The sequence below is a fragment of the Oncorhynchus masou genome, chromosome 18, assembly GCF_036934945.1.
Source record: "Oncorhynchus masou masou isolate Uvic2021 chromosome 18, UVic_Omas_1.1, whole genome shotgun sequence".
Lineage (NCBI taxonomy): Eukaryota > Metazoa > Chordata > Actinopteri > Salmoniformes > Salmonidae > Oncorhynchus > Oncorhynchus masou.
Window position 1 is genome coordinate 28,524,616 of NC_088229.1, and position 121,896 is coordinate 28,646,511.

The window sequence follows — 121,896 nt, forward strand, 5'->3', positions numbered from 1 at the left end:
ACAAAGTAGCAGCGCTAAAATGCTAATCTTGTCAGCTATAACATTAATTTACCAACACAAATTAAAACATATTAGGGGAATACAAATATAACAGATACTGCACTCTGATGAACTATATTGCCTTTTCATGTGGAATCGTATAGATATTGAACATCCGTTTAAAGTAACTGATGTACACATTATACACTGTTAAACAGAGGCAGACAACTGCTGTAGCCTACAGATGCAGTCAAATATATTCGCACTCTTGCATTTCACAATAGAGCGCAATGGAGTAGAATCTTCAGTTTGTTCTTTTCAAAACTGATTGAATGGCAATTTTTACCCCATAGGCACCTGCAACTTACAACAGGTGAGTAAGTAAAATTATGCAGTAAATGAGAATCATGCCTCCAACCAAATTAATTAGACTATATTAATTAGTCCAGGCCATTTTTTACTTTGAAGGGAAAAATCGGAAAAAATGTTTTTGTTCTTCATGCCCATGTGCTGTTGTAAATCAAACAAATACACTTGTAAAATCCAAAATATGTTTTAATTTCAACTTATTTTAGAATAAATAGTGAATCAAGCAAGGGTGCCAATATATTTGACCACATCTGTATATGAGACTGAGGACATTCTTACAATGCAAACAAGTATGAAGTGAACCACTTTCCAACACATCACTGCTCTTGACCTTGCTGCATCTATGAAAGCCAACCTCACAACCTATAAATGTTGCCTAGAAAACACCCTCATATGTCAAAGGTATAGCCAACAGTATTAAATATTTTATCAGATGGCAATCTGATCAATGTTAATCATCTGTGGATTTGACTCTGCCTGTACGTTCATCACACACGATATCTCAGACAGCACTGGGCCAATTTTGACTAAACTTACTGATTGGTCCAAGGCGGTAAAACATGTTTAAAGTTTCCTTGTTTCCGAAAGCAAGTATCAGAGGCTCCTAACTTGTATAGCACTACACCATGCTACATTGTGTCAGATTGATTGTAGGATAATGAACTGTGGACAAAGATGTCTTGAAAATGTGGTCCAAAATAAATCACCAACTACTCTGGTCTTGTACATTTGCATGAAACACAATATACCTAATTATACAGTTGTAGTAAAATGTATGATATTGATGAACTCAATCAAACAAAATGGTGCTACCAATGTACTTCCCCAAATAAATGGTTGAAAGTACTAAATGCAGTGTGTAGAGCCTTTTCTCTTTACATGAAATTACAATTAAAAAGCAAAAACAAGGGGGGAACTTTGTATGTTGGTTGTAACACAAATATAATAAAACTATAATAAAACAATTGTTAAAGTTGTTTTAAAAACCCCTGGTGTTTTTGTTTTGGAAACAGAGCAGCAGTGCATTGTGGTACCCACTCTGCTGTTCTATCATGCTTGCAACGATGTGAGATGTCAGAGGGGGAAAAACGGTGTTGTTTGAAGTACCGTCTTTGTTGTTGTAATATCGCAAACAGACGTGGCAGTTTCACCACTAAAGAGTCCAGCTTTAATGAATGCGTCTTTCTGATTAAATTCTAATATTGACAAGCAAATCAAGAAATAGAAGTCAGAGCCATGGGTGAATACACATTAAAAAAGGACATTTGTATTTGAGATGAGGGTTGATACAGTATTTGGGGTCAAAATTATTTCAAAATGACTTGCCGTTTTTTTTCATACTTATTACTGCATTCTGTTGTTGAATTTTGTATTGCAATTTTCAAGCACATCTGAAACCACTCAGTACGCTTAATCTTTTCAATCCTTTTGAACCAAATCATCAAGAATGATCCACACAAGAATTGTTCATTTGACAACATACCAAAAATATTTTTAAATTATTTACTACCAAATCATTATAATGATGGCATGTCCCTGGCTTACAATGATTTTGTCCCTGTCTGGCAGTAAACAAAATGCTAAATGTTCCAACAGGGACTTGTTTATAGCCATGTGTAGTAATAGTCTATTTGGGGGCATTTCAAGAACACTTTATGGCAAAGAGCGGTGTGATACTAAAAGAAAATGTTAAATCAGATTTTATAGTCAATTCACAAGTTACAATATAAAATATTAGCATTGTCCTTCCAGCAGAAAAAACTAAACCTTCAACATTCAAAACACTTATCTTATGTCTGTGTTCCATACATCTAACTCAACTTACTCTTGCTCACTTTAATTTCACATTCCCTTCATAGATGAAAGGGCAGGGCACCCAGCATTCTTCCTCATACTTCTTCCTGAATCAGAACGTACTTTATACTTTCCTTGCTTCTGTCCTCGCCGTTAAGTTATCTTAATGTGGGTGCCCCCCTGCTAAAAGAAGCAGACATGCGCTTCTAAGAGGATGGAGTCCCTCTGCTCCCTTCGGGTGTGGCAGCAGCCCCGGCCCCAGCCCCACCTCCAGTGACCAGGTTCCGGAGCAGCTTGCGGCGGCCGGCCTGATAGTCCTCCTCATCCACATTGACCAGCAGTTTGATGGCCTCATGGCCCACTGCCTGTTTGAGTGAGTCTGTGATGAAGACGCCCTTCAGGGCCTCCAGCAGGGAGCCGTTGATATAATCCCGCCAGAAAGCATCTAGGTATGTGAGCTCCGAGAACTTGATGTCACAGATGATGGAGCCCAGGTCCCGGGACTTGAGAATAGTGTTTGCCTGGTTGAACCTCTCAAACTGCCTCTCCAGAGCCTCCTGCTTGTTGGAGAAGACGTTTCCCTGAAGCGCTGATTCGTGCTGGCAGTACTCGGCGCGCACTCGTAGGCGGATGTCTGCAGGGGTGTGGGGTGAATAGGGAAGAGCAAGTGGAATGGTTATAGAGAGGAAGTGTGTGTCGTCTAATGCGATGGAAACATTACAGTCAAGGAATTACTTAATTCAGCAACTGTATAGTTTGGTCGCAGATAGCCAACTCTTTTGTAATTCCTTGTCATGAAAGAACTGTCAAAGTAAATACACACATGCAACCTCTGAAGGCATAAAGTTACTATACAAAACAGTTTCTTTTGAATTCCCTTACCACAGGTTTGCTTCTCCCTGCAGTCTCCTGTGGTGTGGGCCCTCTTCCTTTTGCGGCTCGGTAATGGGGGGCCTGGCTTGGTGCGGGGGGGGCCCACCTGGGGCCCCGATGGAGAACAGCATATTACTGGTTGGGGGCCTGTTAGTGGAGTAGGGGAAAAAATGCTAAGATATTTAGAGATGTATTAATTTCACTATTTCCACCAACTTTATTACTCCCCCCATACTACACACACATACTGTATGTAGATGTATACATGCAAAGTCACATTCACCTGTCCTCCTGTGGGGTGTAGCCTCCCTGCTCTCTCCTCCTCTGGGGGACACATAACGCACTGAAGTCTCTTCCAGGTACTTATCCACTGGGTCTGGGCACACTGAAAAGCAAAGCACAGCAATGCTTTTGGTTAGTGACTTAATATTTACATTTAATGCAAATGGTCAATTATTAACTAAGAAAACGCAAAGTGTGTTTTCAAGAAGTTGGCGAAAAGTGGTAAAAAATGTTTGGCATAACATTTTGGAGACTGACAACATAACATTTTGGGGATCGGCAACCTACGTTTTCTGCCTTGACGCCAATAGATTTAGTTTGCTTTTTCATTTTCAATAGAATTTTAGTGGGCCTGAAAAAGGCAAAGGTTGAGAAGGAAACCACCACTCACCGGTCTGTCTCTTCCTGAGTGTGACATAGGGCAGCAGGTCGTGCCGTGTGATGATACGGAGCAGCTGCAGGACGTGTCTGAAATTGGTCTCATCACAGCGCCCCTGGCGCTCCAGAGCTAGCAAGAAGTCCCGGCCGCTCCTGATGCCTCCGCGCTCATACTCGTCGATGACGTCCACGAACAGGAAGGAGAGTACTCGCACGTCACGGTGTGTAAGCTGGGCTCCCACTATGTCAAACATGCGGTGCAGCGAGTACAAGCCGTAAGTGTTGTCTACGGCCTCCTCGGGCCAGGGTTCGAAGCGTCCCGACGAGGGCCTCCTGGAAATGGCAGAGTTAGTGCAGGAGGCCGAGGCGCCCCTGTTCACTGCCACTCCGCTGGAGGTCCCCACTGATGAGGACCCCACACCACCCATCAGACCTCTGTGGGGGGCAAGGTGCCCCGCAGCACTACTCTGAGTAGAGTCCAGCTGGTTTGGGTGAATGTGAGGCCTACCGTGGTGAGCTGAAGAGTTCTGGGGGACAAGGAGGGGAGGGTTGACGTTTGCATTGGGGAGGGGATGCTGCTGTGAGGTCATCACTTTGTTAGGGGTGGAAGATGACAACGGGGATGCAGAAATCCCAACAACTTCTGTGTTGTCTGAATACTTAAACTGCTTTCCTATAATTAAAAAAAAGAGGGACAAAACACTTCACACCTGGCAAAACAGTAAAAAACGGAACTGAAAGAGCATAAACGCAAACAAAGAAATTCATTTTAACATGAAATTAGGTTGATTATCTAAACTCATGTTTCAGCATCTAGATAGGTAGCTACGCTCTCTCTATTGTGTAGCTTAACTAGTAACGTTAATGTTAGCGTCTACCATGCCTATAGCTCGCAAGCCAACCAAACAGAAAGTTACTAATGTAATGATAACAGCTAGCTTCTAGGCCAAATCATCTTGCACGGTGTATCCCTTTAAAATAAGAATGACACACTTATTTGAGCAAGGGAAACAAATATACACAACATGTCTGTCAGTCATAATATCAGTGACGTAACTCTCTCAAGAAGTTTACTAAACATCAACATGGAAAATAGGCAATGATGACTGGCTTTCTAGGCTAGCTAAATGCACCAAGCCAACAACGACGTAGCTACAGTAGATAGTTAGCCCACTCAGACAGGCAGAGGTCCAGGCTAGCTATATACAATAGCATAGCCAGTATATATATATATATATAGCCAGTATATATATATATATATAATCTTTGACATTAGTAGCTAACGTTAATCACAACAGTCAGGAAGCTAGGTAGGTCATTGTTGTTAACAACAAACATCTAACGTTACAGTCAGTACAGTAGCTACTAGCTAGTTAAGTTAGCTACATGACATTGTTCAATTTCGCTAATCCTAAATGACTAGCTAACGTTAGCTAGATAAACCACCCAGATAACTGGATAACCACCAAGCCACAAGCAGCTTGTGATTGTGGAAACGTAACTAGTTAGCTAATTAGGAGCTCGTATGTAGCTAGCTAACAAACTAACGTCGTTACGTCAACTCGTTTCAATTTAAATTGACGAACGTTAGCTAGCTTGCTAAACGCTATTTAGTTACACAAAGCAACAAAAACGTGGTCACAATAAATGAAACGACACCATCGGTAACTAGCTAAGATTCGTTTTTTTAAAGCCACTTAGCCACTTTTTTTTTAAAGCCACTGGTTTTCGTATGCTAGCTAGTTGGCTAACTTTAGCAATGTAGATAACTAGTGCTAACAATGTTTACCTTAGCTACGTTACCTTAAGTTAATAGCGTAAGCTACCTTGATTCAAAATAAATCAACTTGAAAGACCGTACCTACTTACTTAACGTTCTTGGTGGAATGCTAAGCTCCTTCAAGATCAGAAAACACAATTATGATGGATAATGTCACACTCTTTCCAGAGGCTACAATTAGCATGCCCATTGTCCTTTCTCAACTAAAATGAAAGAATATCCGGTACACAGTATGATTCATATCCAGGTTATTAATTCAGGCCCTGTTATAATACTTGTAAACTAGACAGTCTTTGCTTGTTAAGTGCATCCTTCCTTCCTCTCGCTCTTGAACTAATCTTTAATCTAAACATGAAATGGATAATTTGTTTATGACAAGAAAAACATAAACAGGAGTATGTTTTTGGGTTATGATAGGTGATATGCAGCTCATAACGGAGGCATTTACAAATTAGGCTTCAAGATGGGTAGCCTATAACATCAGGACATCGTCCTGATCGCACCCATCCTATACATTTAATTAAATATAGCCTACACAGTATTAACAGTATATATGATGTGGATTTTAATCTTTGTTTATACAGGTACAGGTAAGTAAATTAAGAAACAATTAATGTTTACAATGACAACTTGTCCGTCCAAACAAGAACCTATTTGAAAAATAAAGTAACAGGCTGATGTAGAGAGAGCGTGAGCTGTATTTGGGCTGGATCCATGGATTCTGCGGTGCAGAGACGAGAGCTGTACTCCCTGCGCCACAAAAGCTTTAGGCCTAGGGGCGGAGGCAGAGCCTCTTTCCATTCACACCAAGCCCCAAATGGCAACAATTCCTTACAAAGGCCATCCCACATCTACCACCAATGTAGCCTAATATGCACTATAATTTACTTGTGGTTAATATAAAATAATATAGACGCAGGCTACTGATTAAGGAGTGAATCCACACTGGAAGCTTTACTTCTTAACACACACTACAGTTGCCCTGTTTGATACCTCATCCAAATACCACACATGTCATAACAAAATCATCCACAACTCAAAGGCGAAATTATTTCATATTGCGCCGATACATTGGCAACATTTAGCACATTTAGTAAAATAGATCACAGTTTATTAAATATATTATATTTACCACAATGTCTTGGAAAACATCTGTCCCATCTTCACACTCCTTATCCTTGGTTCTTGTGGGAATCTAAAAAAACAACAACATAAAATTAAAATTAGCTTCTCAAATATATTTATTTTATGAATACTTTGTGCCCAGAAAGTTCTTGATATGCATCTCTAACTGTTGCACACAGCTTCTACATATCGTACAAAGGCAAAGTGTTCACAGTTGAGTGAGAATAGTCGGTATGGGAATAATAAATGTTCATCAGAGCATCAAGCCTCTGACTTATCTTTTCCTGTGATGAGGGCTGATGACCTCCCAAGAAGGAGGTTACCACACACAGGAAATCAGGCCATGGCGGATGGTATTCATCAGCCACCCCTTATCTAGGATCAAAGCAGTTTGGGAATAAAGATGCACTTGAGAGTCATAAAATAGTAATTACATAAAAATAGTTGTACATTTGTTGACTCAAGACTTTATGGGTATCATTAACTCTAAATATCAATATAAGAACTCTGTAACACACCAATCTTGTATTACCCTGTTTTCACATTCATGCCTCACCTGCCACTGCAAAATGGATTATGTGTCCATCTTCATCAAATCACCCAAATGTGAGTATCCAATAGGGTAAGAGAATTCGATCAAGTCTCCAAACTTGGTAGCTGACAAAATGTCATCAATATGTACAGAACATAAGCAATGCATTCAAAACTCCACCCTATGTCAGTTTACCTATTCGGTTTAGCAGCAGATTTGACATTGTAGAAACAGGTGCAGGTTGGTAAAGGATTTCACTCAATTGTTCTTGCAATTTTCCAACATTCAATCAGTAGGTTTACTGTAGTCTAGTTATAGACTTGCAGTGCTTAACTTTTTTTTTAAGGACACACCATACAGTGCCTTCAGAATGTATTCACAACCCTCGACTTTTTCCACATTTTGTTGGTGTTACAGCTTAAAATGAAATTGAGATGTTTTGTCACTGGCCTACACACAATTCCCCATAATGTCAAAGTGGAATGATGTTTTTTGAAAATCTTACAAATTAATGAAAAGCTGAGGACTCCAGTGTGGCGCAGTGGTCTAAGGTGTCACTACAGACCCTGGTTCACTCCCGGGCTGTGTAACAACCAGCCGTGATCGGGAGTCCCATTGGCCAAGCATCGTCCGGGAGGTTTTGGCCGGGGGGGCTTTCGATGGCTCATCACGCACTAGTGACTCCTTGTGACAGGCGGGGCGCCTGCCGGTTGACCTTGGTTTGTCAGGTGAACATGTTTGTCAGGTGAACAGTGTTTCTTCCGACACATTGGTGCGGCTGGCTTCCGGATTAAGCGGGCGGGTGTTAAGAAGCGCGGTTTGGCGGGTCATGTTTCGGAGGACGAATGACTTGACCTTTGTCTCCCGAGCACGTTGGGGAGTTGCAGAGATGAGACAAGATCGAAAAAGGGGGTAAAATAAAGCTGAAATGTCTTGAGTCAATAAGTATTCAGCCCCATTGTTCTGACATGCCTAAATAAGTTCAGGAGTAAAAATGTGCTTAGCAAGTCACATAATAAGTTGCATGGACTCTGTGTGCAATAATAGTGTTAAACATGATTTCTGAATGACTATCACATTTCAAACACAGATTCAACCACACAGAGCAGGGACATTTTCCATTTTGTCACAAAGAAGGGCACATATTGGTAGGTAAAAGCATACATTGAATATCCTTTTGATCAGGGTAAATGTATTAATTACACTTTGGATGGTGTATCAATACACCCATTCACAACAAAGTTACAGGCGTCCTTCCTAATTCATTTGCCGGAGGGGAAGGATAAAAGGAAACACAATAGAGTTAAGCACAGGAAAAATCCTAGTGGAAAACCTGGTTCAGTCTGCTTTCCAACAGACACTGGAAGACAAATTCACCTTTCAGCATGACAATACCTTAAAACACAAGACCAAATATACACTGGAGTTGCTTACCAATATGACATTGAATGTTGCTAAGTGGATTACAGTTCTGACTGAAAATTGGCTTGAAAATATATGGCAAGACTTAAAAATGTCTGTCTAACAATGACCAACAACCAAACTTGACAGAGCTTAAAGAATTTAAAAAATAATAATGTGCAAATATTGTACAATCCAGGTGTGCAAAGCTCTTAGAGACTTAACCAGAAAGAGTCACAGCTGTAATCCCTGCCAAAGGTGAATCTAAAAGGTGACTCTAACATGTATTGACTCAGGGGGTTAAATACTTATCAATATATATTAGTGTTTTATTATTCATTACTTTTTTACAAATGTTAGAATTTTTCTTCCACTTTGACATTACAAAGTATTTTGTGTAGATCGTTGACAAAAAATTTAAATTTAATTAATTTTATTCCAATTTTGTAACACAAGACATTTAGGAAAAGGTCAAGGGGCATGAATACTTTCTGAAAGCACTGTACATTATAGACCTACATCTCATCTGTCATGAAACGATACTGCAGGCTACATAGGCCCACTATCTTGTAAAGTTGGTAGTTGGTCAAGAAATAAACTATAAGAGTGATTTATTAATAACCTACTTTCAAAACATAATACACACACAATAATACACACACAAACAATTTCTTACCTGCGGCAGAAAGATAGGCTACAGTCACACAGTAAAGCTGACAGGTGTTTTCGCACGTTAAATAAAATGGAAGTTGGGCAATGAATTTCACCACTGACTGTTGTAGAACACAATATTTTCTTAGTATATGAGGCTATGGTAAAATATATTATAGCTCACCTGCTGCGTGTAGTCCATTATTGTGTCAATAGTTTTGACCATTACATCTTAGCAGATTTGGTGGCAGGGCGTGTTTTTTTTTAGTTGAAGGGAAAGTCGTTTGTAAATTATGTCAGTGACTCATTAATGTTTGGCCCGTATTTGTATAATTGCCAGGCCTATTAAAAAGTTAGCCAGTCTGCAAGAATATTGAGAATATTCTATTAGGTGGGATAAAATAGTAAAATATTGAAATACCTAGAAAAACATCTAATGACATTAATTTGTTGAAGAAATCACAAGATTTCATAAAAAGCTATGCAGAATGTATTCTAAATAATTTCCAAACACAACAACATTTTTTTAACAAAGTGTATGAGTGATCAATTCTTCTGAAGGTGATTAAAGCTTTCAACTGACAGTTTGTATTGTTCTTTTATATCCAAAACATGATCAGTTGTCAGATCAAGGGTCAGTTGAGATCAAACAAAACCAAACAAAGAAAATTATTTATTAATAATCATGGTTGACCTTAAAATGAGGGACAGGTTTTTTATCCTTAAAATTAATCACTAATCACATAATCTAAATAATAATCTTCAGAAATGACTTTGTCAAGCAACAAAAATAACTAGGGCTATGATGGTGAAAACCTGGGAAAATGTAGGGGTTAAGTGGGTTAAACTCTTCCTTGAAGTCCCAGAGTGCACATGGTAAAATGTCAAAATGCTGAATTTGCAAGTATGAATGTGCTCTATATTAAAGGGCACTTAATTTAACTGACTATTAAAATGCATTATTGGTGCTACATTTTTTACTTAAAATATCAAAGGAACGCAAAAGGGACTCATTTCGTGGAACGACCCGCCTAACATTTGACAAAAAACAAAGTCTTATCGTAATACATTGGATTGATTGATTGAAGTGATGAGGATGATACATTTTTTCCCAATATACAATATCGCCCACCCCATGCATGCAAAACAGACTTCAGTTATGTTTTAGTTATCTATCTTTTACGCTACGTCAGACTATCAATTCATTGTTTTTGAACTGTGTAACAAAGTAATTTATTTTACATCTGAGTTGCATGTATTCCTCCCCAGCTGGTGATTCTCATGCACTACTTTTTGTGGTTGCCAAACTGTACAGCCATCCTGTTGGTGGCCGACTCCACCTCCCAGTAGTTGATTGGGTTATCAAAGAGACTGATCCCGTTGTAGTAAGTCTTCCTCACACCAAAACCCTCAGGGCAGAAGTCATTCATGTCAACCTGGCTGATGTTGTTGGAGTGAAGGTAGACCACCTGTTTAAAAAACATGATATATATCAACTGTTATCAACATAACATAACATATCAAGTGAAATCACCAATGCTGATGTTTAAAAAACATTACAGATATTAATTGTTATTAACATAAGTGAAATCACTAATGTTCATGTGATTGATGCTGCTTCACAACCCTCTCCACACTTTACCTGCAGATACTTCATTCCAGCAAGGCCCCCAGGGACATTGGGGATCCGGTTGTTCTCAAGATGCAGCTCTCTCAGGTTTTTAGGTAATACAGGCTGCCGTGCTGAATGTGGTGAATGTGATTGTAGCCTAGACCCAACCTAACACCCACACCCACACCCACACACACACACACACACACACACACACACACACACACACACACACACACACACACACACACACACACACACACACACACACACACACACACACACAAACACACATTTAAATTGAGTGATTGATGAGACAATGAAGGGCAGACCAACTAGAGAAGGGGTCCCTAATTACATTCAGTCATGGGCCGATTTTTCCTTGACCGAATGGTCGGGCCACCGAAACATAGTTATTAATAATTTGTACACTGCAAATTGACCGCAACAATCCTAAACAGATATAGTATTTGACAAAAACAGAATAATTTCAAACATTGATGATTACCTTGGGATACGATCACATATGCCTCTCCATTTTTGCATGGGAATACTTGGAATCAGAATTCCTAAATTAAAATCCCTTTCAGCTAATTTCCTGGTGACTACTGTATTTTATGTCCAAGAACGAAAATTATATATAAAAAAATCTTTCAGATGCTCAAATCAAATCTCTGTACAATACTTTGAGATATCAGCTGATGTACGAAGGGCTGTATAAATACATTTGATTTGATTTCGGATGCTCACTTCTTATCTTCAAAGGAAAACATTTTTTTAAAGCATATAAGTAACAACAGCATAATAGAAGAGTAATCAAGTTGCACAACAGAAACTGTCGGGTATCATCTTGATACCTATTGATACCCGGGGCGGCAGGGTAGCCTAGTGGTTAGAGTGTTGGACTAGTAACCGAAAGGTTGCAAGTTCGAATCCCAGAGCTGACAAGGTACAATTCTGTTGTTCTGCCCCTGAACAAGCAGTTAACCCACTGTTCCTAGGCCGTCATTGAAAATAAGAATTTGTTCTTAACTGACTTGCCTGGTTAAATAAAGGTAAAAATAAATAAATACACTGCTAAAAAATAAAAATACCCTCTATCATGATATCATGAAACCCTCTATCATGATACCCTCACCCTCTATTGCAGGGTTCCCTAATAGGTGGCCCTCATGCCACTACAATTCGGCCAGCGGGTGATTTTATTTCCCCCCCCAAGTTTTCTGAGCAATGAAAAAAATATATAGATCTACAGCATTCATAAATGCATAATACGATGGACTTTTAGAAACTCTCAGACATTGAACACCCTCTTGTAAAGCTACTTGTCCAGACGTACCTGTGCAAACCCTCATATTGCCTTAGGTCTTCTAGTTCAATGGCTTGAATTTGATTCTGATCCAAATGCAACTCATGTAGACCCTCGGGGAGATCTGTATGGTGAAGGAGAACAAGTGACCGATAGATTCAAAGGATTTTTTCAGTGGAAATGTGTGGGAAGTTGCAATGATAACGAACAGAACACTTAGCAGAACACTCCAAATATAATAATTGTATAGGTTATGCCATGCTTTCTACCTTTAAGGATGCCTGTGAGTTTTCAATCAGAAATGCAAAGGAAGGTAAGTTTGAGACCATCAAAGGCTCCCGGCTCCAAACCACTGTTCTGAATAGGATTCCTCCCCATCTCTGTAGGAGAAAATATGTGTTTAAGTCAATGCCAATACCTGCTCCAGTACTCAAGCGGTTAGATGTAGACTTCAAAACCTTAAGATGTTAGATGTGTTTTGCTGTTCCCATATCTGGTGCTAACACATAATAAATATGGCCTAAGGTCCAACTATAGCTTGTCATCTCACCAATGCAATTCATGCTGCCCAGGTCAGAGAAATCTCCAGCCGCCACCTTCTGGATATGGTTGTCATGGATACGGAGCTCCACCAGGGAGGAGGGCAGGTTCTTGGGCACGGCTGTCAACTGGTTGTGGGAGAAGTAGAGCTTTTGCATCCTTCTGAGGGGCATGAAGGCCCACAGGTGCACCCTGGAGATCTTGTTATTCACCAACACCAGAGCCTGAGAAAAGAGGGATAGGTCATGAGGAGACCCAAAATAAATATAGACCATCGCTCATAGAATAATACAAGCATTGTTTTCATTGTAATACTAAACCATGATATATTCAAACACAGATACAAATCAACCCATTACCATTATATAATAAGTTATGTACTATATATAGTAAACAATATATTATTTGAAGACACAGCATTAAAAGTGTTTATATTTTCAGTATGGACACTGAAAGGGGGCGCTACTTTGAAAAAAGCAAAGGCAGACAAGTGATGTATCCTTCTATTGAAATGCCAGAACTCTCTTCCACCATTTGTGTTATGACTGTTGGTGCTCACATAGAGGTTGCTGAGACCCTTGAAGTCATCCTCTCTTATCTCTGTGATCTGGTTGCTTTGAAGGTCCAGGAGCCTGGTCTTCGGGGGGACGTCATATGGCACGTAGTGTAAACCTGCAGATCAAACCACAAGAGATTAACTTACCTGCTTGACTTTACACACTTTTCCACATTTTGTGAGTTCACAATGATTACAATTCAGTTGTAATATAAACAATTGTTATTGTTGCTTTTTAAAAAGTGTTAAATCTATGAATCATAACAATATACCTCTTGGACACACACAGTATGTTCTCACTCTTAAGGTTATGTCTGGATAATTCCACAAGTTAGAATTTATCATCATACCGTAATTTGATAAATGCTGAGTAATTATCTGGGCTATGGTTTGCATGCATATGTTGCACTTTATTGTTATTTGTGTGTGAGATGTCAACATATAATTAGGAAGACACCAGATACCCCAGACTCCACGCAGCACTAAAAAGTAACGTGCAGTTGTGCAATGTGACTGCTGTCTACACATTTGTATGTTGTATGTCTGTATGTTTAGTGTGAAGAATCATTTGAAGAGAATATAATATTGTGACTTTGTATCTTTTAACTCACCCAAGTCAGAGCACTGCACAACCGTCTGGTTACACTGACAGCCGAATGGGCAAGTAGGCTGTTCTGGTTTGTAGTATTCTGGTTTGTAGTATTCCTCAACTGCTGAGCCCTCCTCTTCATCGGTCATCATCATCATCAGCCCCTCTACATCGATGCTCTTCCCAAAGTCCAAGAAGCCCTTCTGCTTAAAGGGCAGTGCCACAGAGGGGGTGGGTGGAGGGGTGGCACACAGCAGGAGAACAACAACAGAGAAGGGAATCATGGCTAAGCCTTTTGTTGAAGAGAAATCACAAGAGGAAAACAAAAAAAGCACAAGGAAAATGAACAGCAGTCAATAAAGAGCCGCAGTTATGAATCCGGCAACTATTTAACTAAATTCTTGTACCATACAATTGGAGAGTTGCTCCTCAATGTAAAAAATCTATTATAAACTGGGTGGTTTGAGCCCTGAATGCTGATTGGCTGAAAGCAGTAGTATATCAGACCATATACCACAGGTATGACAAAACCATTATTTTTACCCCTCTAATTATGTTGGTAACCAGTTTATAATAGCAAGAATGCACCTATGGGGTAAGCAGTATATGACCAATATACCACGGCTAAGGGCTGTATCCAGGCACTTCACGTTGCTTTGTCCCTAAAAACACCCCTTCGCCGTGGTATATTGGCCAAATACTACACCCCCTCAGGCCTTATTGCTTAATTAACTACCAGTTAGAAAATAAAACAATACTGAGGATCTCTAGGCTTGGATTTGTGTCCCCTGCTCTATGGTGTGATTAAAACACACACACTTAGGCAGTTGCTGGTTGTTTCATCCTTAGTGGATGCTGTATTTGCCCTTTACGTGGTGAGACAATACAAAATGGTTTATTTTGGGCATATATCTTCAATATAATTTGCGTAGATATTGAATGAGAAGAAGTTTAAAATAACAAAAATGTATCTCTCTCTGTTTGTCACACACACATACCAAACCTATAGCTAGCATTGTGTTACAGTTATGAGTAATCTCATAGTCAACATTGCCACTCCAGCAAAAGTCAGTCCAAAACAAATAGTAATCAGGGACAAAGAGTGAAATACACCCTGGCTTTCATACATATGTTTGTTAAGCTTCAATCTCAAGATGTGATCTATCATAGATTTAAGAAATATTACTGTATTACAGATAAGAAACATTACTGTGCAGCCGTGTTCATTGATCTGGCCAAGGCTTTCGACTCTGTCAATCACCACATCCTCATCGGCAGACTCGACAGCCTTGGTTTCTCAAATGATTGCCTCGCCTGGATCTCCAACTACTTCTCTGATAGAGTTCAGTGTGTCAAATCGGAGGGTCTGCTGTCCGGACCTCTGGCAGTCTCTATGGGGGTGCCACAGGGTTCAATTCTTGGACCGACTCTCTTCACTGTATACATCAATGATGTCGCTCTAGCTGCTGGTGAGTCACTGATCCACCTCTACGCAGACGACACCATTCTGTATACTTCTGGCCCTTCTTTGGACACTGTGTTAACAACCCTCCAGGCAAGCTTCAATGCCATACAACTCTCCTTCCGTGGCCTCCAATTGCTCTTAAATACAAGTAAAACTAAATGCATGCTCTTCAACCGATCGCTAACCGAACCTACCCGCCTGTCCAACATCACTACTCTGGACGGCTCTGATTTAGAATATGTGGACAACTACAAATAGTTAGGTGTCTGGTTAGACTGTAAACTCTCCTTCCAGACCCATATCAAATATCTCCAATCCAAAGTTAAATCTAGAATTGGCTTCCTATTTCGCAACAAAGCATCCTTCACTCATGCTGCCAAACATACCCTTGTAAAATTGACCATCCTACCAATCCTCGACTTTGGCGATGTCATTTACAAAATAGCCTCCAATACCTGACTCAACAAATTGGATGCAGTATATCACAGTGCAATCCGTTTTGTCACCAAAACCCCATATACTACCCACCATTGCTACCTGTACGCTCTCGTTGGCTGGCCCTCGCTTCATACTCGTTGCCAAACCCACTGGCTCCATGTCATCTACAAGACCCTGCTAGGTAAAGTCCCCCCTTATCTCAGCTCGCTGGTCACCATAGCATCTCCCACCTGTAGCACACGTTCCAGCAGGTATATCTCTCTAGTCACTCCCAAAACCAATTCTTTCTTTGGCCGCCTCTCTTTCCAGTTCTCTGCTGCCAATGACTGGAACGAACTACAAAAAGCACTGAAACTGGAAACACTTATCTCCCTCACTAGCTTTAAGCACCAACTGTCAGAGCAACTCACAGATTACTGCACCTGTACATAGCCCACCTACATTTTAGCCCAAAGAACTACCTCTTTCCCTACTGTATTTAATTTATTTATTTTGCTCCTTTGCACCCCATTATTTTTATTTCTACTTTGCACATTCTTCCATTGCAAATCTACCATTCCAGTGTTTTACTTGCTATATTGTATTTACTTTGCCACCATGGCCTTTTTTTGCCTTTACCTCCCTTATCTCACCTCATTTGCTCACATCGTATATAGACTTGTTTATACTGTATTATTGACTGTATGTTTGTTTTGCTCCATGTGTAACTCTGTGTCGTTGTATGTGTCGAACTGCTTTGCTTTATCTTGGCCAGGTCGCAATTGTAAATGAGAACTTGTTCTCAACTTGCCTACCTGGTTAAATAAAGGTGAAATAAAAAAATAAAAAAATAAATAGATGTCATAGGCGTTCTCACTTAAAAGTCAGTCTTACTCTTCCCATCAATTTTGGGCTTGGCATAAGAGGCAGTACAATCATGGACCATGGATACTATGTGGTCTTTGGGTCTGTAACTACTACACTGTGTGCCATCTGGCACTATGTATTAGCAGCATAAAAAAAATCAAAAGTCAATTAGTATGATATGTTTTAATTTGTGGCTGTCCATCATCCATTTCATATGATATGTTACGAATTTCAATTTGTACAATATGTTACGAATTCCAAATCTTACAATATGTTACGAATTTGCAAAATGTATGATATATTAAGAATTCCAATTGGCTGTGTCTAGCTATTAGCTACAGTAGCTGGCTCATGCTAACATTAGCAAGGTGGCTAACTTGAGCTAGGTTAGGGGTTAGGTTTAGAGTTAAGTTTAGGGTTAACTTTAGGGTTAGGAGTTAGGTTAAAGGATTAAGGTTAGGGGAAGCGTTAGATAACATGCAAGTAGTTGCAAAGTATCTAAAAAATTAGTAGGTATTGCAAAGTTGTTAATTAACTAAAATGCCAAAGTTGTCCGTATTGAGATTCGAACACACAACCTATTTGTTTTTAAATGTTCACTTTATACACCTAGCCATCCACCCAAAACAGCTACCCTACTTTTGTTTTTGCGTTAAGTAACCTTCTGTCTTACGTAACCATACATTTACTTTGTTACGTCTAGTCTATGAGGCCAGGCTGGAGGGTCAAATTTCTAAATACAATGAATGAGATGGATGACAAACAAAAATCACTTATTTGCTGTTAAATTAAATTCTTAGTCTATCATTTTGTAATGGATTTGTCTTCCTGCAGTGAGCATTTTAACTACAGTATGGGGTGGCTCAAAGTTTTGATTGTTTGTGAAATTATCCGTGTTTGTACTGTCTCAAAGGAAATTGATCAACAGCTATAAAAGGAATATATAATTTGTAGGCTAGGTAAGATTGCGTCACACCCAGAATTCTAAAATAAATAATTTAAAGCTACATATTCAATTTCAAATGTTATATATTACTTTAACAATCAAAAACATTTCAAATGCAGAATGTTCAACCAACTGTAATAAATCTGTTGCATATAGTGTCTTCTAACTGTAAATAATACTGAATATATGATCATCTTTAAGTCAAGAAGCCCAAATATATTTACTGTGACAGTCACGAGACAGCAAGACACTTACTGTAAAAAAAATAAAAAAATAAAGTATGTGTAGAGGATTTTTAAATAAAGATGAATTAAACCTCAAACTGATATACAGGATAAGTGTTTTATTCCATGAGATGGTCCTTTATCTGTGAACCCATCTGTCAGCAGAGTGAGGACTCTGCACAGTACCTGTTAAAAACCACAGAAGGAGTTACCAAAAGAACACTGCTCAAAAAAAATAAAGGGAACACTTAAACAACACAATGTAACTCCAAGTCAATCACACTTCTGTGAAATCAAACTGACCACTTAGGAAGCAACACTGATTGACAATCAATTTCACATGCTGTTGTGCAAATGGAATAGAAAACAGGTGGACATTATAGGCAATTAGCAAGACACCCCCAATAAAGGAGTGGTTCTGCAGGTGGGGACCACAGACCACTTCTCAGTTCCTATGCTTCCTGGCTGATGTTTTGGTCACTTTTGAATGCTGGCGGTGCTTTCACTCTAGTGGTAGCATGAGACGCAGTCTACAACCCACACAAGTGGCTCAGGTAGTGCAGCGCATCCAGGATGGCACATCAATGCGAGCTGTGGCAAGAAGGTTTGCTGTGTCTGTCAGCATGGTGTCCAGAGCATGGAGGCACTACCAGGAGACAGGCCAGTACATCAGGAGACGTGGAGGAGGCCGTAGGAGGGCAACAACCCAGCAGCAGGACCGCTACCTCCGCCTTTGTGCAAGGAGGAGCAGGAGGAGCACTCCCAGAGCCCTGCAAAATGACCTCCAGCAGGCCACAAATGTGCATGTCTGCTCAAACGGTCAGAAACAGACTCCATGAGGGTGGTATGAGGGCCCGACGTCCACAGGTGGGGGTTGTGCTTACAGCCCAACACTGTGCAGGACGTTTGGCATTTGCCAGAGAACACCAAGATTGGCAAATTCGCCACTGGCGCCCTGTGCTCTTCACAGATGAAAGCAGGTTCACACTGAGCATGTGGCAGACGTGACAGAGTCTGGAGACGACGTGGAGAACGTTCTGCTGCCTGCAACATCCTCCAGCATGACCGGTTTGGCGGTGGGTCAGTCATGGTGTGGGGTGGCATTTCTTTGGGGGGCCGCACAGCCCTCCATGTGCTCGCCAGGGGTAGCCTGACTGCCATTAGGTACCGAGATGAGATCCTCAGACCCCTTGTGAGACCATATGCTGGTGCGGTTGGCCCTGGGTTCCTCCTAATGCAAGACAATGCTAGACCTCATGTGGCTGGAGTGTGTCAGCAGTTCCTGCAAGAGGAAAGCATTGATGCTATGGACTGGCCCGCCCGTTCCCCAGACCTGAATCCAATTGAGCACATCTGGGACATCATGTCTCGCTCCATCCACCAACGCCACGTTGCACCACAGACTGTCCAGGTGTTGGCGGATGCTTTAGTCCAGGTCTGGGAGGAGATCCCTCAGGAGATCATCCGCCACCTCATCAGGAGCATGCCCAGGCGTTGTATGGAGGTCATACAGGCACGTGGAGGCCACACACACTACTGAGCCTCATTTTGACTTGTTTTAAGAACATTACATCAAAGTTGGATCAGCCTGTAGTGTGCTTTTCCACTTTAATTTTGAGTGTGACTCAAAATTGGTCCAGTCCCCTTTTCATTGCCACTTTTGTGTGTGTGTGTGAGAGAGCGGGAGATTTTAAACTTCCTCATTAGGTTGCGAACTACAGTAAATACACCAATTACAATCCAACCACCTCTGGTGAGCTAAGAAAATTATGATATATGCCCAAAATAATCTATTTTATACTATACAACCACTTAAATACAGTATCAACTAAGGATAAAACAACCAGCAACTGCCTCTACCCAGTGCTGCTCATGTAGATTGTTTGAGCTACTACGACCTACTCAGGCTATTTAAAGTAACCATAGACAATGAACAGCAATTATTTTCCATGTTTTATTTTCAAAATGTTTCATTACACAAGTTGGTCACAAAGTTGAAACAGTTGTTCATCAATTCATTAAAAAAAAGTGAGTCTAGAGTAGAGGGCACTACTATCAAGTAGCTACCTGGATCACCCTGGGTAACTGCACATTCTGTTTCTTTTGATAAATACTACTATCAAGCAAGATTAAAGTCACAAGTAAAACCTAACACTGCCTTACAGAGTGACTCTGTGAAACAGGTCAAAGACAAACACATAATCTGTCTGTTTACTTGTGATAATGAAGCCCACTGACAATGGGCTGGTTGCATTAACATTGCCCTGAACTTATGGTAAGACTTAGGATAGAAGTCGAAGTTCACCTGTTGCATACAGTGTGAGTATCATAAGTCTGACAAACCTAATCACAACGCATCAGAGAAGACAATCAGAGACAGAGTCAGAGGGAATTATGTAATGAGGCACTAGGTGAAACCCAGGACAAACTGACAGGGGGTTGGAGAGAGGGGTGAAAGATGAGGAGGGAGGGGAGGAAGAGGGATACTAGTAATCTTCATGGTGGTAATCTTCCTCGTGACTCTGTGGCCGTAGTATGATGCTGTGGTAGGTCTTGATGCAGGAGAGGGCAGTGGGTGGGATGAGGCGCCGGTCAATCAAGTTGTACTCCAGGTGAACGGAGACTAGGGGCGAGTCGTTGCTCAGGCGCGTGTCACACAGAGAGTTCAGAGGAACGTACCTGCAGGGAGGAGAGAAAAACAGAAGTTGGTTTGTCTCCCAGTGGGAGGAAGAGGACAGAGAGAGGAACTTAATTACGTTAGATAACATTGTAGCAGAGTTACCAGATAACTTCACAGTTGTGTTACCTGATAACATTGTGGTTGAGTTACCAGATAACATTGTGGTTGAGTAATTTGTTAACGCTGTGGTTGAGTTACCTGATAACATTGTGGTTGAGGCGGAGGAGCTGCAGGCTCTTGAGCTTCAGTAGCCCCCTGGGGATGGAGCGAAGCTGGTTGTGGTCCAGCAGGAGTTCAGTCAGAGTGTTGTACAGACCCAGGAAGGACACATTATCAATGCCGTCGTTGGCCAGACTGTTGTGGGACAGGTGCAGGAGGTCCAGTCCCGGTTTCATGTGGCCAAACACGTAGCCAGGGATCCGCTCAATCTGGTTGTGGTGCAGGTGGAGCTGCTTAAGGCCCACAGGGAGGAAGGAGGGAACATGCACCAGCTTATTGTGCGACAGATCCAACGACTCCAACTTTCTGAAATGGTAGGGAAAATACAGGAAGATCTTTTGCTCAATATGTGAAAAGCTTGAAGATGAATAGATAGAAGGTAATGAATGTACTGCATTATGTCTCCAATTGACAGAGATTTTCAATTTTAGATCTATATTACTAGTCCACCTTTCCTTTAGAAGGCTGGTTCAATGTTTCCCAATCATTCACCAGAGGGTTCCATCATATCTATCACATCTATGCCACGATTTTGTAGTTTAAAACCACGAAGAGCCAGCAGTCCCTCCCTTAGGTTCTGGAGACAGTCAAGCCCAATCATAAAGCTGGACTGAGTCTGCTGTTCCGCTGTGTAGCCAGCCACATCAGCACGTCCCAAAACAATCTCACGCTGCTTTTCCCTCCTCTTCCCCCCTCCCTTTCTTCAAATATGCAATTAAAATTGTGCCCTGCAAACATATTTTCCACTCATTATTGCCACTCAAACTGGGAGACTAACAAATGCACTGAGTGTCAGATGAATTACATCATTCCACATTTTGCTTCAGAATCCTGTATGCAATCATGTTTATATTCATACATTTTACTACATCGTTTGTCAAAAAATTATATTCAATACATTCATAAAGTAAATACAGAGGATCTGAAATACTGTATGTTTGCATTAATAGTCCCTTCAAGGTGGCGATCAAAACCAGAGTATCAGTAATCATTGCACTGAACAACCTCCTAAATGCTGCAAAAGTAAGAATGGAGAAAGGTTGGGTTGTTGGGACTTACAACAGGTGTATCCAGGCCTTTGGGGCTATGCGGTCCTCCCGGATCTTGTTATAACTGAGGTCCAGAAACCTGAGGTTGACAGTCTTGTTAAGGATCCTCTCATGCACCTCTTCTATTCTGTTATCTGACAGGTGAAGTGTCTAGAAATACAAGTCGCAAAAGACCTTTAGTATCCGTGTTTTTAGGGGGTTCAGGGGGACCTACCGTGTTGTGAAGGGGGTGAGGGAGACCTAACCAGTCTACACACTACAGATCGGAGTTTGTGGTATGTATGGACCTAGCTTGCAATTACAAAAAACTATGCATGTTTAGTAAAGCATCAGAAACCTCTGTCATGTTACTACATTATTGACGAGTCTGTGGACTATACCAAGACATATTTATTTTTTATTATATACTGTATATTTGGACTTTATTCAGACAGTGGGGAAATTAGGTGGGGAAGGCTGGACGCAAAGGTTGAACTCTGGTCTCCAGTGGGGAGTTGTATACGTGACATGTGCCAGGGAGTGTGACCACTACGTCATGGCTCTGCACCCAATAAGCATTTCAAATAAGGGAAAATAATTTAGCTTGATTGACCCAAATGTCTCAGAAAGTCATGCCTCCCCAAGCTAAACTCCTCTGTTGGATTGAGGCTACTTACTGCATGTCATTGGCTCCTGCATGCTCACTAAAGTGGCATCACAGGCACCTTGTCCAATCACTGACCTGCAGGGTCGTAGGAAGCCCAGAGGGGATGGCCCGTAACTTGTTGTCCTCCAGTCGCAGATAGATGAGTTTCTTCAGGGGCCGGAAGGTCAAAGGTGACACATTCCCATCATGGAAGTGGTTATCCTCAAGCTCCAGTGTCAGCAGTTTGGACAAACCTGAGGAGAGCCACGTTTTCAAATCGCAACACGACAATATCAACATGTCAATAATATCTGATGTAGTTATTCTGCACATCCTATCAGAACAAATCTTTGTACACTCATTCACATACCTTTAAAGCTACTAGGTGTGAGGCCCAGGATCTTGTTGTCATTGATCTTCAGCTCCACCAGGGATGGCGGTAGAAACGAGGGGACTTTGGTCAGATTGTTGCCATCTAAATTCAGCCTCCTCAGCTTGGTCAGGGTCTGAAACAAGCCAAAAATCCACCCACCTTAGAACAGAAGGCGTGCTAGAACAGAAGGCGTGCTGTGATGTAACCAGTGTCCCTCTCTCTATTATGGTCAAGCACAAGAACTGCAATTTTACCTTACGCTTCTACTTTGCTGTTTAAGAGATATACCATCAATGTGTGTTTCATTTGGTACACGTCCTTATACCAGTGTAACTACCAGCTGAATAACCTACATAATTACTATACTCTGTAATAGGCTTGTAGGCTATGTACATAATTGTGTTTTTCAATGGCGCAGGAATAATAATTTAATTTCTCCAGCGATGGCTGTTCTCAGTGGGGATTTTATTGAATTCCACCCTGTCTTATTTATGAAGTTTTTCATAATGTGCTTTGTTATATAGTCTTTGTCAACTCTGAGATGTACTGCAAGCAGAGTAGTTGATAAACACTAATGTTCTCTCAAGGGAGTTTTTAGCACTGTGAGTTCTTGGCATCAAGGGACTATAACAACTGAGTGGGAACAGGTGAATGTTAGGACACCTTACCAAAAATTATTGTTCTGTTTTTAGTTGTGGCTTGTCTGTTGACCGACGATATTCCCCAATTTATTTCAACAGCTAAGTGAGATTTAACCTGATGGAGCCAGATTCGACTTCTGCTCTTCTGCGCTACCTGGGAGACAGCAGCAAGTCCTTGCAGTCCAACTAAAAGATGGATCGTCTTGTTGAAACATTAGGCACTACCTATAACTTAAATAACTATAACTTGCACATACCTGTACTATTCTATAATAGGGTTTCCCGAACTTGGTCCTGAGGGCTACCCCTGAGTGCAAGTTTTGTTTTTTGCTCTAGCACTTACACAGCTGATTCAAATAAACAACTCATCATCAAGCTTTGATTATTTGAATCAGCTTTGTAGAGCAAAAACCAAACGTGCACCCAGGGGAGGGTTCCAGGACCGAGTCTTGGAAACCCTGTTCTATAACACTAAACTGTGACATATATTCCATGTTAATATTCTTTCAGAACAGACCGAGAGGAATCCAGGCAATGCAGCATGAGAATGGTCAATAGAGCCCTTAGTAACATAAGGCTGAGATGTGTAGGTGGGTCTGGGAGCGCAGTAGAGGTCCAACTGGAACCAAAGACAAATATGTTGAGAAGAAATATGCTCCAAGACTCACCCGGAACAGGTCAGGGCTGATGGAGGAGTCGTCCAGCTTGTTCTTGCTCAGGTCCAGCCACTCCAGGTTGGGCAGCCCAGCCAGGGCCTGGTGAGGGATCTTACTGATCTTATTGTCTGATAAGAGAATAGAACACAAACTGACCCAGTCACCTCAAACAGAAAAACCTGGGCCCTCATGCTTTTGGACCTGCATTAGTGTTTATGCAGTATCTTTGTGTACAAACTATGTTTATATGCAACTGTGTATGCACCGCAAACCACATTTGATTGTATCGAAGCCATTATAGACAATGATAAATCCTTTGCCTTCACAAAATTCAAACTGATTAAACATTGCTTGACTATGCCAATTGTCCCTGTAAGTAACATGTGAGATCTCTGTATATCCTTACCTGCCAGATAGAGGGTCTTGACCCCCTGATCTGAGAGGATGGGGATGTGGGCCATGCCAGTGCTGCCACAGGTGATCAGAGACTCCAAGAGCAGGCAGCCAGCAGGGAGAGACTCCATGATGCTGTGTCTCCTGGGGAACGTGACCACAGGATGTCCTGGACCCGGCGCCCTCACCACGGGTTTCCTCGTGGTGTTCTTAGCCAGTCGGCCAGTCACCATGGTGACTGGTCTCCCTGTCGGTGCCACAACCGGGTACCTGTTGGCCCGCATGGTGGGCTTTCCCATGGCCCTGATGATGTAATCGTCATCGTCGTCATCATCATCATGCTCACTGTGGTCGTGGTCATCGTGATCGTCATCATCGTCATCGTAGGAAAGGTATGGAAGGCTGACTTTGGTTATCTTTGGGTCACGCCTCTTGGCCACAGGGACATCAGCCCTCCTAACCTCTGTCTTCACTGCCACTTCCTGTTTCTTCACTGCTTCTTCTTGCTTCTTCTGGGTGGCCACGGGTTTTACAACATAGACATCACACACAAAATATATGTATTTAAAATTATTCTGCATTTGGTGACTCATTGTCCTCACAAATATCCCTGTCAGCCAATTCTCAGTCATAAACGCAGGTTAGTATTTTTCATCATGAATCTTGTCTTGGAGGCAGCTCTGCAAAGTGGTCGCTAGCTGGCACAGCCAAAGTCATAAAATATGATTTTAAACCTAACCCTAACCTTAACCAGACTGCTAACCCTAAGTCCCGAAATCACCCACTTCTGCCTGAAGGACAAGAATGACAATAAACGCCAACCTGCGTCATAAACAACATTTAAAGCATTGTTAGTTCATTTGCCCTCTTTATATTCCCATGGGCCCCCACCACTTTCGCTGGAGTAACAGGCTGCTCCTCCTTCTGACTTCCTGCTCTCCTTTGGAAACTCTTCTTCCACTTTGGGATCCCCTCTTTGTCCTCTGCATTAGGAGAGGGCTTCTTGGCTTTGGGAGCCACTGTCTGCTGGTTGTTTGAACCTGAGGGAAAGGGCAATATATGTTAAATTCACATTTATACAGTATATGTATACATGTACAGTACCAGTCAAAAGTTGATACACCTACTCATTCCATGGCTTTTCTTTATTTTTACTATTTTCTACATTGTAGAATAATAGTGGACATCAAAACTATGAAATAACACATATGGAATCATGTAGTAACCAATAAAGTACTAAACAAATCAAAATATATTTTATATTTGAGATTCTTCAAAGTAGTCACCCTTTGCCACAATCGCTGTCGTGGTGGAAATGACCGGACCAAGGTGCAGCATGGTGAGCGTACATTTCTTTTATTGATAAATTTTGCCAACAAAACAAAGGAAACGACCATGAAGCTTACTTAGGCTATAATGCCACTAACAAAGACAACTACCCACAAATACAAAAGGAAAAAAGGCTGCCTAAGTATGATTCTCAATCAAAGACAACGATAGACAGCTGTCCCTGATTGAGAACCATACCCGGCCAAAACATAGAAACAAAGAACAGAGTTTCCCACCCGAGTCACACCCTGACCAACCAAACATAGAGAATAAAAGATCTCTACGGTCAGGGTGTGACAGCCTTGATGACAGCTTTGCACACTTGGCATTCTCTCAATCAGCTTTACTTGGAATATTTTTCCAATAGTCTTAAAGGAGTTCCCACATATGCTGAGCACTTGTTGGCTGATTTTCCTTCACTCTGCAGTCCAACTCATCCCAAACCATCTCAATTGGGTTGAGGACAGATGATTGTGGAGGCCAGGTCATCTGATGCACTCCATCACTCTCCTTCTTTGTCAAATAGCCCAGTTTCATCATAGCACTCAATGATTTTTGCAACTGCACATGAAGAAACTTTAAAAGTTCTTGAAATTTTCCGCATTGACTGACCTTCATGTCTGAAAGTAATGATGGACTGTCGTTACTCTTTGCATATTTGAGCTGTTCTTGCCATAATATGGACTTTTTGTAACGGCTGTTGGAAGGAGTGGAGGACGAAGTTGCAGCGTGGTACGTGTTCATCTTTATTATTGGAACTGAACACTGATTAGGCAAAATACCAAAGAGAATGAACACAAACCAAAACAGTTCTGTCTGGTGCAGAAAGACACAAAACAGAAAACAACTACCCACAAAACCAATGTGAGAAAAAAACTACCTAAATATGCTTCTCAATCAGAGACAACGATAGACAACTGCCTCTGATTGAAAACCACAGGCCAAACAACAAAGAAATACAAAAATAGAAAATGAACATAGAATGCCCACCCTGTGACACTTTTACCAAATAGGGCTATCTTCTGTATACCAACCCTACCTTGTCACAACACAACTGATTGGGTCAAACGCATTAAGAAGGAAAGAAATTCCACAAATGAACTTTTAACAAGGCACACCTGATAATTGAAATGCATTCCAGGTGACTATCTCGTGAAGCTGCTTGAGACCATGTCAAGAGTGTGCAAAGCTGTCATCAAGGCAAAGCGTAGATATTTTGAAGAATCTCGAGTATAAAATATATATTGATATGTTTAACACTTTTTTGGTTATGACATGACTTCATATGTGTTATTTTATAGTTTTGATGTCTTCACTATTATTCTACAATGTAGAATATAGCAAAAATAAAGAAAAACCCTTAAATGAGTATGTGTATCCAAACTTTTGGATGGTACTGAATGTATGTTCAATTCCATGCCCTGGTCAATTTGTACACTTTATGGCAGCATGGACCATTTCAACTAGAAGCTGCCATGAAGTAATAACCACAAATAAGAGTATAATCTTTCAATAACAATCTACAACTTGAATGATGAACAATAGGAGTGAAGGCAGACGTACAAACTGGCCGCTGTGTAAATGCAGCTGCAGCTTACCGGCACAGGGAACAGGGTGACAGCTGACAGTTCCCATCTGACACTGGCACACAAGGCAGGGCTGAGGCGACCACATAGCCCCGTCAAACAGGGACATCCCAATCACCGAGCACTGCCCGCTGTGGCCTGCAATAGACAGACAGACACACACATACGCACACAGACACACATAGCATTACTCACCTGCACGACACATGATCCACAGGTAAAGTACACATGAAACTGATATACAAGCCCCACACTCCAATTCAGTCTTAGAAAACTGAATGCAGTTCTTTGTGAAGCATTGTGGACCACCGTTGAATTGGGTAAATGCTATAATCACAAAAACTATAAGCACTGTGTACATTTCCTCCATCTAACATTCCACCACCCTTTTCCAAAATCATGTTGAAAACTTACCGGGGTAAACAGCATCATTAGTATCATCCGGTTCAGATGAGTCAGTTACTACCAGGGGTTTGGACCTCCTGAGCTTCTCTGCTCTCCTGGTGGGCTTCCCACTGATTAGTGAGACTGCTGTGCATAGGCAGAGACATAGGAGCGCTAATCTGTTCATGGTCAGCTCTGGACTCTCCTGGTCAGTCTTCCTTTGGACAGTAACCCTTTCAAACTGAGTGTGAGGAATCTCAACTCCTGAAGGACCTTTATATACTCTCACCCCCAACAAATATTTTTTGGACACACATCCCAGAAAAACCCCAAAGGTGAGAGGAGAGAGGAGTGGAGAGAGGAAGCAGAGGAGTGGGTGAAAAAATAAAAGGAAAACATTTTCAGGACAAAGACCCTCTTTCATTCCTTTTCAAGAACCACCTCTTTCCTCTCCGCCCCTAGCCCCTGGTATACCTAACAAACCAATAGAGGAGGTCCAGTCAGAGACGGCTTATCAAATGACTGTGATGTCAACCAGCGGAGTGCTTTCTGACAGCCCAAACAGACATTCCCATTGGCCACAGGCCAGAGGAGGTATAGCCCGCTGTACAGTATGGCCATGAAATAATAAAAAAATTATCTCTCAAAGCCCAGCTGGAATGAAAGGCTGCTTTGAGTCCAACACCCCCACAACCCAGCCCCACCACCAACCACTACCAGCCAACAGGACAGGGAGACACAGAGGCCACACTCCTGAGAAATTCTTGGAGTTTTTTTCCTCTGGTTTGTGACCCTGCTTGACTGCACAGTTTCCCCCCTGTAATGTCCCCAGGGCCTTGCCTCTCCTCTGTTTACACACAATGCGTGTAACTAAGACAACCACAATGCATGTTGACAATGTCAATTCATGTTTCCCGATATAGTAAGTTTAATGTACATGAACACTTAACCTTATCTCTGGGAGTGGGATATGGTTGCAGCAACACTTACTGCATTCTGGGCCACATCTATCACTGGCCCCCTACCACTATTTCTCCCAGTATGACCCCTGGATGTATTTCATGTCTAATTTCTTAAACATTTTTCAAAACAACATCCAAATTGTCCAACTCCTACTCGATTGTGGTGTCCACATCCTGTTAGTGAGATTTAAAAAGGTGTGCCTGACACCAACCACTCAGAGAGAGTAAATACCAAACACTCCTACATCATCCTGCTTTTAGAAACAGACATCTGCAGACCTGCTGCCTGGCCAACCAGGAACAAAACAGACTGAGTATGCAATCCTAATGAGTAATCTGAGCATACGCCATAGATACTTATAGGATCAGATTTACTCAACGATTGCACTAGTTCAAAGTTTGTTAATGGGCCTGTATTCATAAATAATCTTAGGAGTGCTGATCTAGGACCAAGTCTCCCTTTTCGAAAAGGCTAAACTGATCCTAGATCAGCAATATTACTCTGAGACGGTTTATGAATATGTGCCCCAAAATTTACTGGTAAAGGTCAATAAAAGATTATGAAAATTAACAACCTTACTGCAAGTATAGAAAACAAAGGTGCAAACTTTGCACTGGCGCAAATTCTTAATAAATCTGTCCTTGTGCCTTTCAATGCACTGCATGGTCTGAGAATTCAGAAATCTTGAATATTTTCACAATGCCTTTTTACTAAGAAGGTGATTGGCTAAGAGGCTGACCTCAATATACCCTTGATAGCAAAACACAGGTTATTTGAGTCCATGTGAGAATCAAGTCTGGTTTGCAACACAATTAATTTACTATTGTTTTATTGTTTTTTAGAACATTTGTCTAAATATACATTATGCTTTAATAAGTACCTAAACCTATGTGCAGTATCTGTTGCAACAATAAGGAAATGACATAATTCCAGACACAAAATAACATGTGGCTAAGTAAAGTGCTCAAAGTAACTGAATTCATCCATCCCCATTATAAGTCCTGACAAACCGCAGGTTATTCTAGAGAGTAGTGTGGTGTGAGAGGAAGTCACATTTGCTACCCACCTTTCAAAATAGTATTTTTACTCAAGGCCTGGTATAGCACTTTCAGAAATGAAAGAAACCTGAAACCTCACTACATGCAAAGAAATTATGTTCACATCAGACATGGAGTACTCTTAAGTTGTTTTTTTTTTGTAAACTATTTTCTACATTGTAGAATAGTGAAGACATCAAAACTATGAAATAACACATGGATGGAATCATGTAGTAACCAAAAAAGTGTTAAACATATCAAAATATATTTGACATTCTTCAAAGGAGCCATCCTTTGCCTTGATGACGGCTTTGAACACTGTTGGCATTCTCTCAACCAGTTTCATGAGGTAGTCACCTGGAATGCATTTCAATTAACAGGTGTGCCTTGTTAAAAGATAATTTGTGGAATTTCTTTCCCTCTTAATGCATTTGCCCCAATCAGTTGGGTTGTGACAAGGTAGGGTTGGTATACAGAAGATAGCCCTATTTGGTAAAAGTCCATATTATGGCAAGAACAGCTCAAAATAGTAAAGAGAAATGACAGTCCATCATTACTTTAAGACATGAAGGCCAGTCAAGACGGGAAAATTTCAAGAACTTTTAAAGTTTCTTTAAGTGCAGTCGCAAAAACCATCAAGAGCTACTGTATGATGAAACTGGGCTTACATGAGGACCGCCACAGGAAAGGGAGACCCAGAGTTACCTCTGCTGCAGAGAATACGTTCATTAGAGTTACCAGCCTCAGAAATTGCATCCCAAATAAATGCTTCACAGAGTTCAAGTAACATACATATTTCAACATCAACTGTTCAGAGGAGGCTGCGTGAATGCGGCCTTCATGGTCGATTGTTGCAAAGAAACCACTACTAAAGGACACCAATAAGAAGAAGAGACTTGCTTAGGCCAAGAAACACGAGCAATGTACATTAAACCGGTGGAAATCTGTTTTTTGGTCTGACGAGTCCAAATTTGAGATTTTTATTTCCAACCCCCGTTTCTTTGTGGGACGCGGAGTAGGTGAACGGATTATCTCCGCATTGTGGAGTTCCCACCGTGAAGCACGGAGGAGGAGGTGTGATGTGTGGGGGTGCTTTGCTGGTGACACTGTCTGTGATTTATTTAGAATTTCCAGGCACACTTAACCAGCATGGCTACCAAAATATTCTGCAGCGATATGCCATCCCATCTGGTTTGCGCTTAGTGGTACTATCATTTGTTTTCGACAGGACAATGACCCAACACACCTCCAGGCTGTATAAAGGCTATTTGACCAAGAAGGAGAGTGTTGCATCAGATGACCTGGCCTCCACAACCACCCGACCTCAACCCAATTGAGTTGGACTGCAGAGTGAAGGAAAAGCAGCAAGTGCTCAGCATACAAGTGCTCAGCATATGTGGGAACTCCTTCAAGACGGTTGGAAAAGCATTCAATGTGAAGCTGGTTGAGAGAATGCCAAGAGCGTGCAAAGCTGTTATTAAGGTAAAGGGTGGCTACTTTGAAGAATCTCAAATCTCAAATATATTTTAATTTGTTTAACAGTTTTTTGGTTACTACATGATTCCATGTGTCATTTCATAGTTTTGATGTCTTCACTATTATTTTACAATGTAGAACATTGTAAAAAAAATAAAGAAAACCTACCCTGGAATGAGTAGGTGTGTCCAAACTTTGACTGGTACTGTATATTCACACTTCATGAAATGAAACAACTAACTGACAGAGTTTGCCTCGGTGCAGATTGTGGTCACCTATCACCATAAAAATCTGATAATTATTTATGGTCTGTATATTTTAGGTCTGCATAAGAGATTTGACCTTTGACCTGGGGCCTGTACTACAGCTGGCAGACAATGGCAGGGACTGTCTGTTTCCAGCAGTACAGTAGATGAAGAGGAAATATTTATCACCGTGCCATATCACCAAAACATATTCTCTCTTTTTCTCTCTCTCTCTCTTTGACAGCTGAGATGTTGGTGCACACTATTTCCAATCAAGGACACAAACCATCCAAAATAGCTTTACTGTATCTATGTATCTATTGTCATAATGACTTCCCGTGCCCATTTCACCCACCGATTGGCAGGGCATTCTCTTCCTCTTCCTTTGCTGATTTCAGAAGTTCGCTGTATAAAGTATTTGTTTGCTAAAAATATTATACATCCATAGGCCTATCAAGAATATAGGGAACGTGCAGACCAATACACTCCAGTGTTCATGTGATTGCTTTTGAATAATCCTTAAAAACTACAAAATATGAAGAGTTTAAACAATTAAAATTAAATGTACATTTGATGCTTCTGTGTTGACTTTGGGGACATTAATACAGCTTTTGATAGGCAGGGCTTCACTATTGAGGCCTCCACTTAGGCCCAACTGTGGTTTAAACCCCCTCTTAACATCATAAAGACTATTTGTACTATATACACTTCATACACAGTGTTCACTATTATCTCCATAGTCAAATGAAAGATAAAGGTGCAAGTACAACACATAATAAGTACAGTATCCCTGCAAAAAGACACTGATTGGAACTCATTTCTCTCCCCACAGACCAGTGTGGAGAGGCCACCAAATCCCCAACAAAACCCCAAATCTTGTATTTGAAAGATACTTATTTAGCTAAGAAATTGAGCTTATGTCAAAAACAACCACAATGGCATAAAACAAACAAGTGTACTGATTTGACATCTTTAAAAAAAAAGGTGTTCATACTTGGTATCATTTTTGCTCTAGGTCTAGCTTGGAAACAATACGTCACCAATTTAGCTGCTGCGGCCTAGGCTCTCTTATTGTTGGACCATCTCTGTTCTTCATCTATTTATGGTTATTGTTCTCTCTCTTGTGATGAGAACAGTGGGATGACGCAGAGAGGAGGTTCAGAAGTTTTTTTAACACCACATGCCCTTAACAATAAAGGCTGGGGCAGGTGTTGCTTCTATCCTTTGTCCTGTGTCTGAGGCATTTGTGGGAGTATCGTTGTGTTCCGGTGACAGAAACAGAGACAAAGGCAGGCCAGCAGCCATGGATGATGTATACAAAGCAGCGGTGAGTACAGATACAGGGACAAAACCTGCAGGGTGGTAGTTAGGTGACACAGGGGGATGCTAGATAGTTTATGTCGAGGACAGTTAGAATCGATTAGGAGTCTTCATCTGATGTACTAAGTAGGAAGGAGGGTCATCATCTCAAACTTCCCTCATTGGTGTACCTGCGGGTACTGTGACTGGACAAGCCAAAAACAAGGCACTGTTATGAAATCACATGCCTTTTCTTTGGGGTTTGTTGGCTCAGGTTGTGGAGTGGGTAGCCTAGCCGTTAAGAGCATTGAGCCAGTCACTGAAAGGTCGTGGTTCGAATCACCCGAGCCGACTCGGTGAAAAATCGGTCGATGTGCCCTTGAACAAGGCACTTAACCCTTATTGCTTATGTAAGTTGCTCTGGATAAGAACGTCTGCAAAATGTATGTGAAAATAACATCCTGTCATGACTGTGGTGTTATGTTTAACAAATTTCACACAATGGCTTTATGCTCCAGTTCACATTGTATTGACTGTGCACACTCTCTGGACACAAGCCAAAGGTGAATAGAGGTTAACGGTCCCTGAGGAAAGCCATCTCTAGCTGCTTGACTGAAATAGACATTGATGATATTAAGAAGCCCTAATCCGCTTCCAAGAGCTGTGAGAAGCGAGAAATGGGTTTACCAATCAACCTCGATTTGAGATATATTTCACAAGAGCTACCGGGTTGTAAATTATGATTTCAGTATCCCCAAGGTACCTTTGATTGGTAGTCACATTTTGAAATGTTCCCACATTAGCGTTGACTGGTCAAAGGTATAAGCAGTAATATTGAGTGTCAAGCAGGGTTGGGGAGTAACAGATTACAAGTAAGGGATTACAAAAAAATTGGTAACTGAAATCCATTAAATTACCAGCAAAAATATCATAATCAGATTACAGATACTTTTGAAAACTAGATGATTCAATTGAGGATCACTTTCAAATTCAGAAAGGATGTTTGCGAGAATTTTTTTTATTGACACTTCTCTGTTTTCTCAATGACATTCAAATCAACATTGAAAAAAGGCGCACATTTAAGTTTGTTCCACCTGAGCGAGTGTGACCACAAGTCAGAGACCACTATGATGACACAAAACGTGTTTGAAAGATCGAGGGAAAAGAGCAGGAATAGGCTTTTGTAGGCTACAGTCCAAGCAATGTCTTCCAATAGTGCGACTGCTGTCGGCATCCAAAGATTATCCAACTTGAATAAATGCTTGGAGGCAGTGGCAGATTTTGGTATGGGCAACATCGGTAGCTGCCCAGGGCGGCATCTTGCCAGGGGTGGCATGGGGCGCCCGCACACATTTTTTTGGAATGGTGACATTTACGTGCTTGGTTTTCTTTTGCTCATTGCACATCATGTCAATGATATAATTTCACAGTGTGGGACTGTGGGTCAATTAACCTTGGTCGGAGTAGGCGGCCTGATTCTAGTTTGTGAGCTAGGCAGGCTACTGCCTGGGAAGGTCTCCCACTCAGAAGTACGAGATGGGGAGGAGGGAGGGAGAGGTTGACCTCAGGTCTCCCCACTGGAAGCCCGAGGTAGGTGAAGCGAAAAAATCTATCAAATAGCACACCTCTAACTTTGTTCAGTACTAATGCAATTAGTAAAATCTGTCACACTACGAAATGCTACAAAATATACCACAATTCATTCATAATATTGTGAATATATAGTTTCACAGATATATTGTTGCATTTTTTTCTGGTTTGTGCGAAATATTTAAGAATAATATAAAACCAGTCTGCACACCATCAAGGTGAATTGGTTTAGTCTTGACTCTTGGTTGACAGTGTTGGGGGATGGGTAATGTATGCTTGAGTGCCAAATCAACACAAATGGATAAGAAAAGGTCTAAGCCATCAGGAGGCCAGTTTAGGAAAAATAAGAAAGAAGAAGAGGAGAAATGCACAAAATATAAAGGTATGCAGCTATGTCATATCTTTATGAGTATAAAATGATGCATGTAATGAAATAGGCTTGTATAGTCTTTGTTAGCCTATGTGCTATGTTGCTTGCTATGCTATTACAAATAGGGCGACAATATTCCATTTTCTGTCTAACTAGCTTACATAACATTAGATATCATTTCACACAGTTTCATCACAACAACGTGTGTAGCCTGTAGCAAAACGATTACAACCTAATTAGCACATTATTGATTTGGTTAACTTTCATTGAGGTGACATCATAAAGGTTTTCTGTGATTGTGTTGACTAGTTCCTGAGCTCAGTAAAGGGAATTGCCAATGCTGTTGGCAAACTTATAAGACATCTATATTATGCTGATATTTTGTACTTTTTGTGATATATTGAGTCTTTTGGGGTGTCTTATGCCTAGAATTAGCCAAGGAGGTCATAGGGTTCATTTGGTTCCTATTCTGAAAGTTTGATAAATTGTGCATAATGACATGTATATTTAATTGTGCAACAAATGTATTTAGGGTGTCAGACTCATATACTGTAATTCAATTCAGAGGTACTTATGAAATATTTTGGAGCACCCTCTGGGACTGGCCAGGAGGAGGAGCCATCTACATCCTCAGCCACACAGGCCTCTTTAGAAATGATCTCAGCGCCTCAGGATGAGGAGCCATCTATCTCCTCAGCCTCACAGGTGTCTTCACAAATGTTGTCTGAGCCTGAGGATGAGCACCTTAACCGTGTCCAAAAAGGGACCTCGAGTCACACCACCAGCTACCTTGGCCACCAAATACAGAATGAACTCATTGATTTGTTGAGCAGCAAGGTCATTTCAATAATGGCAAGTGACATCAAACTGGCGAGAAATTGCCAAGAATCTGAAGATCCCGTACAACGCTGTGTACTACTCCCTTCACAGAACAGTGCAAACTGGCGCTAACCAAAATCTGGCCTTCTAGGCTGAGTTGCAAATAAAAAAACATATCTCAGACTGGCAAATAAAAAGAAAAGATTAAGATGGGAAAAAGAACACAGACACTGGACAGACGAACTCTGCCTAGAAGGCCAGCATCCCGGAATTACCTCTTCACTGTTGACGTTGAGACTGGTGTTTTGCGGGTACTATTTAATGAAGCTGCCAGTTGAGGACTTGTGAGGCATCTGTTTCTCAAACTAGACACTAATGTACTTGTCCTCTTGCTCAGTTGTGCACCAGGGCCTCCCCCTCCTCTTTCTATTCTGGTTAGAACCAGTTTGCACTGTTCTGTGAAGGGAGTAGTACACAGCGTTGTACGAGATCTTCAGTTTCTTGGCAATTTCCCATATGGAATAGCCTTCATTTCTCAGAACAAGAATAGACTGACGAGTTTCAGAAGAAAGTTCTTTGTTTCTGGCCATTTTGAGTCTGTAATCGAACCCACAAAATGCTCAACTAGTCTAAAGAAGGCCAGTTTTATTGCTTATTTAATCAGGACTACAGTTTTCAGCTGTGGTAACATAATTGAAAAAGGGTTTTCTAATGATCAATTAGCCTTTTAAAATTATAAAGTGTGATGGTTGAGTGATGGTTGCTGATAGTGGGCCTCTGTATGCCTATGTAGATATTCCATTAAAAATCAGCCTCTTCCAGCTACAATAGTCATTTACAACAATGTCTCCACTGTATTTTTGATCAATTTGATGATATTTTAATGGACAAAAAAAAGTGCTTTTCTTTAAAAACAAGGACATTTCTAAGCGACCGCCAAACTTTTGAACGGTAGTATATATCCATTAATTCTTGAAGTGCCACATGCGCTTAGTTCAACTGCTACACTCCAAGAGAACCCAAAACATAAGCTTGTTTTTCTCCAATGTTTGTAAACATTGTAAATGTAAACAAACACTGTATAGCCTCATAACATGGTTAAAACAATCATTTTGATATCATGGATGGTCAGTCCTTTAATCCATAGCTCTGTCTATTCATCTGAGAGTGATAACATTTCTCCAGATCCATCCCTCAGCTTTTAATCAAAACAAAGGCGGGGTGACAGTTTTGTTATTGTTTCATCTGTGGATTTGCCCTTTAAACAGCTGCATATTAACAAGATAGCAAAGTGTCACCAATTTAAAGGTAAACAATAGGCCAAAAGCAAATGCAGCATTTGGCAATAATTTTTCACATGGAAATAGCACTTTTCAGTAGTATTCAAAGCATGCCATTCATTTTTTCAACTCGAATCAATGAGCCCAATCAGTCCTCCATGACATCAAAAATCATAAACAACAGAGTAGGGCTGGCTAATAAATCCTTCGTTTTGGGGTTATGCTCAGTTAAAACAATATGGCTAATCTATACTTCCATATTTCCACATCCTATTCTTGAAGATCAAGGCATATACATTTTTATTGGAATGACTGGAATTCTGATAGACTTTGGTTTTTAATGTAAAGACAAAATGTTATTGTATTATTATTATATGTAGTAGAAAGTGATGGGTTAGAAGAAGCCTACATAACCAACCCATAAAGTAAAATCCATATATGGCCAGCTATGTAAACTTTAACCTGCAATAGATGTCATTCAATTGGTAACATACATTTTGGTCTTCTTCTAATGCCTCTTAAGGGGAAGTAATCTAAAAGTAACTGAATGTAAGCAGACTGTTACTGAGTTTGGGTAATCCAAAAGTTACGTTACTGATTACAATTTTAGACAGGTAACTAGTAACTGTGAACGGATTACATTTAGAAAGTAACCTACCCAACCCTTGTGTCAAAGACCCAACTAAACATGGTCATGCAATAGGAAAAGCACACGATGTGAAAGTATCATTCAACACTCCTTTTATAGAGAGTAATTGAGAAGTACCAGCAGAGCTTTTCTGAATGTCTTGACCATTACTATTCCCTTCAGGTTGAGAACTTAACAGAAGAGCAGAAAAATGGTGAGCCTTGCTTTTTGTACACAATAATTCCATGACATTCTTCTTTACCTTTGCACCATTCATATCTATGTAGAAACACTAGTAATACCCATAAGCGCCATTAAATCTGCTTCTCACCACTATGTTCCCACAGAGTTCAAGGCAGCCTTTGACATTGCATGTCAGGATGCAGAGGACTGCTGCATCAGCACAAAGGAGTTGGGGAAGGTGATGAGGACGCTGGGGCAGATCAACCCAACCCCTGAGGAGCTGCAGACGAGGTGGATGAGGATGGTGCATCACCATGGCTGCAAACTTATTAACACTCAATACTACACACACAATATTACTGTACATCCCTTATACTAGCATGCTAACAGATACCCATAAACCTCTGCATTGGCTTGCAAAACTACCTCTAACTTCCTTCATACTGGACACAGAGACATAAAGATGGTATCCACTAGTCCACTAGTTCATCTGACTCTGGGGAAGTAGAGAAGAGGCCTCATTGCCAAATTCCTGAAGTATACCTTTAACCTCAGGCAAAATCATTAGGTCAAGTAGCCTGAGGGGGTGGTTCATACATAGTTTTCAGACTGGTCTGAAATGTTACTTTGGAACTCACATTACTATGTTTCAACATTAAGACACCATGTTACAGCTGCTGTGTGTGTGTGTGTGTGTGTGTGTGTGTGTGTGTGTGTGTGTGTGTGTGTGTGTGTGTGTGTGTGTGTGTGTGTGTGTGTGTGTGTGTGTGTGTGTGTGTGTGTGTGTGTGTGCGTGCGTGCGTGCGTGCGTGATGTTTTGTGTGTGTGTGTGTGTGTGTGTGTGTGTGTGTGTGTGTGTGTGTGTGTGTGTGTGTGTGTGTGTGTGTGTGTGTGTGTGTGTGTGCGTGCGTGCGTGCGTGCGTGCGTGCGTGCGTGCGTCTTTACACGGAGCGGGACAGTAGTCTTTGATGAGTTCCTAGTCATGATGGTGCGTTGCTTGAATGAGGAAAGCAAAGGGAAACCGGAGGAAGAGTTGGCTGAACTTTTCCGCATGTTTGACAAGTAAGGCTAATATCAAGCAAAGTGTTTGCCAAAAAGCATTTGGGTTTACTCTAACAAGAACCTATAAAGAAAAACATATAGACAACTAAAACAGTGTCAATAAATAATGTCAATATAAGTATATAAATTAATTAATATTGTTGACAGAGTAACTAGAGTACAGTACAGTGTTATAAAGAATACATGTACTCATTGGTGCTGCTTACAGAAATGGAGATGGCTACATTGATTTGGAGGAGCAGAAGACCATTCTGGAGAGGCCATTCCTCTCAACAGAAGACCATTCCTCTCAACTGGAGAGGCCATCACGGAGGATAACATTGAAGAACACATGAAGGATGGAGACAAAAACAATGATGGAAAAATTGATTATGATGGTAAGACAAGAGGCCCAACAGTAATAGTTATGTTATGAAATACTGTGAATAGAAATTAATATTGCGGTCAATAATACGTATCAAATATAAATGCGCTCAAAGACATTTGAGCCAAAGATCAGGTTTTTGACACTCATCTAGGCAATCCTTTCATGCCAAACCTTTCACAGTTCAAATCCAGGCAGTCAGTAAGACATTTTTATTGCTGATCTATCATGTGCTCTGGGTGTCACTCTTCCACAGAGTTCCTGGAATTCATGAACGGGGTTGAGTAAAGGAATCGAAAGACTCATGGACCCTCAGACCGGGAAAATACTCATACCTCTTCTTAGCGCTGACATGCCATCACACCAATGCCTGAACAAGTTGGAAAACATTGAAATAAAAGCCTCATCTGCTCGGCTCCATCTACCACATGCATCCATCCTCAACATGTATTGGTTAACATCTTGTATGTGGTCCAGTTTCTATCCACAACACTATCATCCACAACACGGCCAGATGTGATACAGCCTGGATTCAAACCAGGCACTGTAATGACACCTCTTGCACTGAGATGCAGTGCCTTAGACCACTGAACCAGGGTCTGTAGTGACCCCTCTTGCACTGAGATGCAGTGCCTTAGACTGCTGCATCACTCTGGAGCCCGAAAAGCCCTTAAAGACAAGGGGTCTTGTTATGTCCTTGAAGTGTATTCCTTAAATATAAATGTATTTAATATCCAATAATCATAGATCATTCAACTCAAAATCTTAACAAAGGGGAGTAAACACTATACTCCACAATACTGTATATTTTCAATAAATAAAGATTTTCAGTAATACAGATGAAAGTGTATTCAGTTCAATAAAACTGATATCAGCAGGATTGCTTATCAACATTGTATTGTAGCCTATTGTATTATATTGTAGACCGAACGAATAGCTATCAGGGTTGATTCTGTATAAAGGGCACAACATAGGCCTGGTGAGGCTATTTCGATGAGTGAGAAAGTCCAAGGTGTTGGCAAGGGTTAATACCACTTTCAAAACAACTGGTAACTCGAGAAATCTCTGACTACCGACTTTAGTGCGTTCAAGACAACTGGGACATCGTTTTTTTTAAACGTTATCCGACTGAGAAAACTCGTTTTGAACGGTCATCCGGGACAACTGGGAACTCAGACAGAAACGAGGTGAACTCATGATGTCAGTGATCTTCAGGTCGGCGCTCTAGAAAACTTCTGACATGGAATTCCGAGTTGAAATGCCGTTCAACTTGGAATGCCAAGTCGGAGCTTGTTTTTTTCCGAGTTCCAAGTTGTATTAAAGGCATTGATGTCGGAGATTTCATAGTTCCCAGTTGTTTTGAACATGGCGACACGCACGCACACATCCATACATACACAGCCCTTGTGACTCCAAATATCGGCGTGCGTTAAACAGCTGCAGCAGCAGACGCGTCTTCAACCAATGGAAATGTTGCGAATCATGTGGGCGTTTTGGGCAGTGCGCGATTGCGCACGCCGAGTACACACCGCTGAGAGGAACATGGCGTTGGCAAAATAACCGCAGTGAAAAGATTATGTAGCTACCTAAATAAAACATAACATATCGTTGTTTAATTTTTTCCCTTCATAAAATCATTGGACTCGCGTCAGAAACGTAGGCTCGAAATCATGACTACCTGGTCGGAAAAAATGCTCCAGGTGCTACGCCGAATGAATAACTTTTATTCGCCAGGTTAGAGTTAACTATTTATGATAACTGGAAGTGAATTACAAGCTGTGGCGAGCTATGTGTGTTTGATATCGACAATTATTAGGTGTTATGCCGCGTTCACGTGCTAGTTGGTTGAACCTGGCACGTGTTTCACTACAACCAGTTAGAAAATCGGACATTTCCGAGTTCCGACTAGTACGTGAATGCGGCATTATCCAGGCTATACTACAACACATCTCTCTCGCATCCAATGTGTATATTTGTGTCACCCAGGCTCCAGTCGCACCACATGCCTTCGGTTTGAGGTGGGAGGAGAGCAAGTTGGGTGGGTGCCTTCCAAAGTGGCGTCCATTTTGAGTAGATTTCCAGAGGTCTTCAATCCACCACAAGGTGGCGCTATTACTCTGTGCCAAAATCTTGACTCCTATGGGAGGAGGTCAGATGCTGTAGATTCTGTTCTTCAGTCACTTAGGAGGGAAGGCTTGTTGACTGTCTTGAAAGGATGGAGAGATGAGGTGAGAGTATTACAATATGCTGTAAAACTAAAAGCAAACTATACACATTTTTAAAATTCCCTGAAATTATGTATTTGGGCATCTTCTATAGAAGTATGAAGTAATGCCCAGATTCTGCGACACTCCACTAATGTGTATGGAGAGATCTGCCACAAGTAAGTCGTGTCCTAAGCAATAACAGTAGAAAATAATCCCAGTGTTCCCCCTGCATGCCCTATTAACATTGTCTTTGTAGGCCTTTTTGGAGTGAAACGGTATGGAGTCCATATTAATGGGTACTGCCAGGGTGAAAATGGGGAACTCAGGATGTGGGTGGGACGGCGATCCATGACCAAGCAGACCTACCCTGGAAAACTGGACAACCTGGTCAGCCAGCACCTATTGATTTAAAATTAGAATACAACCGTTTACATTTTACCGGTACATATTTTTTTGTGAATGGCAAACTGGTTTGACCATGTTCTTCCACCATGTTTTCAGGCAGCTGGGGGACTAGCAGCAGGTATCTGTGTGAAAAACACCCTGATCAAGGAATGTGAGGAGGAGGCCTGCATCCCAGAAGACATAGCAGAGACTGCCCGCCCCGTGAGCACAGTGAGGTGATTGACATCTCAACAGGAGTAGCCATCTCTGTCTGCAGTGTCATTGAGAATAGCTCTTTGCATGCTTTTACATAGGCCTACAATCATATCCACATTATTTCAATCACCCCTGTGTCTTCTCTGATAGCTATACTTATGAGGATGAGGAAGGGGTGTTTCCTGAAAGCCAGTTTGTGTTCGACTTGGAGCTACCTCCTGAGTTCAAGCCTAAGATAGGGGATGGGGAGGTTCAAGAGTTCTACCTCTACTCCGTGGACAAGGTCAGCCGCTCTACTTTTGAGCACCTCTAGTACTGCATGTTCGTTTCTATGTCTGGCCCGCAAAGAAAGTCTTCAAGTAGGCCTACAATGTTGTTTTCAGGTTAAAGAACTGCTGATCAGTGACGACTTCAAGCCCAACTGTGCCATGGTGGTCCTAGACTTCCTCATCAGACATTCCTACATACAGCCTGATACAGGTTTGCATCAGTACATCAATCAATGACATGGGATAACAGTTATAAAAACTAGGCAGAGGCTGCGGATCTGTCGTTAACACCCCCGCCCCCCCAGGTTATTTTCCCCCAGAACTGAAGATCCGATTCATGTTCCGCGCATGTGTTATTTTACGGACACATTGTTTACATAGCTGCTGCTCACGCTCCCTTTTGTTTCTTTCTTTCCTCACCCTCTTCTACCAATATGATCAACAAGATGTAGCTACGTTTCTGCCTCGTATCTGAAAAGCAGAAATAAAAACCCCACTGCTATTTGAACGAACATTCCAAAGTAAATATTTTGTAGGCTACAACCTGTCTGTTGTAAATAAGAATATGGCAAAAAATATGGCAAAAAACAGTCTGGTTTAACCACACTACATCTGTGATGTAGCCTAATTTTTACAGTTATGTTGCCATATCGTAGCCTGAGTTGCTGAAAAATAACATGACTGCCACCTGTTATGTCAATGCTTGCAATGATGGTGAACTCCCCACCTGAGTTTTGCATTGGGGCAAAACAATCTGCGTAACAGGTTAAAACTGTTATTTCGCAAGTACCACAGGATATTATTGAAATTTGCCAGAGTAGCTGTTCCACCTATGGGCAACCGAATGTTATAGGCAGCCGAAGTGTGTACAGTCATGGCCAAAAGTTTTGAGAATGACACAAATATTAATTTCCACAAAGTTTGCTGCTTCAGTGTCTAGATATTTTTGTCAAATGTTACTATGGAATACTGAAGTATAGTTACAAGCATTTCATAAGTATCAAAGGCTTTTATTGACAATTACATGAAGTTGATGCAAAGAGTCAATATTTGCAGTGTTGACCCTTCTTTTTCAAGACCTCTGCAATCCGCCCTGGCATGCTGTTAATTAACTTCTGGGCCATTCTTGCATAATCAATGCTTGGAGATTGTGGGTTTTCGTTTATCCACCCGCCTGAGGATTGACCACAAATTCTCATTGGGATTAATCTCTGGGGAGTTTCCTGGCCATGGACCCAAAATAGATGTTTTGTTCCCCGAGCCACTTAGTTATCACTTTTGCCTTATGGCAAGGTGCTCCATCTTGCTGGAAAGGGCATTGTTCGTCACCAAACTGTTCTTGGATGGTTGGGAGAAGTTGCTCTCGGAGGATGTGTTGGTACCATTCTTTATTCATGGCTGTGTTCTTAGGCAAAATTGTGAGTGAGCCCACTCCCTTGGCTGAGAAGCAACCCCACACATGAATGGTCTCAGGATGCTTTACTGTTGGCATGACACAGGACTGATGGTAGCGCTCACCTTGTCTTCTCCGGACAAGCTGTTTCCCGGATGCCTCAAATAATCGGAAAGGGGATTCATCAGAGAAAATGACTTTACCCCAGTTCTCAGCAGTCCAATCCCTGTACCTTTTGCAGAATATCAGTCTGTCCCTGAAGTTTTTCCTGGAGAGAAGTGGCTTCTTTGCTGCACCAGGCCACCCTCCAAAAGTCTTTGCCTCACTGTGCGTGCAGATGCAATCACACCTGCCTGCTGCCATTCCTGAGCAAGCTCTGTACTGGTGGTGCCCCGATCCCGCAGCTGAATCAACTTTAGGAGACGGTCCTGGCGCTTGCTGGACTTTCTTGGGCGCCCTGAAGCCTTCTTCACAACAATTGAACCGCTCTCCTTGAAGTTCCTTATGATCTGATAAATGGTTGATTTAGGTGCAATCTTACTGGCAGCAATATCCTTGCATGTGAAGCCCTTTTTGTGCAAAGCAATGATGACGGCATATATTTCCTTGCCGGTTGACTGAGAAAGAACAATGATTCCAAGCACCACCCTCATTTTGAAGCTTCCAGTCTGTTATTCTAACTCAATCAGCATGACAGTGATCTCCAGCATCATCTTCGTCAACACTCACACCTGTCTTAGCGAGATAATCTCTGGTCCTTTTGTGGCAGGGCTGAAATGCAGTGGAAATGTTTTTAGGGGATTCAGTTAATTTGCATGGCAAAGAGGGACTTTGCAATTCATCTGATCACTCTTCATAACATTCTGGAGTATATGCAAATTGCCATCATACAAACTGAGGCAGCAGACTTTGAAAATGAATGTGTCATTCAACTTTTGGCAATGACTGTAGCTGTTAACCAGTTTGACAGTGGCAAAATCTTAATGAATTCCTGTGATCGGTCTGCCGCAAGGACAATGAGAGAAAAAAAAAATGTAATCGCTATTTAGACCGTGTCTTGCTTATTTGATATGTCTAACTGCATGTACTCCCTCCTGAAAAAAGAACATGGAATCTCTACTTCACCTGCCTATTACAAAAGTGTGTTGTACAACATGTCAACGTTTGTAGACTACACCACACAGACGTCCAATCCGGAGCAGCTATGTATAAAAAAATGTAGAGTATCCCGCACTTTGGGCCTCTCATACCTTTAACTGTCGGGAAGAGGTCAAGTGAAAGTCGGAACTGCAGCCACCATAAAAACTATTTACATTAGTGCAGTTGTCAATAATTTAAACACCAACAACAGCAGAAGATTTGAGACAAATCTGACTGCTCTCTTTTTTCCAGAGCCCTATTACCAGGAGTTTGTTGCTGGACTCCACCACACTTTGTAAATACTGAAGTGAAAAATGTTACATGAGGGATGGCCAGGAGATGCACTCCTTTCTAGATGCCATGATCTATTCTGTCAAATGTTCAATCTTGTACTGTTTTTTAACAGAATCGTGAATAAATTCCATTCACATCTTGGGATTTTGTGTTGAGGCATGAAGCATGAAAGAACGACAACCAACCATTCCCTATAACAATTTATTTTCTTAAGAGTACTTTTAAAAAGAGGACTGCGGAAATGTGAGGATGCATTTGTATACAAAAGACCTCCCACACAAATGACTAAGATATTATTTAAAGAAATTACTTGTGTTTAATAGTATGACATATTGTCAATATTTTTCATGGATTACTAAGCATTTTCCATGTTATTTTTTAAACTCATCCTAAAGTTACTAATTTTTGCAAAATATGCACAACTGATACAGGATAGGCCAGTAGACTCTCACAAGGTTAAACATACAGTACAAGAGGGGAAAAACAGGAAGACATACAGTTTTAGAAAGACGGCCTGGAGGGAGTGAGCAATAGGGCACATTATAAACCCACTCAAAACCCACTCCCAATAATAGCCTGGCATGCAGGCAAAAACAATCTGCAAGAGGAAAATACCAAATTTGCAAAACCTTTATCACTTAATAAAAAGTCACCCCCCCCCCCCGTTTCAAACCAAACAGTGTTTGACAGTCCGCATCTTTATATGACTTGAGGCCAACTAAGGAGTAAACCAAATTCTAAAATTATTTTTCATTATAATACATGAACAGGTGTACAAAAATCAGTTAGTATCAATATTATTGTATGCATTTTAATATAAATTTTATAGTCAAAGGCAAATAAAAATATGTAGCCATTTAAAATCAAAATTGCTTGTATCAAATTAACTATACTATTGGACCAATTATATCATAAGAGGTGCTGGTCCATGCAAGATTATGATACCATAGAATGAGATGCTGGTCCGTGCAAATATAGGGTTAGTCTATCCATTGGGAGAACAAAGAAAATAAACACCTATGGTATGGCTGGACAGAAATGAAAGACAAGCGCAGACAGACACTGCAAGCCAGGGAGGTCAGAGTTGGGAGAACATGCACCATGATGCAACGAAACTCCCCTTTTCTCTGACGATGCTCAGCTCTATAAACCAGGGCAATAGCGCTGTGGTGGACAACCTATCATGAACACCAATTTTATCCCGTCCCTCAGAGTACACCACTCTGACAAGTTTACCAGAGAGATGTTTTTTCTTTACCCTTCTACTTGTCCAAGACCCAATTAAAAAAATCTTAACCTTACGATTATCTTATTTAAAAAAACAATTGGCAATCAACTTGGCAATCAATGTAATCTCCCTTTTTCGTTACATTTGCCCTTCACCGTTTCCTTTGGCCTAGTTTAATTGTTTTTCTCCCTCACACCCCCCTTGAAACTCACCCACCCTTCCACAGAGGCAGACTTAGAAGAGGGGTGCAGCGTTTCTCTGCCCAATTTGTTTCCCCCTTCCTACCCGCTCCCGTCTTCCTCCAGCTCTCTATAGCAGGAGACAGGCATTCTTCTTTCCACGTTTCTTGGCCTGCAGCGCGGCCCTGGTGGCCATCTCAAACACCTCCCTCACGCCGTCTTTCGTCTTGGCTGAGCACTCCAAGTAGCCAAACGCGTTGATGCGGTTAGCCATGTCCCGGGCCTCTTCTGGCTTCACTGGTTCCTGTTCACGTGTCAGAGGTGTAAAAGTGTTCATAGGTATTCGATGGTTGGCATCCATTGTGACATACTAAACCACCAATCATAACAAGCCAAACAAAAACATAACTAGCTAAACTGAACTAAACAAAAACCTCAACCTGTGTATATTTAGACAATAGCAGACAATACATGAAGTGTCAGTAGCTAGTGTCAGAGGCAACACAACCACATTAAAATAAATGTCATGGATTGTTTAGTTTCAATGCTACATTTAAGAAATATCCTGAATGGATCAGGACAATGAGTGTTTGCTGAAATTATAATATATATTTTTACAATGAATACTTTACCTGCTTCATTTTTGCTAGCTCCCGACGCGTGTGCTCGTCATTCCGCAGGTCCTTCTTATTACCCACAAGAATAATGGGTACATTTGGACAGAAGTGTTTTACTTCAGGGGTCCACTTCTCTGGGATATTCTCTGTTTCAGACACAGGGGATAATTTTAGGAAGATGCTGCTAGTGAAACGGGATAATTTGTTGCATTTACCACACATGATAGATTAACTTTACAGTCACCAATGTATTACCCAAGCTGTCGGGGCTATCTATGGAAAAGCACATGAGGATGACGTCAGTGTCAGGGTAAGAGAGAGGCCGTAGTCTGTCGTAGTCCTCCTGTCCAGCTGTGTCCCAGAGGGCCAGTTCCACCTAAAACCCACATGGAGAGCAGAAATTCACATTTTAATCATTTAGCAGATGCTCTTATTCAGAGCGACTTACAGTAGAGAATGCATACACTGCTGTTTAGCCAAAAACTGTAACTTGCTCTGGAGAAAAGGTGAAAACTAAGACTTAAACATAAAAATTGTTTTCAATTGTGTCTTGATAGCATACTGTGTGACTAACAGTATAATCTCACCTGCTTACTGTCCACCTCAATATCTGCCACATAGTTCTCAAACACTGTAGGTACATAGACCTCAGGGAACTGGTCTTTACTGAAGACTATGAGCAGACAGGTCTTTCCACAAGCACCATCACCAACAATCACCAGTTTCTTACGGATCGCAGCCATCTGCAAGAGAATTGAGAACATTGAGTTTGAGATAATATAGCACAACCAAGAAAATTAAGATTTGTAAGCAAATGTGTTATACAGTGTTAACCTGTTACTCAGACCCCCTCTGGTGGCATTTTCTAAACAATGCATAATATTGTAATATTGTATACTACCCTCAAAGTAAATTTTGTTTTCAAAATTATAAGTTCTACAAACACAGTACTGTTAGAAAGGTAAGAACTGTGGGACTCAGATGAAGGTGTCAGAAACAATGTAATTACTTCAGGGCCCGAGATACAGCAGACCATAAGAGATTTAGTCTAGATTTGAGAAAATATGTCACCAATTACTGTTTTAAAAAATAAAATATTTGACATAATGATGGCCTAAACATACGCAAATTCCCATTGGATCACAGACATTTTAAAACTGCAGGGCATTTGCAACGTGCTATACTGTCATCTTACAGGAATGATATACTGTACATATGAGTACAAAGCTGAAGTCTACCTATCCATTTATTTAAATATATCCTCCGCCTAATTCCCAGTTCTTCCACTAGATAGCAGTAGGAGATCACACGACGTCTCTTGGCCACTTGAAACCAATTGCGTCTGGTTTGGGTAGTGAGTCATTGTGCCAAAATGGCTGAACGGATTGTCAAGCCTGTCATCTTAAATAACCTTCGCAAATCAGGGCTTTCAAGTTATGAGGTCGTTTTTTTGTATAAAATACAGACCGGTGAAGAAACGTAACTTATTTCCCCATGGTAAAGAATGAGCTAGCTAAACGGTACATGTGGAGGATGCAAACAAGGTAATGCATTGTATACTCAATGCGTATGCGGTCAGTGTTCTGGAACTACGGCACTGACTGAGTTGGCCTAACGTTATCAGCCCATATTTCCAATAGACATTTAACCTTGGTTGCGTCCCAATGTTAACTACGTGTGGCCTCTTGCACACCCCCAACACATAAAAGCATTGGATTGTAGTAAGCCACCTTTTAAATCCATGTAGGCTATTGAATAAGTGCACACTTTGGGCAGAAAATTGGAACGCTGCACTCCTTTTGGCTCCAAGTAAGTCTTGAGACATTTTGTTAATTGCCCACTCCGTCTACAATCCATAATACTGTGTAAACCACTTCATGTGTCGGACTGGACTGCATTTTATCCAGCGGCCTTTGAATGTGACCCAAACCATGGTTCAATGGGACCACTACGGTGCATGTTTAGTGCAGAAGTGTTCCTACCATAGTTTCAATTGTGAAAACATGGCGCTGGGCATTTGACCGGCAGCATTTTAAATGTAGTGGACCCATGTGCATTGGATGCTTAACTTGTTTAGGGCGTCCACCCATGGTGCTCAGAATGACAGAAATCACATTTCAATTAATTAATCTGAAACAGAACATGCAAGTCTTTACCACGCACTTTGAAGATGTTAGAATAACTCCACATGTACTTTACCTCAACCAACAAGAACGAACAGCGAAATACGTTACGAATAGTAGGCTGAGTAGATTAGATCGAGTTAATTTGTCTAAATTCAGTTTGCAAAACTGTTCAATGCATGGATGAGCGCGTAGAAGAAGGCCTGGGCTATAGACTATCAGATACGTTTCTTATTTCTTTATAAGGGAAAACACAGTTCATGCAATTCTACTACACTATTTTTATTTTACTTTACTATACGCCTGGAGACATTATCAAATGTTTTTTTTTACGACAAATTACAGGGTAGCCTACTCTGCTAAGACTAACAAACATATCAAGAAAAATGACGTCAATCTAAACTGGAGGAAATGATTGTCCAAAACAAATTTAAGTGGCACTGAACCAACAATGATAGTGAATATGCGCAGTGCGCACTCACCGGGGATATGGCCGATGCTCTCAGCTGGTGTCAATAAGATAGGCCTACTGTTTGCTCAATTAAGTTGAGAATTTTGATAACTAATAGACCGTTTGGAGTCATTTCATTGTCTTTTCTTTACAGCAATAGCCATTTGCTTTCCCTTGATTTTATTTTTTAAATATTGCGATGACTGGTTGGGCCTCTACTTTTCACTGACAATCACAACTCAGCTATCTGATACTTGCTGCCTTTCCTTCCCACTGTAGGCAAAGTAATAAAAAAAAAACTGTTTTAAGGCTAGGGATAGCTAATGATCTACTGTGGCCAAATCATGCTTTAGTAGGCTATTTTGAATGGTTTTATTTATTAATGTGTAGTAGAAAATGTACCTATTATATTGGTCAGCTTGAGAAAGAAATAGCCCAAACAGACTCTGGGAGTTGTGGGACGGTAGATCCCAAATTCATACAAATCAGTAGGCCGAGGCAACGAACGTTAAAAAGCAATGAATCTGATGCAACAGATCAGAAAGTTTAGCTTAAAGTGTTGATAAACTATTTCTTAACATTATTAGCACAGGAATGCGCACAAGGCAATAGGCTACATGCAAATGTTCATTTGGTTACCGGGAAGAAAAAAAATATATATATATAGATATATATATATATAAACAACATGAACAAAAATAGGCTTTGCTTCAATGGCTTATGGAAGTCTATAAAATAATATCTTCAACGGATATGGTCGGATTTTGCCTAGGCTACTTTGAAGGAAGGTATTGAACTATGCCTCATATGAAATAAAACGTTCAGGGTTCAAACAATTAAGTAGCTATGTTTTCAAAATGCATACTGCCTCATACTCATGGCAAAGTGTGGTGATGCGATGAAGCCTGGCATGTTGCCTAGCATTTGAATGGCGAATGGGTAGCGCGTCAATTACCAGTTGAGAAATATACCATTGCGTTTAGAATTGTTGCGCAATATTGGGTTTATAAAAGCGCTGTCCGACAGATTTTCCACTCACAGGCTCTGTATCTATGTTGTGCACGTGTGATAAATGAATAAACACGCGCCAATTTAGTACCACTAAATTATGCAAATTACCCATAGAAGATAAGTATGACCAGTCAAATGTATTTACATCAACGAATAGGCTAAAAGTCTATTTCGCTATGGGATTTTTTTCCCGGGCAATTTGCCGGAGCCAATTTTATTTATCGGCTTGATATTACCGTCTAATTGAAACCCTGGTTCCCACCTGTTAAACAACTGAATTTGGGGCTAAGCCTCCTAAATGCGTCAAAGGACCTATGAAAGCCAGCCACCAACTTCAGCTCCAGTAACAACAGAATCTGAACATCTGGAACATTACCATAGAGCCAGTTTCCCACACACAGAGTTCACCATTGCAGTGCTTTTCAGTCCAGGACTAGGGTTAATCTGAGTCCAGGAAAACAGTCCGTCGTGCTCAAGGCCTGTAACCCCATAGATTTATAGTAACTTAACTTTAATTATTGATCTAAGCCTACTGAATTTCAGGAAAATACATTAATGGAAATGTTTAATACATTAACATGGAATGACCCATCATACCAAAAAGGCACTAAGGGCAGACTACCTGCTGAAGACCCTTTGATTGAGATCAAGCTTGCCACCCCATGGACGCATGTCCTCAACACCTGCACCCTGGCTCTCACAAAACCCCTCAGGGTTTCAGGGGTTAGCTTCCCCACGCTGTGTATTAGCGTTATGAAACGTCAATCATCTCTTGCTAAACGGTTTTTGAAACATGCTGATATGCCCCTCTTTCAAATAAAACATACAGTAAGTAAAGCAGTTTTGCACAGACCTATATGCTATGTGTGCCTCCAGTTGACGAACTACACTTCCTATCCAGTTACACTTAAAGGTGTTCAGAGTAAACTAGATAGCACAGGTACAGCTTCCAAAACATGTACCGCAAGCGATGCGTTAACGATGAGCGTTGGGGATCTTAAAATTCCCCACAGGCTTGGCAGAAGATACTATCGTCAATAGGCGCTAAAGGTAGTTCGTCTATGAATGGATTAGCCGCACCCAAGTTCTATTAGTTAGCTAGTTATTTCCCCCTCTTCACGCAAACTCAGTGCTAGATAACTACTGTAGCTAGTTGGACAAACAAATAGCTACAATGATTGTCTCATTTAAAAACGCCCAGTATTGCAAGTGCGGTTCGGTGGACGGCGGTTATTTACATTGTCACTTGTCATGCCAGTGGTATCTAGCGAGTTAGCTAGGATAGCTTGTTAACTAAGTTAGTTAGCTAGAGATCTTGTCGACTATACAGGATGAAGAGTTATCTAGCTAACTAGCTCTCAGACCAGGGATATGTTACGAACTTCCTAATGGTGATGGCACTGTATACCCGACTCTGGTGACCTGCTATCTAGCATTGGCCTGTCTAGCTCTGACTGGTGGAGCTGAAACGATGAGTCTTTTCACTTCAATTGTTCGTTCGTTTCCGGCATCAACGCCACTAGCTAATTTGTCACTCTGGCCTAATGTCATCTTGGCTACAGAAAACACGTTGTAAAGCCTCATCCAAACATTTAGTTTATAAATGGTCCCTTTTCATGGTGATCAATAACAACGATGTTAAAATAGGTTACATTTAGCTACTAGTTTTATTACCGTTTTCGTTGCAGATGTCCTCGCCTTTTTCTTTTCCTGTCCGACCCTTCAACCCCGCCCCCGACAGTGTGCCACGCCGATAACATCCGCCTATGCCCATGATCTCGCGCCAATAGGACGCCTCAAATTAATGAGTGACAGATATTTAAGTCAACGATATATATACATGTTTACCGGTTCAGGGAAAAACGGAAGTCACGAGTGGATCTTGTTTGGTCCATGCTAATTGAGATCCTTGGGACGTCCCTAACCCAATATCGACCAGAACCTGTCATTCCAATGGGAGAAAATTAATCATAGTGAAAAGAACAAACAAGGTGGGCAGAGCCAAGCACAAGCTAGTGAGATCCTATTGGGGCATTCTACCATTTATTTACATTTTGCCGTTAGGGAACGCCTACTCTGTGCTAAAGCGAACTCAATTTGCCCTTGCACTCCTTCAAAACAATACACTCTTGTGAAACTTTGGCAAAGGGTAAGGTCTACAAAACGCAGTCCACTCAGTTACAAATTCTAGTTTTGGAAACAAAACTGTATGGAGATCAAATGTTTAATCGATGAGAAAATTAGCAGAAAGTCGATCTAGCTACATCTTCTCCCACTACCGGCCATTGGGCTTCCTCTCATCACCATATTTGGTAGTAAGTGAAAACGCCAAACGGAAGCTTCTCATTTATAGATCCGGGGAAATATCTGGCTCATTGTTCTATTTTTTTGTAAAATGTTAAGGGTTATGGTAGGGTTTTAGGGTACAAGTAGGGTGAGTCAACATGTTCTTTACTTGCACGAACGTACACACAGAGATAGAGCGAGAGAAATCAGAACCATAGACAGCCACATGATATCGAGGCTTACATTGATTGGACTGAATTGTTTTTGGTATCTTTCAGTTGTCACTGTATTAGACTAAGCATAAGTGATTTGATGATGTTGAACTGTTGCTGTAATAGTGGAGGCAGCTCCTGTTTTCTTTGCGACTTGCTCTCCATGGTTCTAAATCAATAGTTGTTTATTAGTCCGAAAATTTTGGAAACATTAACTTGCTTGAATTGATTTCACCACTGTATTAATGTCTCGGCTTTAGGCCTATACATCACGGTCGCAAGGTATATGAACTAACAGGTTAAAGAGCAAACAATGCAATTTAGCTAACCCTTCAACCTAACTCCGAAACATAACCTGAACCTTAACCCAGCTAACGTTAGCCACCTAGATAGAATTTGTAACATATTTTTTGCAAATCCATCAAATATTGTACATTAACATTTAAACATACTGTTTACTGTTGTTTTTCGTAGTCTGCACAGGCTCAGTTGCGCATATCATGGGTGTGAGCAGCCTATGGTGTTGTGTGATAACGTTTTCATCCTGATTGTCAAACAAATCACTTTGATCCACCATAATGAATGCATAATAATTTATTTATTTTGCTGATATCCGTACCTTTTAACCCCTAATCTAGACAAGTCTCTATAATTTCGGACATTTGGTAGGTCATTTGTTTGTCACCTATAGTTATATACAGCTTCTCTTCTGTCATAACTTGTTGCCCTAGAAGACTAAATAAAGTAGTGCTCACAAGAATGTCTTACGTCGATATAATTAATTCATTAATGTTGTTAATTAAGATCGGTAAAATTGTCTTTCGTTTAGGGACTGGGGAAAAATGCAATAACTCAAACAGTGGAAAGATTGGTGTTGTGCAAAATGTCCAATGTCAGTTTAAAGAAATAAAAAGCTGAGAAAATAACATTTTTTTGATAAGACCTAAGTTAATCTTGGGCGCATATTTTATGTGGTTGAAATACTGTCTGCTTGCATAAATGTCAAATATAACACATTACACGCATCTTCACGTTTTCAAGAAATAAATAATTTCTCCACTCCTTTTCTGGAGACAAATTAACATTTGTATCATTTTACTGCAAAAAATTAATTCTGCAGAAGTTATTATAACCCACTATATGTGAGAGGTTATAGGCTTGAGATCAACTAGATTCTGCAGCGGGCCAATTTTGTTTCTTGAGTGTATTGTCAGGGGGCCCAGAATGTAATTACAAATAATTTGTTGATTGCAAATTGACCGCAAGTACCCGAAACAGATACAGTATGTGATCGTATACAAATGTATCTCTGTATTTTGCGTTGGAATACTCTGGAACAGACTTCCACAATTAAAATGACTTGGAGCTGATTTGCTGGTGTTTACAGTCTTATGTCCAATAATAAAATAAAAATATGGTAAAACATTTTGTCAGAACTTGGGGGGCAAAATAAAATTGCCCGCGGGCCCCCAGTTGAGGAACCCTAAGACCTTAAGCGGGATATGACCTACTATCCGGAATACTGTGCGCATGGAAACATGGTCATCGAGAGAAGTGAAAAATCGAGGCGTCCATTAGACCCGATGATGTGTTTCTATGCATGACCTTATCTAGCCAACGTCGCCATGACATGGCCTGCAAATGTGATCTGGGATTTCTATTGGATAAACAGTTTCTGCAATACTAAGTTAAGAATTTTGGGTGGGTCAAACCCAAGACTGTATACAGCAGTAAATCAATAATTACCCTTGTAACATTTAGGGATTATAATATAAACGTTATTGCTTGCTTATGCCAGAGAGAACTGGGCGACGCGAGATGTTTTACTCTGCCCAAAATCTGTTCACGAAAATAAACAAACATTTTTGTAATTGATAATTTGCTACAGGGGGCTTATTTGATCGAATAGAAGTTTCATAATGGTTAGGTTGTTATGAATGCACTGATATAGGTGGACGCACATGGCAATTTCATGGCAATTTCATCAGATCTTTTTCAGAGCTAATTTGATTGGTCAAAAGAGCAATTAGTGAACAAAAATATCAGAATTGGGCTGCCCGTCTAAACACAGCTGCTGTCGATGTATGCCTTTGACTTCCTGGAGATTGTGTTTGCTTGTGTAATATTATTTGAAGGGGGCAGTGCATGATAACAATGTCACACTTTCACAGCTGTGGTATCATCCATTGGAGATGCAATGGCATGGCCTGGGGCAACTACAAGGGGCTCACAGAGTTGACTCCAGTAGTTTGACTCTATCGTACCATTTCATGATCACTGATACGGTCACAGTTGCTACTAAAGGCTATTCAGTTTGACCACTGGCTAGAAAAGAATGATCAAGCAATGGTGTAGTAGAGTAGTGTATGTTTAATAACATACTGAAGAGAAATTTACAGTCAGAGAAATAAACAAATGATCAATGTACATCTCCTTATAGTACATCCTACTCTTCTCCGGGTCCTGGTAGCACAATCTTGCTTGGGTCATAGTAGTTCTCCTCCATAAGAGGAAGGCCTGCAGCCTCTCTCTGTGTAATCAACCTTTCTGCTTCCCTCCTGGCCCACTGCCTCATACTGGTGAGAAAAAGACAGGCCAAAAAGATTAATGATCAGTTACTGTGTTTGTGGTGATCAGTTAAATCAAACATGTAAGATGTGTATGGGTTTGTTGGATGCTTGTTTAGAGGTTCGGAGATGGAGACAACATAAGTGAATTTGTGGAGTCCAGAAGGGTATCCTACGAAGCAAGCTAGATCTACTCAGAGGTTTCTAAAGCTAACCAGCTTCAGTTAGCTTCACATTCCAGCTCAGGCTTAGTGATACCCGACCCCTGCCCGTACCCTAGTTATTGATGAAAAAAACAGGCCCTAACCCAATGTATAATGTCGGAGTCGGGTAGCAGAGCTCTTATCAATGCACAGGCACCTTTCCCCCCCCACTCCTATCGATACAAAAAGTCATACAAGTGTTACTGTGCTTGAAGTTTAAAATGCATTCGGTCATTACTAAATGTGTAATGTGATATTAACATTACTATTTTTTAACAAAAAAAACATTTGATTAATAAAATACTCAATCAGTAATCTTCGTCGTCAAATGAAGGGGATAATGACGCAACCTTTTCCAAAAACAAGACAATTTGTCTCCTCACGTCACTGCCTTTAACTGAAAAGGATTGGTTTCCGGTAGTTTGGTTTCCTCAAAGTAGTGTCTGGTTGACAAGCTTGAGAAATGTTTCAAGACATTCTTCTTTAACCTGTCTCCTCCCCTTCATCTACAATGATTGAAGTGGATTTAACAAGTGACATCAATAGCTTTCACCTGAATTCACCTGGTCAGTCTCATGGAAAGAGCAGGTGTTCTGTATGTTTTGTATACTCAGTGTATATCTACTGTAGCTGGGCTTTTCAGTTCTCAGTTACTCTTTGTGAGAGCAAGTGACAGAGCAAGTAACAGGGATGTGCAGTGCAGCTTAAACATACCCATGATCTGGCAAATAGTGGATGAAGGTACCCCCAACCACAATAGCCATAGAGATGCCAAAGAAGAAGGCCATCCTCATGTTCCACTCGTCAACGACAGGGTCCTGAGAGAACCCATGATAATCTCGATTCTGTAGAGATTTGAGAGAGATTGTTGTCATAGTTTCATGATACACCACTGTGAAGAAAGTGTTAACTAGCTAGCTAATGTATCTAGCTAGTACTATCCCTGAATGCAGATAGGCCAAAAATATCAAGGACAACAACCACCCAAGCCACTGCCTGTCCACCCCGCTACCATCCAGAAGACGAGGTCAGTACAGGTGCATCAAAGCTGGGACCGAGAGACCTGAAAAACAGCTTATAGCTCAAGGCCATCAGACTGTTAAACAGCCATCACTAACACAGAGAGGCTGCTGCCTACATACAGACTCAATCATTGGCCACATTAATAAATGGATCACTAGTCACTTTAATAATGCCACTTTAGTAAGGTTTACATTCTCATCTCATATGTAAATACTGTATTTTATACCATCTTGCCTATGCCGCTCAGACATCACTCATCCATATATTTATATGTACATGTTATTCCATCCCTTTAGATGCGTGTATTAGGTAGTTGTGGAATTGTCAATGTTACTGCACTGTCAGAACTAGAAGCGCAAGCATTTCGCTACACTCACATTAACATCGGCTAACCATGTGTATGTGACCAATAACATTTGATTTAGTACTGTAGCTAGCCACAATGTTTGACTGAAGGAATGCGTATCGTTATGTCAATAACTACAATGGATGAGAACAATGTAAATAACAGATGAGCGCTAGAGAATGTTATTTGCGTTTAGATTCAGGACCAACTCACCTTTTCGAACGCGCTGACCTCTGCGTGTCCATGACTTTCCTTGGCATGTGAAGGCTGCAAATCCGACACTGTGGCCGAACCAGCAGCACCCGAGGGTGGCGATTGAGATACGAACCGAGTCCCGCACACAAGATTAGGGCGAAAACTGGGCAAGGCAGGCCCAAACCGTGACAACCGGGCGAGCATTTTGTCAGGTCAACACTTCGAGTCTCCGGAACCGGAATTGTTTCGAATTTTCTTCTTCAACATGCGAGACAGCAGCAGAGAATTCCAAGATAGGGTATTGTCTCCACCTACAGGACGGGTTGGGAAAAGGGGGGATTGCAGTCTGCTGCTGTCACCAACCACGAACACAGCCCAGTGGGCAAAGTATAACGTCTTTTTATGACGCATTATTTTGGTCACAACTGGTTGAATTAAAATGTATGTATTTTTACTAACCAGAATACGACCTGTTGGTCATAATTGTGACCACTATATTATGTACCGGTCAATGTTAAGACCCCATCAAGACCCCCCAAAGTTAAGACCTCATCATAAACTAACCTATAATCTATGAAAAATTAAAAGTAATATACAAGAATAAGTAGGAACAGGAATAGTACTTAGGTAAATGTTAATTGACATGTTTTTCACCTGGCCTAAGAAATTACCAAAATTGCCCCTCATTACATAACAAGCACATACCCTACCTGCATTTGGCAAGGAATAAAGCATTCATTCATAAAAAAGTAAGGCACCTAATAAAGTTGGATATTTGTAACAGCGCAAGGATCGGACCAAGATGCAGTGTGGTAAGTGTTCATGATGATTACTTTAATACATAAACTGAACACTATAAAATACAAAACAATAAATGTGAACATGAACGAAACCGAAACAGTACCGTGTGGCGACAAACACTCACACGGAAACAAACACCCACAAACCAACAGTGAAACCCCGGCTACCTAAGTATGATTCTCAATCAGAGACAACAAACGATACCTGCCTCTGATTGAGAACCATAATAGGCCGGAACAGAAACCAAACATAGAAAAACAAACAGACTGCCCACCCCAAGTCACGCCCTGACCATACTAAATAAAGACAAAACAAAGGAAATAAAGGTCAGAACGTGACAATATTGAAGACATTGTTAATTACATTTATATTTGTTTCCATAGTCACCTATTAACGTTTAATCTGCAACATTTTTTTACAGTACATTTAAAATAGATCAAATAATCGAAAAAACAAATCTAAATTACAATTTTGTTGCACATCTGCATACAGTAATTGTTTCATAATTCACCCATAGACATTGAATACAGTATTGAAAACAACATCGAGCCGGGTGTGAGGGCTGTCGCTGACCGAGAGGACTAGGTGATCTCGCTCTCCGAGGCCGACTTGAGAAGGGTCTTTAATCAGGTCAACACCCACAGGGATGCGGGCCCCAACGGTATTCCAGGGCACATTCTCAGAGCATACGCAGAACAGCTGTCAGCCATATTCATGGTCATTTTCAACCTCTCCTTGCCCCAGTCTATAATCCCAGCATGTTTTAAAATGACCACAATCATTCCTGTTCCTAAAAACTCTCAGGCTTCATGCCTCAACGATTACTGCCCTGTAGCACTCACTTCTGTAATCATGAAGTGCTTTGAGAGGCTGGTTATGACAGACATTAACTTTAACATCCCAGCCACCCTAGACCCACTCCAATTTGCGTACCGCCCCCACAGATCCATAGACAATGCTATCTCAATTGCACTCCACCCTGTCCTCACCCACCTAGATAAGAGGAATACCTACAATTGAAGTCGGAAGTTTACATACACTTAGGTTGGAGTCATTAAAACTCGTTTTTCAACCACTCCACTAATTTCTTGTAAACAAACTATAGTTTTGGCAAGTTGGTTAGGACATCTACTTTGTGCATGACACAAGTCATTTTTCCATCAATTGTTTACAGACAGATTATTTCACTTATAATTCACTGTATCACTATTCCAGTGGGTCAGAAGTTTACATACACTAAGTTGACTGTGCCTTTAAACAGCTTGGTTGTCATGGTTGTTATGGCTTTAGAAGCTTCTGATAGGCTAATTGACATCATTTGAGTCAATTGGAGGTGTACCTGTGGATTTTATTTCAAGGCCTAACTTCAAACTCATTGTTTGATATCATGGGAAAATCAGAAGAAATCAGCCAAGACCTCAGAAATTAATTGTAGACCTCCACAAGTCTGGTTCATCCCCGGGAGCAATTTCTAAATGCCTGAAGATACCACGTTCATCTGTACAAACAATAGTACGCAAGTATAAAACACCATGGACCCACGCAGCCGTCATACCGCTCAGGAAGGAGACACATTCTGTCTCCTACAGATGAACATACTTTGGTGCGAAAAGTGCAAATCAATCACAGAACAACAGCAAAGGACCTTGTGAAGATGCTGGAGGAAACGGGTACAAAAGTATCTTTATCCACAGTAAAACGAGTCCTATATTGACATAACCCGAAAGGCTGCTCAGCAAGGAAGAAGCCACTGCTCCAACTGCCATAAAAAAGCCAGACTATGATTTGCAACTGAACGTGGGGACAAAGAGCGTACTTTTGGGAGGAAAGTCCTCTGGTCTGATGAAACAAAAATAGAACTGTTTGGTCACAATGACCATCGCTATATTTGGAGGAAAAAGCGGGAGGCTTGCAAGCTGAAGAACACGATCCCAACCGTGAAGCACGGGGGTGGCAGCATCATTTTGTGGGGTGCTTTGCTGCAGGAGGGACTGATGCACTTCACAAATAGATGGCATCACGAGGTAGGAAAATTATGTGGATAAATTGAAGCAACATCTCACGACATCAGTAGAAGTTAAATCTTGGTCGCAAATGGGTCTTCCAAATGGACAATGATCCCAAGCATACTTCCAAAGTTGTGGAAAAATGGCTTAAGGACAACAAAGTCTGAAAGAGCGTGTGCAAGCAAGGAGGCCTACAAAGCTGACTCAGTTACACCAGTTCTGTCAGGAGGAATGGGCCAAAATTCACCCAACTTAATATGGGAAGCTTGTGAAGGCCCCAAAACCATTTGACCCAAGTTAAACAATTTCAAGGCAAAGCTACCAAATACTAATTGAGTGTATGCAAACTTCTGACCCACTGGGAATGTGATGAAAGAAATAAAAGCTGAAATAAATCATTCTCTCTACTATTATTCTGACATTTCACATTGTTAAAATAAAGGGGTGATCCTAACTGACCTAAAACATGGGTCAGATCTTCAGTGAAGAGCATATCAGAGCATTACTTTTATTTTAAAAGGACATTCCTGAAGAAACTTTGTGGACTTAGCTGGCTAAAGGTATTTCCATTGTACGAGTTTAAGAAGTTTGCGGCAGTTCTTGCTTAGAGATACATTTGCTCATATACATACTGTACTTTTATTTGGGCAAAATTGCCAAAATTGCTTAATATATTTCCACATTGATTCATACCATGATTAAAATGACTACTCAAAATGTATGATAATCATACATCCAAATCTAAAAGTGGATCTCTAACACACTGCCCAGATTTCAGTCAGTTCTGGGACATACACATTGATCTCTCTTGATTGCTTTTTGTGTACTACTTGATGACATTTTTAATTTATCTTTCGTCTTTGTCGGCCGTCATTGTAAATAAGAATTTGTTCTTAACTGACTTGCCTAGTTAAATAAAGGTTCAATTAAAAAAATGAAATCTTCTTTTGTTTTGCCTATTCAGTCTGGCAGGGTTAAACAGGGTGCATTTGTGCAACACTGTATAGCAATTGAGCAACAATGCTGAAAAAATGTTCAAGATGGTCAGGGGGAGGTATGACCCAGTGAGCAAAATGACATCCGGATGCTGAAAAGATGCCTTGTACGAACATTGAAAAACGTCTTCTACGCACACTGAAAATACATTTATGGACATTGGAAAGACTCCTTTTACGTTCATTGTTTCTATGGCCAAATTACAACCATATATACAATCACTTATATCAACATGCCAATGAAGAAAGCATATCACATTCAACATTTTTATTCCAATTAAAATAGGATAATGGAGCAAACTGAAGATTGCGTTATGGAATATGTATTATTCTTCCCATCTGTCACATGTACTTATGTTCGCTTTTTCTGGCAGTGATCATGTTCAAACTTTTCAGACCAAAAGAAAAAGCAACAGAACGAAGGTTACGTACAGTGCCTTGCGAAAGTAAGGCCCTCTTGAACTTTGCGACCTTTTGCCACATTTCAGGCATCAAACATAAAGATATAAAACTGTATTTTTTTGTGAAGAATCAATAACAAGTGGGACACAATCATGAAGTGGAACGACATTTATTGGATATTTCAAACTTTTTCAGCAAATCAAAAACTGAAAAATTGGGCGTGCAAAATTATTCAGCCCCCTTAAGTTAATACTTTGTAGCTACGATTACAGCTGTAAGTCGCTTGGGGTATGTCTCTATCAGTTTTGCACATCGAGAGACTGAAATGTTTTCCCATTCCTCCTTGCAAAACAGCTCGAGCTCAGTGAGGTTGGATGGAGAGCATTTGTGAACAGCAGTTTTCAGTTCTTTCCACAGATTCTCGATTGGATTCAGGTCTGGACTTTGACTTGGCCATTCTAACACCTGGATATGTTTATTTTTTAACCATTCCATTATAGATTTTGCTTTATGTTTTGGATCATTGTCTTGTTGGAAGACAAATCTCCGTCCCGGTCTCAGGTCTTTTGCAGACTCCATCAGGTTTTCTTCCAGAATGGTCCTGTATTTGGCTCCATCCATCTTCCCATCAATTTTAACCATCTTCCCTGTCCCTGCTGAAGAAAAGCAGGCCAAAACCATGATGCTGCCACCACCATGTTTGACAGTGGGGATAGGGTGTTCAGGGTGATGAGCTGTGTTGCTTTTACGCCAAACATAACATTTTGCATTGTTGCCAAAAAGTTCAATTTTGGTTTCATCTGACCAGAGCACTTTCTTCCACATGTTTGGTGTGTCTCCCAGGTGGCTTGTGGCAAACTTTAAACAACGCTTTTGATGGATATCTTTAGAAAATGGCTTTCTTCTTGCCACTCTTCCATAAAGGCCAGATTTGTGCAATATACGACTGATTGATGTCCTATGGACATAGTCTCCTACCTCAGCTGTAGATCTCTGCAGTTCATCCAGAGTGATCATGGGCCTCTTGGCTGCATCTCTGATCAGTCTTCTCCTTGTATGAGCTGAAAGTTTAGAGGGACGGCCAGGTCTTGGTAGATTTGCAGTGGTCTGATACTCCTTCCATTTCAATATTATCGCTTGCACAGTGCTCCTTGGGATGTTTAAAGCTTGTGAAATCTTTTTGTATCCAAATCCGGCTTTAAACTTCTTCACAACAGTATCTCGGACCTGCCTGGTGTGTTCCTTGTTCTTCATGATGCTCTCTGCGCTTTTAACGGACCTCTGAGACTATCACAGTGCAGGTGCATTTATACAGAGACTTGATTACACACAGGTGGATTGTAATTTATCATCATTAGTCATTTAGGTCAACATTGGATCATTCAGAGATCCTCACTGAACTTCTGGAGAGAGTTTGCTGCACTGAAAGTAAAGGGGCTGAATAATTTTGCACGCCCAATTTTTCAGTTTTTGATTTGTTAAAAAAGTTTGAAATATCCAATAAATGTCGTTCCACTTCATGATTGTGTCCCACTTGTTGTTGATTCTTCACAAAAAAATACAGTTTTATATCTTTATGTTTGAAGCCTGAAATGTGGCAAAAGGTCGCAAAGTTCAAGGGGGCCGAATACTTTCGCAAGGCACTGTATGTAACCACCGTTATGTGAGCTATATGGATCACTCCAATATATTAGTATCACTCCGCTGCGGAGGGATACATCCGAGGTGAGGATTTACAGATTTACTCCCGTGTACCCCTGTATCACGACTGGGGTCCGCCCCAATATAAAGACCCCATGGCCGCGACACACGTTCCCTACATCATTTTTGAGGTGCCTCAAGCACCGTGGAGGATTGGATTGATCCATATAGCTCACATAACCGTGGTTACATGACAGCGCTGCGGCGCCTAGGGCGATGCGCCTAGGGGAGGGATCCCCTCTGGGCCCCGAAGGACGGGACGATGATCCATTCAGAAGAGCAGGATGAGGTGAGCTTGATAAAGACTCACCCCGCTCCTGTACAAGGGACTGAAGACAGCCTTTTAACAAAGTTAAAGTTTTTCATGTCTTAAAAATGTTTTACCTTTGTTAGATCATTTGTACACATTTTAAATGGCTTTTACAGATTTGATGTTTTTACAAGGAAAGTACTTTTATTCATAGTTGTTTTCATTGGTTTTAACAACATGTACTTTTTAACAAATTTAAATGTAACCTTCAAATGCTGTGTTTTATGCTTTGTTGCCGTTTTTATGTGTATAAATTATGTAAAAAATGTATGAGCTGTTTTTAAAGGAATTGTACTAATAAAACTTTTCCAAAAGAAAAAATATGTAACCTTCAGTATGTTTCACTATGTTGGATCACACCAATATATTGGTATACCTGTACCAGATTTAGTCGGTGCTAGAGGGTCCTGGCCAGCCAGCGGTGAAGTCCCAGCGCGGGACCGAGACGCAGGGGCCGTCAATGTGAAAGCAGGGTCCCGGCACAGTCCCCAGAAGGGATGGCGACGCCCAGAACCGCTGAACCAAATGCAGAGGGTGGTGCCACATTTACCCGAAAGTATCTACCAAAGCTGCAAGAGGAAGCCCAGCTGGCCGCAGCACAGATATCAGTGAGGGGTATTCCTCTCAGTAGAGCCCAGGACGCAGCCACACCTCGAGTTGAATGTGCCACCACAGATCTCAGCACTGGCCTGAGGTCTGATCTCGTGTACGCTCCACATATCCAGCCAGTGCCCTCACAGGGAACAGCATTCCGGAGGGAGGCCCAGACGCCATTGCCAGTGGGTCGTAAGCAGACAGGTCAAAAGGGATGTTCACATCATGCCTGTCTGACAGAACTTTTGAGAGGAATGAAGGGTTGGGGCGGAGAGATATACTCCTCCCATCGGGGTCCATCTGGTAGCACTCAGAACTTACCCGAAAGAGCATGGACCTCACCCACCCTCTTCATGGAAGTAATTGCCTCCAAGAAAGCCACTTTCATAGAGAGGTGTTTCAGGGAGGCAGACTCCAATGGTTCGAAAGGTGGCTTTACCAAAGCTGCCAAGACCACATCCAGATCCCAGCTTGTCATTGAGCGGGTCCTAGCTGAACATAGGCGATGAACCCCCTTCATAAACCTGGAGACCAAGGGATGGCGCCCCACTGGCCTGTACATCCACCCCACATGGCAGGCCGGTATAGCGGGCAAGCCCTCATCCATGCCAGTCTGCAGGTATTGGAGGACATACTGCACTCCGCATGACTCGGCCACTACCTCAATACCAGTGCACCAAGTGCAGAACAACCGCGAGCGCAACTGATATGCCGCGGTTGTAGCCGGTGCCCTTGCGCTCTGCATGGTGTTCATTATTGGTGCCGTTCAGTGGCCAAGCACACAGAGTGAGCCGGTGCAGTCTCAGGTGCCATGTAATTCCCCCAGTCTGAGACTGCAGGTCGGGTCTCAGGGGCAGTTGCCAAGGTGTCCCAGACAACATGGACAGGAGAAGGCTGAACCAGAGTCGTCTGGACCAGTATGGGGCCAGCCGCCATCCTGGTCCTGTCCAGCACAGCCTGGATCAGGGGAAAAGGAGGGAATGAGTTCCAGCCCTGGCCAATCGTGAGCCAGAGCATCTAAGCCCAGAGGCCATGGTGGCTCTGACATGGAGTACCACTGGGGGCAATGTGCATTGTCCAGGGAGGAAAACAGGTCCACTGTTTACCAAAGCTGCCAAGACCACATCCATAGCGCCGAGCGCCTGGGTCTCCCAGACACGTCACTATGGCGGTGACGGCTCATAGGTTGTTGCTCCACCGCACACTGTGCTCCTCCCCGCTGTCATGCCACAGCACGAGGCGATGGGGCAGGAGAGGGACTCCACCGTCGTTCGGGTGCAGTTGGGTGGCGACGGTCCGTCTGCCTTGGACCCGGGGCCTGAGGAGGCGTCATTAACCGTCTCAGGGTCTCCTTATCCCTACATCTGCTCCAAAATGTCATCAACCCCTAGGCCAAACATCAGCCCTGTAGTGATGGGAAGAGTGGAAAATGTGCTCTGGAGTGCAGCTGGCAGACGGGATTAGGCCAGCCAGAGATGGCGCCGAGAGGTAACCAACCCCAGCTCTCCTGCAAGGCCTCGCAGAACTCAGCAGAGATGGGGACAGATGGAGAGTCATCACTGTCCACCAGTCAATGTCCAATGCAGTGAGAAGGCTCCCCATAGCCTCTTGAGCCGCTGGGGGCGATGAAGCCTCACTGCCGTTTTCTGATGGCCTGTCAGCCTGGTATCCCTGCTTATGTTGGTTAACAGTGCCAGCACCGTCTCCCAGGAACAGCCTATCACTGACCAACAGGGAACAGCTGTCGTCACCATCGAAGCTATCAACCTCCTGACGCAGGGCATGCGCCCTCCATTCAAGGTTGTCCCAGCGGTCCAACTCCTGCCCTCGTCCAGGACAAGCAGCAGATGGGCTCTGTCTGTGGTGGCTCGGGCCACACTTCCTGGCAGGGGTACTGGGCACAGTAGACCGGACTAACAGCTCACTGGCGCACCACTCCTGAGGGAGGGAGCTCATCCCCAGCCTGAGCCCGAGCCCGGCCAACCCACTTGCACATGGCCTCCAATCGCGCCAGGCACAGTTGTTCTGAGAACACCACACAAACAGACATCCAGTAGGGCACTCCACCTCCCTCAAACCCACGCAGTGCATACACAAGTTATGCAGATCCTTAGGGGGGAATGCCAACATCACACTTGTCACAAAGGGAAGCCATAAGCTCAGCCAAGCCAACAAGGCCACAGAGCAGAGGTCCGATACCCTGGGAGAGCTTATGTCGTGACCCGCTTGGAGGAATAGTAACCCGGTGAGGGATAAATTACCCAGTACCTCTGCAAAAAAAGGGAAGACCTGTGTGGGAAACGCAAGCGGACCAAAAAAAAAACAGCAACAAGGTAATGGATTTTATTTGGTTTTTACACCAACTGCAATATTACCTAGCCGGTTTAATATCCAAACAGTGAAAACAGCACAATATGGAGTAACGATACTCTTCCAGTCGGCAAGTTGTGGAAGGGAAATTAGTTTGTGGCAGCAAAAACCATACTAATGGATGCACACAGAGTTGTAGTGTAACGCTAAGTATGACAAACCACGGGCGATAGATACAGATCAACTGTGCGCAGCGAGTGGAGCACTAAAGAGGAGAGACTGGCCATGTGGCTGGCTGCTCCAGGCTGCAAACAGCCAGAGTATACTTCCACGCAAGATATTACACTTACCAGTGACTTACCAAGCGAAAGTCAGAAAGTTTGTACCTCAAACCTTATGGACGTCCGCTGAGAAAAATGAAAGAGAACGTGTGTCGTGGCCATGGGGTCTATATATAGGGGCGGACCCCAGCCATGACACAGGTGTACACAGTAAATCTGTAAATCCTCACCTCGGATGTATCCCTCCGTCGCGGAGTGATACCAATATATTGGAGTGATCCAATATAGTGAAACATAACACTTCAACTACAATAAGATTGTCAGTAACAGTTACAAAAAAATTTTTTTCATGTTATGACTGTGATATGTTGTTGTTGTTTATCTAACCTTAGTTGAATGCATTGACTGTAAGCCTTTCTGGATAAGAGTGTCTGCTAAAAGGCCAACCTGTAAATGTAAAAAGGAACACTGCATCTACAGTACCAGTCAAAGTTTGGACACCTACTAATTTACTATTTTCTACAATGTAGAATTATAGTGAAGACATCAAAACTATGAAATAACACACATGTAATTTTATATTTCTCAAAGTAGCCACCATTTGCCTTGATGACAGCTTTGCAAACTCTTAGCATTCTCTCAACCAGCTTCACGAGGAATGCTTTTCCAACAGTCTTGAAGGAGTTCCCACATGCTGAGCACTTGTTGGCTGATTTTCCTTCACTCAAACCATCTCGATTCGGTTGAGGTCAGGTAATTGTGAAGGCCAGGTCATCTGATGCAACACTCCATCACTTTATTTGGTCAAATAGCCCTTACACAGCCTGGAAGTGTGTTTTGGGTCATTGCCCTTGTGATTGTCCCACTAAGCGCAAACCAGATGGGATGGTGTATCACTGCTGAATGCTATGGTAACCATGCTGGTTACTAAATAAATCACAGACAGTGTCACCAGCAAAGCACCCCTCACACCATCACAACTCCTCCTCCATGCTTCACGGTGGGAACCACACATGCGCAGATTTCTACGGGCTAATGTCCATTGCTCGTGTTTCTTGGCCCAACAGGTCTCTCCTTATTGGTGTCCTTTAGTAGTGGTTTCTTTGCAGCAATTTTACCATGAAGGCCTGATTCACTCAGTCTCCCCTGAACAGTTGATGTTGAGATGTGTCTGTTACTTGAACTCTGTGAAGCATTTATTTGGGCTGCAATCTAAGGTGCAGTTAAATCTAATGAACTTATCCTCTGAGGCAGAGGTAACTTTGGGTCTCCCTTTCCTTTGGCAGTCCTCATGAAAGCCAGTTTTATCATAGTGCTTGATGGTTTTTGCGACTGCACTTGAAGAAACTTCAAAAGTTTTTGAAATTTTCCGGATTGACTGACCTTCATGTCTTAATGTAATGATGGACTGTCATATATTTGAACTGTTCTTGCCATAATATGGACTTGGACTTTTAACAAATAGGGCTATCTTCTGTATACCACTCCTACCTTGTCACAACACAACTGATGGGCTCAAATGCATTAAGAAGGAAATCATCTCCACAAATGAACTTTTAACAAGGCACACCTGTTAATTGAAATGCATTTCAGGTGATTACCTCATGAAGCTGGTTGAGAGAATGCCAAGAGTGTGCAAAGCTGTCATCACGGCAAAGGATGGCTCCTTTGAAGAATCTAACATATCAAATATATTTTGGTTTGTTAAACACTTTTGTGGTTAGTACATGATTCCATATGTGTTATTTCATAATGTTGATGTCATCACTATTATTCTGCAATGTAGAAAATAGTACAAATAAAGACAAACCCTGGAATGAGTAGGTGTGTCCGAACTTTTGACTCGTACTGTCTCACAAGTTTGGAAGGTACAGCACAGTGCAGTAGAGCACAGTAGAGTTTAGTACTTTACTTTACTGTACTGCACTCTACTGTATTGTACTGTACTCTGCTGTACTGTATGCTGTACTGTCCTAACTTATGAAGCATAGACATCTATGATTGACCAAATCTGAACCAAAACATGTTTGGGCCAAATCAAGGCCCATCCAGACCGGACCAAAAATCTACATCCATGGACGTTGAACTCAAGGCTGGTCCGGACCAGACGAAAAAGAGGTCTGGACCCAAAAAAAGACGTCCAAAAGACATCGCCGTCGGTCCGTGCTTACTGGGGAGTTTATTAACCTTACGGGAATGGGATGCACATCTTTCCTGTTTTTTTTTCTCCCAATAAAGTGAAACATTAACCAGATAAGCCTGCTAGAGTGGACAGAGAGCTTACAGTAAGAAGTACTAGGCATAGACAAAGACAGAGAAATGGTGCAGTTGTTGTGGACTTCATTAGTGTTGCTGATGACAGTAAGGGAATCAGGTCAGTGCCTTTACTATTGTTGTTTAATAAGTAACACTAGAATAAATGTGATATTTAAAAATATTGATTTGTGAACAACACTTCACTTTACTGCTAGATACCACGTTAAAAGCACCACGTTAAAAGCACCAGTTATGATGGCTCTGGCATCATAACTGAGAAGAATGGCATAAGTGATGCTTTTAATCATTTTATCTCGGCAGGCTTTTGTTTGAGAGAAACGGTGGTATAATTGACCCCGGTCAGTCAATCGACTGCTCTTCCTTCTGCTCGCCTCTAGCTGACTCGATGGTTAACACGTCAACTTCTAGTGAATCTCTGTTTTCATTTCAACAATTTACTACCTGTGATGTGCCAGATGCCTTGCTTAAGATTGATGTAAAAAAAAAAGAATCCACTGAGGCTGATGTGCTTGATCCATTTTTGCTGCAGTTCTCTGCCACCCTGATTGATGAATCATTAACCCATATTTTTAATCTGACGATTATATCTGGTACTATCCACAAGGTTTGGAATCCGGCCCATGTTCTACCACTTCACAAAGGTGGTGACCCTTGTGACCAAAATAACTATTGCCCAATTTTTTTCTTTCTTGCCTAGCTAAAATATGTGAATCCTTGATTAATTCTCAGCGAAGATAGTTTTCTTTGAAATGTATACTAAATGTAAATCAGTTGGATTGTAGACCAGGTCATAGCACTATCTCTGCTGCATTCCTAGTTATAAATGATGTGGTTAACTGTGTATTATTCCTTCCAAACCACTCATTGTTGAATTTGGGATTTCAAACCTGTTGTGTAATGTTTATGTCCAATGGCCAATGAGCACCGATACATTTAATCTATAATTTCTCTTCATATGACAAGGATTGAAAAAGATTTTCCAGTATATTGTCAATTTGATTCATGATGATGACTGCTTGTCGAGCTTGCTAGCTAAATTTTTTAAAGTATGATGTTGACATGATCAGTCCAATCAAAGCTACGGTAAATAAAACCTAATTTTATCTGTGGCCAATGACTTTGAGCCTTCTTGGATGGGACTTCTAATGTAAATCTATGGCACCAACCAAGGGGCTTGAATTATCAAGTTCTCCCCGTAAATGTTGCGGTGACGTAGTGTCCCCATGAGGGACAAAACACTGATCCATTCATAGCGCAACAAGAGAACATTACCAACCCCTATGCTCCTTTTTTTTCGCTGGCTGCCCCACCACCCCAGAAAGCACTGAGCTTGGCTGAAACACCTGTTTTTTGAAGCTGCCTTACTCAAGAAAGCAAAAAAGAGACAACGTTTGTATGCAGCTTTACTAACTCAATGATTTTCTTTTAACATTGTTTGCAAACTGATATGTAACAAGTACAGTGCATTGCAAAAGTATTCACCGCCCTTGGCCTTTTTCCTATTTTGTTTCATTACAAGCTGTACTTTAAATGGGTTTTTATTTGGATTTCATGTAACAGACATACACAAAATAGTTGAAATTGGTGAAGTGAAATAAAAATAACTTGTTTCAAAAAATGTAAAGTCATGCGTGCATATGTATTCACCCCCTTTGCTATGAAGCCCCTAAATAATGTGCAACCAATTACCTTTAGAAGTCACATAATTAGTTAAATAAAGTCCACTGTGTGCAATCTAAGTGTCACATGATCTGTCACATGACCTCAGTATATATACACCTGTTCTGAAAGGCCCCAGAGTCTGCCACACCACTAAGCAAGGGGCACTACCAAGCAAGCGGCACTATGAAGACTAAGGAGCTCTCCAAACAGGTCAGGGACAAAGTTGTGGAGAAGTACAGATCAGGGTTGGGTTATAAAAAAGTATCAGATACTTTGATCATCCCACGAAGCACCATTAAATCCATTATTCAAAACATGAAATAATATGGCACCACAACAAACCTGCCAAGAGAGGGCCGCCCACCAAAACTCACGGACCATGCAAGGAGGGCATTAATCAGAGAGGCAACAAAGTGACCAATGATAACCCTGAAGGAGCTGCAAAGCTCCACAGCGGAGATTGGAGTATATGTCCATAGGACCACTTTAAGCTGTACACTCCACAGCTGGGCTTTACAGAAGAGTGGCCAGAAAAAAGCCATTAGTTAAAGAAAACAATAAGCAAACACGTTTGTTGTTTGCCAAAAGGCATGTGGGAGACTCCCCAAACATATTGAAGAAGGTACTCTGCTCAGATGAGACTAAAATTGAGCTTTTTGGCCATCAAGGAAAATGCTATGTCTGGCACAAACCCAACACATCTCATCACCCCGAGAATACCATCCCCACAGTGATCATGCAGTGGGAATGGCAGCATCATGCTGTGAGAATGTTTTTCATCGGAAAGGACTTGGAAACTGGTCAGAATATAAGGAATGGTGTATGGTGCTACATACAGGGATATTCTTGAGGGAAACATGTTTCAGTCTTCCAGAGATTTGAGACTGGGAAGGTTCACCTTCCAGAAGGACAATGACCCTAAGCATACTGCTAAAGCAACACTTGAGTAGTTTAAGGGGAAACATTTACATGTCTTGGAATGGCCTTTGCATCTTCAAAGTGGTCGTCAGGTTGTGTAAATCAAAAGATACAAACCCCCCAAAAATCTATTTTAATTCCAGGTTGTAATGCAACAAAATAGGAAAAATGCCAAAGGGGGTGAGTACTTTCGCAAGCCACTGTCTCAATGCCAAAATAACATGCAACACAGGGAGAAATAAATAAATGTATTTTTTAGCTAAACAGGTGGGGCTCAAACAGGTTGGGCTCTGCCCCACCTGCCCTTAATGACAGGTCGTCACTGGTCTGAACTACAGTCTACCTTCGCTGTATTACAGAAAAACTTTATGGACCAGAAATTAATATTGCATACAGGTAAAACTAAGTCTGTTGTTGTCTAGAGCTCATACAAATCATTTAAACATATGTACTTTGGATGGTGTCCATATTTATCGTGTCCCTAATTACAAATATCTGGGCATCTGGATAGATGAAAATCTGTCTTTTAAAATGCATAATGATGAGTTACTTAAGAAGCTGAGAGTAAATATGTATTCTATAGAAATAGGTCATGCCTTTTGCAAATTAGTAGAAGTAGAAGGCAGATTATTCAGTTGACATTCCTGTCAGTCCTAGACTATGGCGACATCATATGTATAAATGCAGCTGCCACTTTATTAAAGCCGTTAGATTATCAGAGGCGCTTTTATTACGGGCGACAGTTTCGGTACTCATCCCTGCATTCTCTACCTGAAATTTGCTTGGCCCTCTTTGATGTCACATAGGTTGATACATTGCTATGTTTTCATGTATGAAGCCCTTTTACAAAAACTTGACTGAAACTAACATCATTACTAAACTTTAGACTTACCCGGTCTAAGGGATGGCTAACCCTGGAAATTCCTTCGGTCGCTGTGTTAACTAAAATCTGTTTTACCTTTCTTATACCTTATTTGAGGAACAATCTTCAAAATGTTATTAAATTACTGACCTTATTCATGACCACGTTTTTCTCTCAGCTTGCATTTTGTATTTTTATTTTGCTGTGTGTATTTTCTGTAATTCAGCATGTGGCAAATAAAGTTGAATTTGAACTGTAAAAAGAGACCTTCGTGTCAGTATGACTCCCTGACAAACTAAAGGTTCAGTAAAAAATAAATATGGTGAAATACTAGAAAAATTATTGAAGCATTGATTAGAATCTATGAATGATCTACAGTTGAAGTCGGAAGTTTATATACACTTAGGTTGGAGTCATTAAAACTCGTTTTTCAACCACACCACAAATGTCTTGTTAACAAACTATAGTTTTGACAAGTCGGTTAGGACATCTACTTTGTGCGTGACACAAGTAATTTTTCCATCAATTGTTTACAGACAGATTATTTCACTTATAATTCACTGTATCACAATTCCTGTGGGTCAGAAGTTTACCTACACTAAGTTGACTGTGCCTTTAAACAGCTTGGAAAATTCCAGAAAATGTTGTCATGGCTTTAGAAGCTTCTGAAGGGCTAATTGACAACATTTGAGTCAATTGGAGGTGTACCTGTGGATATATTTCAAGGTCTACCTTCAAACTCAGTGTCTCTTTGCTTGACATCATGGGAAAATAAAAATAAATCCGTCAAGACCTCAGAAAATAAATTGTAGACCTCCACAAGTCTGGTTCATCATCGGGAGCAATTTCCAATCGCCTGAATGTACCATGTTCATCTGTACAAACAATAGTACACAAACACCATGGGACCACGCAGCTGTCATACCGCTCAGGAAGAGATGCGTTATGTTTCCTAGAGATTAACATACTTTGGTGTAAAAAGTGCAAATCAATCCCAGAACAACAGCAACGGACCTTGTCTAGATGCTGGAGGAAACAGGTACAAAAGTATCAATATCCACAGTAAACGAGTCCAATATCGACATAACCTGAATGGCCGCTCAGCAAGGAAGAAGACACTGCTCCAAAACTGCCATAAAAAAGCCAGACCACGGTTTGCAACTGCACATGGGGACAAAGATCGTACTTTTTGGAGAAATGTCCTCTGGTCTGATGAGACAGAAATAGAACTGTTTGGCCATAATGACCATCGTTATGTTTGGAGGAAAAAGGGGGAGGCTTGCAAGCCAACGAACACCATCCCAACCGTGAAGCAAGGGGGTGGCAGCATCATGTTGTGGCGGTGCTTTGCTGCACGAGGGACTGGTGCACTTTAAAAAATAGATGGCATCATGAGGCAAGAAAATTATGTGGATATATTGAAGCAACATCTCAAGACATCAGTCAGGAAGTTAAAGCTTGGTCGCAAATGGGTCTTCCAAATGGACAATGATTCCAAGCATACTTCCAAAGTTGTGGAAAACTGGCATAAGGACAACAAAGTCAAGGTATTGGAATGGCCATCACAAAGCTATGACCTCAATCCTATAGAAGATTTGTGGGCAGAACTGAAAAAGCGTGTGAGCAAGGAGGCCTACAAACCTGACTCAGTTACACCAGCTCTGTCAGGAGGAATGGGCCAAAATTCACCCAACTTATTGTGGGAAGGTTGTGGAAGGCTACCCAAAACGTTTGACCAAAGTTAAACAATTTATAGGCAATGCTACCAAATACTAATTGAGTGTATGTAAACTTCTGACCCACTGGGAATGTGATGAAAGAAATAAAAGCTGACATAAATCATTCTCTCTACTATTATTCTGACATTTCACATTGTTAAATTAAAGTTGTGATCCTAACTGACCTCAGACGGGGAATTTTTACTTGGATTAAATGTCAGGAATTGTGAAAAACTGAGTTTAAATGTATTTGGCTGAGGTGTATGTAAACTTCCAACTTCAACTGTATATGTTTACAGTATCACAGGAGGTGAACTGTTACAGCAGCTTTGATTCTGGAAATTGTGACGATCTCTGGCTACTGGGAGAAGTGACAATGGATGACTGTTGTCTTAACCCTCACTACGGATACATTGGAGCAGACAGAAAATGCAAGTCTTGTGGGTGAGTACAGAGTAATACGAAATGCTCTGAGACCAGGTTGGTGTCAATGAGTTTCAGATTTGAACATCCAATGTCCCAGTGCAGGATGTGATTTGTTGTGTTTTTTGACACCTGTAGGCCACCTTCATGGACTGAATGGACTGCTTGGGGCCGCTGCTCTGTCTCCTGTAAGGAGGGAGTTTCGCAGAGACGACGAGAATGCCAGGGACAGGGAAAATGTGCTCAGACGACTACCCATAGAGAGATTCAGAAACTCGTGTTAGAGACCAAAGTCTGCATTGATTCAAGCTGTTGTCCAGGTACATACCCTCCAACAGACAGGGAACATAAATTAAAAAATATCAGAAGTCAAAGTATTTTGGGCTTCTTTTGATGATCTTGCCTAACATTTTTAAGAACAAGGCCAATGGAGTAAGTGGGGTCAGTGGCAGCCCTGCTCAGTGACTTGTAATAAGGGCGTGAGAAACAGAGTGAGGACATGCACCGAACCCCAACCTAGATGTGGAGGCAGCTGTGACGGTCCAAGTGAAGAAAAGGAACCCTGTGTGGTTGATCTCATCTGTCCAAGTAAAGACCATCAGGATTTAGACAATACACACTATTCCTTCACGTGCAGTAACCATCACCATACATGATACAAGTTTGGCATGTCTTTCCACTGGAGTAAGTCCGCTCTCCTCTTCTTTTGACTGTAGCTCATGGTGGTTGGTCTAACTGGGATGGCTGGCAGCCATGCTCAGGCACTTGTGGGAGGGAGAATTTACCCAGACCTACACAGCGGCGCAACAGATCATGCAACAACCCACCACCTTCCTCAGTGCCCCCTGGAGACGAATGCCCTGGGTTAGGGAGCAACACCAGGACCTGTGATGAGCTTCCTTTCTGTCCTGGTAAGTGGCATTGCAAAGCAATCCTATTTTCCTCTGAGGTTCTGACTGCTACCCTAAAGTTTTTACTTGTTTACATACACAGAATGTAGCAATGACATGTACTCCTACTGTATGTGAAACAAACCTCCCTCTTTATCCTCAACAGTGAATGGTAACTGGGGGCTATGGGGCCCCCCCAGCTCCTGCTCCGTTACCTGTGGGGTGGGGATTCATGAAATGCTCAGACAGTGTAACAACCCAGCCCCTAAACATGGAGGTCTGCCCTGCTTTGGATCCAATAAAGACCAAAAAATCTGCAATACCAAAAACCATTGCCCAGGTAAAATATTGACAGCCAGAAGAGAACCCATTCCCTCTGCCCATTTCATCAATTATTTACATTTGAGCAAATATTGTTTTTAGCAGATTAGCCATTTGATAAAATTGCCTCTCTTAGAAGGATTATAGCTGTCAACAGCTGATGTTCAGTTTAGACGTTTATTTCGTCACTGTAATTAGAATAATATTATACACTTTTACAGAAATACTATTACTGTATATGGTACTCTGTAGTGAAAACATTGTATCCTTCTTGTCCTCCTAACAACTGAAAGACTTCCCAATAGTTATTTCTTTGTCCAACAGTGGATGGTCAGTGGTCGCAGTGGGGGAGATGGGAAGAATGTAAATCTAATAGAGGAAAAATTCGTTGTCGAAAAATTGGTGGACAGCAAAGACGGCAAAGATGGTGTGAACACACAGGTTTTGATGGGAAGACGTGTGATGGAAAGATTACAGACTACAGGGCCTGCTATGACATTAACTTATGTTACTGTGAGTTAAACAAGTTTTAGCTTCAATTTATTAAGATGTGTTGTTTGCTTTCTTTCATTACATTTTATTCAGCCCAAGTGTTGTATGTTTTTGCAGTGATAATTGGATTATAGAAATTCTGCATTTCATATGCAGTAGGCTAAAGGCATCCACATGCATAGGTTTGGTTTGCTCCTTGCTGAACTCGGCTAGGTGAAGTGATCGTCTGTGTTCGCATACTCCCTTAAAATACCTTCGCTTGAAAAACAAGAAAAAAGTGGCAATATTACTGTTTGTTCCACTTGAGACGCCGAAGCAACAAGTACACTTCCTGAAAAGAGTCCAAATTAATCATAGATAACTTAATAAATCTGTAATTAATTTTGACGTTTTTGCAGAGGAGGTCTTAGTCTCGCAATTGCACATTTAACTAAGATGTTTGGGGCAGTATTTCTCAAATGAGAAAATGTGTATGAAAACGAATCATTTGTTGTTTAATGACAAACACTTCATAGAAGAATCCCTACTGTTGACCAATCACAGATGAAGGGGCGTAAACTTCAGCTACCAAACTCCAACAAGCCTAAAAATATATATTGTGTGCTCGAACAGCCAGATAAAATACAGCCTAATACCAAAATGAACAAAAACGTCACAAAATGTTTTCATAATATACGTGTGAACTGTTTAGACTGGGGAGAAAATGGTAAGCTTAAGAAGTAATATTCCTCACATAATGCTTCACTTGTGTTTAGTTGATGGTAAGCGGAGTGAATGGAGTGAGTGGAGTCAGTGTGAGCCCCCCTGTGGAGAAGGAGCCAAAAGGACCAGAGAACAAAAGTGCATACCTGATCTGTCCGAATATGAGTAAGGAGACTGACTGTATAATATATTCTATTCCCTGATTAACCAAGTAGCTTGTGTGTATCCGCTCCTATGCCTCTTAATAAATAGGCTACATACGATTTATGCATGGCTTGGTCTCTGTGGCACATTCAGGATTATCCGGTGCAGTGTGAAATCTATGCACTCTGCTGTGTTTTGCTGTGTCAGGTGTAAATTATGTGAATCTAACTTTTTATTTGCTATTTGTTTCCTTGCCAGTGAGACAGTAGGGTTTCATATTAAGGTTAAAGCCTACTTTGATGGGACACCATTTGCGAACTGCACACTGTTGAAGGACCCAAAACAAAGTCTGGCCTGTATGAATGTTCCTCCATGTGACACATAGGTAATATCTTATTAACACTGCTTTCAGTTACAATATGAATTTCAAATGGACTTTGGTCAGCGCTAATGCTTTCTCTAAATTTCAGAGTTTTCCCCAAATCTTTTGACTGCTTTGAGGAGGAATTAAGACAACTCAATGTTCAACAACCATCAAACCACAAGTCTGGAGGGGAATACACATTGTCAATTTCTAGCAATGTGATTTCACTGCCTTTGGTCATGTGTCTGTGCAGCATTCATGACCCATCAGTAACACAAAGTAGTTTATTATGACTACACTTTTCATAATAGTGTAATTTCCTGAAGAAATAAAAACATTGTTCACTTCCTTTCAGCTTATTACTTTAGTCTGAGACATTTTTTTATGAGCTGGAGCAATTATGGCAAACTTAATTAAAGCATACAAATTTGGTGAAGTGTTTGACTTTAGGCATTTTAGACTAATTATATGAATATTTCTACTCAAAACCAAAATGTAACATTATGCAATATTTACTGTAGTTAGACTGGTGTGATGTGCAATGCAGGGAAATGGATTGGTGCAGTGTGGATGATAATGTGTTGAAAGTGCAGTGTATGCCTCTGGTAGTTTTTATTTATTTATTCCTGTGTATTCTTCAAACATGTCTGGGAACTCCTGTCTTATACGGGACACCATACAGGAAAGTATCAAATTGCACATTGTTCATTAGCAGAACACTGCTTCACCAGTATTATGTGAAGTATGGTTTATGGAACTGTTACACTGGAAAGTTATCAAAACACTTTGTTTAGAGTATCTACATAAGTTCAGCAATTGCCCTCTTCTCATATTACTCTGTAGGCTACTTACTGGTGCAAAGCTTCCTCCTGGAGGAAGGTTTGAATTGGTCATTAGGCAGTAATCTACAGAGTGGTACGAGAAGAGTGCCATCCTCCTGCATCTCACATCTGCCTGTTGTTTTTTAACTATGCTTGCTGGACCCATGGGTTGAGGCAAACTGTCATCCAGGATGAAGTGTCATGTACTCTACCCATCCTGCCACCTGACTGCACCTGTCTATAACCTGTAATACATGACATACTATAGATTGAAGGGACTTCATCACCCACTGGAGACAGAACCTCACCCAGAGTGCTGTGCATGTTAGTGTGTGGTTAGACAGCTGAAGTTGTACTCTGCACACAATTTATGAAATAAAACTAAGTGTATGCATACTGTCTTTATATGCACAACAATATGATACTTGCAGCATAAGGTTTTGTCTTTGTAGCACGAATACATATCGATTTTTAGTCAATGTATTGTAACGACCCTGGGTGTATAAGCGCGGAAATCGACTCTGCCGAACGAACATGCTTTTGCGGCACAGTCGATAGCGCGCCGGACCTTGGGCTCGAAGGTCGAGGGTTGGAGACCTGGTCCCTGCTGTTTCATTACAGTATCTACACAAGCTGGGCTATGTCTTTGCAAAGTTCACGTTGTAGCCTTCACCTGTTGTAGGAAGATTAGTAGTTCTGGTCTTTGTCTCACGGGAAAGATCTAACAGCGCACATAAGGAGAGACGAGACAAAAGTAGCTAGTTATATAATATTGTGTTGTAGGGCAGCTGAGCTGACTCAAGACTGGGAATTCAACTCACAGTTGATACCTTTTCCACGGTAACATATTTAACTAGGCAAGTCAGTTAATAACAAATTCTCATTTACAATGGCGGCCTAAGAACAGTGGGTTAACTTCCTTGTTCAGGGGCAGAACGACAGATTTTTACTTTGTCAGCTTGAGGATTTGATGCTGGCCTAACGGTGTAACTACTAGGCTACCTGCCGCAATTTACATGACGCAATGAAACGTTGAAGCTAAATTGCACGCTACTTTTGTAGCAAGGTGTTGTAGTGTCATAAAAAAACACATTCCTGACACTGGCTCTTGCCATCTTGACAAAATTGATTTGACAGAGAAATATCAGTTACAGTAGATAGGACTGCCAACTGCAGTTATCAGCTATGCTAGCTAGCTGCTGTCAGCTTGGCTAAACACAAGGTCAGCGCAGACTTTAGCCGACACATACTGTAGAACTGAATTAGCTCAGCATCTTGAGATGGCAAGTCAGTCAGGTGGGGATAAGTCCTCTCCTAGCAAAGTAACTTTACTTATCTCACTGTACTCACTACTGGCGTAGATAGAACAATGAGCCAGATATATTTTACTGGATGTATGAATGTGAATCATCCGGTTGGCGTTTCCACTCACTACCAAATATACTGTAACGACCCTGGGTTTATGAGCGCGGAAAGTAAAAACGTCGTTAAAAGTTAGCCAGCTGGGTAGCTGACTTCTGTGGCTAGCTACAGTAGGTGAGAACATGGGTTGAAAATGCTTCGAGGGAATCCGAACGTGAAGGTGGAGGTAGGGAACGATTATGGCCAATGAGGTGCGTGTGCATGGACTTCGGAGGATCTGGCTGAGGAGATCGCCAGGGCGTCGGAGCCTCGATGTCCGCTTGAGGGAGGACGTTAAAGCGATGGCGGCTATAGCGGGCATGAGTCCTTTGTCGACTGTGCTTCGCGCGGATTCTGGTGGGCGGACCGATGGGGTGACGTCGACGCGGCGGGACGAGGAATCTGGGGCTCAGGATGTAAACAAACATGGCGGCGCCCAGTTCCTGGCTGCGTCCGTATCTGTTAAGACCCCGAAATATTCCGGTTAGGCAGATTGGGAAGCTTTTCATGCTCAGTTTGAACTGTTAGCTCATTTTAGGGGGTGGTCGAATGAAGAAAGGGCACTGCAGTTGGCTTTATGCCTCACGGATGATGCTCTGGTCTGTTTGATATTGATTAGCCCCGAGGACAGATATCATTATGGTGCAGTGGGAGCACTGAGTAGTGCCTTAGTGGGAGCACTGAGGAGGCGCTATGGACAGTGTGTACAGCCTGTGCTGCTGCTCTCCGAACTGAGTAATAGACGCAGGCAGCCTGGAGAGCCTCTACGGGTGCTAGCTAATGACATTAAGAGCCTGTCTCGGCGGGCATATGTTCACATGCCCCCTCCGTGCAGAGCGAGCTAGCACTGGACCAGTTCATACAGGCGCTCTCTCCTAAGGAGCTGCGCATACAGATCCAACTGGCTCATCCTGAGTCATTGCAGATAGCCTTGGAGAGGGAGCTGGTGTGGGCTGGGGCTTTGGTGGGGGTGCAGGGAGACAGACCCTCTGTGCGGGCTGTGGGGCAGAGTAGCCCAGAGCCGGAAAAGCCTGCATGGGTGGCTGAAATGACAGAACTAATTTGTGCTGTGTCGCTAAAGACTACACGAAACACACACCCTGGTCCCAGGGTCTGCTGGGGTTGTAGCCAGCCAGGCCATCTGCACCGGGATTGCCCCATGTTCCCTAGAGCTCATGGAAACGTCTCAGGGTCCGCATAGACCAGGTAGTGCGGACCCCTGGCTTTCTTTCCCAACCACCATCATCTTCAGTAGGAGCCCACCAGCACAGACGGGGAAGCAAGGCTCCACTTCCCCCAGAAGCAGACGAGGGCAAGCGGCTGGAGCCTGTTGCTGTGGTGGGCCGGGCCGGACCTGTGTTGGGGACTTTTGTCATGTCCCTGTCACTGTGGAGGGGGTGCCCTGCTCTGCCCTGGTGGACACTGGGTCCACAGTAACTCTGGTGAGGCCGGATATTGTGCCAGGTTGGACTCGGTGTGAGCCCACAACTGTGCAGCTCCGCACAGTCACAGGTGAGCTGGCACCCTTGAAAGGGGATAATGACGCTGACAGTAGGGGGCAGGACTGTGCGTCATCCTGTGTGGGTGGTGGCTATGCAGGACCCTTGTATCCTGGGGTTGGACTTTCTTAGGAGCACGGGCTGCCTGTTAGACCTAAATGGGGGCACAATTGAGCTTCCAGGGAGGGCCGGCAGTCACCATGGCCCCCCCTAATGTCACATTCACTCAACCCAACAAACTCTTTACTCCAACGGTTAAAGCAGCAGAGACTCATGGCTGGCCCCCCTCCCCCACATCTGTGTGTGACTTTTCCCCAGCCCCCCTGTCACCTACGGCTGTGTGTTACATTCCACCAGCTACCTCCACGACACATCTCTCTGTGAGTCCGGGCTGCGCCCCCCCAGCCCAGCTACGCCAGATGGGAGAGGAGAGAACACTGTCTGCAGTGAGGGAGATATGGGGTAGGAACTGTGTTGGTCTTGACCCCGAGCAGCAGGATCGGTTGTGGCAGTTGCTGTTTGAATTCAGAGACAGCTTTGCGCTGAGTGAGGAAGAGGTGGGTCAGACTCATCTGGTGCAGCATGAGATCGACACACGTGATGCTCGACCCATCAAGATGCGTCCCCGCCGTATCCCGCTGGCACGCCAGGAGGCGGCAGACAGGGCTGTGTTGGAGATGCAGCGGGCAGACTTCATTGATCCCTCAGACAGCCCCTGGGTGGTGCCAGTCGTCATGGTTCCTAAGAAGGGGGGCAAGCTGAGGTTCTGTGCGGACTACAGGCGGCTGAATGGGGTAACCAGGAAGGACTCATACCCCATACCACGTATCGATGAGTCGCTGGACCTGGTTAGGGGGTCCGCCTGGTTCTCTTCACAGACCTCCTAGGTGGCTATTGGCAGGTGCCCCTCTCCCCAGAGGCCAGAGCCAAACCTGCGTTCTCCACTATCAGAGGACACTGGCAGTTCAAGGTCCTGTGCTTCGGCCTGTGCAACGCTCCAGCTACTTTTGAGCGTTTGATGGACAGCGTGCTGGATGGCATCCCCCGACAGCAGTGTCTGGTATACCTCGATGACATCCTGGCCCATGGCAGCCCCTTCTAGTCAGCCCTGGTGGCGCTTCGGCGTGTGCTGGAGCGGGTGGCTGCCGCAGGTCTGAAGCTCCACCCCGAGAAGTGCCACTTCATGAGGAGAGAGGTGTCCCATCGGCCCTGTACTGCAGACGGCTGCGGCCACTGTGAGCGGTGAGAGGGACGGGAGAGAGAGCTGTGTGCTGAGGCGTGCGGGCCTGTCTGCTGTGAGCTGCAGACTGTTGACGTGGCTGAATGGGGGCAGCAGCAGGGACAGGACACAGACCTACAGCCAGTGCTACAGTGGGTAGAGGCGCAGGTGAGGCCACCATGAGGTGACGGCGCTCTCACTCGCGACCAAAGTGTTGTGGTCAAAGTTTGAGAGACTGCGGCTGGCTGATGGCGTGCTACAGCGGGGCATGGAAAGAGTCAGCTACGGGAGAGGAGAGGTGGCAGGTGGTGGTCCTAAAAGCACTGCGGGAGGCTGTGCTCCAGACTACTCATGGGGGGGGACTGGACACTTTGGGGTCACAAAAACACTCCGCCGCCTCCGTCAGGGCTTTTACTGGGGGCAGCTCAAGAGGGATGTGGAGGACTTTTGCCGCCACTGTGACCACTGCACAGCGAGAAAGGGCCCCCCAGGCCGCTCTCATGCTCAGCTCCAACAGTTCCCATTGGGGGCTCCCATGGAGAGGGTGGGATGTAGTTGGGCCATTCCCCACCACAGACAGTGGAAACCACTGGGTGCTCACGGCCATGGACTATTTCACAAAATGGACTGAGGCCTATGCTCTGCCTGACCAGGAGGCAGAGACCATTGTTGACGCCCTGATGGCAGGGATGTACTGCAGGTTTGGAGCTGCAGAGTCCATCCACAGCGACCAAGGCAGAAACTTTGATTCCTGTGTGTTCGCCACCATGTGTGAGAGGCTGGGTATGCCCCGCACTACTCCTCTCCATCCTCAAAGTGATGGCCTTGTGGAGCACTTCAACAAAACGGTTGGACAGTAGCTGGCCATCGTTTCTGCCAAACACCAGCGTGACTGGGACAAGCACCTGCCTATGGTCCTCATGGCATGCTGCTCCGCTGTCCAAGACTCCGCTGTCCAAGACTCCAAAAGGCAGATGCCCCAGGTTGGACAGTCACTGGGTGGGACCCTGCAGCGTCCTGGAGAGGGTAGGGGAGGTTGTTTACCGGGTGTAACTTCCTCCCAGGGGGAGAAAGGTGGCACTGCACCGGGACAGGTTAGCCTCATACAGCCTCATACAGAGGGGCTTCTTCTCCCCAAACTCCCCCCTGTGTCACCGCGTGGTTCCCCGGAGCCATGGACTGCATTCCCCATTCCCGCTTCCTTGTCCCCCATATCCCTTCCTTCATCCCCTGGGTCCCAGAGGGGCAGCCCTCTGCCACGGATGGAGCCCCCTGTTTCACATCTGGACACTCTGCGACCATCACGGCCACGCAGGCAAAGGAGACCTCCGGGTCGCTTCAGAGACTTCGTTTGTTCCCTCGGGGCCGAGGGACTTTGTGGTAGGGGGGTTGTGTAGCGGCCCGCACAGACAGCTGTGTGTTATGTGTTAGGCTATTAGTGGGTTGTGTTGTACTTACCAGTGTTCGCGGGGTCCGACATGCCAATCAACCTGCTCTCTGCCAATCATGGGAATGCCTGGAATGTTCTGATGCCGGGCATCCTGGCGGTTGGCGGAGTGGCGTGGAGGGGGGTTGGGCAGGGTGATGGAGCATTGGAAGTTAAGAACAGCTTTAGCCATTGTTCTCTCTCTTACATTTGGCCTTCACAAGAGAAGCTCACGGTTGGTTATTTGGCGTGGGCTACGGCCAAACAGTAGCCTGTGTAAAGTTGGGTTAATAAACCATCAATTCGTAAACTCAAGCCTCAGTCTGAACAATTGTTCCTTTATGATCTAGTCAGGTCATTACAATATCAAGTATGGTGATGAGACAAAGCCCAGTGGCTGGCAGTGGGAGAAGATGGAGCGAGATCGATTTTGGCCGACATTCTGCTAATTTTCTCATCTATGAAATATTTGATCTCCATACAGTTTTCTGTTTCCAAAACTAAAATCTATAACAGAGTGGGCCGTGTTTTGTAGACTTTACCCTTTGCCAATAATTTTTTAAAAAATGCATTGTTTACAAGCGCGCTTCACAGAGTAGGCGTTCCCGAACGGGAAGAGGTCTCCATGTAGTGTTGTGTCTCTTGTCGTGATGAGTGTTTTGTCCTACTTTTTTTTTTACCCAGCCCCCGTCCCCGCAGGAGTCCTTTTGCCTTTTGGTAAGCCGTCATTGTAAATAAGAATTTATTCTTAACTGACTTGCCTAGTTAAATAAAGGTTAAAAAAACTAAAATATATCACATGAATCAATAAGCAAATAAATGCACCAATATGATCTCAATAGCTAGTGCTTGGCTCTACCCTGATGCAGACAGTGTCGAAAAAATGGAGACAGTAACAAAGGTTTATTACTAGAACAGGGGGCAACAGGTCAACAGGTCAAGGGCAGGCAGTGGTCAGTAATTCAGGTCAGAGTCCAAAAGGTACAGAAGGGCAGGCAGTCTCAGGGTCAGGGCACGCAGTCTCAGGGTCAGGGCAGGCAGAGGTCAGTAACCCAGGTCAGAGTCCAAAAGGTACAGAAGGGCAGGCAGTCTCAGGGTCAGGGCACGCAGTCTCAGGGTCAGGGTACGCAGTCTCAGGGTCAGGGCAGGCAGAGGTCAGTAACCCAGGTCAGAGTCCAAAAGGTACAGAACGGCAGGCAGTCTCAGGGTCAGGGCAGGAAGAATGGTCAAAACCAGGAAAACTAGAAGACAGGAACTTTAGAAAAGACAGGAACAAGGGGAAAAACACTGGTAGGCTTGACAAACAAAACGAACTGGCAACAGACAAACAGAGAACACAGATATAAATATGTTTATATATTATCTCTTGTTATATAAGTGGGGGTGGAGACAATCACAAAGACGAAACAGGTCAGGGTGTGACACCTTAGTTGTTCTGCCCACTATGATTAATTTGCTCCCATTGGAAACGACATGCTCTGGACTAGCTTGGGTTAGTTATAAGCAATATTTGCTACTGGCCTTGTTTGTTGTGATTGAATGGCAAAGACACACCCAAGAAACACCCACATTAAACCACATCCCCAAGACAACAAAGGTCATGTATATAACCACAGTTATGTGAGCTATTGGATCACTCCAATATCGTATCTTTCCGTGAGCAGGCACTACTTCCACCTCGTGTTCTTTTCGAGGCACCGTAGATAACTGACAAAGAGGATTGGAGTGATCCAATAGCTCACAAAACTGTGGTTACATATGTAACCTTTGTTATGTAGCACTATATTCGATCACTCCAATATGGTATCATAATACCCGATTAATCAGTGAACTAGGTAAGGGCCAGACATAGAGCAAAGTCCCGTAGGACTGAGCTCAGGCCGGTCCTAGTTGCTATGTCCCTCCGGGAAGTGGAGGCAACTTCCAGCAAAGCCGTTCCGACATAATTTGCGGGGGACAACAATGATTCGACAGTACCTACAAATATAAGGGCCGGTCCACGTCTGTCAAATAAGAATGAACTGTTAAGACAGAGGGTGACACTCTTATTTGTACCCATTCTGAAAAACATGCAGTACTCACTGAAAAGGTGTTCACCCTCTTAGTGGAGGTAATAGCCAGCAGGAATGCCATGGATAGGTGCTTCAAAGTCATCAACTCTAGGGACTCGAGGGCGGTTTAGCAATCGTTGACAGCACCACGTCAATGTTCCAGTTTGGCACCGAGCGGGCCATTGCTGGTTACAGACGTCAAACTCACTTCATAAATTTGGCGAGCAATGTGTAGCCAGCCATGGGTCCCTCTTGGCCTTCATCATGGCATGCTGAGATAGCGGCTAAATACGCTCTCAATGTGGATGCCACTCGGCCCGCATCGAGCAGTGTCTGTGAAAACCGTAAAACCATTTGCACATATGGCTCAGAATATTCCCCACCACATTTGATATGACGCATAGGTGGAAGAAACCACAACGTGTTCACCCCATTGTCCTGAAAGCCTAGACTAGTCCAATAACATCTCTCAGAGGCTAAGCCCGAAGCTGGAGGTGGTGCGGGTCTGGATGCCACAGTGTTCCCCCAGCCTGAAGAGTAGGTCGGGACTTATGGGCAGCTACCATGGAGTGCCCGAGAGGAGAGACAACAGAAGGCTGAACCATGGTGGTCTCAGCCAGCATAGAGCTATCAAGAGCAGCTGGTTGCCAATCAAGATGACCCGGTCTAGCATAGCTGTGATCAGGGGAAATGGTAGGGCTGGAACTGTTGAAGAGCTAGTGAACCACCCTGAGCTCCAGCACATTGATGTGTTGACCACTCCATGGGAGGCTCCAGCGGCCAGCTGCCTCTGAACATGCCACCTCAACCCATCAGAGATGCTTCAATGCACACCAGCTCTCTGCGGTGGACTCTGATCAGGCTCAACCCCTTTAACAGGGACAATCACTTCGATAGGATCCTCAAACATTCACTCAAAACTATCCATTTTAAAATAAGGCTGTAAAGTAACAAAAAGTGGAAAAAGTCAAAGGGTCTGAATACTTTCCAAATGCACTGTACTATGTCTATAGTAAACACTGCACGATAATGTAATAGTTAAGATTACTACGGACCTACAGTATCAGCCTTTGTCTCATACACTATCTGAATGAAGGAGAGGAGACATGAATGGTTGTAGCTTTTCCATGAGGAAAAATAATTAAGCCAACAGTGTAAACTGCCAGACAGTGAAGGGGCAGGGCATTCTACCTCACACACGTTTATATCTTATTTCTTGCTTTACACGTGTGGGTCGGCTGTAACTCACGGCACATTTATAGATTATTTCTTGAAAAATAAGTGGGGGTGGAGGTTGGCAGGACTTAAGGGAAAGTGTGTTTATAACCGTGCTTAGTTCTGCAATGGTCACCTCTCATTAATCTAGCTACTTTGCATAGCTTGTTATCTTGCTCACTCTCAGGGGAGAACTGCAAGTCCGCCAGAGCGAAACATAAACAGTCTCCCGATCTTGCGGGTTAGGTAAGGTCCCCGAACCCAAAAGCTATAACTGGGAGGGTTCCGGTGGACAGACAAGTCACACAGACAACTTAGACAAAATCAAATCAAATTGTATTGCTCACATTCACATATTTAGCAGATGTTATTGCGGGTGTAGCAAAATGCTTGTGTGAAGCGAAATGCTTGTGTTTCTTGCTCCAACAGTACAATAGTATCTAACAGTTCACAACAATGCAAACAAATCTAAAAGTAAAAGAATGGAATAAAAAAATATATAAATATTAGCACGAGCAATGTCAGAGTGGCATTGACTAAAATACAGTATGTACATATGAAATGAGTAAAACAGTATGTAAACATTATAATAGTGACTAGTGTTCCATTATTAAAGTGACCAGTGATTCCATGTCTATGTACAGTGGGGCAAAAAAGTATTTAGTCAGCCACCAATTGTGCAAGTTCTCCCACTTAAAAAGATGAGAGAGGCCTGTAATTTTCATCATAGGTACACTTCAACTATGACAGACAAAATTAGAAAAAAATCCAGAAAATCACATTGTAGGATTTTTAATGAATTTATTTGCAAATTATGGTGGAAAATAAGTATTTGGTCAATAACAATATAATTATTTGGTCAATAACAATATCAAATCAAATGTAATTTGTCACATACACATGGTTAGCAGATGTTAATGCAAGTGTAGTGAAATGCTTGTGCTTCTAGTTCCGACAATGCAGTAACAACCAACAAGTAATCTAACTAACAATTCCAAAACTACTACCTTATACACACAAGTGTAAAGGGATAAAGAATATAAATGTACATAAAGAATATGTACATAAAGATAAATGAATGAGTGATGGTACAGAATGGCATAGGCAAGATGCAGTAGATGGTATAGAGTACAGTATATACATATGAGATGAGTAATGTAGGGTATGTAAACAAAGTGGCATAGTTTAAAGTGGCTAGTGATACATGTATTACATAAAGATGCAGTAGATGATAGATTACAGTGTATACATATACATATTAGATGAGTAATGTAGGGTATGCAAACATTATATTAAGTAGCATTGTTTAAAGTGGCTAGTGGTATATTTTTTACATCAATTTCCATCATTAAAGTGGCTGGAGTTGAGTCAGTGTGTTGGCAGCAGCCACTCAATGTTAGTGGTGGCTGTTTAACAGTATAATGGCCTTGAGATAGAAGCTGTTTTTCAGTCACTGTGGGGACAACGTCATTGATTAACTTATTGATGAAGCCAGTGACTGATGTGGTGTACTCCTCAATGCCACCGGAAGAATCCCAGAACAGTCACTGGTTCTTCCTGTTTTATTTTTATTTAAAATATATGATGTAGATAAGGAGAGATTGTGTGCAAGGGTTAGAGAGGCTAGTGGGGATTGGAGTTTGGGTGGTGTAGTGGAGGGAGGAAAGTGGTGTCTAGAGCTCTATTCCACGTTCTTAGAGGAACAGGACTGATGAAGAGTGACTGGCCTCACACTCCAGTACAGTAGGTGGCGGCTTATGCACCTTTAACGTTGGATTTGATCCTCCAAGCCAATCCCAAAGAAGACGAAGAAGACGAAGAAGAGGCGGGGCCTCTTTCCTCTCTGAAAGAGATCAATTCGGAGTTTGCCTCGTGCATGCTCAATACATGTCTGGAAATATAAACACTAGCTGCCATACACTTCTGTTTTAGATAACTGCCAAACACTGGGAATAAATGGAGGCGTTCAACCAGCTGATCTTGGAATATCCTCAATTCATGTACGGAGGAGCCGGAGCAACGGTCTTTATGGCTGGGGGAGCTCTGATTTACAAAATTGCAACAAGGTATGCAGTTAACTAGCTAGTCTGCCATGTTTGCGTATCATATTTCACGCAGCTAATGAGCCAACTAACACGTAATCATACACTACTAACATTAGTTGCAGCCATCTAAAGCGATCAATATAAGATCCTATGACCAAATAATATTCCTGCAAACCGTCTGTCAACCTGTAATGAACTAGCTAGATAGCTGCAAGCTAACTAACATTGTCCATGGCGAGTGGGCCCCCGCGTGCGCCTTTGATTAGTAGTAACATTACGCTACAGGATGTCCGCCTCGAATGTATCACGTTTTATTTATTTTAACACACCCGGTAGTTCGCTAGCCTTAACCTAGTCTGATATAATTAGTCTATAATACAATCAATTGGTATCTACTAGTGGTGAAACGGTTCACAAAACGGACGGTTCGGTACGATACAGTGGTGTCACTGTTCGGTAACGTTACGGTTTCAACATTAAGTCACATTGCAGTGCCTTAAACCAAATAGGACCACTTGAGACTGGTTAATTGAAGAAGAAAAAAAAACGGATTTTCAAGTTTTCTTTTAAGATTAGGGTATCCACATGATCTGCTTTGAGCACAGATCGGCTTGCTGTGACAATGTCAGCCGCTGTGGAGAATACCCTCTCGCACAGAGGTCCCAGGCACAGCCAGGTAGCGCCTTGCTAACATGGCAACATGAGGATATATTAACTCGTTTGTCTTCCACCATGTAAGTGGATCAACATCCAGTGCAATAGAGTCCACTTCCTGGTATGAGGTCATCTCCTCTATGACCTTGGCTCCCTCCTCCTGGAACAATCCCCAAAAAGCTCAGCCATGGTAGACTTCTTTTCTGGAGGAGAACCCCTGTCAGCTGCCATCTCTGGAGAGGGGTTGGCTCCTGTGGTATCTGTGGCTTGACCTTGCAGAATTAAATTAGATGAAAATTGCAATCTCTGAATTGGCTTTAAAAATATGATTTGTTAGAAATATATCAGATACTATTATGACAATTGCAATTATTACTTTATCATTTTTAGATCACTAATTAATAAAAATAATAAATGTCACATGAACAAAATAAATACAATACCTGTTGTATATTGGTCACAATCTCTGCTGTGAGTTCATTGTAGACTCAGACGAGCAGCAGCATCCTGGTGCAGCAGTGACTTGAACCCGGGGTCCAAAGCAGTGCTCTTGTGTAAGAAGTCTTGGACATCAGGGTCAGCATATCTAGGCTCCAGGTTAACTCTGATAGCAGTCTTGACATCCCTTACTGCGGGTTCATCTTCATCAGATGTCACCATTGATTTCAGAATCATTGTTTTTCATAGGCAGGACCATGGAAACTGATGGAATGCTCTGTGCATATGTGTTGTGACTGTTTTGAGAGGTTTGCACACTTTGATAACTTCCTCTGCTTGTCTTATGTCATTTTCAGACAGTCACTATTGTTGACATTCTTCCTCACAGCTTGATCAGTCAGTGTAGAATACACCAACTTTCTGCTGAAGGTATCTCTCAGCCATGTCATGGCTTAAATTCCATCTAGTAGGGACATCTTGGATTAGTTTGTGGTTTGGCAGCTCCAGCATCTCCTGTTTTGTCTTGAAAACATGTTCAGCAGTTGTGCTTTTATGAAAGAAGGATATACCACCTTCCTGATCTTTGCTAGGAGGCGAGAGATTGGATTCACTGACATTTCTTTTTGAGATGCTTGATTAATTACGTGAGCAAAGCATCCTATCTGTGGCCCCAATCCAGCTAGTGCAACTGCATTTACACTATTTCTAGCGTTGTCAGTGGTCACAGGAATTGTTAAATTATCCCTCCAACTTCCACACTGCAACTACTTCCCTTAGCCCTTCCTCCAAGTTTACACTGGTGTGACTACACTCAAGGGGACGTGTTTGAAGGACATGGCTTTTTATCTCCCACTCTGCCGTAATGAAATGAGCCGTTACAGTAAGGTAGCACTCTGTAGATCAAGTAGTCCAACTGTCTGGTAGCGAAACAGACAGCGGTTTTGACAACTCGCTCTCAAGTTCTTTATTTTTAAAAAACATTTATTTTAATTTGACCCCCTTTTCTCCCCAATTTCGTGGTATCCAATTGTTAGTAATTACTATCTTGTCTCATCTCTACAACTCCCGTACGGGCTCGGGAGAGACTAAGGTCGAAAACCATGCGTCCTCCGAAACCCAACCAAGCCGCACTGCTTCTTTAACACAGCGCACCTCCAACCCGGAAGCCAGCCGCACCAATGTGTCGGAGGAAACCCCATGCACCGGACTACCTTGGTTAATGCACACCTCGCCCAGCCCGCCATAGGAGTCGCTGGTGCACGATGAGACAAGGATATCCCTACCGGCCTAACCCGGACGACGCTAGGCCAATTGTGCATCGCCCCACGGACCTCCCGGTCCCGGCCGGCTGCGGCAGAGTTTGGGCGCAAACCCAGAGTCAAGTTCTTTATTTTAAACATGTTTAAACATATTTCTGAACCCCGCATTCTACTACAGAGAAAGGTCTTGTATTTGCCGCTATGAATTTTGCTATCCCTGCGCTGATTTTTTGATAGCCCTACCGTAGTCAGCCGCATATTGTTGCTTGAAGGCTGTGGGGAGAGGTGGTTGCTGTTTCACTTTTTTCGCGTAGTCCCACCAATTGGCACTTTGGGGTGATGTCTGCGCAAATGAGTAGTCATGTTACTCGTATTGCCACTCGAATAGTCTATCGGCAATGAACAGAGCCTACATATTGTGGAAATTTTATCCACCACATGTTGGCAATCCCCGTTCTAGTTTACAGGGAAACCGAAATGTTCCCAGGCGGCAGACCTGAATGATACTGGTGCGTCTTCTAGTTCTGGCTTGCCATGTTGCTCCTTTGCATTTACCTAACTGCTAATTCCTTCATCGGCTAATTGCTGCTACGACGGTCTCTCAGCTCTGTTCTCGCTGGAGTGAAATAACTAATGAGCGGAGCAACTTTTTTTGTTTTTTTGAATACAACCTAATTACTATGTGGATATTTTTCCCATGTTAATTTACATGCCATTGGTTTATGCAATAATGTTTTCTTTACAATGATATGTGTATATATTTTCCTAGCTATAATATATGATTAAAGTCATGTTCAGTTCACTGTGCCACGTGAAAATCTACAGCCTCAAACGTATATTCTGAAGGTTTCATACAATTACACTCAAACTTAACATACTCTACTGGTTGTCTATGCGGTCTCAATTTTCGACATTTGCTCACCAATACTAGCTATTGAACCAAGCATGCCATGAAAATGGTATATTCTGAATCGGGAGGTTGGAAAACAATCCACAATTTTAAGATTGAAATCTGAATAAAGTGTGTTTCGTGGCATGTTTGGTTAAATAGTTAGAACGTTTTATATTGCATATTCAGTTTTCTATTGAACCAAGAATGCCATGACAAGGAGATTTATTTATTTGGATTTCAATCTAAAATTAAAAAAGAAAGATGTGGATGTTTTATCATCCTCCCCTTATTCAGAATTTACCATTGTCATTGCATGTTTGGTTCAATAGCTAGTATTGGTGAGCAAATTGTCTCACATTTTGGTACCGCATAGACAATTGGTAGAGTAAATTTAAATGTAATTTCATTCAACATTCTTGCTTGTAAGGAACATTTACACGATTTTGCAGGCATTCGTTTCAGGCTGTATATACCAATTAATTGTGTATTATGGCCTGATTAATTGGACTAGCCTAAACCATGCTGTTTGCAGATATAGTTAGCTATTTAGTTTTACAATCAAGTCACACTTTTGCATGACTATCCTATGATGTGTTTCTGCGAAACCATGTTCCATCTAGCCAGAGGTGGTACCAAGTCACGATTATTGAAGTCGCAAGTAACAAGGTCAAGAGTCTCAAGTCTAGTCACAAGTATAATGGGTGAAGTCCAAGTCATGCATTCTAAGAGCAAGTCTCAAGTCTAGTAAAAAAAAAATCTATACATGTAGTTGAACTTGTCATTGCAAATCTTTGTATTTGTATTGAGGCTACCAGGCAGCCCTTTTTCTTATTTTGTCTATAACATATATTTTGATTGTCATTGTAAAATAGGGACCTTGTAGCAGTCATAAGGGCATGAAATCAGCAGAAGACAAGGCAGGTTGATGTGCTCAGAGTAGATTTATTTACAGGTCTTGGTGATCCAATGGTGAAATAGCCTGTGTATGAGGCTTAACCTGTCCTATCTGAACGGACATAGGTAGAGGAGGGTAAGACTGCACAGCTTCCCCTTGAAACCAAATTGAATGTCTAACAGAAGCTCAAACAGGTACATACAGCATTTGGCCCCTCCTAGGATCATACAATTACCCACTTGGCAATTACAACCGATAAACTGGTTCTACAATGTAAAAGGCAATTCCCCATCATTGGTACATTCGTCTTAATCAGACTTAATTATATTTCATCACCGTTCACACATGGAACAATAATTCATCTTATTGAACCTACTGACTCAGTGCCTATTTCTATGTGCAGTGAGGCACGTGCACTCCTATAATGCACAAGCTGAATGACAGACCTAGGACACAGAACTCCAACACCCTGGGATATATGAACAAAGAAAACCACACATTGAGTTAAATAAACAGAACTTCTACCTCCATGAGTCTTGCGAACGTTCATGTGCGTAATAAACATTGCTCCCACTCAGAGGGTAAGAAATGGTAGGACTAAATTAAAATGTATGGTATGAATCAAATGTCTAAGTGTTGCAATAAAAGCTATGTGGATGGAATGATGAAACCCCAGCAATTATAGATTTGCTACATGCATTTAAATGTGTGAAAGCAACATCAAACATTTCAACAAGAGAACAAAGCACTCTCCTCCACTGACGGGAGTTTGGCGATCACAAGTGGAGAGATACGCCTACAGTAATTAATTTGAACAGATTCCAAATGCAATCTTCATAAGTAAATGTATACATTTCAACAATTTTGACAGCCTGCTAAATGACCAGTAGGCCTACGCCAGTAGTTGTTGCTTGGTGCTCCATTGCTGTTGAGTTTGCAAAATAAACAATTCATATTATTGATCACCAGTTTTTTTTTTGTGGAGCTTCCTATTTATGGCCATCCTCTCGCCCTACAATTTGACGTTTGCGCTGCACCCAATTTTATAGCTGTACAGCAAATCGGCAGTCTGTTTGCAAGCTTACCCAACCTCTCTCCAATCAGAGGGCCGAGTGTGCGTTTCACTAGCGAACTCTTTTTTTTTTTTTGCAAGGACGGTGCTGCGTCTACTGTCTCTGGCTGAGTGGAGAGTAATGCACTGAGAACTTAAAGTAATCAGAATTTAAAGTAATCAGTCTCAAGCCGAGGGCCGAGTCTTGAGGCTCCAAGCCATTTTAATTTCTATCAAGTTGAGTCTCAAGTCATAAAATTTGTGACTCGAGTCCACAACGCTGCATCAAGCTCTTTACCTGGATCAGCAATATCACCTTTAGACAGTGTATCTAAAGTAAAACACTTCTCTTCCCTATACAGAAAGAAACCCACACATGTCAATGTGAATTGCTGGTTCTGCAACCAGGACTCAGTGGTTCCATATGGAAACAGAAACTGCTGGGACTGCCCCAACTGCGAGCAGTACAACGGCTTCCAGGAGGTACTGCAATTCATCTTACTGCACACACAATTAAATCCACACTACTGATTGTCAATGCAGCTGATTGTTGCATGTCATAGATGGTGGACTGTGTCAACATGATGGATATTGCTTTGTCAAATCAGTAGCCGGGCTTGACTACAATTTTTAGCCACTTGTCCTTTGGACAAGTAGGACAGAATTATTTTTTTATTTTTTACCCAAGTCACTTATCCTACATTTAAAAAAATACTTCTTTAACACCATTTTTACATCCATGTATGACACAAAATAAATGCATTACTATCTTTTTTACCATTAGAGAATCACACAAAAATGTAGGTTATAACACTGCCGCTTTAAGGCTCTGCTGGAGGATGGTTGGCCCCTCTTGGTAGCCTCTAAAGTATTGTAACATTACAGTTACAACCAAATACTTTTGTCTTTATAAAATAATTCCCTCCAGGGCTTGAAATGAAAGGTGTGCCGTCATCCCTGGGACAATAAAAAATGTCTGATTCAAAACTGACTCTGGGATGACTGATCCAGAATTTATATCACTGCGCATTAAAATGTTTTTAGAAGCAATGAAGCTGATGCAGCAGATCAGACGTTTAGCTTAAAACATTGATCTAGTTTTACTTCTTCATAATATAAGCTCAAACAATGTGCACAATGCAATTAGCGGGGAACAATTATCCTTAATATATTTGACATACATGACTGGCGTTTAGCCTGGGGGTGGGGGTGCCTAATTAAGTCATTAAAGTTTGGCAACATTTTCTGGCGTTTCATGTCCGCATCGGTTTGGACATGAGGCTGTAGCCGATCACCTACACTTTGATTTGTAGGCTTTTTTAAATTTATGAATATGAAAAATAGATTTTAATATTATTCCAACTTTATTCAATTCTGATCAGAGTTATTGTTTGAGTTGAGATTATTTTTATTTTTTACTTGTCTATTCAGAGAAATTAAATCAATTTTTCTAGTCAGACAAATATATTTTTTAATTGTCCCGGACAAGAGGACAAGCGTTAATGTCGAGCCCTGAATAGTACTTGCACACTTATCTGTAATGCCATATACATTTCAGGGATTCATGAAAGTTAGGACAATCCTTGTCTGGCAAGGATATTTCATTTGTATTATTTGATCTAAAAAAATAGCTTCAGGTGAATTTTATAAGGGATAAGATATGTTTTTATAATTTTCCATATTATTCATTTCGATGTTTCTGCCAGGAAATGCTCTTGTCCTGAGCAAAAGATCATCATTTTAAGCTCAGGAATGAGCAGGGCCAGCTATAGATTACTTGTGTTGTCATAAAACCTAGCGGTCAAACACGGAAATGATTCCAATCTTATTCATCAATATATTTGGCTCTTTTTACTGATTTGAAAATGCTAATTGGCAACAAAGTAGACAAATCCCTGCAAGCTCTTGGACTTTGTCTCTAGCCAACACCTTTGCTGTCAGCTAGCTACTAGCTGCTTTGTTCCAAAACGAAAGATATATTGAACATTTTCATCTACAGTTCCATATTTTATTTCACTTTGTTGGCTTATTTACATGCTTTTGGTGTTGTACATATTACTATCGTGGTAGCAGTCAGATATTTACAATCCAGTGTTTTCCTGCATACAAAAGTCTCGGGTGTGCTGTTTTTTGTTAATATTTTCAGTGTAAATGACTAAAACCAGATGTAAAGTGTGTAGAAAAGATAATGGACCTACATTGCATACGGAAACTTTTCAGACCCTGGACTTTTTCCACATTTTGTAAAGTTACAGACTTATTCTAAAATGGATTAAATAAAAACAATTCCTCATCAATCTACACACAATACCCATAATGACAAAACCAAAATGTTTTTTTAGAAATTTTAGCAAATGTATTAAAAATAAAAAACATACCTAATTTAGATAACTATTCAGACCCTTTTGCTATGAGACTCAAAGTTGATCTCAGGTGCATCCTGTTTCCATTGATCATCCTTGAAGATGTTTCTACAACTTGGAGAGGACCTGCAGAGAAGAATGAAATAAACTCCTCAAATACAGTTGTGCAAAGCTTGCAAACATGTTTTTGCTTTGTCATTATGGGATACTGTTTGTAGATTGAGGGGAATAATTTTAGAATAAGACTGTAAAGTAACAAAATGTGGAAGGTCAAGGGCTCTGAATACTTCCCGAATGCACTGTATATAGGGCCTGAAACTATATTTTTGGTCCACCAGTTACTGGGGCAGGTAGTTAAAAAAACAAAAATAATAATAACTAAACATCTTCCAGCCAAAATGTTTTTGTTGTTGCCACAATTAGACTTTCGAGTAAATTAGACCAACTTTTATGACAGTGTTTCTAAAGATGAATCTAAAGCACTTCTATCACAGTGCTCACAGGTCCACAGTGTGCACAGGTCTGCGCAAAATTATGTATTTGGGGATATTTTTGTAATGGCATGGGACCCCCATTGATTTTCACTTCGGCAAACAGGAGGGCCTCGCACCAGTGACCATTCCCACAGACACAGACACCCCCTCCATGTCCACAACCCAAGCCCTATTTTGACCCCCCCCCCCCCCACCAAAAAACAGCATTTTGCCATGGATAGGCTAATTTTCTGCAAAGGTATTAGCTACCTAGATGATATTAGCAACGTACCATATTTTACCAGATCCTCTCCTTCAGCCAGCAATCCAACTTCATTTGCCAATTGTCTTCAGTTGGCTGATGTGCCAACATGGTAAAGTTGGTTTGACATTGGTTAGTAATAGCTTGTCTCTAGGGCTGGTTAGGGACTGCCATTAAATTACACTATGTAATTGGGACAATGTTTTCATGTTGCACATCTTTTAATTGTCTCATTAAATGCGTTCAATATTTGTATATGATTTGCAACAATTTATAGTTGCTTTGATGTCAACTCCAGCAGAATGAAACAAATGCACACATAATCAACCTTTAAATAAGTAAGCTGTGCCTATAAGCAGCTATATCTACACCCTCCATTGTGCAGTTTTTCTGCACAATTCTAGGCATTTTACCATAGGGTGAAAATAAATTTTTGCAGTTTAACATATACCATATCTGAGTGAGTGACTAATTAGACCACGATTACTACAAGTTTAGCTGACTAGCTAGACTAACTTACCAAGCTAAAAAAAAGAAATGCTGACGTGGGCTGCTTGATTGACTGTCAGTGACTGACATAACAAGAAAAAAATGTTTGATGCACAACAGAATACAATGTGCAATTTGAAGTCTCAACAGTAAGTGGAGAGAACCCAATGGGGTGTTTTATTTGTATTTTTGTGGAAATTGATCCACAGGCCTACAAAGGGTCTGTTGCCCATCCCTGAGCTAGACCAACTTTGTCACCAGCATCGTCAGCGTAACCCACTTGACTAGAGGTTGACGGATTATGATTTTTCAATGCCGATACCGATTATTGGAGGACCCAAAAAAAAGCACATACTAATTAATCGGCCAATTAAAAAATATATATATTTGTAATAATGACAATTACAACAATACTGAATGAACACTTATTTTAACTTAATATAATACATCAATAAAATCAATTTAGCCTCAAATAAATAATGAAACATGTTCAATTTGGTTGAATCTTTTAAAATTTTTACCTTTTATTTAACTAGGCAAGTCAGTTTAAGAACAAATTCTTATTTTCAATGATGGCCTAGGAACAGTGGGTTAACTGCCTGTTCAGGGACAGAACGACAGATTTGTACCTTGTCAGCTCGGGGATATGAACCCGCAACCTTTCGGTTACTAGTCCAACGCTCTAACCACTAGGCTACCCTGCCGCCGCAATAATGCAAGAAGAAAGTAAAAGTGCAGATGTCAGCTGTGCCATGTAAGAAAGCTAACGTTTCAGTACCTTGCTCAGAACATGAGAACATATGAAAGCTGGTGGTTCCTTTTAACATGAATCTTCAATATTCCCAGGTAAGAAGTTTTAGGTTGTAGTTATTGTAGGAATTATAGGACTATTTCTCTCTCTACCATTTGTATTTCATTAACCTTTGACTATTGGATGTTCTTATGGGCACTTTAGTATTGCCAGTGTAACAGTATAGCTTCCATCCCTCTCCTCGCTCCTATCTGGGCTCGAACCAGGAACACAACGACAACAGCCACCCTCGAAGCAGCGTTACCCATGCAGAGCAAGGGGAACAACTAGTCCAATTCTCAGAGCGAGTGACTTTTGAAACGCTATTAGTGCACACACCGCTAACTAGCTAGCCATTTCACATCGGTTACACCAGCCTAATCTCGGGAGTTGATAGGCTTGAAGTCATAAACAGCTGCTGGCAAACGCACGAAAGTGCTGTTTGAATGAATGCTTACGAGACTGCTGGTGTCTACCATCGCTCAGTCAGACTGCTCTATCAAATCATAGACTTCATTATAACATAACACACAGAAATACAAACCGTAGATCATTAATATGGTCGAATCCGGAAACTATCATTTTCAGTGAAATACAGAACCGTTCCCTATTTTATGTAACGGGTGGCATCCATAAGTCTAAATATTCTTGTTATATTGCACAACCTTCAATGTTATGTCATAATTACGTAAAACACTGACTCTGCGTGCAATGAACGCAAGAGAAGTGACACAATTTCACCTGGTTAATATTGCCTGCTAACCTAGCTGAATATGCAGGTTTAAAAATATATACTTCTGTGTATTAATTTTAAGAAAGGCTTTGATGTTTATGGTTAGGTACACATTGGAGCAACGATACGCACCGCATCGATTATATGCAATGCAGGACATGCTAGATAAACTAGTAATATCATCAACCATGTGTAGTTAACTAGTGATTATGATTGATTGATTTATTGTTTTTTATAAGATAAGTTTAATGCTAGCTAGCAACTTGCCTTGGCTTACTGCATTTGCTTAAGAGGCAGTGGAGTGCAATGTAATCAGGTAGTTAGAGCATTGGACTAGTTAACTGTAAGCTTGCAAGATTGAATCCCCCGAGCTACCAAGGTAAAAATCTGTCGTTCTGCCCCTGAATGAGGCAGTTAACCCGCCGTTCCTAGGCCATCATTGAAAATAAGAATGTGTTCTTAACTGACTTGCCTAGTTAAATAAAGGTATAAAAAAAATATTGAGAAAATCTGCCAAATCGCTGTCCAAAAATACAGATTTCTGATTGTTATGAAAACTTGAAATCGGCCCGACTTAATCGTCCATTCCGATTAATCAGTCGACCTCTACACTAGGCCATGTTGGACAGACCAGCTTGAAATTTAGGCTGGCCTATGCTGTTTTTTTCTGCAGGGAGGCACATACTGTACCAACCAATACTACTCACCCAGTGTGGCCCAGTGCTGCCTTGGCCTCAATCGTCTGGTCTGCCACTGCTCCCTTAGCAGCTGCCACTTTGGCACAAGTCAACAAGTTCAACTGTGGAGCGTGCGTTTATAGATCAATACCATCAATTGTACCCATTGTGCCGAGTAATGACTTAGGGCAAAGTAATGACAGGGCTGATATACATGCAATGCATGCCAGTCTCTCTTGGCTAAGAATTATGGAGAGACTGACTGCATCACTTCTTTTTATAAGAAACAGTGTGTTGAAACTCAAATAGTTTGCATAGACATACCATCAGGGGTCTTTTCACAGTCCCCAAATCCAGAACAAATTCAAGGAAGCGTACAGTATTATATAGAGCCATTATTGCATGGAATTCCGTTCCATCTTATATTGCTCAAATTAACAGCAAACCTGGTGTACATTTTTTAATAAAACACACCGCGCAACGCCTCTCCCCTATTTGACCTAGATAGTTTGTGTATGTATTGATATGTAGGCTACGTGTGCACGTTACACACAAGACAACACAAAACAATATAAATAATATGCTCAACTAGAAAAAAAGTGAAGAAAAAAAATTGGTTTTAAAGACACTACTTTAGACAAGTTAAACACACCGGGCAGAAGGCTACAAAGGTTAAAAGGTGATCTGTAGTACAGAGACAGAGCAAACACCTCACTATTATTCCTGTAAACAGTCAAGGGATAGAGGTGGAGAAATGCAACCACTCACAGACAGTCATGGCCACAGACTGACCATCCAGTGGACCAAAAAAAAAAAAGTTTACAATGCTTTAAAAGTAAACTATTAATAAGAAAAACAAAGAAATGCTCATCCAACCCTTAAGTCACAGAGGAGTCAAATACAGACTTATATTTGTTTTAATATGAATGCCATCAGAGGATGGACTGTTTAAAGTAAGTCCGGAATGGAGCCCAGGCCTCATAAAACAGTTTGGGGTTCCCACGTGTATTGAATTGACATTTTTTCTAGTTTCAGAGAGCACAACACATCTCTCACCCAATATTTATAAGATGGGGGAGCTGCCATCTTCTAGTTCTGTAGTGTTAGCCGTCTAGCTAAAAGAGTTGTCTAAGCAACAGTGGATTCTTGATAGGGGGGTACCTATTGGCAGTACACCAAAAATGGCTGTGAGGGGAGACTGATCTATAACAGTGTCCATATATATCAGAGAAACATTTTAAATATGAATTCCCAGAAACCTGACAGTTTATGACATCCCCAAAACATATGTGCAACCGTGTGGCTGGTTCCGTTTGACATCTGACACAGGTAGGATCAAAACCAGAGAATATTCTTCCAAGTTTGGCCCCGGACCAGTGGATACGGTGAACCACCTTGAATTGAATGAGGCTGTGTCTAGTGCTAAAAGAGGATGAATGCACCCTGTGCAGCACAGATTCCCAGGTGTCTTCCCCAAGTTTCTCCCCCAAACCCTTTTCCCATCAAGTCTTTACAGGCACCAAAGAAGGGTTCTGTAAGTCATGAATGATTTTATATACATCTGAAATTGCGCCCCTGGGAAGCTTGTTCAGTTCTAAGATGCTCTCTGTAGCTGTATTTGCAGGCCTATGGGGAAATTCAAGTGTGTTAGCTCTGACAAAGTTCCTAGTCTGGAGATGGCGGAAAAAGTGGGATTGGGAGAGGTTGAACTTTTCCTGTAGCTGAGCAAAAGAGGCAAATGTATCATCAAATAATAATTGGGCTAGTGAGGAGAGGCCTCGTGAGTGCCAGATGGAAAAAGCCCCATCATTCAGAGATGGAGGAAATAAAATGTTCTGATTGATAGAGAAAAGGCTTGGAGTCTACAGGCTAAACGGAACTGATTCCAAATTTTAAGGGACTGCTTTACAATTGGGTTGACACACCTTTTGCCTAGGGACACTGGGAGAGACGAGCACAACACAAAAGAAAGTGTAGCAGGTTTACACGATTCAGACTCCATCTGGACCCAGAGTGGTCTAGGGCCAGTTGGATCAGCCTGCAGCCAGTACAAAGGGGCTCTGAAATGTGCAGCCCAATAGTATGTCTGAAAATTTGGTAGAGCTAAACCACCCAGTTCCTTGAGCTTCTGTAAATGTCTTCTACCAATCTGAGGTACCTTGCTATCCTAAATAAAATACATGAATGTATGATGCAGTGAATTAAAAAAAAGAATTTGTAATAAAAATGGGTAAACATTGAAATAAATATAAAGATTTATTTGGGCAACACATTAATTTTAATGACATTAATCCTTCCAATAAAAGAAAGAGGTATAGTGGATTCCAAAAAGTAAAAAATTGTTCCAAACTGTTTGCTCGAGCAACAAAGTTTTCCTGAAACAAATTTGAATATTTCCTTGTCACTTTAACTCACAAGTAGGTGAATTGATCCCGAACAATCCTAAACTGAAAACTTGCAAAAGAGCACTTTAAAGCAGCCTTTTTTACAGGAAAAAGCTCACTATGGCCTAGATTCAGCTTGTACCCTGAGATTGATCCAAACTTTTTAAGAACAGATAAGGCACATGGCAATGAGATAAACAAAAGGTTGTCAGCATATAGCGAGACTTTCTGCTCTAAGCCCGTCCTGATTATACCTTGAATGGCATCATTAGAGCGTAGTGCAATGGCGAGAGGCTCGATTCCCAGAGCAAGCAACAAGGGGGAGAGTGGACAACCCTGTCTGGATCCACGGTGCAAGGGAAAATAATCAGAGAACAAGTTGTTAGTCCGTACCAAAGCCATGGGAGAAAAATAAAGAATCTTAATCCACGCAATGAATTTGGGGCCTAAGCCAAATCTGTAAAGGGCAGCTGTTAGGTAGTCTCACTCAACGCGGTCAAAAGCTTTTTCCGCATCAAGTGAGACCACCACCTCCGGGTCCCCCGACGCTGGGAAACAAATGCCTACTTCTCACAAAGCCAGTTTGGTCAGGATGTATTACTGGTTGCAGCATGCCTTCCATGCGTATGGCTTAAAGCTTGGCTAGGATTTTGTAATTGCAGTTTAAAAGCGAGATTGGGCATTAGGATCCACATTCCAGGGGGTCTTTGTTTTTCTTTAATAGTAATGAAATTGAAGCCTGATAAAGACTAGGCGGTAGCTTTGAGGTATTAAGGCACTCTGCAAGTCATCGAGACAAGAATGGGCAAAGCAGACCAGAAAAACGTCATGTGAAATTCAGTTGGAAAACCGTCCGGACCCGGTGATTTACCACTTTTCATTGCGGACACTGCTGTTGCAATCTCCTCAGGTGTAAAGTCTTCTTCTAGACAGTTATGGGAGTCTGTACCAATTGAAGGCATATTCAAGCCATTAAAGAATGAATCAATCAGCATAGGGTCTTGAGGAAATTCAGAGGTGGGTAGCGCAGAGTAAAATAGTTTACATTGATCAATGATCTCTTTATGTATAACTGTGGTGACTATATCCGGCGCCAACAGAGATGGCCGCCTCGCTTCGCGTTCCTAGGAAACTATGCAGTTTTTTGTTTTTTACGTGTTATTTCTTACATTAGTACCCCAGGTCATCTTAGGTTTCATTACATACAGTCGAGAAGAACTACTGTATATAAGATCAGCGTCAACTCACCATCAGTATGACCAAGAATATGTTTTTCGCGACGCGGATCCTGTGTTCTGCCTTACAAACAGGACAACGGAATGGATCGCATGCAGCAACCCAAAAATTACGACTCCGAAAAAGAGGGAAACGAGGCGGTCTTCTGGTCAGACTACGGAGACGGGCACATCGTGCCCCACTTCCTAGCATTCTTCTTGCCTATGTCCAGTCTCTTGACAACAAGGTTGATGAAATCCGAGCAAGGGTAGCATTCCAGAGGGACATCAGAGACTGTAACGTTCTGTGCTTCACGGAAACATGGCTCACTGGAGAGACGCTATCCGAAGCAGTGCAGCCAATGGGTTTCTCCACGCATCGCGCTGACAGAAACAAACACCTTTCTGGTAAGAAGAGCGGTGGGGGTGTATGCCTTATGGCTAACGAGGCATGGTGCGATGAAAGAAACATACAGGAACTCAAATCCTTCTGTTCACCTGATTTAGAATTCCTCACAATCAAATGTAGACTGCATTATCTACCAAGAGAATTCTCTTCGATTATAATCACAGCCGTATATATCCCCCCCAAGCAGACACATCGATGGCTCTGAACTAACTTTATTTGACTCTTTGCAAACTGGAAACCATTTATCCGGAGGCTGCATTCATAGTTGCTGGGGATTTTAACAAGGCTAATCTGAAAACAAGACTCCCTAAATTTTATCAGCATATCGATTGCGCAACCAGGGGCGGAAAAACCTTGGATCACTGTTACTCTAACGTCCGCGACGCATATAAGGCCCTGCCCCGCCCCCCTTTCGGAAAAGCTGACCACGACTCCATTTTGCTGATACCTGCCTACAGACAAAAACTAAAAAAAGAAGCTCCCACGCTGAGGTCTGTCCAACGCTGGTCCGACCAAGCTGACTCCACACTCCAAGACTGCTTCCATCACGTGGACTGGGACATGTTTCGGATTGCGTCAGATAACAACATTGACGAATACGCTGATTCGGTGTGCGAGTTCATTGGAACTTGCGTTGAAGATGTCGTTCCCATAGCAACGATTAAAACATTCCCTAACCAGAAACCGTAGATTGATGGCAGCATTCGCGTGAAACTGAAAGCGCGAACCACTGCTTTCAATCAGGGCAAGGTGTCTGGTAACATGACTGAATACAAACAGTGCAGCTATTCCTTCCGTAAGGCTATCAAACAAGCTAAGCGTCAGTACAGAGACAAAGTAGAATCTCAATTCAACGGCTCAGACACAAGAGGCATGTGGCAGGGTCTACAGTCAATCACGGACTACAGGAAGAAATCCAGCCCAGTCACGGACCAGGATGTCTTGCGCCCAGGCAGACTAAATAACTTTTTTGCCCGCTTTGAGGACAATACAGTGCCACTGACACGGCCTGCAACGGAAACATGCGGTCTCTCCTTCACTGCAGCCGAGGTGAGTAAAACATTTAAACGTGTTAACCCTCGCAAGGCTGCAGGCCCAGACGGCATCCCCAGCCGCGCCCTCAGAGCATGCGCAGACCAGCTGGCTGGTGTGTTTACGGACATATTCAATCAATCCCTATACCAGTCTGCTGTTCCCACATGCTTCAAGAGGGCCACCATTGTTCCTGTTCCCAAGAAAGCTAAGGTAACTGAGCTAAACGACTACCGCCCCGTAGCACTCACTTCCGTCATCATGAAGTGCTTTGAGAGACTAGTCAAGGACCATATCACCTCCACCCTACCTGACACCCTAGACCCACTCCAATTTGCTTACCGCCCAAATAGGTCCACAGACGATGCAATCTCAACCACACTGCACACTGCCCTAACCCATCTGGACAAGAGGAATACCTATGTGAGAATGCTGTTCATCGACTACAGCTCGACATTCAACACCATAGTACCCTCCAAGCTCGTCATCAAGCTCGAGACCCTGGGTCTCGACCCCCTTGTGCAACTGGGTACTGGACTTCCTGACGGGCCGCCCCCAGGTGGTGAGGGTAGGTAACAACATCTCCACCCCTCTGATCCTCAACACTGGGGCCCCACAAGGGTGCGTTCTGAGCCCTCTCCTGTACTCCCTGTTCACCCACGACTGCGTGGCCATGCACGCCCCAACTCAATCATCAAGTTTGTGGACGACACAACAGTGGTAGGCTTGATTACCAACAACGACGAGACGGCCTACAGGGAGGAGGTGAGGGCCCTCGGAGTGTGGTGCCAGGAAAATAACCTCACACTCAACGTCAACAAAACTAAGGAGATGATTGTGGACTTCAGGAAACAGCAGAGTGAACACCCCCCTATCCACATCGATGGAACAGTAGTGGAGAGAGTTGCAAGTTTTAAGTTCCTCGGCATACACATCACAGACAAACTGAATTGGTCCACTCACACAGACAGCATCGTGAAGAAGGCGCAGCAGCGCCTCTTCAACCTCAGGAGGCTGAAGAAATTTGGCTTGTCACCAAAAGCACTCACAAACTTCTACAGATGCACAATCGAGAGCATCCTGGCGGGCTGTATCACCGCCTGGTACGGAAACTGCTCCGCCCTCAACCGTAAGGCTCTCCAGAGGGTAGTGAGGTCTGCACAACGCATCACCGGGGCAAACTACCTGCCCTCCAGGACACCTACACCACCCGATGTTACAGGAAGGCCATAAAGATCATCAAGGACATCAACCACCCGAGCCACTGCCTGTTCACCCCGCTATCATCCAGAAGGCGAGGTCAGTACAGGTGCATCAAAGCTGGGACCGAGAGACTGAAAAACAGCTTCTATCTCAAGGCCATCAGACTGTTAAACAGTCACCACTAACATTGAGTGGCTGCTGCCAACACACTGACACTGACTCAACTCCAGCCACTTTAATAATGGGAATTGATGGGAAATGATGTAAATATATCACTAGCCACTTTAAACAATGCTACCTTATATAATGTTACTTACCCTACATTATTCATCTCATATGCATACGTATATACTGTACTCTATATCATTGACTGCGTCCTTGTGTAATACATGTACCACTAGCCACTTTAACTATGCCACTTTGTTTACATACTCATTTCATATGTATATACTGTACTCGATACCATCTACTGTATCTTGCCTATGCTGCTCTGTACCATCACTCATTCATATATCCTTATGTACATATTCTTTATCCCCTTACACTGTGTATAAGACAATAGTTTAGGAATTGTTAGTTAGATTACTTGTTGGTTATTACTGCATTGTCGGAACTAGAAGCACAAGCATTTCGCTACACTCGCATTAACATCTGCTAACCATGTGTATGTGACAAATAAAATTTGATTTGATTTGGTGGCACCAGACAGGGTCCTTTAGTTGTGGGATTAAACGTGAGGCCTCAGATTTACAGATCAGTGATTGTACAGTGATTATTTCAATCAGGTGTTAACGCTGGGTTGGGACAACCTTTCACACACTCCTGCTCTTTGGGACTTACAATGACTGAAATATACCAAAGCAGGAGAATAGTCTTCAGGCTAAAACAGCTTACCTAATTGAGAGGTTGGCTTGTGAGTGCCACTTTCAAAATTACTGGCTGAAATTATACAGAACAGTTCTAGCATCACTTTAAAATAGATTATTAATATTCGGATTCAATGTTAATCATTGTCCTGCAATATATGCAGGACATTTATTGAAGTATTTTCTGTGCTAGACATAAGGCATAATGTTTGTGTTATATATCTTGTTTTATGTTCTGAATCTAGAAAAACATGCCAGAATGCTGATGAAATTGCCCCCCCTGGAGTATTATACAGTGGCATAAAACAAAATACATTTGAATAAAATATTTGAATAATGTAATATTGGAATGAAACAATCAAGGCCTTTAAACACTTGTTGGACAATGAAGATAAAATGCCTTTTATGGTGTCTGACGGCGTTGACATGAATACAGTTAAATGCATTTAATGAAAAAAGCTTTTAATTAGTTTGTTCCATTACATGGGATAATAGCTGATACTTTGGTATGTAATAATATTTATTTCAACAACAACAAAAAAATCAATATTGTTTAATATTAAGAAAAAACGGAAAGAAATGGTCCCATCTTTCAAGAATTCCTGAGCCTCACTTTGGTCCTTGTACTTGTCTTGCTTGCTTCTAGAATGGCGACTACAACAAACCTATTCCGGCTCAATTCTCGGAGCATCTAAACCATGGCGTGTCTGCCGGCGTGCCCTTGCCTGAGACACCAAAGACGCTGCAGTGGGTCAACTGTCAGATGCTGTTGTGCAAAAAATGCAACAACAACCAGTCCGTCAAGATCAAGCAGTTGGCCTCATTCATCCCAAGGGAAGATGTATGTATTATTATTTTTTTTACTGTTTGATTTGTGGAAAACTGCAGTGTGTGTGATCCACGGTGAGTTTGTATAAAACCAATGTGGTCAATACAAAAACAACAATTCATTTTTGGTTTTCCTACCCTAGGAGAACTATGATGAGGAGATTGAGGTGTACAAGCACCACGTGGAGCAGACCTACAAGTTGTGCAGACCCTGTCAGACGGCCGTGGAGTACTACATCAAGCACCAGAACCGCCAGCTCCGGGCTGTGCTCTTCAGCCACCAGCTCAGACGCAGCAGAGACTGTGACAAAGCATTCGTAAAGGTTACTTTCAATGGAAATAAGTCCATCTGATAAGACTGAGCAAGCATCAGCACTATACTTATAGTAGAAAATGATCTTCTAAGAAATAGAAATGCGTTTACCACTGTCAGGTCTTTCGATGAGTTTCAGCAAGAAATGATTTAAGTGGATAAATTGAATACTCCGCAGAAATAGGTGTGCACATTTTATTAACCTTAACAAGGGGTCTAGATGTGGCAGTATAAGAATTTGCATCTATCCTTACACTCAACTTTGTTTTCACAGAGCTCCTACTCCTTCAGCACACCAGTTGGAGTGATATTGCTTCGTGTCATGGCGTTCTTCACCTGTGCCTTCCTAGTTGCAACAGCATTGTATGGCTCTGGGGACCAAACTGCATCCGCTGGTGCACCCCAAACACTAAGCGGGGGGATCATCCCTACAAAGCCTGCTCCCTCCAACAAATCCACTCCCCAAAACGGTAGCAGCGAGGCTGGACAGGTGTTGCAAGACCTGCTAGAGCTGCTTCCAGAGGAGGCCGTAGAGAATGCAAAGCTTGTCTGGCAGTATGGAAGGAACCATCAGATGGCTGTGGTCTCCATTGGCCTGCTGACCTGTATCACTGGTGTCTGTCTAGGAGGACCTGTCAGGTAATTCATTCTTCTTAGCTCATAGTTTCTATGACAAAGAATTCCGGGTATGCACTGGTGCCTGAAACTGGTGTTTTGTCTATTTAAATTTAAATGATCTTTGTGAATTTTGACCTTTTGGGCATTAAGAGAAGGTTGAAGAGGGCCTGAAAAGTGCCTTTAAAAAAATCCAGATAGTAGTTATATACTTTGTTCCTGGTTTTTTCAGATTGAGGCGAATTGATGCTGTGGCCTCTGTCCTGTGGTTCCTGGTCTTGTGCCTGTACTTGGTGGAGAGATACCTGAAAGCTGATGTCTCAAGCTGGCTGGATGCAGTCAAACTCGGAACGACCTCCTTATGTTGCCTGGTTGGCTTTGCCGCTGCTGTGGCAACACGCAAATCCATGGGCCCGAGAAGAGCGAGAGGTCGAAGGTCAGAATCTGAACAGTGACACTTAAATGTACTTATAAGACCCACCGAATACACTAGGACACACTTGTGAACACATAGGATATGTTTCTATAACGCATATGACTTTCCCGCCCTTTCTCATCTTTCCTTTGCTGATATTAACCAACTAATTGATGCACTCATGTTAGCCTAATCTGAAGATTTCTTACTTGGCATTGGTTGTCGAATGCAGCTTTCTGATTTATCCTGTTGATTTGAAAAGTAATTTTACCAACAACCCTATCTAAACTACACAGGGACTCCCATTAAGCATGGAGCATAGCTACCACTTAAATTGTAGCTATATTTTTGGACTTTTGAAAGAAAATGGAAAAAAAAAATATATATATATATATATATATTTCTCTTAGAAAATCAAAATAAATTGTCTGTGTAACAGATATGAACAGATCGAGGTGCTGCCCTTTTCTTTGACATTAGCATTGCTCAAGCCTCAATCTTGTTTTTAAAACCCTGATGGCTAATACAACATTTTGACTGGGCAAAACCATGCCTATCAAATCTAATCAAAGGCCTAAGAATGAGTCATTTTATTTCAAAACCTGATTATTGTGACGAATCCTGGGGTAGTGATTGTAGTGGGATTATGATTTTAATCTGAATGTTCTACAACACTTGCTAGCCGGCGAAGTAGTTTGACAATATCGTCCGATGCCTCCCATTGTGTGCTGAACGTTGGGTATTTGGTGGACAAACCTTTTTGGAAGGAGAGAGTCTGGGGACAGGCTTTGGCAGAGGACTAGTTAGTTTAGATTGGGGGGAAAAAACCTGTTCCCAGAATCAAATTGTGTAGCTGGCCAGCATGCACACAATATTTGTGTTCTAGTTGCTGAGATTATACAAAACCCAGGATTGTTTGCCGTCCAGTACACTTTGCTCACTGCCTGGGCTACACTACGCATGTCAAATGGAGCCCATAGTCTTTTGGCCAAGTCCCATGTGAGGGTTTCTCTTTGAAGTTATTGTATTTTTCCCATGCACCTGCAACAAGATATCTCACATGTGATTTTTAATGTTTAATGCCCATGCCCTACACAAGTGTCAAGTCCAGTTGTGCTGAATTCAGTAATTCATCCCAACAAGTTTTGCACTGTAAAAACAGTATGGTTTGTTTGACCTAGCCTATTTCACAATAATGATGGAAATCTAGCCGCTGTGATAAGCTTGGGTGACAAGGTGTCTCATTGTTAAACCGCTAGGCTAAATATTGTTACAGCACTGCTTTTTTACCTAAAATATGTTACCCTTTTGTTTTGCAACTATAAAGACCACACTAATATAATGGTGTTGGTTTGCGTTCCTGGCACACTGAATTTATTCTTGAAGTTTTGAATTAAACCATAGTTGGGTAGGTGTTGTGAAGAAAGGTTTTGTTGACACATCTTTACCAATATACCAAAAAGACTGACTACTCTTGGTATTGAAACTCAAAAGTGTCACTGCTTTTGACATTTATTTCTCTACTGTTGTGTAGCACAGGTCTTTCCTAGTTGTATATGGGGCGGCAGGGTAGCCTAGTGGTTAGAGCGTTGGACTAGTAACCGGAAGGTTGCAAGTTCAAATCCCCGAGCTGACAAGGTACAAATCTGTCGTTCTGCCCCTGAACAGGCAGTTAAACCCACTGTTCCTAGGCTGTCATTGAAAGTAAGAATTTGTTCTTAACTGACTTGCCTAGTAAAATAAAGGTTAAATAAATAAAGACAAACAAGCTTAAGATTAAGTGAAAGCTGTATACAGTTCACACGTAGTTTCCCCAGGTACAAGGTGCTCTCCTGAATGTTATTTTGTTATTTTTCTGTGTACACAACAGTATATATTTTTTTATCCCCCAGAATGGTACATTTTTGTGGCAGTCTTTAGAGGACATTTGAGATGCCAATACTCCCTAACTTTCTGTCTTTGCATGTTAGGTTCTGATGTATCCTCTTGTAAAGCATATGCTAATCCATATTTTAGAGAAAGTAATAGGCCTAACTATACTGCCATCTGCCTCCACTTTACCTTCCTAATTTTGTGTTTGTCCACAGCACCATATTTACAATATGTAGTCTATTAAAATCCACTGACAGCGCCCCAGTCCTCAAGCATGCACTAATATTGGGTTTGATGATATTTTGTTTAATGTAGCTTTTGAAGGTGATGTAAAATTAGACAGGAATGCTACGCATAACATGCTATAACTATTAATGTGTATCTTCTTTTTTTTGAGTGAAAATAACTTTATTTAAATGATAGATGTGAAGAACGACTGTAGATTGTACTCGAGAGTAACATTACTGCACCAACTCATAACTTGTATGTTGTATTCTCAACTTTTTGGTTTATGTACCAAGTCCAGCATCTGTAACCAGGTTTCCATCTAACCATTTCCTTGGAGGAAGTTCCTGGCGCATGAAAAAAGTCACAACCGGGCTGATGGAAACAGTAAATTCCGGTACTATTTTATAAATGTCGACAGACTATTTGTTCGTTTGGTCAAATAAATTATGAGAGTAATGACGGTGGAAACGCCTTTGTACAAATATTGATATAAAACGCATCATATTGAATATGAACTTGGAGTTACGCGACGTGTTGTCCTCACACCACGACTCGGGGAAAGCATGCCGTTTATTAGGCTCTGATGAAAATTGTGCATGGTGATGAGCTTCTCCTTTCCAATAAATATCGAGGGTGTTATTCTGGTGACATAATCATCGATGCTTGGCTGCCGTTTTGACAAATAATCTGTCTCTTATCCATAATAATCTCATATAGGTAGCCTAACAGCACTGAATCTGCCAGCTGTTGGCAAGATTGCATGTGTCAAGACCATAGTGGTCAAATTTGCTATTTAATGCAACAGTTTTTGACGAAACCATCAGAGTTGAAAATGTGATGGAATTTAACCGCAAAAGTTAATTTTGTGCAGTAAGTCAGTTTGATGGAAACACGGGCATATTGTTTTATGCAGATTTTAGAATATCATTAAATCTTTCGCTAATTGGCTGGAAACCTATCTTGAGACAATACCCACAGTCGGTTGTGAAAATCTGGATTTCTGTGATACAGATGCTGTCCAATTATTGTTACATTGCTTTGACAGTTTTCAGTCTGCAAACACATTATGAGTATGTTGCTAATATTTATGTAATATGCATTACAATGGCAAATGTATTTAACGGGTTCTAGCACATTTCCCTCTGTTAGTAGTTTGGCATTTGCCTCTAAAACTGTACTTGACTCTTCATGTTTTTCATCATATGAATATTGTTTATCTCAACTAATGTTTTTAGCAAACATATGCCTAACCTTATTCTTTTAACTGTGTTGTGAGCATACGTCTCTTAGTGTCACTTGTGTATGTTATGTATGTTTCTATTCACCATAGTAACAAGGGATTACTTGATAGTTATTTTAGTTTATGCCAAATTGGCGACTGTAGGTTATGAAACTTAAAACTATTTGTGCTTATTATTTATGTGTGCAGCTAACAATGTGATAGTAAGAACCAATTAGTTGTGAATCTAGTGCATTTTTTTGCTTACCTTTTTATACTGTGTATGTGTTGCAGTGCTTAAACACTAAAAGATTCAGTACCCTGAAGGGAGATTGAAGTGTTCCCCATTTTCCCCAAGATTAAAACGATTGTTCAGACAAATTACAAAATAAGTAATCCATTTGTTTCCTTACCTCTCCTTGTCCAAAGACTGCTTTACAGGTAAGGAAACAAAAATATAAATATGACATTTGGCTGAACTATCCCTTTTAATACACCAAATAATTTATGGTACTTTATCTTATCATTAATATGAGTATGGAAGGATTAATGCGTATTCCAAAACATACAATATAAGCTTTCATGTAATATCCAATGCCCATTTATGTGAATTTCCTATATTTTTGGTAAAGCAACTATTTAAGCTATTCCGTCCATTCTAAAAAATACACTGCAGCATATTCCAACTGAAACACGTTCTCTTGGGTACTGCATCTTGAATATTGTAGGTTGTCACTACCCTTCATATAGCCTATTGGGTTAATTTTGTATTAGTAAACGATGTATGCTGGATCACTGTAAATCAAATTAAATAAATTACTGAAATGTTATGCCTTTTCTATTTATCCCATTCTTTTGTGAGAAAAAATGCCTGACCTGTTCTTAACCCTTACCTTAAAAACATGTTATAGCTCAGACGCACCTAAAGAGAAACAGCTAAAAGTAGCAAGTAGGTATTGTGTGTTTGCAATCACCTGCACATAGTGGTCACTGACAAACGGTGGACATTCAACAGGTGCAATTGTCAGAAAAGGATGTCTGATGTTCCAGTCACTGTTAATCCTGTGTTTTGACCTTTACAAAATACATTTCTGTGGTTTTCACCTTAACTAGTATAGTCTAGCCTACTTTTTTAATGTGCTTAGGAAGGGAGCACTACATTCTGTCAGCGCCAAGTAGCCTAGATTTGAAGGGGGTATAGTGTACTGCAGTGTTTCCCAAACTGTCCTCAGGACCCCAAGGGGTGCACGTTTTGTTTTTTGCCCTAGCACTACACAGCTGATTCAAATAATGAACTAATCATTAAGCTTTGATCAGCTGTGTAGTGTTCGGTCAAAAACCAAAACATGCACTCCTTGGGGTCCCGAGGACCGAGTTTGGGAAACGCTGGTGTACTGTGTCATATAACATTATTTCGATCTATTTATAAACTGGGTGGTTCGTGCCCTGAATGCTGATTTGGCTGACAGCCGTGGTATATCAGACTGTATACCACGGGTATGACAAAACCCTTAGCCATGGTATATTGGCCATATACCACGCCTCGTGCCTTATTGCTTAAATAAATGTTGTGTGTACTGAATGTAAGTAAGCTACTAAATGGACGTGACAGTTGTGTGTGTACTCCTGACTAAAAACTTTTATGAATTGTTCTGTATTTGCCACTAGCCCACTAGTATAACAGGCACTGTCAGCTGGTTCATGTTTGTCAGACAGCTGGGATAGACTGTCAATGGCTCCCATTTACATATAGCCTCATCACTATACACAGTATCCCGTGTCTAACATTCACTGCTGGATAGAAGGGTTGTTTGATCCTGTCTGACCATTGCCTTAATGTACACTTGAATAAGTATTGGCAGGGTGGATTGGGGTATACTCTGGGTCACCAAGACAAAGGGTTACTGTCATCGACCTCGACCAGGATTTAATAGGTCGACCTTCATTAATGATGTTGAGTTGCCCTTACTAAGGGGCAATCTGCAGTTAACACAACAGTGGTCATCCTGCAAATGTTTTGGTTAACAGCTGAGGGTTGGGGCTGGAGAAATATAACCACTCAAATTCATAAACAAAGCTATGGATGCAATGTCTAACTTTAATCCACTGTTAAATACAATGTGATCCTTCTCAATTTGTTTCTCCCCCCCCACCTTTTTATAATTTATGTACAGGGGGCAATGCAGGTATCATTGTAGCTCATTTTCAATTGTCTGTTTTGCGGAAATTGTTTGCGCTAACCTTCAATTTGACTAGTTGGACCTTTACAAATACAATTATTAATATTACATCTGTAAAGTAATTAGAAAATATTATTTTACAGATGTAATATTAATTGTATTTGCAAAGCACATTTCTAGCACAATAGATTTCACAGTATTAAAAATGTCTAATGGCACAAGGCTGCCATTTTTATATCGACATGAAGTCATTTTTGGGTAACAATTAAGTACCTTAACGTAATACATTTACAATAGATAGGGTCAAAGAGCTTTGTAGCTAAAAGATTCTCAAGCAACAATTCTGCTAGGACTGTCTGGGAGTGGACTGAGTGGAGAGTTGAAAACTAGCTATTATTGGCAGAGGTGTGGAACTCTTGGTCTATTAACCAATGTACCACATGGTGATGTCACCATGTTGATTAGAAGGTCCTATGTAGTTGCTGGTGGAAAATATAATCTATCAGGAAATAACACTGATCACATGTTTTCACACTTTCAGTGTTCGTTTCATCAGTTGCACAATATGATATAAAAACGGAATTTTCACTGAACTGGGCCTTTTAATAAATATTTGTCTGGAGGGCAATACAGAGAATTTGATATGGAATTGTCACCCCTATTGTTAACAATATTGGCCATGTTAAAATCCCCCAAACCACCTCTACCTGCAAAGTCTCTTCTCCATTTTGATTAATGTATTTACAAAAAACGGAAGGAAAACCCTGTTACTGATTTTCAATTCGCATAGCTATCTGCAGAGGTGTCGAGTTCAGTGGTGGATCGATTGTGCTCTTCTTCTGTTGCAGGTACCTTTCCGGTAGCTCTGTGGACTCGCTGTATGGTGGCCAGGCTCCCCTGCTCTCTCCCATCTCCCCTGGCTCCTCCTCTACCTTCATCCCCACTCCACCCCCAAACCTCTCCCAGCTCATCAATCGACAGAAGAGCCCCCGAGAACGCAAAGCCTCTCCCTCTTCCCTGCCCGGTCGCCTCAACCGAGCCCTGTACCTCGGCACCATCCCATCCCTCGCCAGAACAGGTAAGATGGCTGGCGCCTTAGGTTGTCTTTCGGGTTCTGTACATGACTGTTCTGCCTTTCATTCTATGCACTGTGATTCAGCGCCACCCGGTGTTCATATTTTTAATTGTGTAGCTTCCACTTCTATGGTACTTTCTTGGCTGACTATCAAATTAGTTATACCATAAAGAGGACAGTACAATGACATAAGGCAGTAACAGGGTTAAGTGGCGCGGTTATTACATGCCTCACAACATTGGTAACTAGCTAGTAGAATTCTAAAACATGCCTACAGAGATCATTGAATGACTTACATTATTTTGTATGCCTGTTGCATGGAGGTTTATTTGACCGGGAAATGTTCTAATTCAGGGTTTCCCAAACTCGGTCCTGGATCCCTCCCCTGGGCGCACGTTTTGGTTTTTGCTCTAGCATTACAAAGCTGATTCAAATAGTCAAAGCTTGATGATGAGTTGGTTATTTGAATCAGCTGTGTAAGTGCTAGAGCAAAAACCAAAACGTGCACCCAGGGGTAGCCCTCAGGACCAAGTTCGGGAAACCCTGTTCTAATTGATAGTGTGCTCATCATGTATTTTAGATTCCGGCTACCTGTTCAGTGGAAGTAGGCCACCTTCACAGTGCAAAGACTCCCCACCTTCAGGTAACATTGAGCAGTAGATAAATGTTGCAATTTAAATGATCTACAACACTCCCTGTTTTTTCAGTTTTTTTTCTTGCAGTAGAACAATTTAAGGTAACCTTTTCTTGCACAGAGACCCCCACCCAGGCAAACCGTTGACCCATATGTTAGCAAAAAGGTTTTGTCTTATCAGGTGAAAGATAATGGCAAGAAGAAGTAATAACCATTTTAAAATAATAGATTTGGCAGATCGTTTTTTATTTTGACCCCACATTATAATTGGAAGAAGTTTCAACTTTAACACACCTTTCTAACTAATAGGCTTACTCTAAACACATTTTTGGTAATATCAGCTGTGTAAACAACGGTGAGCAATGTGTTAGCCAAAATTGAATGTCTTAAATCAAGAAAGATTACCAGCAGCCAGTAGCACTTGCTGTGACTGGTACTCACAGGTGCTTTTTCAAAGCATATGTAAAGCCTTGTTCACAATGGAAGTTTGAAGTGACTCAAATCCTATTTATTTGCAATTTTGTATTTGTCCTCAAGTGATGTTTAGACTGTTATTCAACATATCTTGTTGCTTTCTCGCTACTCTGTTGACCGATTGACTAGAACACGTGGGAGCTAACTAGCTTGTTAATTGTTTTCAAACAAATGAGTGAATGTGCTAGAGCGCGAAACAGCTAGCTAGTTGACTGCTGTGACTAGCCAAAAAGGACTCATTTTGAAAGTTTGATCATGTTATCCTTTGAGGATTTATGTGTTCTTACCCTATGATTTGAACATTCAAAGCAACTGGGAAACGGTCCATGGCAGGCACTGCTGTCAACTTAGCTTGCTACATAACGTCTGAGTGATAGGAAGCACAAGCACCACCACCGATCAGCCTATACCACTGCACACACACCCGTCATTACTATGACAACTAGCATAGCCTTGTCAGCAAATGACTGATGTCTGTACACACACACATACGATTCGGTCACTTGTAACTTGCTGTCTGGACGGTCAGTGGTCGAAAACGGATTCGAATAACAAAACTAATTTGAGCATAAAGGCCTGTAGTGTGCGCAAGGTAGTTGACACCAAATAATATATTATATTTTCTATTGTAAGCATGGAATTTTCTGTTGTTGCTAGCGATATTTATAAAAACATTTCAACAAATATTTGTTCCTTTTTTTGTTATACATATATATCTCGTGGAACCCCCTGCTTTAGCATCTTTTTGATCTTCTCGCACAACATTCGATGTAACATATTAAAATCTGCTATTAATAACATGGAACAGGTTAATGAGTTTTGCCGTTGTTGCATAGATTTGACTAAAACAACTTCCACCTTTTGTCTTTCGGAGCAGATTATTTTTCCCTGAAGTCTGGGAGCCGTCCGTCATCCCCAGGCCCCTCCCCGACCCCCTCGGTTGCTGGCTCAGTCACGTCCAGCTCCAGCTCTCGCCACCGCCGCCCCCTCATCAGCCCGGCAAGACTCAACATCAGTGGACAGAAACTCCGCCTCTTCTCATCTGACACAGAGCATCAGCCCCCACCCACCCCGACCCCGCCACACCACTTCTCAGCAGAGCCCGCCCCTTTTCACAGTGGAAGCTTCCACCTGCCAGACGTATCCCCATACCACAGTAGTAATGGTACGAACCACTGGGTGTAGATATGCGTTTATGAATGTATTTTTTAAAGCATGATTATGTGTGGTTGTATTCAAAGATCGTACACGAAATGTGATATTTCAAGTTTTATTAAATCAAATCAAATCAAATTTTTATTCATATGTGTAGGATACACGTGGTATACACCATCCAATGAAATGCTTTCTTGCTGTTTCCTTCTTGCCAATGCAACAACAATAAGAAATTATAAAAAATAAGAAAACAAACAAAGTAAATGGCTCAGTAGTATAGAATAAACATTTTAACAAAAGTATAATAAAGGTAACATTTATATGCTAATATTTACATGTTACATGTTTTGGAGAAGGAGACAGGATTGCACCGATTCTCAAGATTTTTATGCTTTATGTTAATTACTGGTGTTAGCATCTATCCATTTCATCTCTTTTTAGTCTTATGTGTTCATCGATGACTCACATAACATAGTCCGATATCATAGCTGTGAGAAAGGACTGACTTCGGGTGTATGTGTGTTTGACTGACGCATGGCTCCACTGCGGTGTGATTCCAGACTTGAGCTCCTTGCTGAAGGAGGGCAGTGTAATCTCAGAGGAGCGTGAGAAGAGACGGGGCAGCTCCTCGGGCTCCTCAGCCTGTATGGTGGACACCACAACAGGAGGCATGGACAACACCCCCGGGTGGAAAGGTGAGCACTGATATTGAGTAATGATCTAATAGAGAGAAATCTAATAATCAGATCTAACCAAAGACATTGTCATTATTTAATTGCTTGGTTGGTTATGGATGATGGTTGACAAATATAAGAAAGATTGGCAGGAAATGTACCCAATCTACATTTCAATGAAATCAGACATATAAAATAAAGGTGATTCGGAACCAAGGTATTGTGACGAGTAACCTTGCCTGATAGGCCTGCCTTCCTAGTTACCTGAGAAAATGCCTAGGCTTTAGCTCAGTGATAACACACTTGTGTCACACAGGCAACCCAGGTTTGAGCCCAGGTCGGTCACACTGACATTTGTTTTCTCTGTTGTGGTTTGCAGGTCTTTTGGGTCGCTCTCTTTGGCCGGGCATCCTCCTAGCGAGCCTGAGCGCCAACTTGTTCTTCACCTCCCTCTACCTGTATCGCAACTGGTGAGACACACCTCAGTCCTTCACAACCTGTATAAAAATAAATAATGTTGCATAAATAATATGCCCCCAACAATTTAATGGGAGTATGATATGTGCAAGTTAATAAGCTGTGGACATAATATGTTTATTAAGTAGACATGTTCATCAGTGTTTTAAGATCAGAATTCCAGTGGGCATCCCTCTGTAGCAGTAGGGTCTCGATGTTACCTCGTCCTTGTTAAAGTAAGCTGCTCGATATGATGTATTTGAGGAAGGCGATAGGATGTTTAGCTTCAACAAAGTGAACTGCTACAGGGTAGCCAGTGTTCTTACCTGATTGAGCTGCTGCGGTGTTCAGGTATTTGTTTTTAATTGTCTGCAGGAACAACATTTGTTAGTCCCATTTGGGAAGGATTATTTTGTCCAACTGAAGCCTTCCCACACGAACAGGGGAGGAGATGACAGCACTAACAAACTTTTCAGCCTGCATGTGGGTGAAAAATGTTTTTGCAGTGCTGTTGCATTGTCTGCAGGAACAACATTTGAATTTCCCATTTGGAATGGGTGCCAAGAATGTTTGCGTGACGGGGGGGGGGGGTGACATCACTCGACATGGTCCTAAGACAGACAGCATTACAGGGTGAGTCATCCTTCCCCTCTCTGGCTATTTGTGTTCGCAGCTCAGCCAAAGACACTCGCAAATGCATCTTGCCAAATGTCCAAGCTAGGGCTGGGAATTGCCAGGGACCTCAAGATACGATATTATCGGTGCTGATATGTATTGCGACTCTCTCAATTATATATATGTATTGCGAGTCGACGTTCCAAACATATTGCTCAACATGTCTGCTGCAGAGGGATATGAGCCATGAGAAACGGAGTTCTGATCAGTCATGGAAATAAAAGTGCTGAAAACATGTTGGTTCACCATTTAAAAAGATTAATAACAAGCTAGAGAAGTTGAAATAATGTTAATAATATATACATTTTAAAATTGATACTTGGAGTCATAGAATAAGTACAATATCATCAAAAGTAGTATTGCGATACGACTGTATCGATTTTTACCCCAACCCAATATATTTTCGTCAGGACTTAGGCTATGCATAGACAGTGCAATCTTACTTTACACAACACTGACTGAAACGTTCTCTCTTGTCCCTGAAATATGACCTGACCTAGTAATGTAATATTTAAGCTAGTTCCTGCTGGTATAAATATCTGACTCCTTAAAATATATCAACTTGAACAACTGAGCATGTTAAAGTAACTCTTAAATTGACAAAAGTTACAATTGCTTGGTACTGTTGTATTTATTTAGGGAATTATAATGATTATTTTTTTACACCTTGGTCATGCTGTGAAATGTGCAATAGACATGTATTGTTGATACAAGCATGTTACACACGTCTCATTTTTGTTTCCGAAAATGTCAGACTGGGTCTGAATGGTGATGGGATCGGTTTTTTGAGAAATGTGAGATGTGTTCACTGAAGGACTCGGCCTATATATCTTAATGATAACTCTTTGGAATAACGAATGGAAAATGTTCATATTTTCTTTCCACTGTGAGCCAATTTGGGCTGGGGTGATACAGTACACAGTTTGATAAGGACGTATGATATCTATACCATTGGATTGCGGCGGCGTAGATTTTCTATAAAGACAATGTCCACTTGCTTTATATCTTTATACTACGAATGAGCACACTTGATTTGTAGGTTCTTCTTAGGTTATTTTGTATTAATATGATTTAGAGCTTGATTGACTCTCCTTTAAGAGTACAGCATGCATAAACACTACCTTGACTTTCAAATCATAACTATTGTAATTAAGGACTAATAAGTGTGTCCATGCTGTGTGATGAATGGTTCTGTGTTTGGCAATGAATGTTTTATAGTTGTGCAGATCACAATGGGTTGGTACTTACTTGCTTAACTTTTTTTTTTTTTTTCTTGTTCATTCTCCGTAACTGAATTGTGTTATCTTGACTGTAGAAAAACACTTTCTGAAAAAACAAATACACGTCTGGCTAACTGCATTGCATTGTAAGTTTGTAGGTAAAAGTGTTTATCATGTAATATACTGTATAATGTCATTTGTGTTCTGTGATAAAGCCATAGTCTAAAATTAAAGCATTTGGAGTGCTTGTTTGGACTGAATAACTCAGAAAAGTGCTCGTCCTGCTCTCATATATAAACCAAAAGCACTGATATTGATATAATTGTAAGAATATATATTTTTGTCAGAAAAATAGTTTACATGATTGAGATGTCTAGTCCTTACAAAGACTTATTCTGCCTCCAAGCTAAAGGATGTTGACATGTCATGAACACCTCATCTTGGAATTGTGGTTGCACTCAATGTTTAATTTAATGACATTGAATAATGTTACTATTTGTATAGCATAAAAGTTATTCGTCTAAAATGACAAACATGTACAATTGTAAATACTATATCATCTGTTCCTTGTTATTTTAGTCTGTCAAGTTGATTAATATTTGCCCTTTTTTCCTGTTCTTAGTTTAGAAGGAACTATGGACTAAT

General features: G+C 41.8%; 7 protein-coding genes and 2 pseudogenes across 13 annotated transcripts in view; 4 read left to right on the top strand and 5 right to left on the bottom strand.

The window, feature by feature from the left end:
• dedd (death effector domain containing) overlaps positions 1 to 5,677 on the bottom strand; it is a 6,673-nt gene extending 996 nt beyond the window's left edge. The window contains exons 1-5 of one of the 5 annotated variants that reach the window (XM_064922862.1): positions 5,545 to 5,677; positions 3,689 to 4,202; positions 3,299 to 3,400; positions 3,025 to 3,162; positions 1 to 2,776 (exon numbers count right to left, since the gene is read on the bottom strand). The exon at positions 1 to 2,776 is cut by the window's left edge and continues 996 nt beyond it. In XM_064922862.1, coding sequence (XP_064778934.1) covers positions 2,349 to 2,776; positions 3,025 to 3,162; positions 3,299 to 3,400; positions 3,689 to 4,103 — 1,083 coding nt within the window. In that variant the 5' untranslated portion in view covers positions 4,104 to 4,202; positions 5,545 to 5,677 and the 3' untranslated portion in view covers positions 1 to 2,348. Of the gene's footprint in view, positions 2,777 to 3,024; positions 3,163 to 3,298; positions 3,401 to 3,688; positions 4,349 to 5,536 lie in introns of all 5 variants that reach the window. The other 4 variants (XM_064922859.1, XM_064922861.1, XM_064922863.1 and 1 more) reach the window with 4 other exon arrangements.
• Positions 5,678 to 10,450: 4,773 nt separating this feature from the next.
• On the bottom strand, positions 10,451 to 14,054 carry LOC135503665 (biglycan-like; annotated as a pseudogene).
• A 5,570-nt stretch (positions 14,055 to 19,624) lies between these two features.
• On the bottom strand, positions 19,625 to 27,963 carry si:dkey-6n6.1 (uncharacterized protein LOC100170811 homolog). Its single transcript, XM_064921814.1, has 10 exons — positions 27,655 to 27,963; positions 27,253 to 27,378; positions 25,217 to 25,365; positions 24,339 to 24,837; positions 23,945 to 24,060; positions 22,633 to 22,768; positions 22,359 to 22,516; positions 21,648 to 21,787; positions 20,568 to 20,894; positions 19,625 to 20,368 (listed from the first exon to the last, which is right to left on the bottom strand). Exons 1-10 carry the CDS (start codon positions 27,809 to 27,811, stop codon positions 20,176 to 20,178), a joined length of 2,001 nt encoding a protein of 666 aa, XP_064777886.1. The 5' UTR covers positions 27,812 to 27,963; the 3' UTR covers positions 19,625 to 20,175.
• Positions 27,964 to 32,648: 4,685 nt separating this feature from the next.
• LOC135503666 (troponin C, slow skeletal and cardiac muscles-like) lies at positions 32,649 to 39,228 on the top strand (annotated as a pseudogene).
• Positions 39,229 to 40,451: 1,223 nt separating this feature from the next.
• tpk2 (thiamin pyrophosphokinase 2) lies at positions 40,452 to 45,422 on the top strand. 2 transcript variants are annotated; one of them, XM_064922864.1, is made up of 8 exons: positions 40,452 to 40,674; positions 40,927 to 41,168; positions 41,260 to 41,323; positions 41,404 to 41,534; positions 41,649 to 41,767; positions 41,898 to 42,030; positions 42,131 to 42,227; positions 44,802 to 45,422. In XM_064922864.1, the coding sequence occupies exons 1-8, from the start codon at positions 40,611 to 40,613 to the stop codon at positions 44,846 to 44,848; spliced, it is 897 nt and encodes a 298-aa protein (XP_064778936.1). In that variant the 5' UTR covers positions 40,452 to 40,610; the 3' UTR covers positions 44,849 to 45,422. The 2 variants fall into 2 exon arrangements, with proteins under 2 accessions (XP_064778936.1, XP_064778937.1); XM_064922865.1 differs by having other exon boundaries at positions 41,263 to 41,323.
• Positions 45,031 to 52,224, bottom strand: LOC135504355 (rho-related GTP-binding protein RhoA-C-like). Its single transcript, XM_064922866.1, has 5 exons — positions 52,127 to 52,224; positions 47,455 to 47,610; positions 47,123 to 47,243; positions 46,883 to 47,013; positions 45,031 to 46,554 (listed from the first exon to the last, which is right to left on the bottom strand). Exons 2-5 carry the CDS (start codon positions 47,608 to 47,610, stop codon positions 46,381 to 46,383), a joined length of 582 nt encoding a protein of 193 aa, XP_064778938.1. The 5' UTR covers positions 52,127 to 52,224; the 3' UTR covers positions 45,031 to 46,380.
• Positions 52,225 to 55,300: 3,076 nt separating this feature from the next.
• Positions 55,301 to 57,546, bottom strand: LOC135504356 (NADH dehydrogenase [ubiquinone] 1 beta subcomplex subunit 11, mitochondrial-like). Its single transcript, XM_064922868.1, has 3 exons — positions 57,303 to 57,546; positions 56,435 to 56,565; positions 55,301 to 55,526 (listed from the first exon to the last, which is right to left on the bottom strand). The coding sequence occupies exons 1-3, from the start codon at positions 57,486 to 57,488 to the stop codon at positions 55,397 to 55,399; spliced, it is 447 nt and encodes a 148-aa protein (XP_064778940.1). The 5' UTR covers positions 57,489 to 57,546; the 3' UTR covers positions 55,301 to 55,396.
• An 11,377-nt stretch (positions 57,547 to 68,923) lies between these two features.
• LOC135504357 (properdin-like) lies at positions 68,924 to 77,806 on the top strand. Its single transcript, XM_064922869.1, has 10 exons — positions 68,924 to 69,058; positions 74,421 to 74,565; positions 74,683 to 74,864; positions 74,962 to 75,132; positions 75,261 to 75,455; positions 75,601 to 75,774; positions 76,080 to 76,268; positions 77,003 to 77,114; positions 77,352 to 77,478; positions 77,564 to 77,806. Exons 1-9 carry the CDS (start codon positions 69,004 to 69,006, stop codon positions 77,476 to 77,478), a joined length of 1,350 nt encoding a protein of 449 aa, XP_064778941.1. The 5' UTR covers positions 68,924 to 69,003; the 3' UTR covers positions 77,564 to 77,806.
• An 11,131-nt stretch (positions 77,807 to 88,937) lies between these two features.
• Positions 88,938 to 121,309, top strand: tmem201 (transmembrane protein 201). 2 transcript variants are annotated; one of them, XM_064922870.1, is made up of 12 exons: positions 88,938 to 89,155; positions 94,686 to 94,806; positions 107,865 to 108,059; positions 108,190 to 108,369; positions 108,634 to 108,998; positions 109,207 to 109,410; positions 115,737 to 115,966; positions 116,544 to 116,606; positions 117,949 to 118,236; positions 118,787 to 118,921; positions 119,280 to 119,370; positions 119,732 to 121,309. In XM_064922870.1, exons 1-12 carry the CDS (start codon positions 89,046 to 89,048, stop codon positions 119,745 to 119,747), a joined length of 1,998 nt encoding a protein of 665 aa, XP_064778942.1. In that variant the 5' UTR covers positions 88,938 to 89,045; the 3' UTR covers positions 119,748 to 121,309. The 2 variants fall into 2 exon arrangements, with proteins under 2 accessions (XP_064778942.1, XP_064778943.1); XM_064922871.1 differs by lacking the exons at positions 115,737 to 115,966; positions 116,544 to 116,606; positions 117,949 to 118,236; ... (1 more) ...; positions 119,280 to 119,370; positions 119,732 to 121,309 and having other exon boundaries at positions 109,207 to 113,538.
• Positions 121,310 to 121,896: the final 587 nt, after the last annotated feature.

Coding starts and splice junctions, on each gene's coding strand:
- si:dkey-6n6.1 (XM_064921814.1), bottom strand. CDS start 27,811: ATGAACAGATTAGCGCTCCTATGTCTCTGCCTATGCACAGCAGTCTCA. Junction 24,061..24,338: donor CAAGACCCTCTATCTGGCAG/GTAAGGATATAC, acceptor TTCTCTTATCAG/ACAATAAGATCAGTAAGATC. Junction 22,769..23,944: donor TCAGCCCTGACCTGTTCCGG/GTGAGTCTTGGA, acceptor GGCTTGTTTCAG/ACCCTGACCAAGCTGAGGAG.
- LOC135504355 (XM_064922866.1), bottom strand. CDS start 47,610: ATGGCTGCGATCCGTAAGAAACTGGTGATTGTTGGTGATGGTGCTTGT. Junction 47,244..47,454: donor TTGAGGTGGACAGTAAGCAG/GTGAGATTATAC, acceptor TGTGGGTTTTAG/GTGGAACTGGCCCTCTGGGA. Junction 47,014..47,122: donor AGATAGCCCCGACAGCTTGG/GTAATACATTGG, acceptor TGTCTGAAACAG/AGAATATCCCAGAGAAGTGG.
- tpk2 (XM_064922864.1), top strand. CDS start 40,611: ATGACTACCTGGTCGGAAAAAATGCTCCAGGTGCTACGCCGAATGAAT. Junction 40,675..40,926: donor GAATAACTTTTATTCGCCAG/GTTAGAGTTAAC, acceptor TGTGTCACCCAG/GCTCCAGTCGCACCACATGC. Junction 42,228..44,801: donor CTACATACAGCCTGATACAG/GTTTGCATCAGT, acceptor TCTTTTTTCCAG/AGCCCTATTACCAGGAGTTT.
- tmem201 (XM_064922870.1), top strand. CDS start 89,046: ATGGAGGCGTTCAACCAGCTGATCTTGGAATATCCTCAATTCATGTAC. Junction 109,411..115,736: donor AGAAGAGCGAGAGGTCGAAG/GTCAGAATCTGA, acceptor CTTCTGTTGCAG/GTACCTTTCCGGTAGCTCTG. Junction 115,967..116,543: donor CCCATCCCTCGCCAGAACAG/GTAAGATGGCTG, acceptor CATGTATTTTAG/ATTCCGGCTACCTGTTCAGT.
- LOC135504356 (XM_064922868.1), bottom strand. CDS start 57,488: ATGCTCGCCCGGTTGTCACGGTTTGGGCCTGCCTTGCCCAGTTTTCGC. Junction 56,566..57,302: donor AGGTCAGCGCGTTCGAAAAG/GTGAGTTGGTCC, acceptor AAATCTCTACAG/AATCGAGATTATCATGGGTT. Junction 55,527..56,434: donor CACTATTTGCCAGATCATGG/GTATGTTTAAGC, acceptor TTTTCTCACCAG/TATGAGGCAGTGGGCCAGGA.
- LOC135504357 (XM_064922869.1), top strand. CDS start 69,004: ATGGTGCAGTTGTTGTGGACTTCATTAGTGTTGCTGATGACAGTAAGG. Junction 74,566..74,682: donor AGAAAATGCAAGTCTTGTGG/GTGAGTACAGAG, acceptor TGACACCTGTAG/GCCACCTTCATGGACTGAAT. Junction 76,269..77,002: donor TGACATTAACTTATGTTACT/GTGAGTTAAACA, acceptor ACTTGTGTTTAG/TTGATGGTAAGCGGAGTGAA.